General features: G+C 55.9%; 4 protein-coding genes and 1 non-coding gene across 17 annotated transcripts; 3 read left to right on the top strand and 2 right to left on the bottom strand.

Moving 5' to 3' along the window:
* The first annotated feature begins 4,506 nt into the window (after positions 1–4,506).
* On the top strand, positions 4,507–33,815 carry SDHB (succinate dehydrogenase complex iron sulfur subunit B). Its single transcript, XM_027625132.2, has 8 exons — positions 4,507–4,726; positions 14,824–14,951; positions 22,273–22,358; positions 25,396–25,532; positions 26,150–26,266; positions 29,322–29,423; positions 30,834–30,956; positions 33,615–33,815. The coding sequence occupies exons 1-8, from the start codon at positions 4,655–4,657 to the stop codon at positions 33,690–33,692; spliced, it is 843 nt and encodes a 280-aa protein (XP_027480933.1). The 5' UTR covers positions 4,507–4,654; the 3' UTR covers positions 33,693–33,815.
* Positions 33,816–39,957: 6,142 nt separating this feature from the next.
* Positions 39,958–58,534, top strand: ATP13A2 (ATPase cation transporting 13A2). 8 transcript variants are annotated; one of them, XM_035727359.1, is made up of 29 exons: positions 46,251–46,435; positions 46,628–46,722; positions 46,814–46,996; positions 47,263–47,321; positions 47,499–47,610; positions 47,860–47,936; positions 48,666–48,743; positions 48,920–48,989; positions 49,707–49,841; positions 49,934–50,000; positions 50,084–50,215; positions 50,727–50,882; positions 51,379–51,489; positions 51,580–51,626; positions 51,710–51,898; positions 52,911–53,117; positions 53,592–53,687; positions 53,777–53,936; positions 54,035–54,155; positions 54,322–54,446; positions 55,174–55,334; positions 55,458–55,574; positions 55,696–55,775; positions 56,114–56,266; positions 56,349–56,445; positions 57,271–57,494; positions 57,575–57,726; positions 57,864–58,033; positions 58,119–58,397. In XM_035727359.1, exons 1-29 carry the CDS (start codon positions 46,393–46,395, stop codon positions 58,251–58,253), a joined length of 3,552 nt encoding a protein of 1,183 aa, XP_035583252.1. In that variant the 5' UTR covers positions 46,251–46,392; the 3' UTR covers positions 58,254–58,397. The 8 variants fall into 8 exon arrangements, with proteins under 8 accessions (XP_027431171.1, XP_035583250.1, XP_035583251.1 ...); XM_035727356.1 differs by having other exon boundaries at positions 46,252–46,435; positions 47,857–47,936; XM_027575370.2 differs by lacking the exons at positions 46,251–46,435; positions 57,864–58,033 and adding an exon at positions 39,958–40,138 and having other exon boundaries at positions 47,857–47,936; positions 58,119–58,534.
* LOC113917612 lies at positions 46,410–46,544 on the bottom strand. Its single transcript, XR_003518299.1, has one exon. It is a non-coding gene; the product is annotated as a small nucleolar RNA SNORA16B/SNORA16A family (small nucleolar RNA).
* Positions 58,535–58,722: 188 nt separating the features above from the next.
* On the top strand, positions 58,723–67,453 carry MFAP2 (microfibril associated protein 2). Of its 5 annotated transcripts, none has more exons than XM_027619672.2 (9): positions 58,723–58,934; positions 63,865–63,940; positions 64,990–65,076; positions 65,265–65,291; positions 65,391–65,477; positions 65,591–65,635; positions 66,394–66,481; positions 66,684–66,757; positions 66,978–67,453. In XM_027619672.2, exons 2-9 carry the CDS (start codon positions 63,904–63,906, stop codon positions 67,079–67,081), a joined length of 549 nt encoding a protein of 182 aa, XP_027475473.1. In that variant the 5' UTR covers positions 58,723–58,934; positions 63,865–63,903; the 3' UTR covers positions 67,082–67,453. The 5 variants fall into 5 exon arrangements, with proteins under 5 accessions (XP_027475473.1, XP_027475454.1, XP_027475464.1 ...); XM_027619653.2 differs by having other exon boundaries at positions 58,724–58,934; positions 64,987–65,076; XM_027619663.2 differs by lacking the exon at positions 58,723–58,934 and adding an exon at positions 61,530–61,605.
* Positions 67,454–68,627: 1,174 nt separating this feature from the next.
* Positions 68,628–110,071, bottom strand: CROCC (ciliary rootlet coiled-coil, rootletin). Of its 2 annotated transcripts, none has more exons than XM_035726996.1 (37): positions 109,939–110,071; positions 109,197–109,341; positions 107,894–108,048; positions 102,967–103,152; positions 102,787–102,870; positions 102,652–102,713; positions 102,403–102,568; positions 101,738–101,844; positions 98,680–98,904; positions 98,098–98,194; positions 97,349–97,432; positions 96,684–96,917; positions 95,718–95,935; positions 93,584–93,766; positions 92,422–92,566; positions 91,603–91,749; positions 90,995–91,225; positions 90,046–90,239; positions 89,632–89,759; positions 88,333–88,502; positions 86,545–86,724; positions 85,599–85,751; positions 85,091–85,234; positions 84,435–84,673; positions 83,786–83,945; positions 82,176–82,343; positions 80,644–81,016; positions 75,215–75,384; positions 74,981–75,101; positions 74,552–74,715; positions 72,996–73,211; positions 72,094–72,318; positions 71,513–71,662; positions 71,048–71,248; positions 70,702–70,833; positions 69,841–69,918; positions 68,628–69,222 (listed from the first exon to the last, which is right to left on the bottom strand). In XM_035726996.1, exons 1-37 carry the CDS (start codon positions 109,996–109,998, stop codon positions 69,136–69,138), a joined length of 5,982 nt encoding a protein of 1,993 aa, XP_035582889.1. In that variant the 5' UTR covers positions 109,999–110,071; the 3' UTR covers positions 68,628–69,135. The 2 variants fall into 2 exon arrangements, with proteins under 2 accessions (XP_035582889.1, XP_035582890.1); XM_035726997.1 differs by having other exon boundaries at positions 85,617–85,751; positions 95,736–95,935.
* Between the last annotated feature and the right edge of the window lie 1,307 nt (positions 110,072–111,378).

Here is a 111,378-nt window from a genome sequence, read left to right as displayed (position 1 = left end):
ATTGGGGCGCCTGGGTGGCTCAGTTGGTTAAGCGTCTGCCTTCAGCTCAGGTCATGATCCCAGAGTCCCGGGATCAGGCTCCCTGCTCAGCAAGGGAGTCTGTTTCTCCCTCTCCCTCTGCCCCTACTTGTGCTCTCTCTCTCAAATAAATAAATAAAATCTTTAAAAAAAAAAAAAGAGCTCCAAGAGAGCATTTGATGTTGGTATTTTTTTTAAAAAAGGGAAAAAAAGAATGTCAAGCAGAGCCATGGATTTCTATAGAAACATACATATGTATACACATGCAAAGAAAAAGATAGGGAAGCAATCCCATGAAACTGACAATAGTAATCACCTCTGGGAAAGGAAGTGTGACCGAGAGGATTTAAACTTTATCTATGTTGCTTGAAATTTTTACATTGTGAGAATTTAATTACATATGTATTTTTAAACTTTTTTTGAAAGCTGCCTGAAACCCGTGGCATCTTTTTTATGCTGAAGTCTTCCCATCCTGATTAGCATAATCTCTTTTATTCCTCTTTTATTCCCCCAGCTGGGCTTCCCACCACAGTTTAAGACTGACCAGCTCCTTACAGATACCAATTCATTTACTCCTGCCCGTGAGGAGACTGATTCTTTTTCCCCATTTTACATGATAGAAGAGTAATGCACAGAGACAGTAAGTAACTTGCTCAAGGTCACACGGCAAATGACTGATAAAGCAGCATTTGAACTTCCAATGGCCTGCACACTTAACCACTCCACCTCCCTGCTCTCTAGAAAGTCGAAATTGCTTTTAACTTTTTGCACCCCTCTGACTTGTTCTGTTTCCAGGGAGCCAATGTCTAGTCACTACCAATGAGTATTTACCACTATTTGTTTTTTGCATTTCATTTACATGACTCTGTCTCTGATAGAAAGGGATGCTCAAAATTCAGATTCAGCTGGAAAGGGAATTTTATCATGGACTGTGTTGACAAAGCACACACCCACACACATCCAGAGGATCAAATTAACTGCTAATTTGAGAGTATGCTGGTGATGTGGCAGGCAGACGGGAGTGAGACAGAGGTTAGCAGGGTGGGTGAGCTCTAATTGTGTGTGTGTGTGTGTGTGTGTGTGTGTGTGTGTGTGTGTGTGTGTGTGGTGTGGTGTGATGCTATACGGCCCAGCAACGTGACAGTCCCCAGAAGGCCTCGGGCCACTTACTAAGTCCCAGCAGCTGAGCTGACTTCAGCTGTGTGAAACGCAGCCCCATCTGGAGTGGGGGTGGCTCGTGACTTTTGCTCCGGGAGTTCCATAGAGGCTGCTCATGAAATTGGAGAAGTCTGTCGCATATGATGGTCCTCATCCCACTCAGAGAGCATATTTTGAGAAGTCTAATTATATGGTGGGGTTTAGAGGGAGGAGGGTTTAGATAAGCCCTTTTTAAGGGCAGGTTGAAAAGGGCTATTAAGGAGTCACGGGCAGTTCCGTGAGGCAGGGGCATCCCCTGCAGGTGGACCAGAGTACCTGCAACCACCACATTCCCAGGAGCCTTGGGTGGCCTGCCTAGAGCCCAGCCATCTCCCCAGTGGAGAATACTGACCTCCTAGCTGTATGATTTAAGTGAATTGTTGACCTTCTCTGAGGCTCAGCTGCCTCAACTTTAAATGAAAGACAGAGATCCCTACCTCATGGGGTTGCCTTCATGATTAGACAGAGAAAATGTACCCAAAGTGTTCTGCAGAGGGCCTGATACACAGGACCAGTGAGTCCTCCAGAAGAGGCAGCTGACCTGGAGGCCATGCTGGGGTTTGGTGGTTGATTGGATGTGGCAGGGGGAAGAGCTGAGGTACATACCAGGTTTCTGGCTTGGTGGTGCTGAGAAGAGAGGAGCTGTGAATGCCTCAGGTGATATGTACGGTTGGAAACACGATGAGTTTCAGAGACGATTGGGACACCCAGATAAAGACGCTCAGGAGACAGCTGGACAAAGGGAAGGAGTCAGCCAGAAATGGAAGAGAGAGCCCATTGGTCAAAGGCAAATGAAATCCTGAATTTTGGACAGAAAGGCCCGAGTCCCACCGTGGAAATTAACTGGGGTGAGGCAGGTTTTTCGCAGAGACAAATAACTCTCCCAGGTAATAAAATTATCTGATATTTCTCCCCTAGATCTTATCTGATAAATCTCCCCTAAATCCTTGGCCCTCTGGCTGGGGAGGAATCTGGCCAGGTTGCCCTAAATCACAAGACTCTAGAAATATAGTGGATTGTACAAATGATAGTTGATACACCACAATGGTTTTGGTTTTAATTTTTAATTCTGGACTGGATTTCCAGCCCTTGGGAAAGGCAGAGCTCCTAACACAAGATTCCCACCCAAGATGGCTCAGCTTTCCCATTATCCAAAGACTAAAAGTCTATAAAAAAATCTTCTAATCAAGAAATGTTGTTATGAGGACTAGGGAAGACTATTTATGTAAACACATTTGTAAGTGATGAGGCTCAGCATAAACTTAAAGCACATAGCCGACTGTTGAAAAGTAATACTTCACTCACTAGACAAATGGAAACAGACAAACAAAAAAACCTCGGATCTCACCACGGGGACATCTTGGGAAGATCTGTCAGGAGCAGGCCATGAAAACTTCTAAGCCCTGCAGCTGTGCCTTTCTGGAATCCCAAAGTTCAGGGCGGAGGTGCAGCCATCCAGGAATTTATTCCTCCATAACTCTTGAGCTCCCCAAATCCCCATGAAGCCCAGGAATGATGTGACTGCAGGGCGCATGGGCCCCTTGGCACCAAGAACCCCTCCATAAATCAAGGTCTTACTTCTGCTGGCCTCAGGCTGCTTTTTCCAAGGTGACCTGGGCAAAAGTAAAAGGGTAGTCACTCCTCTAGAAATAGTATCTGCCTTCGAGATGAAAGAATCATGAAAAAGCCAACAGGACCAATTCTCTAGAAACGTATTCCTTGGAAGGAGAGGACACTCTTCATCTCAGAAGACAGTTCAGCCAGGAAGAGTTAGAGTGACAATCTTCCCATGATTTCATCCAGGTTGGGTGGCCCAAGAGGCTTTGAGGCAGACTCAGAGGAGCCCTATTCCTGTGCTGGATCAGCCCCAGTGAAAAGTCAAGGTGACCTCAGCCCCGTCAACAGTTGCGCTCAAGATGCCCCACCCCCACCCCCACCCCAGGCAGCCTCCGGAATCACAGAACCCTATATCAGCTGGCCCAACACCCTGATGATACAGGCAAGGAAACTATAGGCCAAAGATGGGGAGGAACTTGTTCGAGGTCACACAGGCTTGAGAAGATTCGAGGTTAGACCCAGGGGTCCAGGCTGTTTCTTGTGGCCTCACTACATCCCTCCTTTAATGAGGCCACAGAGCAGTGTAGCCAGGTTCCAGCCCAGGGCTCCAGAAACTTAGCCCCAACAAACCAATTTGTATGGCCTTCTTGATTTCCCCAGTCACATCTAAATGATCTGTAAGAAAACCAAAGACTGTTAAAAGGTGCCCTTCATATGTCAGAAACAAGCGGGCAGGGAAGGGAAAATGTCATTCCTGACAAACACGGGTACCTGCAAAGCCAACCACCTACATAAACTTTGCCAGAGGTGACCCAAGAGACCAAGCAACTTGGAGGACTGGGGTAATCAAGCCCCAGAGGGAGGCAAGCCCCGAGATGAGCCACGGAGAGGTCAGGGAAAGCAGCTGACAGGACTAAACTGAAGATGGACACACATAGACTTCTCGCACAAGACTGCTGGGGGTGCTTAAGTGAGATGATGAAGCCCAGTGCCAGGCATATCGCAGGTGCTCAAGCAATGGTTTCTGGTGCTATATGGCTAAGTAAGCCACCAAGGGCTGGCTCCCCTCTCCCCACTATTTTACAGAGCAGAGCTTGCTGAGGTGTGAGTGCCTGGTTGCCCGCCTAGCCGACCAGTAAACCCGGTGAGGGCAGGAACTGTGCCTGGCTTGCTCACTCACTACAGCTGCCCAGCGCCCAGCACAGAGCAGTGCTGCTGGTGTATCTTTGGATGGATGGGTGAGTGGATGGATGGATGGATGGATGGGGGAGTAAGTGGATGAGTGGGTGGGTGGATGGATGGGTGGGTGGGTGGATGGATGACCCATCATCTTCGACATCCCCTCCGTTCCTTCACCAACTCTGCCAGTTTGCCTGGGACCGAGGAGTTTCTCGGGATGCAGGACTCTCCGTGCTGAAACCAGGACAGTCTCGGGCAAACCGCACTGTGTCTGACAACTGTCTGACTAAAGCCACTAAACTCATCACTAAGAGATGAGTGATACTACTGACAAATTTTCAGGAAGAAAGGGGGCTAAGATAGGGACTGGACTCAGATCGGATGGCTCCTCCCTCCCCATCATCTAAGCCCGGGTCTTTCCAACGCCCTCCTTCTCAGACTCCGCCCCCTTCTGGGAAGGTCACCTTAGGAAGGCGGGAGGCCAATTGGGCATGCGCCGCGCACGCCGCAACTGCGCACGCTTGCGTTGGCTTTCTCCGCCTTCCCTCCTCCCACTCGGGAAACCGGAACCGCCTCCCAGTCGGCGGCTCCAACGCGGCCAGCGGGCCCCGGGGGACGCCGGGCCGGCGCCGCGGTGCTCGGCGGGACGACGGCGGAAAGCGACCTCGGGGTTAAGGGGTGGGACGCGACGTCAGAAGCCAAGATGGCGACGGTGGTCGGACTCTCCTTGAAGCGCCGGTTCCCGCTTGCAACCGTTGGCGGAGCCTGCCTGCAGGTGAGGTGCGGGGCGGGAGGGAGAGGGCAGGCAGGAGAGTGATGGAGGCGGCCTGTTGCTGAGGGGGCCGTGGAGGAGGCCGAGAGAGCACAGCGCAAGGCCGAAGGGAAGGGAAGGGAAGGAATCGCTCCCACTGCGTAGTGCTCGGGTCTGGGCCTGGAGCATCCCTGTCCGTTATCCTTCTGCCCCTCGCAGCAGCTTGGAAGGTTATCAGGGCGGAGACGATTTTTTTTTTTTTTTTAAGATAGGAAAAGTTCAGAGAGAGGTCTCGGGTTGCCCAAGGTCACATGGCAAGCGAGTAACACTGTTGGAAGCAGAATTCGAGTCCAAACCTTTGGGCTCCAAGCCCTTTCTCTGTCTTCAAACTAGCTTCTGTGGAAGAGACAGACCTGCGGGAGTGGGAGGGATGGGACCTGGGAAGCGAGGTCTCTCCTCCAGGATGCAAGATTGAGGGTTCCGTAAACGGGCTGGACCGGGATTGGGGAGGGCAGGGGAAGGGATAAATGGAGGCAGATCACTCTGTCTCCTGAAGGATCTGGACCCTTTCCCTAGTGGGGAGTTTGCGGGAAAGATTGGGTGCCTTGCAGCAGCGGCATCCTCTTAGTGGCCCTTTCTGTAAGGGGCTTACAACAATACCGAGCGCAGAGTTTTGGCACGGATCTCGTAGGTACAGAGCTTGGCTCTGCCCTTACGTATTGGTTTATATTACTCAGTGTGCAGTGATACGTTTCCCCGCACCCCCCTCGTATTGTCAGGAAACCACACACTTCTAATCCACCTTGTAAATGGGAATATTTGTAAGGGGAAGGGAAATTGCCATTGCACACATAAGGCACTAAGCACTTACGAATCCCTTTCAAATCTGTTTCCTCCTCTGGGCTCCTCAACAACCCCTGCAACGTGGGTGAATAGCAGTTCTTAGCTCCTTTTTAGAAGTTTGAAAACTGAGGCCCCAGAAAGAAAATTTTACTTGTTCAAAATATCATGGCCAAGAACCGGAAGATACAGGACCTAAATCCGTTATTTTTAACATAATATGAGAAAAACTCCTAGCACAGATGTGGGCACTGATGAACCAAGAATTAGTTCCTCTCCCCTTCTTGCGCTTACATGAGAATATCTCTCATTCTAAATATTGCTCTAGCCCTATAACAGTTTGTATGGCCTGTCTTCTGGTACTAGCTCTTTCCAATATGGTATATGTGAACTCGGACAAGTCATTTTATAGTCTTTCTGAAACAGGGAGGTAGGGAAGGAGGACTGCCTACCAGAGCCTCAGGTTGGTGTCCTCGGAGCATTAAATTGATGACTAATAATGACCTTGTTTACCAGTTCCTTTTATAGTTGCTGAGGAAGCAATTAAGTTGTGAGAGCCCCACCAATGAGAGTGAGTTCCAAAGCTCAGGTCCCTCTTCTCTTCCATGAATGAGTTGAGGAGAAGGCTAGTTTCATAAGTCAGTTTCGTAATTCCAGGTGAGGCCGTTGCAGGGTTTCCTGAGGTCAGAGAAATAGGAGTCCCTCCTCTCCACCTCTTAGGAATCTGCATTCATTCCTGTAAAAGCCACCTCAAAAGAATCCAATAATGAGGGGCGTTTGGGTGGCTCAGTCACTAAGTGTCTGCCTTCAGTTCAGGTCAAGATCCCAGGGTCCTGGGATGGAGCCCCACAGCATAAGCAGGGAGCCTGCTTCTTCCTCTCCCCTCTACCTGCCACTCCCCCTGCTTGTGCTCGCATGTGCACGCTCTCTGTCAAATAAAGAAATCTCTAAAAAAAAAAAAATCCAATAATGAACTTGGTATATTATCTATGGGTAATATTCAGGTTCCTAGGACTCTAAGATATGGTAGGATTTCTCTTCTGAATTCCTTTTATGCATTAGTCTGCACCAGTGAACCATAGTTCTTGCCTACAGTGTTTGGCTGTAAGGTATTAATTGATTGTGTTGCCTTATTCGTCTAGGCTGTGAACAACGTTAGGGCAAGTACCGCCTTCTCTCATTTGTGTATCTCATTGCTCTTAGCACTGGAGGGTCTTAGGATACCTGTCTGCCAATCAGAATAATAGAGAAACTAGTGATATTGCCAGTGTTGGAAAGCAGAATTATTTTCTGGGCTATGCTAGTCGCTTGACCCTCCATTTTAATCTTAGGAGGTAGATAGTAATATTACCTCCTCTTTTTTTTTAATTCTTTTTTTTTTATATTTTATTTATTTATTCATGAGAGACAGGGGGGGAGAGAGAGGGAGAGAAACAGAGGGAGAAGCAGGCTCCCAAGGAGCAGGGAGCCCGATGCAGGACTCGATCCCAGGACCCTGGGATCATGACCTGAGCCAAAGGCAGACGCTTAACCATCTGAGCCACCCAGGCGCCCAATATTTCCTCCTCTTTATACAACAGAGGAGATAGAATCAGAGAGGTTAAGTAATTTGCCAAAGAACACACAACTACTAAGTGGTAGAGCTTGGATTTAAACCAGTGCCACTCACACATTTCAGAAACAAGCCTGCACTTTCCGTTTTACTCAGGTTTATACAGACTCCTTTGCCTTCCACCTCTCCATTTCCACATCTTTCTCTCCTACCTCCAGATTTGTGTCCGTTCTGTTGAACTCCAAGTCTGTTCCTTAAGGAAACTTTCCTAAAGAAATAACAGGGCCGGGGCACCTGGCTGGCTCGGTTGGTAGAGCATGCAACTCTTGATCTCAGGGTCATGAGTTCAAGGCCCACATTGGACTTAGAGCTTACTTAATTAAAAAAGGGGGGGAGCACCTGGGTGGCTCAGTCAGTTGAGCGTTGGACTCTTGGTTTCAGCTCAGGTCATGATCTCAGGGTCATGAGATGGAGCCCCACGTGGGGCTCTGCACTCAGCATTGAGTCTGCTTGAGGTTTTCTCCCCTCTGCCCCTCTCTGCACATTCTCTCTCTCTTTCTCTAAAATAAAATCTTAAAAAAAAAAAAAAAAGAGCGCCTCAGATGGTTGGGCATCTGCCTTCAGCTCGGGTCATGATCCCGGGGTCCTGGAATTGAGTCCACATCAGGCTCTTGGCCCAGCGGGGAGCCTGCGTCTCCCTCTCCCTCTGCCTCTCCCCCTGTTCATGCTCGCTCGCTCTCTCTCTCTCTGTATCTCTCTGTCTCAAATGAATAAATAATTTTTAAAAATCTTAAAAAAAAGAATATTCTCCAAAGTTTGAATCTCAAATACACAACTTCCATCGAGTACATTTAAAGAAATTTGCTAGGGGTGCCTGGCTGGCTCAGTCAGTAGAGCATGTGGCTCTTGATCTCAGCGTCATGAGTTCAAGCCCCACATTGGGCATAGAGAAACAAAACAACAAAACAAAACCCTTACAAGGTCCTACGTGATCTGGCTCTCCTGCTGACTTTCTAATTTCCTTCCCCATTCCTGTCCCTCTCACTCACTCCATTCTCAACAACATTGACCACCTTGTTGCTCCTCAAACACGTGTCCACCTCAAGATTTGTGCTGAGTGTCTCCTCTGCCCAGTTTGCTCTTCCCCTAGGTACAGGCATGGCTTGCTCGCTCACCTCCTTCGGGTCTTGCTCAACTGTCAACCTTTTCAGTGAAGTCTTCCCTGGCCACCCCATTTAGAATTGTAGAATTATAGCCAGGACCCCCACCCCTCCCCCCCATGTCCCCCACCCCACTCCATTGCACCTATCCCCTGGGCCCACATAGTATCGATGTTATTTGTGTGTGCCTCCAGCCACTGTAAGCTCCACAAGGATCAGAATCTATGTGTATTTTGCCCTTGATCTCCAGGGCCTAGAACAGTCCTGGAACATAGAAGCCACTCTGTAATATTTATTGAACAAATAAACAAATAAATAGGTCTGGGCTAGCTACTACCTAAGATCTTGCTAATTGTATGAGTTGAGTGTTCTTAGGTTTGTTTGTGAAAAGGAATTATCTTTTTGTGCTGTTCTGTTTTGGATTTGCATTTTCGCCACAGACAGAATAGATAAAGGGTCGAACTTTGCAGTCAAATGACCCATGTTTGAATCCTGGCTCTTTTGTTGTATGATTTTTACTTTCATTTTTTAACTGAGAATAATAAAACTTCCCGTTGTTGTAAAGATTAGAGACAGCTTAGTACAGCATTTCACACGTGGTAAGGGCTCAGTGAATGGAAGTTTTGTTTTTGTTTTTTGGGGGATTTTTTTCATTTTTTTTTTTTTTTTACTTCTGGGACACCTGTGTAACAAATTTTTAGATTTCTCTATTGCACGAATTTATTTGTTCTTATCGCAGCTGCCATATTCCTCTGGATTAACTCTTAGTGCAGCCCTCAAGTGAACCACTCCTTCACTTAGAACCACAGCCTCCTCTGGTAATTTTGATTTCCGTATCTTCTCTCCTCCTTCCTGTTAACCCTCCCCCCCATCCCACCAAGTGTTGTATGAAATATACAAAATGAATTTAAATTAGTTGTTTAGAAAAAATTAGTAACACTTTGGGGTACCCCAAAACTTATGTTAGGGCTCATTGCCTTATAGTACTCTGTTGTGATGCACCCCTGCATTGTTTTTGTCTCACATCATTCGTAGGATAAGGATTTAAATGATCTGTAAAAAACCTAATTACATTTGGGGAGATCTGCATGAGCAAGTGTAGACCTTTCTATTTTTGTAGAGTGGCTATGAAGCAACATAGGTCTTAGGAAGAGGTGTTAAGGTGAGGACCTGTGGCAGGTGGTGGCCGTCACCTTCAATAAGCCTTTGTGGGAGTGAGACCGAGCTTCCTGGGACTGGATTTTTTTGCCCTCTGATGGAACTATTAAAGCAGCCTTCACTACCATGGAACTAGAGTTGGCAACAACAAAGTCCCAGGTTCTTTTGAAAGTCCAAGCTTTACTAATGTTTTGGCCAAAATAAAAATTGAAGGAGTTATGTTTTAAAGGCATTTTGTCCCTCTCTCTTCTAGCACCTACCACGGGCAAGGCAGCCACCCACCCAACTGTCACATAACGCAGCAGTTACCTTCCTGGGCATTTATCCCAGAGAGATGGAAGCATGTTCACAAATATTCATTGTAACTTCATTCATTGTAGCCAAAAACTGGAAACAACCCAGATGTCCTTCAGTGGGAGAGTGGCTACACAAACTGGAGTCCATCATACCATGAAACACTACTCAGTAGTAAAAAGAAACAGTACTTGGATGAATCTCCAGGGAATTATGCTGAATAAAGAAAAGCCAATCCCAAAAGGTTACATACTAGATGATCCCATTTATATATATGTGTGTGTGTATATATGTGTGTGTGTGTGTGTATCTTGAAATGACAAAATTACGGGAATAGAGACGGATTAGTGATGGCTAGTAAGGGAGGGAGGCATGAGGGGTGGGGTGTGGCTTTGATAAGAGCAATTCTGGGGTTCTTTGTGGGGATGGGAATGGTCTGTGTCTTGACCGTACCAGTGTTGATGTTCTGGTTGTGGGATGGTGCTATAGTTTTGGACAGTGTTTTCACAGGAGGAAATTGAGTAAAGGATATGAGAGATCTCATTATTATTTCTTATAAATGCATGTGATTCGGTATCTCAAAATGAAGTTTAATTTTTTTAAAAAGCAACAAACTGTGGATATATACAACACTGTGAATGAATCCCAGAAGTATTTTGTCGAGTGAAAGAAGCTAGACCCAAGGCCGATTGCATTTATATGAAATTCTGTAAAAGGCAAATCTGTAGTGATAGAAAGCACAGCAGTTACAAGGGTTAGGGAGAGGGCACTGATTGTAAATTTAGGAACACTAGAGAACTTTCTAGATGGAAATGTTCTGTCATAATTGTGGTAGGAGTTACACTTCTTTGTTAAAACTCATCAAACTATACACTTAAAATTAGTGAGTTTTATTGTAATGAATTATACCTCATTAAATCTAACCAAAACAAGGTGGGGGCAGTTAGCAAGCAGAAGGCTGCGGGAGCAAATCATCTTCCGTGATCTTTTCACTTCGTCCACTTTGTCTTAAATGCCACAAGGTGGCGGTAACCAAATGTTCCTGCTGTTTTACAAAATGGAGTTCCTAGGGGGTTCCTGGCTTTCTCAGTCGCTAGAGGGAGCGACTCTTGATCTCCAGGTCATGAGTTCAAGCCCCACGTAGAGCTTAAAAATAAATAAAATAGAATGGAATAGAATAGAATCCTGCCTTTAATTCTTAAAAAAAAAAAAAGATGGAGTCCCTAATGGAAGATGTTCCTTTTACTGCTGACCCTAGCCAGATTGGTAATAAAGGAAAATACCACTTCACCTTCATTCTCGTCTTCTCTCTGTATTTCCTTTTCTCATACTGAGATCTGATGTTTATATTTTCAGCCTCACTTAATTCAGGATACTTTGTGCCGGCAAGTATGACAATCACATTTCTTGTAGTTACACAATTAACCTTCCCAGTTTTTCATCTTTTCTTACCAGTTTATAAGAGAACTAGCTGGCCTGGGAGATAGGCTGCATGTGTCTGCATACAAACTGGGGGCTCAGCTGCTAGTTGCTGTTTAGACTGACAGGACCCCCACTCTGCCCCTCGGATGGGGCCCAGGGGACTTGGTGTGGCCTCCACCTGGTGTCCTCCTGGATAGAAGAGTTTCAAGGGCTGTGGGTCGGGGACAGCATGTTTGCGTTAATCTAATGCTCAAGTTTTGCTTTTTTCATTTTTCCCTTTTTAAATTTTATTTTAAATTCAGTATAATTTTTTGCATTTTTCTTCAATTTTTCTTAACTATAAATTGAATTGCTGTACACAAAGGCCTGGACCAGGTACGCTGGGAGATGTAAAATGTAACCTGTTCCATGCTGTGAGTGGTTAATTTTATGTGTCAGCTGGGCCACAGGGTGACCAGGTAGTTTGGTCCAGCACTCTGGGTATTTCTGTGATGGTGTTTTTGGGTGAGTTTAACGTTTAAATCAATAGACCAGGGCGCCTGGGTGGCTCAGTCAGTTAAGCAACTGCCTTCAGCTCAGGTCATGATGCCAGGGTCCTGGGATCGAGCCCCGCATCAGGCTCCGTGCTCAGTGGGGAGCCTGCTTCTCCCTCTGCCTCTGCTGCTCCTTCTACTTTTGCTCTCTTGCTTGCATACTCTCTCTCAAATAAATAAATAAAATCCTTTTTAAATAAATAAATAAACAAACCAAGTAATGTGGGTGGGCCTTATCCAACCAGTTGAGGACGTAAGTCGAACAAAAGGCTCCTTTTCCTCAAATAAGAAGGACTTCCTCCTGCCTGACTGCTTTCAAACTGAACATCAACTCTTGGGTTTTAAGCCTGCTGGCCTTTGATCTAGAACCACATCATCGGCTCTCCTGGCTCATGGGCGTTCAGGCTTGGGCTGGATTTACATCATTGGCTCTCCTGGGTCTCCAGCTTGCCAACTGCAGTTCTTGGGGCTTGCTATCCTCCATAGTCATGAACCACATACAATAAATCTCTTTTTATAAATACGTATATGTATGTATGCATTTTTTCATATGTATGTATACATGTATATGTATGTATAAACATACACATTGCTGATTCTGTTTCTCAGGAGAACTCTAATACACATGCCCTCAAGGAATTTAAGACGTAAAAAGAAGACAGAACCGGGGCGCCTGGGTGGCTCAGTCGTTAAGCGTCTGCCTTCGGCTCAGGTCATGATCCCAGGGTCCTGGGATCGAGCCCTGCATTGGGCTCCCTGCTCCGCGGGAGGCCTGCTTCTCCCTCTACCCCTGCTTGTGTCCCCTCTCTCGCAGTGTCTCTGTCAAATAAATAAATAAAATCTTTAAAAAAAAAAAAAGAACCAAGAAGAGACCTGCAAATATTCACAAATAAATAGGATAGTAGAGTGTTTAGGAACATGGGTTCTGGAGTCAGGCAGACTTGGGTTCCAGTCGTGGCTCCTCTCATCAGCTCATCATAAATAGTGGTTTTAAAAATGAGTATGAATTTAAATATGAAACTTTTGAGCAATAGCACCCTTTTTGCAAATCTGTTCTTAGGGGGAAGCTGTTCTGGTGAAGGAGGGAAGGAATCAGAGACCAGACCTCTTCACTGTCCCTCTCATAGCAGCCCCTGCAGTGGCACTCCAGGGTTCTGAGCTCACGGTGTGAGCTGGCAGAGACGGAATACCCAGGAGCTGATATAGAATCATCCTAGAGAACAGGACTCAGCTGTTTGTTAGTTCCCTAAATGTAGTCTCTTCTTTCCTGCTACAGTGCTGTGAACTGAATGTGTTCCCCCAGAATTCATACGTGGAAACCCCAGCCCCCATTGTGATGGTGCTTGAAGATGGAGCCTTTGAGAGGGAATTAGGGTTAGATGAGGTCAGGAGGGTGGGGCCCTTACAGAAAGAGGAAAAGACACGAGATCTCTCTCTCTGCCACATGGGGGCATAGCAAGAAAGCAGCCATCTGTAAACCAAGAAGAGGGTCCTCACCAGACACCAAGTCTGCCTGACACCTTGATCTTGGACCTCCCAGCCTCCAGAACTGTGAGAAACAGATGTTGTTTAAGCCACCCAGTCTTTGGTGTCTTGTTACAGCAGGCCAGGCTGAGACACCTAATCTAGAAGCACCAGCATCTCCTTACAACAACTACAGTAGCTTTCTGCTAGTTTCTCCACATGTTGTTTGGCAGTTCTTCCTTCAACCAGTGATATTCTTCTCAAAAATAAAGAATGATTATGTCTCCCACCTGATAATTTGTGCTAGCCTCTCATTGCTCTTAGGATAAAATTGAAATCTTGACTTGCTCACATCTGCCACTTCCATCCTTACTCAGGCCTCCCTCACTCACACTGGACTTCTCTCAGTTCTCCCAGATGTGCTGTGCTCTCCCCAATTGGGCCTCCACACATGTTGCCCCCTCAGTTTATACATCCCTCCTCCTTCCCCTGATCCCCACGTACCGAGCCACAGCTTGAATATCCTTTATGGGGCCTTCCCTGATCTCTTGTACTAGTGTAAGTCTCTGTTGTGTTCTTCCCTCTTTATACTTTATTATGAATATTTAATTTCTCTTGCCGGGGCGCCAGGGTGGCTCAGTCAGTTGAGCATCTGCCTTCGGCTCAGGTCATGATTCCAGGGTCCTGGGATCAAGGCCGGCATCAGACTCCTTGCTCAGCGGGGAGCCTGCTGCTTCTTCTGCCTGCCACTCCCCCTGCTTGTGCACTCAGCTTGTTCTCTGTCAAATAAGTAAAAATCTTTTTATAGGGGTGCCTGGGTGGCTCAGTCGTTAAGCGTCTGCCTTCAGCTCAGGTCATGATCCCAGGGTCCTGGGATCGAGCCCCGCATCGGGCTCCCTGCTCCACAGGAAGCCTGCTTCTCCCTTTCCCACTCCACCTGCTTGTGTCCCTCTCTCACTGTGTCTCTCTCTGTCAAATAAATAAATAAAATCTTAATAAATAAATAAATAAATTTCTCTCTTGCTCATACAAAGTAGATTCTGTGAGGGCAAAGACTTTGTTTCATTATGTGCTATTTCACCCGCCCCCAGTACCATATCTGGTATGTGCTAGGTGCTTAGTATTTGTTGGATATCAAATGACTGCCTTTCTCAGGAAGACTGTCAGGAGGCACCTTGGTGGCTCAGTCGGTTAGGCATCCCAACTTGATTTCCGCTCAGCTTGTGGTATCCGGGTTGTGAGATTGGAGCCTTGCCATGGGCTCTGGACTCAGCAGAGAGTCCGCTTTAGACTCTCCCTCTGCCCCTCCCGGCTCCGTGCGCTCACGTGCTCCACTCCAAAATAAATAAGTCTTGGGGCGTCTGGGCGGCTCAGTCATCAAGCATCTGCCTTCAGCTCGGGTCGTGATCCCAGGGTCCTGGGATCGGGCCCCGCATCGGGCTCCCTGCTAGGCAGAAAGCCTGCTTCTCCTTCTCCCACTCCCCGTGCTTGTGTTGCTGCTCTTGCTATCTCTCTCTCTCTCTCTATCAAATAAAACCTTTTAAAAATTAGTTAATTCTTTAAAAAAAAAAAAAGACTGTGTGTCAGTAATGTGTGGGTTTGTATCCAGTGTGGTAGTTTATAGTGCCAGCTAAACAGGAGGATTTATTTTGCATTTTTAATATTTTTTTCCCTTCTTGTGAATTTTTTCAATTTCAGGCCTGCCGGGGGGCACAGACAGCTGCCGCCGCAGCTCCCCGAATCAAGAAATTTGCCATCTACCGATGGGACCCAGACAAGACTGGAGATAAACCTCATATGCAAACTTACGAAATTGATTTGAATAAGTGAGTATCTATGTGAGAGCTAGGTATTTGATAAGTGAAAGTGTACTCTTGATCTGATTCAGGGACATGCTTTTCACATCCTTGGAAGGTTTAAAAACAGATCATTCAGTGGCTCTGGAATTTAAATCTCTTTTTCAAACAAGAATGAAGTATGTACCTGATTCAAAAAGATAACCGGGGGCACCTGGGTAGCTCTGTCAGTTAAGCATCTGACGCTTGGTTTCAGCTTGGGTCTTGATCTCAGGGTTTTGAGTTCAGTCCCCATGTTGGGCTCCCCTCTGGGCGTGGAGCCTACTTAAAAAAAAAAAAAAAAGACTAATACCAAGAAGATTAACTTTTGAGAAATTCCTTTCCTTTTCCCAAATCAGAGGGTGACAAATTTCTAGGAGTATTGGTAGAGCTGGATAGACACCATAAATGTGGCAGGAATGGTGATAGGACAAGATAGGGGTGTAGTTAAAATATTAACAAAGATTCGTACCGCTATTATTTTTTCTATTCCTGTCACATCAAAGTGCCACAACTTAGTGGCTTAAAACAACATAGAATTATTATCTCCTAGTTGTGCAGGTTAGAAGTCTGGTAAAAGTTTCATCAGACTAAAATCGAGGTGTCAGCAGGCCATGTTCCTTTCTGGAGACTAAGGGGAAATCCATTTTCTATTCCTTTGGGCTGTTGGCAGAATTCAGTTCCTTACAGTTGCAAAACCAAGGTCCCTGTTTTCTTGTTGGCTGTAAGCTGAGGGCCACTCCCAGCTTTTAGAGGCCTCTGTGCTCCGTGGCTCATAGTCCCCACCTTCAAAGGCAGCAACAGCAGCTTGAGTCCTTCATCTCTCTCTGAGCCACTCTTCTTTCATCAGCTTCCACCCTGAAGGATCTCCACAGGTAGCCAAAGGGAAGGAAGAATCTGGTGAGCTGGGCTCCAGCTTCCCACTGTGCCACCCCTGCCCTCCCCAGCATAACCAGAACTGCTCTATTTTATGATCTGTTTTATTTGTCAGTGAATAAGTATTTTATTTCTTTTGAACAAAAGCTTCCATAGTGCCAAAAAAAAGATTTGAAAACTACTACTCTCAATGCTTTCTTTGACTCTGTATTGACACATAAGTTCTATTAAGCAATATAGCTAGTTGATATATAACGTTCTTGTCAAGGAGACAATTACAAACACTCAGCAACCAAAAATCATTAGTAATATTCAAAGAAAAGGAAATTGTACAGGCCACACTTGATTTTGGTTCAGGTCATGATCTTGGGGATGTGGGATCGAGCCCCGTGTCAGGCTCCATGCTCTGCTCAGTCTGCTTGAGATTTTCTCCCTCTGCCTCTTTCCCCTGCTCGTGGGTGCCTACAATAGATTAGATAGATAGATAGATAGATAGATAGATAGATAGATAGATAGATAGATAGAAGAAAGAAAAGGAAGGAAGGAAAGAGAGAGAGAGAAAGAGAAAGGAAAGAAAGAAAGTCGGTCAGTCTTCAAAACAAAATCAGGGGCATCTGCCTGGCTCAGTTGGTAGAGCATGCAACTTTTGATCTCAGGGTTGTGACTTCAAGCCCCATGTTGGGCATGGAGCCTACTTAAATTAAAAACTATTTTAAAAATCCATGCTCTCCAGAGAGAGAATAAAATCCAGAGTTTCTACATCATGTTATTCACGAGGACCAACGTACAGTCCAGCATCACTAATCATACCAAGAAGAGTGAAACATGACCCAAACTCAAGTGGAAAGACAAATAGTAAAATAGTAAAATGAGAGACCCAAATCCAACCACATCAATAATTACACCATGTAAAGGCACTAAACACTCCAATTAAAAGGCAAAGATTGTCAAAATAGATAAAAAGCAAAACCCAGTTTCATGCTGCTTACAAGAAATGCACTTTAAATATTGTTAAAAACAAAATTCAAGTAAGTAAATTTTTTTTAAGAGTTTATTTATTTGACAGAGACACAACGAGAGAGGGAACACAAGCAGGGAGAATGGGAGAGGGAGAAACAGGCTTCCTGCTGAGCAGGGAGCCCAAGCGGGGCTCGATCCCAGGACCCTGGGATCATGACCTGACCTGAACGTGGACGCTTAATGACTGAGCCACCCAGGCGCCCCGCAACTAAGTAAATTTTAAAGATTTTACTGGCTTTATGTAACCATTCCTGAATCAGGCAGCATCTAATCTAGCAGATAGATTAGATGCTGCCAGGTGCCAAGGGGCACCCCGTGGTTCATACAGTTAAGCATCCAGCTCTTGATCTCAGCTCAGGTTTGATCTCAGGGTTGTGGTTGGAGTCTAAACAAAAAAAAAAGGTGGGGCACCTGGGCGGCTCAGTCAATTAAGCGTCTGCCTTCGGCTCGGGTCATGATCCCAGAGTCCTGGGATCGAGCCCCACATCGGGCTCCCTGCTCAGCGGGAAGCCTGCTTCTCCCTCTCTCGCTCCCCCTGCTTATGTTCCCTCTCTGTGTCTCTCTCTGTCAAATAAATAAAATCTTTAAAAAAAAAAAAAAGAAAAAGGAGCTCCACAGAGCTGCACAAAATGAAAGACTTATAGGCAGACAGGAGTGGGAAGAAAGACCAAAAAAGCATATTGGTTATGGCAAGGTCACTTTCCTTTACAGAATGGCAAAATCAATTAGGCAAATGCCTAACTAGGTGATTCCTAATTGACTGGTTTTAAATTACATTTCTGGAAGAACCAAAACTGAAGGTCAGTCTCAGTTTGACATGAGGCTTGGCATAAGTGACTCCATTTGGGGCCTGTTGTTTTGTTTTTAACAAAATAAAGACACAGGTTGAAAATAAAAGATATCCATAAAAACTGCATAAGCATAAGAAAGGTAGAGTGGCTATCGTAAAATCAGATGACTAAAAGGCAAAGAATATGCCAGAAATAAGAGGACATTTCCTAATGATAAAGGGACCATTTTATCAGGAAGACATGTCAGTCATAAATGTATATACACCTAATAACAGAGCTTCAAAGTTGGCAGAATTGAAGAATTTCAAGAATTAAGGAACAAACATCTGCAGTCCTTTCAGCAATGGGCAGAACAATTAAGGAGTAAAGACATAGATAATCTGAACATTATCAATCATCTTGCTCTAATTAACGTTTTTGAGACATCACACCAAATGGTTGCAAAACACGTTCAAGTGTGCATGCTACGTTCATTGTGCTAACTGGGCCGTAAAACAAATCAAATAAATTCCAAAAACTTGGGATCTTCTAGTGTGAATTCAAATAGCAGTAACAGTAGGACATCTGAGAGAGACACAGCCCTTAAAATATGATGTAGGAGTGCTTGGGTGGCTCAGTTGGTTGAGCATCCGACTCTTGGTTTCGCTCAGGTAATGATCTCAGGGTCCTGGGCTGGAGCCCCACATTGGACTCCGTGCTGGGCATGGAGCTTGCTTGCGATGCTCTCACTCTACCCCCCCCATTCCCCTTCTCAAAAAATTAATTAATTAATTAATTAATTAATTTTAAAGATGTAAAAACTAGAAGAAAATTCTGTGTATTCATGAAACCTCAGGAAGGGTTGTGGTCTTTTTAGATTTAACAGTGATAGTATCATAAGAGGAAAAGGTAGTTTAGTTATGTAAGTATTTAAATCTGTGTTTTAAAAAATTCCATTACCCAAGGGGCGCCTTGGTGGCTCAGTCAGTTAAGCATCTGTCTTCGGCCCAGGTCATGGTCCCAGGGTCCTGGAATCGAGTCCTGCATCGGGCTCCCTGCTCAGTGGGGAGTCTGCTTCTCCCTCTCCGTCTGCTGCTCCCCTTGCTTGTGCTCTGTCAAACAAATAAATAAAATCTTTAAAAAAAAAATTCCATTACTCAAATTAGAAGTCAAATAGCCTAAGTTGCTGATTGAGGGCTGCGAGTGGGGAAGGGGCAGGGTTAGCATCAAATATAATAGATTTGTGGTATATATTTTGGTGTTGTCCAGGGCTTTTCTGGCTCCTAAAACCCTCGTAATCCTCCTAAAATCCTTGTAATCTAAGAGATAAGAGCTACAGGGTCATCTTTTATTATAATATTTTGGTTTTGCTCCTAGTTCCTGAAATAGCTCCAGATAAATAATAAAGGTAAAATGGGTAGCCTTTTTTAAAAAATTTTTTATTGTTATGTTAATCACCATGCATTACATCGTTAGTTTTTGATGTAGTGTTCCATGATTCATTGTTTGTGCATAACACCTAGTGCTCCATGCAGAACGTGCCCTCTTTAATACCCATCGCCAGGTTAACCCATCCCCCCACCCCCCTCCCCTCTAGAACCCTCAGTTTCTCAGAGTCCATCCGTCTCTCATGGTTCGTCTCCCCCTCCGATTTCCCCCCTTCATTCTTCCCCTCCTGCTATCTTCTTTTTTTTTTCCTTAACATATATTGCATTATTTGTTTCAGAGGTACAGATCTGTGATTCAACAGTCTTGCACAATTCACAGCGCTCACCATAGCACATACCCTCCCCAGTATCTATCACCCAGCCACCCCATCTCTCCCACCCCCCACCACTCCAGCAACCCTCAGTTTGTTTCCTGAGATTAAGAATTCCTCATATCAGTGAGGTCACATGATACATGTCTTTCTCTGATTGACTTATTTCGCACAGCATAACACCCTCCAGTTCCATCCACGTCGTTGCAAATGGCAAGATTTTGTTCCTTTTGATGGCTGCATAATATTCCATTGTATATATATATGCCACATCTTCTTTATCCATTCATCTGTCGATGGACATCTTGACTCTTTCCACAGTTTGGCTATCGTGGACATGGCTGCTATAAACATCTGAGTGCACGTACCCCTTCGGGTCCCTACATCTGTATCTTTGCGGTAAATACCCAGTAGTGCAATTGCTGGATCTTACGGTAGCTCTATTTTCAACTTTTTGAGGAACCTCCATACTGTTGTCCAGAGTGGTTGCACCAGCTTGCATTCCCACCAACAGTGTAGGAGGGTTCCCCTTTCTCCGCATCCCCGCCAACATCTGTCGTTTCCTGACTTGTTAATTTTAGCCATTCTAACTGGTGTGAGGTGGTATCTCATTGAGGTTTTGATTTGTATTTCCCTGATGCCGAGCGATGTTGAGCACTTCTTCATGCGTCTGTTGGCCATTTAGATGTCTTCTTTGGAAAAATGTCTCTTCATGTCTTCTGCCCATTTCTTGATTGGATTATTCTTTGGGTGTTCAGTTTGATAAGTTCCTTAGAGATTTTAGATACTAGCCCTTTATCTGATATGTCATTTGCAAATATCTTCTCCCATTCTGTCCGTTGTCTTTTGGTTTTGTTGACTGTTTCTTTTGCTGTGCAAAAGCTTTTTATCTTGATGAAGTCCCAATAGTTCATCTTTGCCCTTGCTTCAAATGGGTAGTCTTTTGTTACTCATAAGAAGAGCCTTTCAGCCACCAGCCTTTATGTTAATGAGGTGATTTCTAGAAATCTCCTAGATAACTGGGAGAAACCCACCCTGTCTGGAAGTTTGGAACACAGAGCCCTACCCCTTGACCTGGGAGGGGAGAGAGATTAGAGGTGAATCACTTAAACCAGCAGCCAGTGTAATCAATCATGCCGAGGCCCTGAAGCCTCCTTAAAATCTGTAGAGTATGGGGTTCAGAGAGCTTAGGTGGGTGAACTCATGGAGGTGCAGGGAGAGGGCATGGCTCTGCTTCCCCTTCCCACATACCTGGCCCTGTGCATCTCTTCCATTTGGCTGTTCTACTAAATCATAGTCTAGTAAGTTAACTGTTTTTCTGAGTTCTGTGAGCCACTGTAGCAATTATCAAACCCAGGGAGGGGATCATGAGAATCTCTGATTTATAGCCAGCCATCCGGAGCACAGGTGACAGCTAGGCTTGCAGGGTCTGAGGAGGGCGGGCAGTCTGTGGGACCGAGCCCCTCCCCTGTGGGACCTGAGGCTGTCTCTGGGTCAGTGGGCAGATTGAGTTATGATGTGGGACACCTGGCTGGTGTTGCGGGATTGCTCCGTCCTGGAAACTACGCATTTGGTGACCAGGAGTATCAGAAGTGAAGTATCGGGGGTGAGGAGGTGACAGGTTCCCAGCTTTAAGAAAATTTCCTTTAAAAAACATTCCTAAGATCTCATAAATAGAGAGGCAAAGAACACGGGTGGACAGAGTCTGCAGCATTAGTCGACTAGAACAAACAGGCCATGCGGGCGTGGATTTTCATCTGTTCTCTGGTGCGCCTCCAGCACCCGGAGCAGAACCTGGCACAGAGCAGACTTTCAATAAACAGTTGATGAGTGCAGAAAAATCACTGATTTTATGACAAATATTCAGCCACTGTGATTTTCGGAGATCTCTGATTAAAACACTGACAATAGTAAAATTGTCAAGATAGCAGAGGTTTTTAAAGGTCACAGTTCCCAATATTAGCAAAGATAGGGCGGTGGGGTATTTGCACATTGCTGCTAGAAGACTGATAAGGCAGCATGTTAGCTAATCTCATCCTGGTGACATTTCATAGCATAGGTCAGGTTCTGTGCCGCACTCATGCTGCACACCTTAAATCCACACCTTGTCCATGATGTCTCAGTAAAGCCAGGAAAACAAATCTGGATCGTGCTAAAGGATGTTTGGGGAGGGGGCATATGTTTTTAAAGGCCATGCATAGAGAAGTACCAAGCGGCACGGGCAGCAGCCAGAAATAGATGTGTTGAGCACTGGGCTGTATACCAGCTGCCGTGGAAAGGGCAGGTTTTTAGTTCATCTTTGTAACAATCGTGTGCCATAAAGATCAGTTCCATTTTACAGATCAAGAAACAGGCTCAGAGAGCTTGAGCCATTCCAAAGAACTGCACTCTCTACACGATGATAATCGTGGTTAAACTAAGTGTATGTGGCGGATGCTCCCCACCTCATCTTCCCATGTGTCAGTTCACCCGCGGTAGTCCCGCGAGATGTAGCAGCTGCTCTGCACTTTGCAGGCAGGGGGCTGAGGAAGGGGTTTGCTCGAGGGTCCAAGCCAGGACTCTGACCTGCCTTCCGGACACCAGGCCTGCACTCCACCTTCCAAGCCCAGTGCTACTACCCTTCCCCCCCTGGCTGTCCCCACACGCATGGACACTCATAGCGCTTTGGAGTGGGGGACTGTCTCTCCTGCAGCTTTCCTTTTCCTAGAAATGTATACACAGTGCGACTCCACCATGCACAACATGTGTAAGAATACACAAAAATAAAAGTATGGAAAAAATTCTGAGCAGCTAATGTGTGCAGATGTCTCAGATCATATTATGATAAAGTGCAGGGAGTTGGAACTTCCCATCAATACAACTGGGGTGTTCTGTTGTTTTTGGTCAGATGTGGTCCTATGGTGTTGGATGCTTTAATCAAGATTAAGAATGAAATTGATTCTACCTTGACCTTCCGAAGATCATGCAGAGAAGGTAAGCATTTCCTTCCTTGTTAGGCTTTAGACACTTAGGCTCTGGTTCCGGGGCCCACCACAACTGAACTGGCCTTCTGCCAGTGACCTTGCTGGGCATCACACTTCCTTTCCTTGGGTAAATGCACCAAAAATTCCAAGCATAGGGGCGCCTGGGTGGCTCAGTCGTTAAGCATCTGCCTTCGGCTCAGGTCATGATCCCAGGGTCCTGGGATCAAGCCCTGCATTGGGCTCCCTGCTCAGCGGGAAGCCTGCTTCTCCCTCTCCCACTCCCCCTACTTGTGTTCGCTCTCTCGCTGTGTCTCTCACTGTCAAATAAATAAATAAAATCTTAAAAGAAAAAAAATTCCAAGCGTAGTACAGGTTCTGGTTTCTGAGTTTTCTTCCCACTTGGGAGCTTTATGTCACGTGGTTACTGCATCTGGCGATCCCCCTGAGCTGCTGCACCCTTCGGGGACTAGCTCCCGGCTGCTAGCAGCCACCTCTGCACCGCTGCTGAGCTCATTCACTGGAGGGGGGGTGGGGGGAGACAGTGGAGAGTTTCTAGTTGGTGCTTATGCACACATAACCCTTATCCAGCAGGGGGTACCATGCCCCCCTGCCCAGCTCCCAGCATTATGTGTGTACATGTGTATAGAGCAGCTGCTCAGTAGGAACGTTCTGGGTGGGAACAGAGTTTTCCACAGTTGCTGCTGGTGCCACAGGAGCTGATTTTAGGCAGTGTTCAGACCAGCATTTTTTACTGTAATAGCTGTGTGTATATGTGACATGTTAGAAAAATATAATTACTAATGACCATGTAACAGTGATAATCATCTTTTAATATAAATTTAAGTAAAAATGAGTTGATTTTAAGAAAACTCATAAATAATCCTTCAGCAATACTCGGGCGTGGCAAAAATCGCAGAGGGACACCACAAGGGCTGATGGTCCCTGACGGCCGCAGAGCCCAGTCAGTGGGCCAGGCTCTGTTCTGGGCACTTGAAGAGGGGAGACCAGCACTGTGAGTGTTTAGGCCCAGGGAGGTGAAGGGACTTCCAAAAAAACACGTAGATAGTTAGCTGGGGAGCCAGGAGTCAGCCAGAGCCGTCAGATTCCAGAACGGCACTCAGGCGGTACACTCTGCTGGCCAGGCTTGGAAGACCTGGGATAAAACCAAAACAGGGTAGTTTGGGCCACGACCAGTGTGAAACTTCTTCCTAAAATGACCTTCCATAAAAGAAAAAGTCACTATAGATACCGGCCCATCACTCTTGTCTGTGTTCTGCTGTACGTTTCAAGTATTTCAGTCTTCCTCCTAAGACATCTGCTTTGATTCAGCTTGTCGTACAGGATGGGATTTACTGTACCAAATGCTGACAGATATTATGATAGTCTGGCTGAGTCCTGCTGTTCGGGGAACGTTCTGCTGTAATTAAGTACCAGCCTTCCCCATGTAAGTCCTGGCAACACAGGAAATATAGATGCTTTTCAGTAACCTTTCCCCGTAAGACTTTTTCAGAGCCAAGAACATATGATGTGATCCATCTGGACTAAAAAGTATGAGGCAGAATGATATTAATTGCCACTCCTTTTTATTCCCTTATTGATTGTTAAGAGAATTTCCAGGAGAGCCTTTTTCAAAGATTCATTGGATTTATTTTTTAAATAGTATACCATTTCTTATAAGAGCATACTTCTCTGGTTGGATGCCAGGCACACGTAAATATATTGATAGCATTCAGTCTCTTGGGAAACTTAAGGGGTATTTGCTTAATGATGGGTCTTTGTGTTCTCTTACATACTTACTAAGATTTACAGGAGGGTGCCTGGGTGGCTCAGTCAGTTAAGCATCTGCCTTCGGCTCAGGTCATGATCTCAGGGTCCTGGGATTGAGTCCCACATCAGGCCCCCTGCTCAGTGGGGCATCTGCTTCTCCCTCTCATTCTCTGTGTTCTCCCTCTCTCTCTCTCTCAAATAAATAAAATCTTAAAAAAAAAAAAAAAAGGATTTACAGGAGAAGAAGAGGGCGTGGTCTTACTAAAGTGATAACCCAATACAGGTTTCACAAGTAATCACATTTCTCTGGCCTGATGACCTTCAAAAAAACAGCTTCAGAGAAGTGGGTTCAGATTGCATAGTCCTCTTTAAACTCTGAAATACCTAGGAAATTTCCATACACAGCAAATGAGTCCAGGCAAAGAAACGTGTCATTTTCAGGGTCCTTGGTCAGCACCTTGTTTTTGCTTGGTTTGCTTTGCTTTCACATGAGTTCATTCTTCTCCCTGGAAAGGCAATGCTCAGGCAGTTAATGTGGGTTTTGTGTCCCAGGGGCAACCACTGTGCTGCTAGTTGTAGTGAAGACAACAGAGTTAAGAGTTCTATGTGGATAATCCATGTCCAGGCCTCAGCTGGAAGATGACCAGCACAGTGTTGATTTGCTTTTGGGCTCTGTCTGTCACAGTTTGATTTCAAATAACGGGCTTTTTAAAAAAGGGTTGGGGATGGGGCGCCTGGGTGGCTCAGTCGTTAAGTGACTGCCTTCGGCTCAGGTCATGATCTCAAGGTCCTGGGATCGAGCCCCACATCGGGCTCCCTGCTCCGCGGGAAGCCTGCTTCTCCCTCTCCCACTCCCCTCTGCTTGTGTTCCCTCTCTCGCTATGTCTCTGTCAGATAAATAAATAAAATCTTTTTTGAAAAGGGTTGGGGGTTGGTATGCTAATTTACTTCTGAAAATGCATGAAGCATGGCGCTAGGACCCGTGTGGGAACTCCATGATGCCCACAGTGCCCTAGGCCCCTTCTGTCTCCAGCACCGGCTGTAGCATGTAGATTCCAACCCCTGTTGCCTCACGGTCACAAAATGGCATTTGGAACTACAGTCATTAGATCTAGGCAGGAAGACGGAGGAGAAGGAAAACCGCAACGGGGCACCTCTGCCACAGGTGTATTCCATGTCGGTGCTGCTCCTGATGGTAGGGGAATGACATTCTAGAAAAAGAGTTTGAAGCTGGACTGCCAGAACCTGGGTGAGGAAGTGTTAAATATGTTCTCTCTCAGGCATCTGTGGCTCTTGTGCCATGAACATCAACGGAGGCAACACTCTGGCCTGCACCCGAAGGATCGACACCAACCTCACCAAAGTCTCAAAAATCTACCCTCTTCCGCATATGTATGTGATAAAGGATCTTGTTCCCGTGAGTTTCTGCCTCCCTACCCTCTCCCATCCCCTTCTCTCTGCCACTCTCCCCACCCCCTTTTTTTATCTTCCAGGGAGAAGGGAAGAGGTGCGTGTGTGAGGGAGATATATGTTATTCTCTAGGGCAGGCTTTTTTCCTGGGTTTAATTAAGGAATTTGGTCAAGATAAACATGCCTAGAAGATTCTCCAGCCGCTCATTGGGGAGGATTGTTTGGGAATAACAGGGCATCGGATTTTAGAGTTGGAACAGCCCCAGAATCAAGAATTTGGCCATAACTACAAAGAATTCATGTGGAAAAGACCGGTGGGGAAGGCAACAGTTGTAACATATTGTACTTTAATCTCTGCCTCCCCGTGTCTTAGCACCTTCACTGACGTGGCTGCGGGATTGGAGGGTTACCCAAGTGGGTGAAGGAGAGATTTCCCAGCCGCGATTAACACTCTGACCGTTTCTCTTTCTGTCATCCTTGCTGGATCAACGCTGAGGGAAGAGAGTCAGACTTCTGCTGGTGTGGGATGGGGAAGTGGGCAGTGTCCAAGAAATGGGGTGAATAAGAAGGCTAGGGAGCGATGGTGGAATCTGATCCTTCTTTTCTTCTTCCTCTTAACCTCAGGACTTGAGCAACTTCTACGCTCAGTACAAATCCATTGAACCTTATCTGAAGAAGAAGGATGAATCCCAGGAGGGCAAGCAGCAGTATCTGCAGTCCATAGAAGATCGTGAGAAACTGGTCATTAGTCCCCATTTATTGTCTTGCTTTGAGGAATTGTGTTGCAAAGATGCTTGCCGGGAAGCGCGGCGTGAGGGGATGGGGCGGGGGTAGCAGCATCAGACGCTGCAGACCATTATGGAGCATATTCGGGAAAGGAACTGCAAGAGCATCTGTCCCAGGGCTGGGCACCCATCCTCTCAGGGCCAGGGGGTAGTGTGATCCCACAAGGGGCCCACAGTGCACCAAGGATCCAGAGCACATCTGCCCTGCCTGGAAGGGCAGATGATTACCATGTTGCAGAATGTTTCAGAGGAAACCGGTATGCAGATGATGGAGTCTTGCTAAGGTGACAGCTCTGTCAAAGCTGCTCTTTAACGGTGTGGGCACATCAGACACATTCCGGCCCCTGGCAGTCATGCTCCCCCCCTGTATTACAGGTGGCAGCCAAAAGGGGACTGGAACCTTGCTGTTCTTTCCTAACACCGAGTGTCTGGGGACTGCTGGGGGGGGGGGGGGGGCGGTGATGGCCCTGTCACTCTCTTGGCGTTCCAGTGTCCAGGCTGTGACATCTTACAGTGAAGGGGTCATTTTCAAGTTTTCAGTCTCCTTCTCTGGCACTCTTCCCCCTGAGAAGCCTCTGATTTACACCTGCACTCCCTGCATATTCAGTGTCCTTGTGGAGAGGGACGGTGGGAAAGGAACCCAGCAGCTGGGTCCTGACAGCATGTCTGCACGGGACCAAGGACGTGTGCTGTGTCACAGTCGGCACGTCACGCGGTCCTCCGATTCGGCACTTGCCCAAAGAGCATCCCTGACCAGCGCCTCTCGAGCAGGCTGAGCACACGTCCAGGACGGCGGCCGAGTCTTACTCCTTTCTGAATCCCGAGGCCCTGGTGCTGGTTATTAATCAAAATGTATTAGGCACGTGGCTGAGTAAATGCACTGTACCTTTTAGAAGTCTTGGAGAACGTTGAGGCCCTCTCCTCTTCTGTAGAACTTTAAGGAGAGTCCTCATGTGAATACACAGCGCTCTTCGCGGAGTGATGTAATTCAGTGCAGACAGCTCTCTCTCGGGTCAGGAGTTCTTGTTCTCTGGACAAGGCTCTGCCCCGCATTCCTGACTGGGGTGGTGGGGGGAGGGGGTCCTGATTGGACCTGGTTTCCGGTCTCTCTGGCCATCTCACCCTCCTGCATTCCTCCCTTAGGCAAGCCCCCAGCTAGGAACTACCTCCTTGATGCACTAGTAGGAGGGCATGAAGGGCCCCCCTGACTGTGTTTTCTAGATAACCAAGTTTACACATTTAAATAAAATACCAAAAATTTGTTAAGCATTTTTCACTTCCTTAAATTAATACTCTGAGGGGCACCTGGGTGGCTCAGATGGTTAAGCGTCTGCATTTGGCTCAGGTCATGATCACAGGGTCCTGAGATCGAGTCCCACATCAGGCTCCCTGCTCAATGGGGAGCCTGCTTCTGCCTCTCTCTCTCTCTCTCTGACTCTCATGAATAAATAAAACATTTAAAAAAATACACTGAACATAACTTTTTCTCACGGTTTTAAAAGGCATGCTCACTGTGGGTAATTGGAAAATACAGATAACTATTTTTAAATATAAATAATCTGTAATATTCCAGCACCCAAGGATAATGTCCATTGACAGCTACTTTTGTTTTTTCTTTTATGTGCTGCATTACATTTTTTGTAGCTGGGATCAAAATGTAAATATGCTTTTGTATCCCGCCTTCACTTACGTTATTGTGCGCATTTTCCCATGTTTGTTTTTTTTTTTTTTAAGATTTTATTTATTTGACAGAGACACAGTGAGAGATGGAACACAAGCAGGGGGAGTGGGAGAGGGAGAAGCAGGCTTCCCGCCGAGCAGGGAGCCCGAGGCAGGTCTCGATCCCAGGACCCTGGGATCATGACCTGAGCTGAAGGCAGACGCTTAACAACTGAGTCACCCAGGCGCCCCATTTTCCCATGTTCTTAAGAATTTTTCATAAGAAAAAAAGAATTCTTCATAAGTATTTGCTTAGACGTTGCTTTCAGCTACCTGAGTTGAATGCACTGTGTATTATTTAACCATTCCACCTACTGTTGGACAAATGAAATTATTTCCAGTTGCTCAGTGTTACAAATAAGGCTGGTTAAACATCTTTATGTTTAAAGTTCTAGCCAAAAATTTGAGTTCCTTTTCTTGTTAATAGGTTTTTCTATAAGTGGATCAAAGAATATGACCATCACCCTATGCTTTCTAGACCCATGAGGCAGTTTGCACTCCCATCTGCTCTCTGAACTGAACATAGATTTTCTTGAAGACTCACTGTTAGAATCATGACTGTCAATTCTGTGTCATCTGTTACAGTCAGCTGTCAGTGTGCCCTTCTGTCTTGCTGCTTTTAACCGTTTCTGTTTTTCGCAAAATCAGAAAGTCCAGTTTGTTAGAACTGGGGGGACAGATTGAGTCAGCAGGGCAGGGTTCAAGTGCAGGCGGGCATTCCAGAGTCGGACTGCCTGGGGTCCCATCCCAGCCGTGGCTACTTGCAGCTGTGTGACCCTGGACCAATGACCTGACCTCTCTGCGACGCTAGTAGTCCTCATGCCATAGGATTGTTGTAATGATCAAATGAGGGAAAGTGAGTACGGCATGGGGCTTATTTAGGATGATGTCCCCGTTGCCAGCCCGGGCAGAGGCTGGGGTAGACTCCTGGATGCCCCAGCATGCAGGTCCTTCCTCATTTCTCCTAGAGTGCATTCTAGGCAGTAAGGTGTTTGGGGTGGGTTGGTTGGTTTTTTGTAGGGTTTTTTGTTTTTGTTTTTGTTTTTTAGATAACTGAGAGGTTATTGTCTATTAGAGGAGAAGTGCTTGGACTTAAGAACTCTGGATTCTAACCCAGCAAACACATACATTTCGATTCCAAGACCTTTTTTATGAATCTGATAAATCTCTGCAAGCCGCCCCTAAGACTTTGCCAAGAAAACTCACATGCAAGTAGGCGCTTTGTTCGTGCACTGAGCCCAGACAACATGCTCAGTCAGCTGGAGATGTGACCGTCCTTCCCCTCCGCACAGGACGGGCTGTACGAGTGCATCCTCTGTGCGTGCTGCAGCACCAGCTGCCCTAGCTACTGGTGGAATGGAGACAAGTACCTGGGGCCTGCGGTTCTTATGCAGGTAAGGTGCTCCCTCACTGCCCGAAAAGCTTCAAACTGAGGCATCCAGGGGCACCTGGCTGGCGCAGTCCACTGAGTGGCTGACACTTGGTTTCGGCTCAGGTGGTCTCAGGGTCCCGAGAGCCAGCCCTGTGTCGGGTTCCACGCTCAGTGTGGAGCCTGCTTCTCTCCCCCTCCCTCTGCCCCTCCCCACCTCCCTCAAATAAATAAATATATACATCTTGTTTAAAAAAAAATGAAGTCCGAGAGGACAGTATATTGTTGGAAACCAGATGTTCCAAAGGGCATCCATTACAAACAGGGCAGTTGGCTGCATTGTGCTCACTTGGCTTTCAGTAAATCTTCATCTGCAAAATATCTCATTTCTGTGTGGTGAGGGCCACCCCTCGCGTGCTTTTTGGCAAAATAGGCCTTGCAGGTGTTTAAAACATATCCCAGGTGCAGCTGGCTCTTGCCTACCCACTTGCCCACTCTCCCCAGACCGCAACTGTCGGGTGGCCGCCCAGCTCCCTCGCACGGGGATTTCTGACCTGCAAGCAGGGGAGAGAAATTTCGTCAAGGGGCAGCTTCCCAGCTCTAAGGCTGGAACTGGTTTCCAGGCTAATGAAAGCCTGGAGTCCTGGGTTTAAGGGTTACTTGGCAAGAAGACAGCACTGCCTTTCAGAGCCCGTCACCGTATGTGTATAGTTCACTGCAGAGAAACTGCCTTTGTTCCCAGAAAGCTGTACTTTTTAAATCTGTGGTCAGTGCTTTTCACAGATTCCCAATTTCAAAAAACAAGTTCTCATTTCTCATCATCCCACAAAAAGGGAAGCTACGTGCTGTGTGAGCGCTTAGCAGTATTGATTTCCATCCACACGCAAGATCGAATGACGAGGCGCATTCACAGTTGGCCTCTGCCCCCACGCTGACTTGGTGGGGCACGGAGCCCCCTCCGCTTCACTGCGAGCAGCTGGTGCTCAGGCGGTCAGCTGCCTTCAGCCGGCTTGCACCAGGCTCCAGGGCAGGCTGACCAAGAGTCCATCCGTGGAACATACTATGTCCGGACATATCTCCTAAGTCATCAGTCTGCTGGGAGACCGTGGGTTGGTGCTCTGAGGACAGAGTCATGTGATATGGTCCCTGCCTTCCCTCACTCATAAACTGGGCAGGAAGCCACCGAGCACCTTGAGATAACGAAACGATACCTAATTACGTGTAATGAAGCACCAGGGTACCAGGTGCGGTGCGCTCCAGGGCGGGGGTGGTGGGGCGTTAGTTGAGAGGAGTTCTAGAGGAGGGCCCTCTCCTTGAAAGGTGGCAAGAACTACAGAGCAGAGACAGGCCTCTAAGCTGAGGGACTCCCTTTCTGCTGCTCCCCCGGGGCTTTGTTATGTTGCCAGCACGGCTCATCAGCCCCCCGGCTCCCCAGGCCTACCGCTGGATGATCGACTCGAGAGACGACTTCACAGAGGAGCGCCTGGCCAAGCTGCAGGACCCCTTCTCCCTCTATCGCTGCCACACCATCATGAACTGCACCAGGACCTGCCCCAAGGTATGTGCCCCCCCCCCCACCCTGCCTCCTGGGCTCCTGGGGAGCGACCAGAGACCGCTGTCCCTTCCGGGCAAGCTTGCCGGCTAGCTGGCCCCTGGCTGCAAGGACCAGACTGGCTCAGCCCCTCCCCCTCGGGGGAAAGGTTTACTTGCAGGGCGCACACGGGCCTGAGGGAGTCGGGGATGCCCCGGGAATCCACGAACAGGAACCTCTGCTCTACCTGACTCGGCAGGAGCTGCAGGAGGAAAGGCAGCAGAAGGCGGGTAGCTGTGGGGACTGGATTCCCGCTCTGTGTCACAGGGTCTCCGGCTTGCAACGTTGCTGCCAACGTGCTATGCTCTCGCAGCCAGCCCCTTCTTTCTCCACGGCTTCCATCCATCTCAGGGCTCCTGCTCACCTTGCTTTCACTCCCGCTTCCTGCTCATCCTCCCGCTTCCTGCGCTCGCCCTGACCTTCGGCTCCTGCCACCTGCCTGTCTTCTGTCAGCCTGTCCGTGGCAGCCCGCGTCCCAGGAGGATGGCCCGCTGTGGACTGGCTGCCCGCTGGTCAAGTGCCAGCCCTGGTCCAGTCAGCGGGCAGGGAGCAGCCAGGGCCTTCCAGCGGAGACTGTGCAGAGCAGGGTCCCTGAAAGAGGCAGCGAGGAAGCAGGCAGCAAGATGGAAAACTCTAGGGTAACCAGTTGGCAGTTTTTAAAAAGGGGTGGGGGGAGATAGCACAGCTGAAACAGGAAATCGAGACTGGGTCATTCCCTACTTTTTTGCTGACACTGTTTCCAGGGACGCCCGTCGCTACCACGGTACTTCTCATGGTCTGGCAGCAGTGGGGCCTGGCGGGGGCCCCCAGGCGAGGGAGAGCAGAGGTTCCAGCCTGCCCCCAGGCTCTGCCCCCCGGGACCTCTAACTTGTGGGGCAGGTTAAGCCACTGATGTGCTGAGAACAGCTCCTGGCACACAGTGAGCGCTCAGTAAATGGGCCCACAGACCGGGGTCTGGCCTAGGAGGCTGTCAGAGACGGCAGTTCCAAGGGTAGGCCGGCCCGCCATGTTTCTCCGAAAGCGCTGCCTGGGCTTCTGAGGTGCGTTCCCCGGGCAGGCGCCTTTGCAGGAGACAGGAATGGAGGCGCTCAGTGACCTGTGGGACGAGACGAGGCCCAGACTGTGAGCTGGCAGGGTCCCTTTCACAGCCGGGGAAGCTGAGCCCTGGGCAGGAGTTGGGGGAGGGGGGCAGCCAGCGACTTGCAGAAGTCGCTGTGGGGACAAGGCAGGGCTGGGAAAGCAGGCCCCCCGCCTCCCAGAGCGGTCTCTTCCTGCTGCCTCAGATGAGGTGCACGCCACTAAGTCCTGCGTAAACGGGGCCGGGCAGGGGCACCGCGGAGGCCCTTCCAGAGGTTTCCCACTGCCCACAAATGCACACGGGTCCTGTTCCGGTGCACGCTGCCTTTTCCCCTTAATTTACTTTGGAGACCCATATCAGTCTTTGAAGAGTGTCCTGTCTCCCTTTCTTTCTCTCTGAAAATCTCTTGTTTCTTTCTTTCTTTCCACACTTTTTCCTCCACTATGGAAGTGCTTTTTTTGGCAGTAGAGTTGAATGGACAAAAGTTTCTTGGTTGAGTGGGACAAGGCAGTCACAAGTATAGACAGTACCTGGAGTGAGGGAAAGTAGATGGCTTGAGAGAAGTCCACGTCATCTGGAGCATCCAGGTCACGGTGTTCCATAGCAGCCCGTGGGTGTCCGCGAAAGGCATCTTAGTTCCCTGGGCCAGCTCCATAGCCCAACATGGGGGGCCGGGGCCAACCAGAGAGCATCAGGCCCTGGAGAGTCGGTGTGGGCAGGGGGGTCCCGGGGCCGGGCCTGGGGGGGAGTACTTGGGCAGGGCCAGGTGGCAGAGCCGGGCACTTGGCACCAGGGAGAAAGTTGTTATAAATGCCACCTTCCTCCTTTATTTCCTCAGTCTGCATGCTTGTTGACGGTGCATACGCAAACAAACTCAGGGCCCTTGATTTCTTGCCACTGAGGGGGCATGGCCACGTATCCTTGGCCGGTTCCTGGGTGTTAGAAGTGACAGACGTCGCTTCCTGCTCAGCGTCTTCACGACCCATCTTCTGGGCCTCTTTCCACACACTTCAGTGTCAGGGTTAGAGTTGTCCTGCTAAAACGGGGGGACTCTCTTCTAACCTTGGAGGAGTCCTTGTCTCGTTTTGCCACATCTTCACGTGTCTCCCTCCCACGCGGGGCCTAGTCATGGCGCCTCCTGCAGAAGCGGCGTGGCCGGCCAGTCAGACTGCTGATGGCGCTTAGGCTCGCTCCCCGTCACCCGTGAGGGCTCACGTGTGCCCGTGGGAACGTGTAAGGGCTCGGGGGCCGCTAACTGGTTGGGACACTGGCCGTGGCCGTGGAAAAGCTGCCCCCTCCCAGATGTGTGTGCGTTTTCAGCACACAGCCCTCGGGGGGTCAGCCCTGGGCTGGGCTCTCGCCAGCCGCAGGTGGATGTGCAGGTGGAAACGGGAGAGCCCTGAGCCTGAGCCCCTGGCTTTGGAAGGACGTGGTTTGCCTCCACCTTGCTTTGACCCTGTTCCCGCTGGGGGAGTTTGCCCAAGGCCCTGGGTTCTTCATTCGGTCTCGCTTACCCCGTGATATCGATTCTTTTCTCTTCTCTCAAGGGGCTGAATCCAGGCAAAGCTATTGCTGAAATCAAGAAAATGATGGCCACCTATAAGGGGAAGAAAGCATCAGTGTAACTGTTCCCACGCCAAGCATGACAGCCAGCTCGGCTGGACACACCTTATATCTAATTCGAGTCCCTTCAGAGGTCTTGATTTTCCATGAATACAACATGTATAATAAAAATTTTAAGAAATAAATGTTATTCTACTTTATTAACAAAAAAGTAAGCCTGTTGCTCTTACTGGCTGAAGAGGAATGCACAGGTGCCAGAAGGAAGTGTCCTTGTCCTTGGAGAGGGGCGGGGGCTCCTGCACTGAGCCCAAGGCGGGGCTGGACAGGCATGGCCTCGGGGGCCTGTTCCCTTCGCCCCTCCCCGGCTAGACGCCCTTGGGCAGGCTCCTTCCCCTCTTAGCCTCTCCGTTTGCCGGTCTGTACGGGGAGGGTGGTGACTGTCCGCCTCCCCTATCACCGCAGGAGCACCCGGCCCTTGCTCTGCGTGCTCACAAAGTGTTAGCAGCCTCCCGGATCAGAATTAAAGCCATGTCTTGCCAAGTCATCGTATCTCGCCAAGGCGAGGTTAGCCGCCTCCCGCACAGAGCAATGACCGGGTCAGCTGTGACCTCGAGTTACACGGCTGACCTCCAGGGGCCTCTCCCGGCAAGCACGGCTTCCCGACACGGCTGCCCAGGCGGCAACGCTCTCTGAGAAGCCAGACGGTGCAAGATTGTGTCGGGGTGGAAGTGAAAGGCCCTCCACACCCCGAGTCCCACACCCCACCCCCCGCTGACAGTTGTATTTCCTTCCAGACCTTTGTGTCATGACAAACGGGCATACAGAAAGCTTTCCCTTCAAGATCAGGGTGTGATATGGGGCACCTAGGTGGCTCAGTCGGTTTAAGCATCCGACTCAGGTCATGATCTCAGGGTCGTGAGATCGAGCCCCCTGTTGGGCTGAGCATGGAGTCGGCTTGGGATTCTCTCCCTCCCTTCCTCTGCTCCTCCCCCAGCACACACGCTCCCTCGCTTGCTCTCAAATAAATCTTAAATAAAATGTTAAAAAAAAAAAAACGGTGTGATATAACCGGTCCACTTTCCATTTTTCCTCTTTTCTATTGTGGTCACATACACATAACAAAATTTACGTGCTTAACCCTTGTTAAGTGCACCGTTCAGCGGCATTAGGTACATTCACATCGTTGCGCAACCACCACCACTGTCTAGAACTCTGCATCCTGCAAAACTCGTCCTCCTGAAAGAACTCCCCACCCCAGCCACCACCCTTCCGCTTTCTGTTTCTGAGACTTTGATGACTCGCCCTCCTGCGAGTGGAATCACACAGTATTTTGTCTTTGTTAACACTTCACTTGGCATAAAGTTCTCATGGTTCATCCGTGTTGTAGCCTAAAAAAAAAAACTTTTTTTTTTAAGGTTTTATTTTTAAGGGGCGCCTGGGTGGCTCAGTCCGATAAGCATCTGACTCTTGATTTCCTTCGGCTCAGGTCATGGGATCAAGCCCCGTGTTGGGCTCTGCTGAGCAGGGAGCTTACTGGAGATTCTCTCGCTCCCTCTCCTTCTGCCCCTCCCCGCCCTCCCCACCCCCACCCCCCGCGTGCATGCTTTCTCTAAAAAGAAAAAAAAATCTCTACACCTAACATGGGGCTCAAATCTACAACCCCAAGATCAAGAGTCGCATGTCCCACCAACTGAGCCAGCCAGGTGCTCCAGAACTTTCTAAGGCTGAAGACTACTCCATTGTGTGTAGATACCACATTTTGTGGATTCATCCATCGACACCCACGTGTTTTAGCTATTGTGAATAACAGCAGCCTTTTTTTTTTTACCACACAATATAGAAGGGCCCCTTCGGTGCTAATAAAGATCTACCTGGGGCACCTGGGTGGCTCAGTCCTTGGGCTCTTTGGGCTCAGGTCGTGGTCCTGGGGTCTTGGGATGGAGCCCCACATTGGGCTCCCGGCTCGGCGGGAGGCCTGCTTCTCCCTCTGCCCCTGCTTGTGTTCCCTCTCTCGCTGTCTTTCTCTGTCAAATAAATAAGTCTTTAAAATAAAAAAATTAAAAAAAATAAAGATCTACCTGTGTGTGTGATTTAAATTCCGCCTGAGCCTCTTGAACCCCGGGTTCGGTGCTCTGGGTGCAGGTGCACGGTAACCGCCCTGCTGTGGCCGCCCGGTGGACCGACCTCTCACTCGAGAACACTCCAAGGCTGCTCTTTCACCCACAGCAGTGAGATCGGCCGGAAAACAAAGGCTCCTTGCATCGTGAGGCAGGCGGCCAAGAAAAATGCCTGACTCACCCAGGATGAAACTTAATGAGCGTTTCTGGCTTTTTTGAAAAGGGACAGCTCAAAAGCACTTGTCTCCAGCATTAACAAGAGGTGAGGCGCTGGGGGTAGAGTTGAGCAAGATGTGTTCCCTGCCACCAAGGAGCCCAAGTTGCCAAATTAAAAAGGAACAGACACTGAATTACTAGAAATTCAGAACAGAGTCTTCGCCCTGAAGTATCGCATCTCAAATTCTTGACCACCCCTGGACGAGCACGCAGTACCCCGTCCCCAGGTGCCGCGGGGCTTCAGTTGAGAAGCGGGAACCGAGAGAGCCCCAGCAACCCCCACACCTTCCACGCCCACTCACACCCCGTCCACCTCTGTCGGCCCCAGGAAGGTCACAGTCCTGGATCCACGCATGATTTGACTTTGCCTCTCATGCCTCAATGGGTAGATAAAGACGGGTTTTCTCGCCAATAACGTCATGGCTCAGGAAACAAGCTCTGTGCCGCCCATTCTGGGGATGAGGCAGTGTCCGGTCCTGGGAGTTGCCAACCGCAGATCTGCTTCCGCACCTGTCAGATCCGTCACTGCCGGCCATTCTCACCCCGTCTCCAACTGAGGCCAAATGGGATCCACCCACAGCTGCACTTACTGCTTATTTCACCTTTCCCTGGATTGCAGGCAAACGTTCCATTTCAACAGTCACAAAGACTTTCCCAATAAAAACTTCAGACCTGAGCAGAGAAAGATAGTATTTTGTCCCTTATGCTTATGCTACTTCTGTGCTACGTCTGAACCGTGTCCACATGATGTGCCTTTATTCACAAAAGTAATACTGTGGAATTCCTCGAGTTCCTCTGAGATGGGACCCAGCCATCTCTTCTTAGGTCTTCTTAGAAGACCTAACCCTGGTCTTTGGGCAACTTGAACCGCTGCGCCTCTGTTTTCCTGTCTATAAAATGGTAATTAATAACATTTACTGCTCAGAATTGTGGTTCAATTCCAAATGAGAATAAATGTGAGTTCTCACCCCCCACAAAAAAAGTAAATATGTGAGCTGATAGATGTGTGAACTCAGGGAAGAGAATCCTTTATACCTCAAAAAAGCTGAAAAAAATTTTAAATACTTCACATATTAATCTTCAAAAAAATAAAGACAAACGGGAAAGCATCTAGCCTGCAGTAGAGCGAATGCTCCAGAATTGCAATTCAGCTGATTTGTCTCAAATCCCTACGGCATGCAAGGCCCGCTCCGTGCCACAAGGACCACCCAGGCCTTCGGGTCCCAGCCCCCTGCACCTGATGACCTGGGATGTGTCTCACCTGCTTGGCCAGAGCGGGGGACCTCCCATCCAGAGGATGGTTTTTCACCAGGACCACCAGCACTCATTTCTCATGTCACACCGACCCCAACGCCCAAATTCTCTCTGGCCCTTCTCTTCCTTGCCCAGGAGACTGCGAGACAAATTGCTGAAACCCCACTTTATGTGTCTAGACAGCCATCATCTTGTCAAGGGGTTTGTTACTAGATGAGAAAACCCGCTTTTGTTGCAAAAATCTAGTGAAACTGGAGAAACTGAGAAGTAAGGCAATGCTCCAGAATAAACAGGTTCATACTAGTGACTTGTCAAACCTTTTGCCACTTGGACCAGGCATATTTTATGTCCTTCTCGGGGGCCCCCAAGGGAGCAAGCAGCCACTTTGCAAGGAAAATTCCTTGATGGGTTCTGACCCACAGGTGACTGGAGCCCAACCCACAGACCACTCAGAGGACCACACAGTGAGAGCCACTTCCCCAAAGGTAACCCCAGCAGACGGCAGGGCCTTCCACATCCTCCGTGGTTTGGGAGGAAGCCCATTGAGGCGATGGGTGGAGCGGCAGGTGCAGCTCCTTCCCAGATGGCTCAGAAGGTGGAGCCTCTTCAAAGCCCAGCACCATGAGCAATATAAATGAGGGGACTAATCTGGCAAGGGGGTCTCTGAGCCCCCTACTTTTTTTTTAAGATTTTATTTATTTGTCAGAGAGAGAGAGAGTGCAAGCACAAGCAGGGGGAGAAGCAGAGGCAGAGGGAGAAGCAGGCTCCCCGCCAAGCAAGGAGCCCGATGTGGGACGCGATGCCAGGGCCCTGGGATCATGACCTGAGCCGAAGGCAGACGCCTAACCGACTGAGCCACCCAGGCGTCCCGAGCCCCCTGCTTTTATGAAGCTTCCAGCCCAGCACCAGGAGCTAAAGAAAGCAACCGGCTTCCACTGAGCACCTGCTATCTCATTCTGCCCTCTGAACAGCTTCCGTTTTCCACAGCAGGAGAGGGGCTCAGAGAGGGAAAGTGACTTTTTTAAGCTTATATAGCTAGAAAGTGCCAGATGCACATCGCAGCCCAGGTCTCTGGTGCCAGAACCCAGCCCTGGTCCCCATACCACACTGCCTCTTGGCAAGGCCATCCTAGCAGGTCATTTCTCCGAACCCAGCCATTCTGCCTGCTGTGGCAGTCTGGGTTCCCCGGGCAAGAGGTCTGTCAGGCATTGGGCTAGGCTCTGGAGGAGGACATGGGGACTCTGAGAAGTCGCCTGCCTGCCCTGGAAATGTCATCAGCAGATGACACAGAACTCGTCAACAGAGTGAAGCCAGCCGCATCCCCCAGGTGGTCAAGCTGCCCCGCCAGCAGCCTACCTTGAGCTCAGCAAGTGGCTCCGTTGCCCCGACCTGCTCAGAACAGAACCACGGAGCATCTCTGATTCCACACTCCTGCACTCCACATCCCACCCATCAGCAAGTGCTGCCAACATTTGCTCCTTTAGCAAATGTGTGTACGAGGTCTTGCCATGTATCAGGCACTGTCAAGGCCTTCCCTGCTTTCCCTTCTGGAGTCTGTCCTGCACCATTACCCCCGCAGCGAAGTTCTGGCTCTTTCCAGACCTTTCCATGACAGGCTGTTGTTGGAGTTTTCCTCTGCCTGCCTTTGGCTGCTCCCCGTGTCTGTCTCATTCACCTCATGTTCTCAGCACCTAGAACAGTGCCTGGCATGCTGCAGATCATGCTGGATGGATGATGAATTGGGCCAGTCCTATCCTGGCCCTAATATGATCCTTCCCTGATTTGCCCAGACCCTGGGGTCTCTGATTCACCTTCTGCCTTTGGAGGTCCTTAGTCCAGAAGCCACCGACCCCAGGGTCAGGGGACACCATGTCTGCGCCTGTCACGATGGGGCAGTGTACTAAGTGCCGCATACAGAGATGAGGTGTCCGGTGCCTGTCAGGGCCTCCATGCGTCCCACCTGTGCAGGTGTATCTGCAGTCATGCTGTGAGGCTTCTGGGGTCTGGGCTATCCCTCCACTCTTCCTCTGGCATTTCAGACTCCTCCCGTGCATCACTGCGGAGTCTCCCTGGGTCCATACACATGTTGGAGTCTTGAGTCCCTGGGCAGGTGTGTCTTCCTTCTTTGACGTTTATCAAGCCGTGCCAGGTGCTGTCCCAAGTGTTTTACGTTTTTCCTCAGGTGAGCCTCAAAACAGCTCTATGAGGTGGGCATCGCTGATGTCGTTGCCATCCTGTAGGTTAAGAAAGGCCCAGAGAGAGGTGACTTGCCCAAGGTCACACAGTCTGGACAAGATGGAGACCAGCCTGAAGCAGCACGCATTGCCCTTAACCACTGTGGTATGCAGCTGGGGCTGACTCCATGTGTGCAGGGCACGGAGCGCGGAGTGGGGGGGAGTGGTGGTTATATCTGTGTTTCTGAGTGTCACACCACTGTTGTGTATGTGTGCGTTGTCTCTACGTGTCACCTCTGTGTGTGACTCTATGTGTGTGTGTGTGTGTGTGTATGTGTGTGTGCCTGAGGGTTGCTGTCTCTGAGTGTGTGTCTGTGTGTTCTTGAGTCTGAGGGATGGCTGTCGCGGTCCCCGAGCGCCCCCCACCCCGTGTCTGTCTGTTGCCGGCGGGCGGTGCAGGCGGCTCGGACTACAAGTCCCGGCAGCCCGCGCGCGGGGCGGACGTGGGGCCGCAGTGGGCCGGGCGCGGCTTGGCTGCGCGCACACCCCGACTGCGGCACCTTCCCAGCCGCGCCAGCCGCCGGCTCCTGCAGGTGCGCCGGGCCACCTCGCGCCCCCGGCCTTCCGCCCCGCGCCCCCAGCCTCCCGCCTCGCGCCCCCGCCGGGGGGCATCGCGACGCCCGGGCCCGGGCCACGGGCCGCAGCGCCGGGGCCGGCGATGAGCGCGAGGAGCCGGCATGAGCGCAGGTGAGTGCGCGGCTCGGGCCGCCCAGAACCGGGCGCGGTCCCCGGGCCTCCCGTCGTCGCGGCACGCGCCACGCGCCACCCCCACCGCAGCCTCGCGGGCCAGGAGAACAACCCCCGGGGGGGCATCCCCGTGCCCGTCCCCGCCCCGTCGGGGGGAGTGGGCACGGGGCGCTTCCCAGAGAGGCCAGGAGCCTCGGGGATGGCGGCGCGCGGAGCCGTCCCCTCCCCGCCTTCGTGCAGCCCGGGGCGCTGTGCAGGAGGGTGATTGGAGGTCCGCGGGGAAGGGGCGCGGGGAGTTGTCCCACGCCCACTGGACTCCCTCCCGCAATGACAGATGTCCAGGTCGAGGAAGAGCCGTGGAGGCCGCTGCATCCGGGGCCTCTGGGTAGTTATTCCTCTTGGATGAATGAATGAAGGAATGAATGAATGAATGGAGTTGGAGAATCCAGGGGTCCCGAATCCCTGAGTCAGAGTGTCCTGGACACAAATGCCGCTCCTGATGCCCTACCTCAGGCCCCCAGAGGAAGCCTGGCAACACCCAGGTCCAAGGACCACACCCTGCTTGTTACCCATCCCAGACTATGTGTCCCAGGCCCACCCTTTTCCAAGTCTAAATCCCACCTGCTGCAAAAGGAGCCAGGAGACCTCTCTTCTTCTCATCTCCATGGCAGTCACTCAGACCCCAGACCTCAGCAAAGGGCCCACCAAAGGTTGAGCATGGTCTACAGAGGCAGACCCCTCAGTTCTGGTCTCTCCCTCCCCATCTCCCACCTCTCTTCCCACCCCACCGGAAGCTCAACGTGCACCCCAGTGAGGGAGGGGGAAAGCTGAGAAAAGAGGCCCTCTGAACTCCAGATCTAAAGATCAGGTTGCTACTAGCAGGTTGTTCCTCACTCCCCTAGCCTGGCAAAGGAGAGGAGCCTCTGGCTGCAGGGGTAGCATGGCAAGGAAGGAGGCAGCCCTGCTGCCCTGGGCCACTGCCAGGTTAGCAGCAGGAAGCAGAGCTTCCGCAGGAAACAAGAGGTTCTCAGATGGCTTTGACTCCAGCCCCTCCCCTCTGCAGTGCTGGTGGCATTACCCCCCGGGCTGTGGAGTCAGGGGAGGTTCAAGTCTAGTCTGGACCATCCATAGTCTGGACCATCCATAGCTGTGCACCCGTGGACATATTAACCTCTCTGTGCCTCCTATTAAATGGGATCCAAATCCATACTTTTCATGGGGTGGCTGCGAAGATGAACGAAGAGGAATGTGTTCATTCAGACCCACTTATTTCCAGCTTCTCCCTTTTCCAGCTGTATGACTCTGGGCCAGGTGCTTTGAAGCTCTGTTCCTGCAGTTTCCCCTACTGTAAAATGATGTAAAGTAAGCTGATAATAGCCCCTCCCTCCGAGGGTGATGCGTGAAGATCAGTCCGTGTTATTCAGAAGAGCAATACAATCTGCGTGAAAAGTATTTTCATCCCGCACAGCCTGCCCGGGGCTAGCCTGAGCTGGTGTTCCTGAAAAAGATCAGACAGGGCCCTGACCTTCCTGGGCCATCCCTGGGGAGACTGAAACGTGACTGGAGACAAACCAGCACTTGCGAGTGTTTTGACAGGGGTCCCGCAGGAGAGCGCGCACGGGGCTTTGACCTTGCCGGCAGACTACAGTTTTCCACAGACGTGACGTCCTCCTTCAAGCCCCTGTTTTGTCCGTCCTTAGGAGAGCATGCTCCCCAAGGAAATGGGGGGTGTGTGATGGGCAGCAGGACACTCTTCCCAGAGGGAACATTGTTGAGATCGCTGGGGAAGCAAGCAGATGAGGGTGGCACGAGGTGATCTCTGGCATGCCCCTTCCCAAAGAGGCTCGCCCCTCTGTACCTGGCCCCCGACTGATCAGGGGCAGGGGTCAGTGACTCCGAACCATTGCTTCCATGCTCCGTTCCATCAGCGAGATGCGCAGGCGTGCCCTCGTTCGCTCATTCAGTGAATAGTTCCTGAGTCCCAGCCGCGTGCCGGGCACTGTGAGCAGGACGGGGACACCCGGTCCGGCCTGATGGCATGATTGTTGGTCCGTGGGTGTGGCTGAGGCCGGCAGAGAGGGCTTTGGAGCAACACAGACCCTCTCCAGCTGCTAGACAAGTTGGGGGGGGCCAACTGCCTCTCCAAGACTCAGTCTTCCCACCTGTAAAATGGGATAAATTGCAGGATGGTTGCAGGACGAAATCAGATCGGTACGAGCGAAGCAACCTGCTCCGGTGGCCCAGCATGCCACGCAGGCTTCTTCCCCATCCCCAGCCCAGCAGCGAGCCGGGGAGAAGCGGTCGAGTGTGCACAGGGGAGCAGGGGCATGGCTGTGGATTCAGACAGGCGGATGGGAACATGGAGGAGAGCCTGAGAAGTGGGTCAGAGCCGAGCCACACCCCTTTGGCAGGGAAGCCAGCAGCTGCTCGTGAAAGAGGCCCACGCCCCAGGAGCGTCAGCCACCCTGGGGCGGAGCTGCTGGGGGTTACGCTCCTAGTGAGGGGAAATGGAAACCCAGAAAGGTTAAGGCACTTGCCTCCCAAAACACAGCTTGCCTGTAAGAGAGCCAGGGGCTCTGGGGAAGAAGCCGTGAGGATGGGGGTGCAGTGGTTAGGAGTGTGGACTGAGAGCCAGACCGCCTAGATCCAGATCCCACCACTCACTGGCTCTGTGGCCCCTGGGTCCCCGGCTTCACCTCTCCCGGCCTCAGTTTCCTAATCTGTCCAGTAGGGATAGAAGTAGTACCGTCTTCATAGAGTGAGGGTGAGGAATAAGTGAGTTACCGTATGAAGCCTGTGGAACAGTGCCTGGCCTGTGTCAACCCCTTAGAACCCCGAGGTGCTCTTTCCCTTACGCCATGGAAACCCCCAAGACCAACCGTAAGGGCCAAAGCATGACCCACTGTGCCCCACTCAGGGAGTCGGTCTCTGGGGCAGGTGGAGGACTCTGGCAAAAAAGACAGCTGAGACTCCAGTAGCAACTGGACCACCACAAGAGAGGTCTGTGGCTTTTTGGTGGCCAAGGACCTGAGAACCCAGCTGGCCAGGCTGTGTCACTTGCCCTGAAGGCCTGCTCCTCTGCCCCCCCGGGCCAGGAGCCAGAGCGAGTCACCCCCTCCCAGGCTCCACCAGCTAGCAGAGGGCCCTCCGCCGTGTGTTGTCTGCGGGCCATTGTCAGGAAGGGAAGGCAGTGCTGCTGCCCTGACAAGCCCTGCTCACAAGCCAGATGGGACCAAGAATGACAGGGACCGCCCCGGGGGACTGTCGGAGCCCCGGGAAGAAGGCTGCTGCTGGCCAGAGACGCCCATGGTTGTGGGCTACAGGCTGTGTGTGTGTGTGTGTGTGTGTGTGTGTGTGTGTGTGTGTGTGTGTGTGTGTGTGTGTGGTTTTCCCCAGAGACCGGCCTCTTCCTGGACCTGGTGGCTCTGTTTGTTCTCCGGGTCAGCCGAGTGGACAGGGAGGGCCTGGCCGGAGGTGGGGCTTGGCGTGTTGAGTCATCGAGTTCAGAGAGGCCTGGGGAGGTGAGGCCGGGAGCCCTGGTCTCTGATAGTGCCCACTTGGGTCCCGAAAGCACAGGATCCGGCTCCAGTGTCCTGGCTCCACCATTTACCGGGGTGTCTTTGTCCTCCTGAGCCTCAGTTCCCTCATTTGTCAAATGAGAGAAAGGAGTCCACCCCCTCATGTTGCTGGAGGGTTAGATGAGCTAATTCATCTGGAGGCATAGAGTGGGGCTTGTCATTGGGGAGTGCTTAATGGCTGTTAGCTGCTCGGATGATGGTCATTACCATAGTAATTATGGTCACCATCGTTATGTGGAGATACGGGGGCTGGGGAGGAGAGCACAGACTCTGCCTGGTGTGTTGGGGACACAAGGCCCCATCCTCAGATGTTCTCAGGTGGTGCAGCAGAGGGATAAAACCCATGCTGGTGTCAGCCTGCCTGGACTCGCATCCTGACACCACTGCGGCCATGCTGTGTGATCTTGGCCAAGTTACTTAACCTCTCTGAGCCTCATTTTCCGCTATAAAAAGGGGATAACAACTGAGCTCACACGGCATGGTTAGTGTGTTAACTGTATTGAAAAGGGCCAGGAGCAGAGCATGCACATAGAAGGCTTTCGGAAGTGCTCTGAAAGCTTCGGAAGCCCAAGTGTTTGGGGACAGAGCAGCTGAGGGGCTGGGGATGTTGTGACAGTGGCAGCAGCCTGGGACACTCTGGGCTTGTTGGTGGAAACTTTTAGGTCAGGGCTCTGCAGGGCTCTGGCCAGGGAGGGGAAAGGGTAGGGGCTCAGAAATCTGCAGCCTGCCCCCACCTGCCCGGCTTTCCCATCCCTCTAAGTGAATCCAGAGGCTCCTGTGAAACCTGTAGGTGCCCAGCACTGCTGTTCGCTCCGGCAGGTCTGGGGACGGGCCCAGGCACCTGTGTGTCTCAGCCCCACAAAAGCTGCCCCTCGGTGGGAGCAGTGAGCCCAGGCCCTCTGCAGCCCCAGCACACTCGCTATCCGCCTGCCTGCCAGGAACATAGCTCTGCCATAGGCGAGACAGGAGGAAACAGAATTTCTGCAATAGAACCACGTAGTGCTGTTCTCTGAGCCTCAGTTTTCCGATCTGTACAATGGGGGTGATAGGCCTTCCTCGCAGAGGGTTAAGTAAGGAACCCTGGTGAGTGCTTAGCTGGGATGTAGCACCTTCTGTCCTCCACTCTTCCCTCCTCTCTGCCCACCCCCTTCCCCCCGCACTGGCTGGGCTCCTCTCTCCCCCATCCCACCTCCTGAGTGGGGGCCCCTTTCCTGGCTGCTGTCAAAAGCAGGCCTGACATCTCCTCAGTCCAGACTCGACTTCTCAGCATCTCCTCGCTGCCAGGACTCTGGTGGGCCCCGGAGTTGAACGAGGATCAGCAGCCCTGGTCCATGCCCTCTGGATGGGGACCGGATGCAAAAGTGGGACACAGAGCTCCCAGGAAGCAAATAGCTGGATGTGTGAGGGCTGTGGAAGCTCAGGGCGCTCACCAGGCCCTGTCCCCCCATTCTGGGCCCACACAGCAATAACCAGACACACAAGGAGACGACACTGTGAGTGGGAGCCCCAGAACAGTCAGATAACAGACCCATGAAGCCTTGAGCCATTGGGTCTGTCAGACCAGTTTATAAAATTGCGATGCTTTTTTTCTTTTTTTTTTTTTTAAGATTTTATTTATTTATTTATTTATTTATTTATTTATTTATTTATTTGAGAGCGAGAGCGAGCGCGCACGCTCGGGAGAGCACAAGCTGTGGGAGGGGCAGAGAAGCAGACTCCCCGCTGAGCAGGGTTCTGAGCATCCTGGGATCAGGACCTGAGCTGACGGCAGACGCCTCACCAACTGAGCCACCCAGGTGCCCCTGGCGATGCTTTCTTTTTACTTCAAGTCTTTCCTTGGTCATGCCAGCATTAGCAGAAATACAAAGGTCGTGGTTTTCCATCTAAAATAACCCGTTGTCTTCCTGCTTGCCCCGTTCCCATAGTGTTCCTCTCCCCGGTGTAAGCCCATAATCGCAGATGAAGACAGCTTTCCTGGCCACGACCTCGCTCTGAAGCACAGCTCCAGCAGCAGACTGGGGTCTTCAGTCTTCAGAATCAGGCACCGCCAGGAAACCTGGAGGCAACCCGGTCCTGAGGTGGTTGTGTCCCATCGCAGCCATGGCCCCAGAATCCTCACTCACCGGAAAGTGCCACTTTGGTTCCTGCCAGAACCTTCATCTCATATACCCTTGTCTTGAACAATCTTATTGCCCCCTTCCTGTGCTCTTCGGCATCAAAGGTTTGGCTGCCTTTGGTCCTGGGACCGACACCTGAAGCTTTTCTGTGCTACCTGCCGCTGCATTTTTCCAGTTTGCGTGCCCAACCTGCTCCCATCTGCCCCTCTGTGCTGGTCCTTGGTCTCGGCAAGCTAGTTTTCCAAAAGCTCTACTCTGGTAATTGTAGGCGAGACCCCATCAACGGAACATTTCTGCTGACCTCTGGAAGCATGGCAGGTTTTTTTGTTTTAGAGAGAAAGAGTGTGGTGAGGGGGGGCACGGGGGCGGGGAGGGGAGCAGAGGGAGAGAGAGTGTCCCAAGCAGGTTCCACGCCCAGCGCGGAGCCCGACATAGGGCTTGATCCCACGACCCTGAGATCATGACCTGAGCCAAAATCGAGAGTCGGACACACCCGGCTGAGCCAGCCAGGAGCCCTGCGTGTCAATTTTAATAAGAGGACTCTGTCTGTACCTGAGAAATGGCAGGCACAACGGGGACTGTCTTTTCCCAAAATGTTTCAGGTCAGTTACAGCAAACAGGACGGCAGCCGTCGGGGAGAGCAGTCTCTCCGGCTCCTTTTTGACCACAGCAGCTGCATGGAAGCCGCCGCAGCTTCCACACCGGACCGCAGAATGACGATGCTAATTTTGTTTAAAGTCGTAAGTGAGGGAGGAGCGCACCCCTCCCATGACCTCTCTCCTTTGCGCCCACAGACAGCAGCCCTCTCGTGGGCAGCACGCCCGCCGGCTATGGGACCCTGACGATAGACACATCTGTAGATCCCCTCAGCTCCTCAGTTTCATCCGTGGTAGGTGGGCCCCGAGCCCCGGCCCCCCCGACCCCTCTCCGCCCCCCGCTCGCCCCGCCACCACCTGGGCCCTCTCTGTCCGCGTCCCCAGAGGCTCAGCGGCTACTGTGGCAGTCCATGGAGGGTCATAGGCTATCACCTCGTGGTCTGGATGATGGCGGGGATCCCTTTGCTGCTCTTCCGCTGGAAGCCGGTATGGGGGGTGCGCCTGCGGCTCCGGCCCTGCAACCTGGCCCGTGCAGAAACACTCGTCATCGAAATAAGAGACAAAGAGGTGAGGCAGCCTGGTGCTGCAGGGAGTGGTGCCAGGGCAGGGGCGGGTCACACGTGGAGTCTCAGCCCCATCTGGCCGCTGACTTTCTGTGGGACTGCACTCAGGTTGTCCTCTCTGAACCTCTGCTTTCCCATCCAAGCAGTGGGCAGAAGGGTGGCTCCTACGTCCTTGATCCCTGCCTCGCGCAGCAGGGGCCGCCGGGCGGCAGGGTGGGACCTGGGAGTGGGGGAGTCTCTTCTGGTACTGAGTCCATACCTCTGTTCCAGGATAATTCGTGGCAGCTGTACACTGTGCAGGTGCAGACTGAGGCCGTCAGTGAGGGCAGGTGAGGCAACCCCATCACCCCTCCCAGAAGCCCCTGCTCCCCACTCGCCCCCTTGCACAGCCACTCTGAACAGAGGCACCAGTGCCTCGCACCCCAGGGGGGGACCACGGCTCCATGGGCTGGGGAGGTGCTGGATCAGCTTCCGGAGCTCCACAAGAACCCCCACGCCCCTCCCAGCCTGGAGCTGCCGGCGCAGGACCTGGAGGACGGCCGGAGCCAGGCGGCAGTGGGGGCAGTACCAGAGGGTGCATGGAAGGACACCGCCCAGTTCTGCAGGAGCGAAGAGGCAGTGAGTGGACAGCTGGGTTCTGGACAAGTCCTTAACCCTCCCTGGGCCTCGGTTTCACGCTCTGTACGATGGGAGGGTTGGACTCCACATTCCCCGGGCACCTCTGGTTCCATTGTCCCCAGTGTCCAGGATACTCTGCCGACCACCTCCCCACCTCCTTCCTGTGACTCTGGCCTCTACCCCTGCGCTGCCCCCCGCTCCCCCTCCTCCTGAGGCTGCCTCCAGCTTCCTCTCTCCCCTACCCAGCAGCGGGCCCTGCGGTACTACCTCTTCCGGGGCCAGCGCTACGTCTGGATTGAGAGCCAGCAGGCCTTCCGCCAAGTCAGGTAGGGGTCGGGGCCGTGGCCCAGCATGGGCTCTCCTCTCAGCCGTGTGCCTCGGTCCCCTGCGACGCGAGCCGGTCATGAGCCTCCCCAGGCCCCGGGGTCTCTGTCACCAGGGCATAAAGAGAACCCCTGCCTCCTCGGGCTGTTTTGAGGGGGGAAGTACATAAGCTTCGCCTAAAGTTTGGCTCAGCCTCAGGCCGAAGTGAAAACGCTGAATCAGACCTTAGGCTCTGGGCTCGGACCATCCATCTGGGGGCTTGTCCCTGCTTTGCCTCCTCCTAAGTGCTTGATAAATGGGAGCTGCATCTGCAGAGGTGAGTGCCAAGGGGACGTGGGGATGGCACCAGCCACGTGCCTTGTGTGGCTTCTCATCCCCCCGGAGCCCTACGTGGCAGGTGCCGTCACCATCCCTGCTCTGCAGATGAGAAAACAGGCACAGAGAGGTTAAGTCGCTTACGGAAGGCATCATCGTTGTAAAAAATCGTCCCGTCACTTAGTAATGGCAATTCTTGTCACTATTAAGTATTCTCATCGTCGCTCAGTGTTCTCCCTCGGCGAGGTGGTTTGGGGCCCGATCAGAGGAACGGGAGAAGGTTAAGCCCAGAGTCAGTGAGGGACCTGCCTCCCTCAGGAGCTCAGTGGGCCAGAAGGGGCCTGGAGCCCCGAGTCCCATGGGGCAGGAGGCCCCGTCGCCCACATGAGTCTCCCCCCCCCCCCACCACCCCCCAGCCTGCTGGACCATGGCCGCACCTGTGACAATATCCACCGCTCCTGCTCTGGCCTCAGCCTCCAGGACCAAACCGTGAGGTGGGTGCCGCCCCATACACTGGGGACCCCGGCTTGCCCCCCCAAGCGTGGCCTTGCAGTCCCCTGCCTTCTCTGGGCCTCGGTTTCCCTGGCTGTAAGATGAGGAGCTCTGTCACCCTTGGAGGGTCAAGCTGCTACTGCCCCTCCATCTCTTCGCCCGGCCATTTCTCTTACAGGAAGACCATCTACGGCCCCAACGTGATCGGCGTGCCGGTCAAGTCCTATCCGCAGCTGCTAGTGGATGAGGTAGGGCTGGCCCTGGGCCTCGCCCCAGCTCTGGCCTGGATTGGCCATGTGACCCTTGCCGGGGACTGGCCGGCTTAGGGTCACTTGATAGTGACAGACCAGAGCAGTTGTCCCCCCCTCCACGGGGGAGAGTCACCTCAGACCCAGCCCCGTCTGCTCAGGGTGAGGAATTGGAGGCTGTGGTCTAGGCTGGGGCTGGGAGTAGAGGCCGGGAGGCCAGGCCACAGAGCCCGGGCTTCTCCTGGGCCTTGCTGCGCCTGAGCCGCCTTAGAGTAGAGGCACTCGGTTCACGCACAAAGATCCCAGGGTTCAGACGGGTGATGTGACGTAGGGGACAGAGGGGAGCCCATGGCGCAGACACCCGAGAGGACACTGCACATCCCAGCCTCTGAGCCGGAGGCAGACGCCCATGAGAGGGAGACTAGCTCCTGGAGTCAGGCCTGATGGAAACCCCAGGCAGCCACTGGGGAGCTGCGTGGTTTGGGGCAAGTGAGTTGACCCTTCTGTGCCTCAGTGCCCTCATCTGCAAAATGGAGTGTGGAATTGTCACCACCATTGGATGTCACTTAGAGGACATGCTTAGCAGGGGCCCGGCATCTACATGCCTGGGTCCTCTTTAGAGCCAAGAAGCCCGGGGCTCCGTGGATGTCTGGAGGGGCTGAACAGGGCCGCCCTGGGAACACGGGCCCTGATGCTGCCTCCGCGCCCCTCCCCCAGGCACTGAACCCCTACTATGGGTTCCAGGCCTTCAGCATCGGGCTGTGGCTGGCGGACCACTACTACTCGTACGCCCTGTGCATCTTCCTCATCTCCACCGCCTCCATCTGCCTGTCGCTCTACAAGACCAGAAAGGTTGGGGGGGGGACGATGGTGGAGGGGGCGGGGCAGCCGGGTACCCCAGAGGGCTGCCACCCACCCACTCCCCACGTGCCCCCTCCCAACAGCAAAGCGAGACTCTGAGGGACATGGTGCGGCTGTCGGCGCGGGTGTGCGTGTGCCGGCCCGGGGGAGGTGAGAGCGAGGGAAGGGAGGGGGGCTCGAGCGAGTGGCTGGGGGTGCCCTGGGCCGCGCTGAGGACCCCCACTCGCCTGCAGAGGAGGAGTGGGTGGACTCCAGTGAGCTGGTGCCGGGAGACTGCCTGGTGCTGCCGCAGGAAGGCGGGCTGGTGCCCTGTGACGCAGCCCTGGTGGCCGGCGAGTGCGTGGTCAACGAGAGCTCTCTGACAGGTCAGCCCGGCCCCCGCAGCCTCGGAGGCCCCTCTGCCTTGCGGCAGCACTTCCAAATTTCTCTTCCCCTTTTGCTCTCGGGTGACAATCCTGGGCTGCGAATCCTACACCCGGCAGGCGCTCAGGGCTTCAGAGAGGTTAAGCGCCCCCGCCCACCCTCTGGTGTATTGCTCTGAGTTATAAAAGTAATACTGCTTGTCATAAAATCATTCCGACAGAGTAAGAATGTGTTCCCCACCCTCCCCCCCAGCCGTGTGCATCCACGCACACACACACCGCCGGGCTCCCCCGAGAGCAGGTTCCTGGTACCTGGCTGGCACACATCCTTTCCGGGTTGTCTGGCTGTGTCTTTATGTCTTTTGCCCCGAGCCTCAGTGTCCCTCTCTGTAAAATGGGGGCAATGGTTTCTGCATGTATGGTTACAAGAGTTAAGTGTGCTTAACTCTTGTCTGGGTGGTGGGGAGGAGTGGCGTGGAGGCGCCTCACGGGCTTCCTCCCGTGTCCCTCCCAGGGGAAAGCGTCCCAGTACTGAAGACGGCCCTGCCGGAGGGACCCGAGCCCTACTGCCCAGAGACCCACCGGCGGCACACACTCTTCTGTGGGACCCTCGTCCTGCAGGCCCGAGCGTTCGTCGGACCCCGCGTCCTGGCAGTGGTGACTCGAACAGGTAGGAGTCAGGGAAGCAGGGAGGCCTGCCAGGCTCACAACCTCAGGCAGGGCAGGAGCCATCTCTGCCGCTGTCCCGCTGTGGGACCTTGGGCAAGTCCCACCCCCAGCTAGGGGCTGGCTGACGACGTGGGCAGGGATGTGGCCAGCAAGCGTGAGCCCACCCCTTAGGAAGGGAGCAGCCCTAGACAACTCCAGCAGGTCACACGGGAATGGGACCTAGTGTCCCCAGATCTTGAGTGTTTCGGCAGAAGCCAAATATCTGGATTTTTAGTGAAACCACCCACTTTATAGATGCTGTCCACTCATTCCGTTTTCATTGAACCCTGTGAGGGCTGGGCAAGGCCTATGGGCCATCACAAGTCACCCCAAACTGGATGATTTCTCGTCCCGGGAGCACCGTGTCTCTCAACCCCCCGGTGTGGTGGAGTAGGGCAGGGGCTGGGAGGGCTTGTTCTGACCCTCAGCCCCCCACTCCACCGCCCCGCTCCTCCCAGGGTTCTGCACAGCCAAAGGGGGCCTGGTGAGCTCCATCTTGCACCCCCGGCCCATCAACTTCAAGTTTTACAAACACAGCATGAAGTTCGTGGCTGCCCTGTCTGTCCTGGGTGAGTGGCCCCCTGCACCCCCCTCCGCTGCCTCCCCCCCCCCCCGCAGCCCCTTCCCAGATCCTGCTGAGTCGCGTGCTGTCTCCCCAGCTCTCCTCGGCACTGTCTACAGCATCTTCATCCTGCACCGCAACCAGGTGAGCCTCGGGGCCCGGGTGGGGGCCGCTGGCAGGGACGCAGGGCCAGCCTGGCCTTTGGCACTCACGGTGCCTCCTGCCAGGTGCCTCTGCATGAGATCGTGATCCGGGCCCTGGACCTGGTGACGGTGGTGGTGCCACCCGCCCTGCCAGCTGCCATGACCGTGTGCACGCTCTATGCCCAGAGCCGGCTCCGGAGTCAGGGCATCTTCTGCATCCACCCGCTGCGCATCAACCTGGGGGGCAAGCTCCAGCTGGTGTGTTTTGACAAGGTGGGGGCCGCAGGGCGGGGGCCACGGGCACCACGGCCAGGCCTCCACACCTGCATTCCTCAGTCGGCAGCATTGACCAAGGGCCCGCTCGGTGCCAAATCCCGTCCTGGGGTAGAGACGCTCAGAGATCCCACCCCCACACCCCGCCCAGCTCCCATGCGCGTCAGGCTCTCTGTCCGGCAGACAACTATCTGAGATCAGCCGTTCCCTGGTGCTGCTCTCAGCGCCCAGACCCAGCAGAGACCCCCCAGGGTGATGTCCCCCCACCAGAATGAGCGAACCAGGGGGCACAGGGAGCTGCAGGTGGTGATGGGTCTGGGGAAGGGAGCGAACAGGGTAACGTGATAGGGTGGTATGTGGGGTCACTCCCTTCAGGAGATGGCATCCAGAAAGGCTCCTTGTGACCTCAGTGTGGGGTGGGGGGGTGCTCCCGGAGACATGAGACAGGGCAGGTGGAGGCTGGGGAGCAGTCAGCATGGCTCCTCGGAGGAACAGACCTGGGGCATGGGGAACAGTGGGGAAAGGGGGCAGGCTGAGACAGCCAGGGCCCTGGTCGGGCAGGGGCTGGTGAGCCCCGATGAGGAGTTCGGACCTTAATGATTCTGAGGGCACTGGGGGCCACAGGGAGTTTTTAAACGGAAATGTGGGCCTGATTGGGTTCACAGCGACCCCAGACTGGCAAAGGAGCCGGACACGTACTCTGTGTGGCCAGGCCCTCTTCCTGGCCCCACATCAAACAAGTGTTGGGGGGGTGGCAGAGGGGTTGTGGGTGGGAGCCTGAAACGGGCCGCCTGACCCAGCTGTAGGGTGACGGAAGACTTCCTGGAGGCAGAGGTGCCAGGCAGAGGAAGTGGGGGTTGGGGGGGGCGCCCCTGGCAGAGGGACCTCTTCTGGCTCCTGCGCTGGCTCCCAGGATTCCCACGGGCCCCGCCTGGCCTGGGGTGGGGGTGCCCAGCCCAGCGGCACAAAGCAACCTGGGACTCATCACTGGCCCGCCCCTTGCCCCCTGCAGACGGGCACCCTCACGGAGGACGGCTTGGATGTGATGGGTGTGGTGCCCCTAAAAGGGCAGGCGTTCCTGCCTCTGGTCCCAGAGCCCCGCCGCCTGCCCGTGGGGCCCCTACTCCGAGCGCTGGCCACCTGCCATGCCCTCAGCCGGCTCCAGGACACCCATGTGGGCGACCCCATGGACCTCAAGATGGTGGAATCGACTGGCTGGGTGAGGAGGCCGAGCAGGTCAGCCCCTGCCTCTGGGCAGCTGGGCTCTCACTAACCCCGCCTGGTCTTCATTCCAGGACTTCGGGTGGCGTCCGTTGTGCCACCATCATTAATAACAATGGCCGAGGCCGCGTGGGAGCACCCACTCGGTGCCAGTGCTACGTGGCACAGGCCTTGGCTCGTGCTCCTCCTGTAGCCCAGGAAGGAAGCTTCCAAACCTGCCTCACAGGGAGGAAGCTGAGGCTGAGGGAGAGTTGGAATAACTTGTCCAAGGTCACCCTGCAACTTGTAAGTGGCAAAGCCAGGGTTTGAACTGGGGTCCATCCGACTCCAAAGCCCGTGTTCTTGACTTCCATCCGCTCTCCCATGAAGGAAGTCTTCCAGGAGTCTTAACTTGAATCTCCCGCCACCTCCCTCTGTGGGCCCAGCCCGCGCCAGGCCCAGCAGAGGCCAACCTTCCCTGCCTGCCTCCCAGGTCCTGGAGGAGGGGCCGGCTGCAGACTCAGCGTTTGGGACCCAGGTCTTGGCGGTGATGAAACCCCCACCCCAGGAGCCCCAGCTGCAGGGCATGGTGAGTCATGGGCCGGGGGTGTGCTTGTGGGGGGCGGGTGGGAGGGGGCTCCCCAGGCCGGCCCTTCAGCTGCCCCTCCGTCTCTGCAGGAGGAGCCCCCGGTGCCCGTCAGCATCCTCAGCCGCTTCCCCTTCTCGTCAGCCCTGCAGCGCATGAACGTGGTCGTGGCGTGGCCAGGAGCCGCTCAGCCGGAGGCCTACATCAAGGGCTCCCCTGAGCTGGTGGCAGGCCTCTGCAAGCCCGAGACAGGTGAAGGGGATGAGAATGCGGCCCAGAACGGGGTGGGCCCCCAGCCTCCTCCCAGCCCTCACCTCCTTGCCCCAGTGACACCTGCCTCTCCCCGGCAGTGCCCCCGGACTTTGCCCAGACTCTGCAGAGCTACACGGCCGCTGGCTACCGTGTTGTGGCCCTCGCCGGCAAGCCTCTGCCTGTCACGCCCAGCCTGGAGGCCGCTCAGCAGCTGACAAGGTGGACTGTCCCCTGCCTCCCGGGGACTGGGCCTCGGGTCCTGGCATGGGCAGAGGGGGGCTCTCTGCCGGCCGAGCCGCAAGAAGATGGCCTTGCCCAGTGGTGGGGGAGGGGAGGGGGCCTGGTCCACTGCGTGACCTCTGACCCAAGGATGCCCACCCTCCAGGGATGCCATGGAGCGGGAGCTGAGCCTCCTGGGGCTGCTGGTCATGAGGAACCTGCTGAAGCCCCAGACCACAGCGGTCATCCAGGCTCTGCGGAGGACCCGCATCCGTACCGTCATGGTGACAGGTGCCCGTGGGCAGCATCCCCCCCGCCCCCACGCCTGTCATGGGCAGAGGGGAGGGCGTGCCGCACCCCTTCTTTTCAGGCCCCTGCTTCAGGCCAGGTCCTTTTCAGACATCTCATGGGTCTTCACAGGATCCCTCCCAAGTGGCCTTTGTCCCTCCACTTGACAGATGAGGAAGGGGAAGCCCCGGGAAGTAGAATGACCTCCAGACGGCACCCCCCACCGCCCCCCCGGCTGGTGTTGAGCAGCCTGGGTTCCAGCCCGGCGCCTGCCTGCGAGGTGGCTTCTCCGGGTGCCAGCGCCCCCTGTAGGAAATGGGGGGAATTACATCACCCTTGAAAGTGGTGAAGTTTCAGGGAGCAAGAAAAAATTCTAGCCAGGGCAACGCGGAGGAGCCCAGTAGGTCTGTCTCCTTCCCCTTGCCCCCCCCCCCCGACCCTTGCGTGTGCATCCACACACGCTTTCCAGCAAAGTCCTGCAGCACTAAGTGGTATATGTGGGACATTGGCCCTGATCCCCACTTTGCCCTAAAACCTTTGATGCCTGGTTTTATAGGTGAGGAAGGTGGGGTTCAGAGACGTCAATGAACCTGCCTGAGCTCACCCAGCCAGTCATGGCAGACAGCGTGTCTGGCCTCAGTTTTCCCATCTGTAAGCATCAGAGTGAGGATGCCCCCCCACCCCCACCCCCGGATAGGAGCTGGGTCCTGACCTTGCCCCACACTCCTAGGGGACAACCTGCAGACAGCGGTCACGGTGGCCCAGGGCTGCGGCATGGTGGGCCCCCAGGAGCATCTGATCATCATCCATGCCATCCCCCCTGAGCGAGGCCAGCCTGCCTCCCTCGAGCTCCTGCCATTGGAATCCTCCGCAGCTGTGAACGGGGCTAAGGTGAGACCGAGCCGGGCTTCCAGCCACACACCCCACCGATGACCCCATCCCATGTTACCTGACCCCGGCCCCAGCTCTCCGGCGTGGGCAGGGGAGGCTGAGCTGAGCTTCCTGGGTCCCCAGGATCCTGACCAGGCCGCCAGCTACACCACGGAGCCAGACCCCCGATCCAGCCACCTGGCCCTCAGCGGGTCCACCTTTGGTGTCCTTATGAAGCACTTCCCCAAGCTGCTGCCCAAGGTAGGGCTGCCCCTGAGCCCCCTGGTCGCTCTAAGCGTCCCCATGCTCTGCTCCCTCCTCATGGCTCTCCCACCCCCACCGTGCAAGCTGCCTCAGCCTCACCCTCCTCCCGTGCTCTCAGGTGCTGGTCCAGGGCACAGTCTTTGCCCGCATGGCTCCCGAGCAGAAAACAGAGCTGGTGTGTGAGCTCCAGAAGCTACAGTGAGTACATGTGGGCAAAGGGCCTGCGGGGGGCTAGCGTGTCCGCAGCATGGGGTGGGGGGGTGCACGAGCCCCCACCTCCCACCGCAGGCATTCGGAGTTACCATCACCCTCAGGGAGAACCCCAGCAGGCTCTCCTGGGGCCGTCAGGCCAAAAGCAGTCAGGACCCCTGTTCACCGAGCCCCTGAGATGTCCCGGGCAGCAGGTGGGCAGCAGGGACCAGCCATCCCCATGCTCGCCAGCAAGCCCGTGGGAGGCCAGAGGGGTCGTTCCGCTGACGCGGAGGCAGCTCACAGGCTCCAGCCAGGCCCTCCCCACCCCCCCCACCCCCGCGCAGGTACTGCGTGGGCATGTGCGGGGACGGCGCCAACGACTGCGGGGCCCTGAAGGCAGCCGACGTGGGCATCTCGCTCTCCCAGGCCGAGGCCTCGGTGGTCTCGCCCTTCACCTCAAGCATGGCCAGCATCGAGTGTGTGCCCATGGTCATCAGGTGAGGAGGGCAGGGCCCGGCGGGGCGAGGGGGCGGGCAGGGGTGCCCTCAGGGCTGCCTAACACCCCAACCCTGCACCCAGGGAAGGCCGGTGTTCCCTTGACACCTCGTTCAGCGTCTTCAAGTACATGGCTCTGTACAGCCTGACCCAGTTCATCTCTGTCCTGATCCTCTACACGGTGAGTGGGCCAGAGCCCGCTGCCTGGAGCAGGCCCAGAGCCAGGCCACTCAGCAGCGTGCCTAGGAGCCCAGCAGCTCTGGCAAGGATGGTGCGGCCTCAGATCCCGCCCTGCCACTTTCTAGTCGCGTGGCTTGGGTGATTCCCGAGCCTCAGGTGGCGGTACACAGTGGGTCCTCAGAAACGGGGACGGCCGTCCTGTGCTAGCGTGTCGTCCCTGTCCTAGGGAGCACCTGTCTGCAGGGGAGACTGAGGCAGAGCCCAGGCAGGGCCGGAGGCAGGAGTGGGCTGGAGCCAGGGCCACTGCTCCTTCCCCACGGATCCTTGCCCCGGCCCAGACCTTGGCGGTGTGTGTCCCACCTGCTCGGAGGCCATCTCCCCGGCTCTGCTCTGAGCTCACGCAGCTCACCCCCACGGAAAGCAGGCGACCCTGTGGGGCAATGCAGGTCTCGCACTAGCACCTGTCCCGGCGTTCACCGAGAACTGGGTCCTCTGGTGACCGAGGGGCTCCGCCAGGCAGAGCCTGAGCCGCCCTCAGACTGGGAGCTTCCTGTGGGCAGGAGGAGCCGACCCCATCAGGTTTAGTGTCTCAGGGTCAGTAGGGAAGGATGCCTTCTCCCTCAGACTGGAAGAGGGGCTCCCTGAAGGCAGTGCGGTGTCTTCTCTGCCAGACTACGAGGTCCCCGGAGGCAGGAGGGCGCTGCCCCCGCACCCCCCGATACCGTGCTGCAGGGCAAGAATCCGACCTTCCCCACAGGACTCCCGAGGGGCAGGGAGCTGGTGCCTCCCTGCTATCTTCTCTCTGCCCTTCCTCCCCTACTGGCAGATCAACACCAACCTGGGTGACGTGCAGTTCCTGGCCATCGACCTGGTCATCACCACCACCGTGGCCGTGCTCATGAGCCGCACGGGGCCGGCGCTCGTGCTGGGGCGGGCGCGGCCCCCGGGGGCCCTGCTCAGCGTCCCCGTGCTGAGCAGCCTGCTGCTGCAGGTGACCCTGGTGGCCGGCGTGCAGCTGGGGGGCTACTTCCTGACCGTGGCCCAACCCTGGTGAGTAGGGAGCCCGGCTCCCAAATCCCACCCCATCCTCCGCACACTCGTTCCCTGAGCCCCGGTCTTCGCGCACCCAGGTTCGTGCCTCTGAACAAGACCGTGCCCGCGCCAGACAACCTGCCCAACTATGAGAACACAGTGGTCTTCTCTCTGTCCAGCTTCCAGTACCTCATCCTGGCCGCAGCCGTGTCCAAGGGGGCGCCCTTCCGCCGGCCAATCTATACCAATGGTGCCGCTGCCTGGCAGGGCTGGTGTGGGTGGAGGAGGGACGGGCTGTGGGAGTCTGGTGCCTCTGGGGGGTCCCCCACTGGGCATGCGTGGGAGGGGGCAGGGGCTCCCTGGCCTGATGCACGCCCTCACCCCCAGTGCCCTTCCTGGTGGCTCTGGCACTCTTGGGCTCCATCCTGGTGGGCCTGCTCCTGGTCCCTGGCCCCCTGCAAGGTCCACTGGCGCTGAGGACCATCGCTGACACCTGCTTCAAGCTGCTGCTCTTGGGCCTAGTGGCCTTCAACCTCGTGGGGGCCTTCATGCTGGAGGTGGGCCTCACCCTGGGCTGGGGGCGGAGGGGGGCTCTGGGGCTGGGCCGTAGCCGCCGCTGTGCACCCTCCCTGTCCTCTGCAGAGCGTGTTGGACCGGTGCCTCCCGGCCTGCCTGCGGCGCCTCAGGCCCAGAAGGGCCTCGAAGAAGCGTTTCAAGCAGCTGGAGCAGGAGCTGGCCGAGCAGCCCTGGCTGCCGCCCACCACGCCAATGAGGTAGTGCAGGCCCCTCGGGCCCCCGGACACTGGCTCTCCCTGCCTCTGAGCCACCACCTGGCACCCATCGCCGGAGACACCACCGCCCTCCCGCCCGTAGCTTGGAGGTGGGCAGATGTCATGTACTCCTGCCCCGAGGCCGCCCGGCCCAGCCTGCCCGGCCCTCAGCTGGGGAGCGGCTGTTGCTGTCCCCCATTCAGACATCCCGTGTAGAGACGACAGCCACCAACCCCCCTCGGAGCCGCTGTCAGTGCAGCAAATAAAGTCGTAATATTTTCCTGGGCAGCCTGTCTCCCACGTGTTACCGCTGACCGGGTGCCTGGCGGGTGGCCCCCCGCGTGTGTCTGCCTCTGGTGCCCCTGGTTTTTCAGATCACATTGGGCGACTCCCCTCTCAGGGCCTCCGTGTCTTCATCCGACAGTAATGATGTTTTCGGGTTGAGCACGGGCTTCGTGCCGCGTTAACACCTCGTGTGTGTCTTCATTCAATCCTCATCACTGTACAGTCAGTCTTATCCCCATTTTACAGATACAGAAACTGAGGCTTAGAGGCCACACACTTAGAGGTGGGGCCAGATCGCTCGGACCCCAGCATCCACACTCTTCCTTCCTACCATCCTGTGCAGGCAGCAAGAGAAGGGGCCATGCCTCCCACGAGTGCCAGAGCCTCCGAGACTTTTAACGGGGTCAGTTCCCTTCTGCCTCCCATGCCCATGCCCCCCGGGACGAGTTTGTGATCCAGCTCCCCTCTCAGATGAAAGTCCAGGCTGTGAGCCCGCGTCTCCCAGCCCGAACCACATGCCCTGACCCCGGGGGAAGGGTGGGTGCTTCTGACCTCATCCCACCAATGGGACACTGGCCAAGCCCTACTCTGGAGAGGCAACTCGGTCATCTGGCCCGGCGGTGCGGGGCAGGAGGGAGCAGGAAAGAAAGACGGCTTCCTGCCCTCCGGAAGCCCCCGCCGACCTCATTACCGGAAGCCCCGGCGCCAAACCCGGCCTGCCTTCGCAGGAGCTCAGTAAATGTGGACTCAAAACTGCGGAGAAGGGATGTGGGGCGTGAAAAAGCAATTTATACTACGAGGCGCGTCCACAGACCTTCTGCACTGGGCACGGCGTCATCAACCAGCAGTAGTTCAGGGTGGCAGTTGCTGGGCAAGGGGAGGCTGGAGGACACCGGGTTCGAATCCCTCCTCTACCCTTCGCTGATTTACTCATGCGGGTATTGGGCAGTCATGTGCCAGGTACAGGTGCTGCCCGGTATACAAGAAACTTGGCCTCTGCCTGTGGACAACTTGTAACCTGGTGGGAGAGGCGAGCAGGGAAGAAGCGAATCTCCAAGGCCGTCGGGAGAAGACGGCCTTGGAGACCCACACCCACTACCCCGTCCCTGCGTAGCTGCCACCTCTGCTTGGGTCCTTAGGGCCAGGGGAGGGGGTGGAAGCAGCAGAGAGGGTCTGGAGGCCGGGACACAAGAGTGGGAAGCTTTGGGGCCTCCGTTTCCCCCTTTTGTCATGAGTGTAGGGGATAGCCTTTCTGCCAGGTGGTGTCCCCTCCTACCCTAGTGGGATTGTGGCTGGCAGCAGCCAAGGGCTAAGGGAGGGCAGAGAGGGCTGTGCTGGCCCCGAGGGCCCATAGGGCTCCAGGTAACAGAAGTCCCTGCTATTCTGTGATAGACCCTGGAGAGGGGGGTGGCGGATATTCATTCATTCATTCATTCATTCATTCCTTTGACAAACCAGCACCAGGGAACAAAGGATGCATGGGACATACGGAGTTTCTGCCTAATAGGATTCAGAGTTTAAGGGATAGGCAGTTGTGGGGTGCATGACTGGGGGCAAGGAGATCCCCATGTCCTCCTAGCCAGAGCTGCCGCCTCAGGCATGGGCTCCCCTGACCAGGCAGGGTGGAGGTCTGCCCCAGAGGCAGGGACCAACAGCCCCACCCAGCCAGTCTCTCCCAGGAGAATTGAGTGCATATTCATTCATTCCATTAATGTTTACTGAACAGCTGCTCTGAGCCTGGCACTGTGCCTAATGAGCATAAACGGGGGATGAGCAAACACAGACTTTATCGCCGTCTTCACGTAGCTCCCAAGCTCACGTGGGAGAGGAGCAGGATTCAAATGGGCACAGACAGGGCAACGGGAGACCTGTGAGCTGCAGAGCAGAAGGTGATAAGGGGCAGAACAGGGAGAAAGGGAAGGCTCCTCTGAGGAAGGGCGGGTTTGGTCTATCACCTGAAGGAGGCGGACCTCATTGGTGTTGCAGGAGGAAGAAGCAGCTTGAGCAAAAGTCCTGTGGCAGCAGAGGAAAGGGCTTAGTGAGAGAGTGCCAAAAGGCCATGTGGCTGCTGGGAGATCAGGCAGGGAATGAGGAGGCAGAGCCAGACCAAGATGAAGGGTGGGGTCCTGGCGGGGGGGGGGGAGCTGGTCACAGGCGAGTTTAGCTTTTTTCCCAGGTACCATGGGAAGCCAGCAAAAGGTTTTAAGTAGAAGGGGGCCAGCGTCTGAGGGGGTCAGGGAGGGCAGAGCCCACTTGGGAAGGCCTAGATTAGAGGTTATTGGAGAGTCCGGGCAAGAGCTGATGGTGGCTTACACCACAGCAGGGGCAGTGCCCAGACTCAAAAAATATCTGTGAAGCAGGATTAGTGGCTGGGTGCTGGGCTGGGTGCAGGGGCGGAGAGCAAGGGAGGAAGCCTGAGGGATGGAAGGATGCTGGTACTGCTGCCCAGATGGGGAGCCCTCCGGGAGCCAGTCAGGAGGCATGAACTTGGACTTGGATCCTTGTTGCCTTGGGGACATTCTTGGGGCCAGGCCTGGTAGCCTGTGGTGCACCGGCGGACAGCAATGCTGGTTCTGGAAGCCAGCCCCCACCTGGAGCTGGCTAGGGAGACCCAGAAGGCACAGCCAGAGAGGCAGGAGGGAAAGCAGGTCCGAAAGGCTGTCCTGGAAGCTAAGAGAAGCCAGAGGGGAGAGAGCTGCGTGGCCGTGGGCGAATCCCCTTTAGGGGACTCGGTTTCTTTCTCTGTGAAATGGGGTAACACGTCCTCCAAAACCCACCTCACACCAGACCGCAGCCCAGACGTGGCGAGGAGACGGGGGAGGCGTTCTGCCCGCCTGAAGTCTGCGCGCCCATGTGAGAGCGGCCCCGGGGGCGCCTCCCTCAGGGCCGCCCCAGAAGCGGGCTGGAGCCCCGCGGGCGCGGCGGATGGGCGGGCGGAGCTCGCGTTAGGACCCAGCGGCTTCGGGGCTGGAGGGCGGGCGCCGACCCGTCGGGGGCCCGGAGGGGGGCTCGGAGCGGGCGGAGGGGCGGCTCCGCGGGCGGACTCGGAGCGGGCGGCGGAGTGACCCGACCAGGTAGGCGCGGGCCTGGCGGCCGGAGCGGCGGGGGCCGCTAAGGGGCCCCGGTGGGTGGAGGGGCCTGGGGTGCGGGGCTCCGCGGGCCCCCGGGCCTGGGGAAAGCTGCCGGGCTTTCTGAACCCCGGGGCCGTCTGAGCAGATGCTAAGAGGGCACTTGGGGGCTTTGGAGTCGCTTGGAGGGGGGGCCCGAGTTTGGAGGAGTTTGGGGGAGCCCGAGTTGGGGCGTCGGGGCGCGGGGGGGTCTCTCGTTCGCCCGGGGAGGCTGAACTGCCGCGGGTGGGGTGGGGGCGTCGGCGGGAGCAGCCGGGCCACAGCCGCGGAGAGACAAAGGGACAGCCGGGACCGGGAGGGCGCGGGGAGCCACCGAGCGGTCTCAAGGCTGATTGTTCCCAGCTGTGCGCCGCCACATCTGGTCTCCCCCCGCCGCTCCGCAGCCGGCGCCCCCCACCCCCCTCCCCCGGAGCGTGGGGTCCGGGGCTCTGAGTAGGCCCGGCTTATCCACTCCTGCCTACGATCGCTTGGGGTGGGGTCCCCAGCTGTGGAAGGGGCCAGAAGGGGGCCGCCTCCTAGGCAGGTCCCGGCCTCCCCACACCCCAAAATCCATAGTCTAGACAGAGGTGCTTGGAGATGTGGTCCCCCCAGGAGGATCCGTTAACTCCCACACCCCTTGCCCTGGGAGCCCCTTCCCCCAATAAGCCTGGGCCTGGGTCCCAGACCTTCCTGGTGAGGAAGACTCCCATTTAGGAGGCTGAGAGGCCTAGGAAGGGTTTGGGGGACAGACAGCTCCCACCCCACTTCTTAAGACCCCTTAGGCCCCAACTCAGGGCCTCCTCCTGAATGGTGACAGCTCCAACTGGCCTGGCTGCCACCAGCCCATGGGGACAAGGAGGCGATAGTGAGGCCTTGTGGGGAGTTACAAGGAAAGCGCTCCAGGTCTTTCGGTCCCTCCTATCATGAGAAGGCCAAGGGTTTTCAGAATGGGACTGTGGGGAGCCAGATGTGCCCTGCCTCTGGGGCAGCTTGAGTCATGGGTCTCATCTCCTCCACCCCACCCCACCCCAGTAAAGAAGGGAGGTGGTGAATGTATGAGCCAGGCGCCGGGTCGGGGAAAGCTCAGGATTGGGAGGGAAGAGGGACCGCTGCCCGCTGCCCGATGCCCACGTTTCCTTCCCGTCTCCCTAGACGCCCGGGGGGCAGTTAGGGGTCCAGTTAGCTGTCTGCAAGAACTCCCTTCGCCGTGGTAGGAGGGGCCCTCCTGGATGGGCCCTGGGCTCTCTCCCAGCACTGTCGGCAGAAGGATGACAGTCCGGAGACTGCCTCCCACCGAGCTGGGACTGCACACGGGGACCCGTAGACCCGGCCAAGCCCACAGTGTGGCCAAAGACTGCAGTTCTTGAACTTCAAGAGCCTGGTGAAGGCTAAGGACCACCGTTCCCTCCCCGCAAAATGACCCGCGCAACACTTGTCCTACAGTGTTAGGGGGCTCAGAACCCCTGGGCTGGGTGACATCACAGTCCCTCCAGCACTGCCCTTCTAGGATCCAGAGAAACTCCTCAGACTCCACCCTAAGTGTTTCCTGCTGCTGCAGACAAATAGACCTTAGTCTCGTGAGTCTGTGATGAAGACAGCCAGGTCTTAGGAGGCCTGGAGGCCTGGCAGGAGAGGAATCTTCTGGGGGTGGGAGCCCTGCCCAGGCCTGGCTGCCCTTCGGCCCCTGGGGCCCATGCATGCATGTGGTTTCCTGCAGAGCAAGACACTCAGGGCCCGGGGGCTAATTGGGAACAGGTTGTGGGTTTGGCAGCCGCTGCGGAGTCCTGGCTGAGCGGGGCCGGGGTCCTGAGGATGGGCCTGGGGTCAGGGGTTCACATGATCAGTGCATGAGACACCAGAAGGCGCTGAGTCAGAAGGCGGGCATGGCTGTGGGCTGGGAGAGTGGAGTCAAGACTAGTGGGGGGCTAGAAAGGCCCCCTTAGTGAGAAAGGCTGGGTGGGTTCTGTCCATTTGCTAGATCAACCCTGCAGCAAGGTTGGAGGCCTTGTCCCTTGGGACCTGAACACCCGGTGGGCCACAGGGGACAGCAGATGTCCCTCCAAAGTAGCTCCCCCCACCCTGCCCCGCCCGACTCCTGGCCCTCCCTATGCCTGGCTTCCATTCCCAGCGCCTCCTTCTCTGGGCTAGATGCAGGGGAGCGGAGGTGGGCTCCGCAGTCCTGGGTGAGTGGGCCTGAGCTACAGCTTGCCCCTCCTCTTCCTCCAGCTGTCCTGACACCAGCCCAGACTGCCTCACCTCGTAGCCATGAGAGCTGCCTACCTCTTCCTGCTGTTCCTGCCTGGTAAGTGCTCCTGGGGCTGTGGGGCTCCCCCCGCTGTGGGCGGAGGTTGGGAGCTGGCAGTGAGCCTTTATTGGGCCCTGTGGCCAGAACTCAGCTCCCCGGGTCGCAGGGCCTCCGGTCTCCTGGACCACAGAGTGGACTGGCCAACCCCTCCCGAAGTCGGAGGCACCTCCCAGGCCCTCATCCCAACCCCCGACTGAAGCAGCCAGGCTGGGGCTCTGGAGAGTGGGCACACACCCAGGCACTGGGAGCCCATGCTTTTCCTCTAAAGTACTGACCCTCCTGGGAGCCGATGTGTAGGAGGGAGAGCTACGCAAGGCAGGGAGTCTCTAAGTCTGGGTTCTAGGCCCATTTGGGACCCAACCACCCTCTATAATTTTCACCGTGGAGTGATCCCTATTGGTCAAATAGGAGTTATCAGTGGGGATCAAAGGCCCTGCCAGGTCTAACATTTATTAATTTAACAGATATTTGTTGAGCTCCTACTATGTGCCAGGCACCGGCCTAGACTCTGGGGATACAGTGATGAACCGGGCAGACACATCCCTGCCTTCGTTGCTGCCCGTCTAGGGAAGGGCAGGTGACATATCAAGTCCGTGTGATAAATGTCAGTGTGTCGAGTGCTATGATGGAAACGGAAGAACGGGATGGAGAGGGTGGACGGGTCAGTGAGGGCCTCTTGGCAGGACTGAGTTTTTAGTTGAGACCCGAAGGAGGCGAGGTTAACCAAGATTACAGGCCTAGGGAAAGTCAAGCGCAAAGGCCCTGGGGCAGACAGGAGTGTGCTGAGTTCCAGGAATAGCCGGGAAGCTAGCCTGGGGTTGCCAGGCCAAAGATGGTCAGTGAGGTGACACAGGAGCAAGGAGTGTAAGGACCTTTGTGCTTGAGGAAGGAGTTTGGATCCCTTGGATCTAAGAGTCTAGTTGTAGAATCTTAGTGTCTTGCCGGCCTGCCCTTGGGACCTCTACTCATCCTCCCCAGATGTGCCTCGGGGCCCCTGCTGTCCTTCCCTGCAGGGCACCCCCTCATACTTGGCTTCCTCGCAGCAGGCCTGCTGGCTCAGGGCCAATTTGACCTAGACCAACTGCCCCCGTTCCCAGACCACGTCCAGTACACCCACTACAGTGACCAGATAGGTAAGGGCCTTGCCCCGCCCAGGTCTCCCCACACCCTGCTGGGTGTGCCTGACTCCGCTGGGCACCCGGTGGGAAGGGAGAGGTGGGAGTCCTAGGGGGTGGTCCTGGGTTTAGCCGTGACCTCCTTGGCCCCTGGGACCGAAAGCTCCCCCGACCCCCTACAATTCCATATTCATCTTTGTTCTCAGACAACCCGGACTACTATGATTATCAAGGTAAAGGGCTGGGCCGGGGCAGGGCAGGGCAGGTGGGCGGGCAGCTGGGTGCGGGGGTGGAGAGAATGGAGCGGACCCCCTGATCGTGCCCCGTCTCAGAGGTGACTCCTCGGCCCCCCGCGGAGCAGTTCCAGTTCCAGTCCCAGCAGCAAGTCCAACAGGAAGTCATCGCGGCCCCCACCGTAGGTAGGCTGCCAGCTCCTGACGGCTCTGGGAGCGGCGGGTCTGTGCCAGGGTGGGGCAGCTGCTCTGAATGGACCCCTCTCAGTGATCTCTGCCTGCCCCTCTCCCAACACCAGCTCCAGGAAATGTGGAGACAGAGCCCACGGAGCCTGGGCCTCTGGGTAAGAGCTTCCCTGACAGCTGGAGAAACAGAGGCACGGCCCCAGGAGTTGGGGTAGAGTGGGGCGCGGCGCTGGTGGGACGGGGGCAGCCGAGCCTTTGGCTTTGGCTGGGTAGATGGTAGGGTCAGCGGCTTGCAGACATGCCCCTGCTTTAGGCCAGCAACTCCAGGGCCCCTCGGGCTCTGGGGGACCCCCTTGCCCCCGGGCTTGGCTGCAGACTCAGGAGGAGCCCTCGACCCCCAGACACTGGAAGAGCGGGGGGAGCGTGCAGGGGGCTTCCTGCCTGCCGGCCAGCAGGCCCAGCTGATGCCCGGGGCGGGTGAGGCCAAGAGCGGAGCCCCTGTGCTGCCCCCACGAGCCTGCGGGAGCCGGACCGTGAGGGCCGCTCTCCCCGTCGTGAGCTCAGTGTTAGGGTGTGGTCCTGTGTGCACAGCCCTGCCCATGTGGTTGGTGTGGACTTCTGGGACCATGTGCGTGTGGGCGTGTTTGAGCTTATGCGTGTCCTAATCTATGCTTCCAAGTGTGGTTGCTGCTCTGTGCACATATACAGTGTACAAAATCGGGCAGCCCCCGGAGGCCCGGTGAGGCTGGCTGTGCACCTGTGCGTGCCCGTGTGCGTGTGTGCCCCGGGCCGGAGGGTGCAGGGTGGACCTAGGCCCTGATAGGAGGGCCAATCTTGGTGGGCAACATTGGGGGCTCCCCCCGCAGCTCGGGGCCCCACGCTGCAGCCCCCCCGTCTGATCCCGCCCATCCCCTAGACTGCCGTGAGGAACAATACCCGTGCACCCGCCTCTACTCCATCCACAAGCCTTGCAAACAGTGTCTCAATGAGGTCTGCTTCTACAGGTGAGCACAGGCAGGGCGGGGGCCGGGGGGTGGGGTGTGCAGCAGGGGCGCAGGGCGGGCAGCAGCACCCGGCCGAGGTGGGACTTGAGGGAAGCACAGATCCTGAAGTTGAGCCCAGACGTAGGGGTCGGGATGCTTGGGCTCCCCCAGTGGGGCTGGGTGAGGGTGGGGTGACGCCACCAGCCCGGCTCCATATCCCCAGCCTCCGCCGCGTATACGTGGTCAACAAGGAGATCTGTGTCCGCACGGTCTGTGCCCATGAGGAGCTCCTTCGAGGTAGGAAGGCCTGCACCCTTAGACCCCTCCCCGCCCCCCACCCTCCCACCTGCTGGTGATTATGCATGTGTTCTGCACCAGGGCCACTTCCGGGGGGGGATCCTGAGCCCCCTCCTGGCTGCTTAGCCTCGGAACATTCCCTGCCCCAGGGTGGAGAAGGGGCCAGTGGTTTTCCATCACCCGGCCCCACCCTGACCCCAGCTCCTTGCCCCCACTGCAGCTGACCTGTGTCGGGACAAGTTCTCCAAATGTGGCGTCATGGCCAGCAGTGGCCTGTGTCCATCCGTGGCGGCCTCCTGTGCCAGGAGCTGCGGGGGCTGCTAGGGCGGAGCTGGTACCCCCCCCCCCCCCCGCCCTGGACCTTCCTCGGATCCGGGGCCCTCAGGCCCTGCCTGACCTGGTGCTTTTCTCCCCAGCCTGACAACCCTTTTATTCTGTAAAAAGTTAGTGGACTGTGGCCCTGGGGGTTCGTTTCAGGCCCCTCTCCCAGCCTGCAGACACCCCTGGGGCACAAGGGGGGCTCCCCACTCCCCACTCTTTGCCCCCTGATGAGGGGCATCCCAGGCCTCTGGGTGGGACCTGGGCCTCTGATGTGCCTTCTCAGTCCCTCTGAGGACAGTCCCCTGGCCCCTCAAGGTGGGCTATGCCCCTCACCCCAGCTGGTCTGCTTGGATTTCCTACAGCTCCCGGGCATAGACCACCTTTGTTTTATATAAAATTAAAATTGTTTTTACAAAAGATTCAGTCATTTTTCGGTTGGGAGCCAGAGCGGTGGCCACCTGCCTCCGACAGTGGTTGTCTTCATTGAGAGGCTGCCTGGGGCCCTGGGGAGAAGGGACTGTTCAGGTGACCTGTGGCCTTGCCTCTGCGGTCCCAGTCCTGCCTCCTCAGCCACCGGCTTCAGCGGACCCACCCAGAAAGATGGACTGTGACAACTTTCCTCCCAGGGTCTGTGGGGGCATGGCGGGGGGATACAGCTTCCTCACTGTTCAGGCTGCTTGGTGAGGGCATGAGTTCCCTGTCATCAGAGGGGTACAAGGGGCATAAGCCAAGACGGGAGGCCGCCCACATGGAGGCATAAAGATGCATGTAGGGTATAAAGCAGGAGGTCAAGGTAGGTGGGCTCAGATCCACCTTTGGGGGAAGGCTGGCGGTTCAGAGGGCAGAAATAGGGCAAGGCATTAGAATGCCTCCCTCTGACCGGCTCCTGAGGACCAGGCTCCCCGTGCGTGGCCAGCACCCCCTTCCCAACGGGCCTGGGAATGTCTCCGTCTTACAGACAGGACACCTAGGGACAGCAGGTGACCCACCAAGCGTCCACAGCTAGAGGTAGCAGAGCTGGGGCAAAACCTGACTCCGCTGGACTCCAGGGAGGAGAGGAATTTCTCCTCGCAAACAGAGAGCACCTTGCACCAGTACCTCCTCATAACCACCCTGTGAGGCGCGTCCCCATTCTACACACGAGCAAACCGAGCCTCGGAGAAGTTGTGCAGCTTCGCCAGGCTCCCTGGGCGGAGCCAGGACAAGACCCCAGGGTCACTCCCGGGCCTGGGACTGCCACTGTCCAGAGGGGGGCCCTGTCCTGAGGAGGGGCCGGAGAGCTGTAGCTGGAAGGAGTCGAGCTGTGCAGTTTGGGTCACGGCCCCATCTGTTACCTGCGACGGGTGGTACAGGAGCCTGGGGCCCTCCCTGCGCCAACATCCTGTGAGGCTGGGAAGTGGCACAGCCCTTCTCAAGCCCCACCCACCCACCCACCCCTGTGCACCCCTGGCCAGGGGGCCTCATCCTTCCCGGCCTAGGCCCCAGTGTCTCCCCCCCCCACCATCTCTCAGGTGCAGAAGTGAAGAGACACGCCTGTACAAACCGTTTTTAGAAAATGAGGTCTCCTTGCTACAAAAAACAACAGTTCTGAACCGTTAACACTGAAAAAGGTATAAAAATACAGGGGCTCTGAGGAATTTCCTGAAACACACTCTGAACTAAGGCAAAGAGAGCTCTGGAAAGCTGGGGGAAGGCCTGGGTCTCTGACTCCCAGGCTCCCTTCCTCTTTCCTGTGAGCCCATGCTCCAGGGCCAGCCAGAGGCAAGGGGGCCTCCGTGACCCCCGGCTTCGGCTCAGCCACTCAGGGAGGCTCTCATGGGACCTGGAGGCTCATCCCAGGGGAGGGACCGGACCGAGGTGGGACCCACAGATGATGCCAAGAAGCTGCTGCTGGAGTCCCCGGCCCTCAGCCCTCGGTGCTGCCACCTGGCTCCTCCCCACCCCCAGCCGAGTTCTGGTGGCCCAGACAGGCCAGGGCCAGGGCCGACCACGTGGACAGATGGCTGCTGGCCTGCCCTGGCCAGGGCTGCTCTCCAGGATGCCCACCAGGAAGGGGCTCATTCCCCTGTGGGGCCAGACATGGGGGAGAAGGATGCTGAGCTCCTCCGAAGCTCCTGTTGCAACTGTCCCTTCAGTGCGGACACCTGGAGAAGAAAGAGAAGGTGGGGCCAGCCCGGCCGGCCCAGGCCCCCTGCCTGATGTCAGAGAAACGGGGGTGGCTGCAGCTGGGGCCCCACAGGGGACCCGATCCTGCCTGTTTCAGGATAAAGTGGGTCTCATGAAGCACCAGGATGCTTCCCTCCCCTCCCATTCCGTCTCACAGGGCAGCTGGTTGTCTTCTGACTGCTCCTCGGCATCTCTTCAGGGGCCACCTGTCCCCACTCTCATTATTTAAGTAGGCCTGGCGCTAGCCCGACGGGGGGGACCCATGACCCAGGCCTGGCCTACCCATGCACAGGTCAGGGATCTGGGATCCAAGCTGGCCAGTAAGGATCATCCCTGGGACTTCTACTATTGCTCTCAGGAGAAAAAGGCCCCTGTTCCTCTAGGATGGTGGGCTGCTGGGATAACCTAGGCTGGGGCTGCTCAGGCCATCTGTGCCACCCAGGGGACAGCCATGAGGACGGAGTTCCAATGACATCACTTGAGCCCGTGTCTGGACCATTTCAGTCACGGGTGCCGCTGACCGCTTCTACCCAGGGTCGCGGCCCTCCTCTGCCGCTCCCCCCATGTTTCCACATCCTGCGGAGGGGCCTGGGTACCTGCTCCTCCAGCCCAGGCACCCGCTGCCGGTGGGTCCGCTCCTGCGCCTCCAGCGTGCGCTCTGTCTGCACCTGGGCCTGCAGGAGGGGCGGCTAGTCAGGGGTCTGGCCGTGTGTGTGTGTGTGTGTGTGTGTGTGTGTGTGTGTGTGTGTGCGCGCGCGTGCAAGGGGGTGTGGGGCGCCTCCCAGGAGCCTAAAGGGCCCCTCAGGGCAAAGTCAGTGCAGACAGGGGGTATAGGAGAGATCCCTGTTTGTCCCCCACATCCCTGGCCCACCTGGTCTGTGAAGCCTGGGTCAGGGTACCTAGTGAGCCCCACTGACAGGCATGCACACACGCACAGACGTGCTCAAACACAGACAGGCACCCCCCCCACAGGCACAAAAGCAAGCACGTAAATACTTACCGGGTTCACATGGATGCATGCATATGTGCAAAAGCCCAACACTCCTACATACATCTACATACAGGAAGACGTCTGTACAGAAAGACACACACACACGTAAAACACATTCCTAATACTTCGACTTGCCACGTCTGTGCACAAGACTCATGCTACACGCACGAGAATACTCCCAGGCACACTCACACCTCTGTGTGCCCACAGCCTACACGCACACAGGCTCACATGCTGACTGGCATCTCTTTTCTCTCCACGCTGGGGAGGACCCCTCCCTCTGGGACCTGGCTCTGGGCTGCCCCCTCCAAGGGTCCGGACTCATGGGTTATGGAGGCTGAGGAGCCTGGGCTGGCTGAGCCATCAGCAACTCCCGGGACGGCTCGGCACTCAGGCCGAGGGCAGGGGCGGGAGGTGGGGGTCCCGGTCCAGGGCTTGGGAGAGAGAGGGTAGCCGGGGGCTGGACCTCCAGCAGCTGGATCTGCCTCTGGGCCTCAGCCAGCTCCAGCTCGGCCCCCGTGAGCGTGCGGTCCAGGCGGCCCCTCTCGGCATTCAGCCGCACCGTGTCCTCGTGGCTGCGAAGCTTCTCGCGCTCCACCTAGGCAGGGAGAGCAGGAGGGCAGCAGGGGGCCCCGGGAAGGAGGGAGGTCCCGCCAAGAGAGAGGGGCTCAGGGAGGGGTGTCGGGTTAGAGGCAGCAAGACCAGGGGGCCAGGGGGCACCCGAGGCCCCAGACCCTGGGGACACGTGGCCAAAGGCAACCGCGGCTAGGACCCAGAGGAAGGGAGGGGAGGGCCCTGGAGGCTCAGCCAACCTTGTCCAGCATCCTCCTGAGGGCCGCCCGGTCCTTCTCCAGCCGCAGCGCTGACCGCTCCACCTCCCGCTTCTCGGTCTCCAGCTGGGCAAGCTCGCCCTGCAGGCTGTCCAGGCGCTCCTGCAGCAGCCGCCGCTCGTCGCGCAGCTTCTGGACCGTGTGCAGGGCCGCAGCCTCACCCTCCTGGCGCTGCCGCAGCACCTGCAGAAGCCAGCAAGCCCCTAGCGCCGCCGGCCCTTGGCTCGGCAGGGCGGCTGGGAGGCCCACGGCAGACAACTATCACCTGAGGCCGCCTCTCCGGGCCTCGGCTTCTCCGTCTGTGTAATGGGCGTGCGGGCTGAAGGAACCAGGCTTCCCCAGGGGAGGCTGGGCCTGGGTCTGAGATGAGGCTGGGATAAGGAAGGTCCCACCCCATCCGGAGGGCCTCAGCGTCCTAGGGACCGAAGGGGCCCATCCAGGCCTCACCTCCTGAAGCTGTTGTAGCCGGCCCTCCGCCTCCGCCCGCTGCAGCTCCAGGTCCGCCAGCTCGCCCCGCATCGTCTGCACCTGCTCGCCTAGGGAGCCGCTCTGCTTCCGTGCCTCGGATAACGCCTGCCGAGCAGCCTCCAGCCGTTCCTGGGGGACGGGGGCTGATGGAGCCAGGATGGAACAAAGGCTCCCCTCTCCTCTGTACCTCCAGGTCAGGGTCACAGCCCATACAACAGCTCAAAAATCTTACCTGGAGGGCGAGGCAGACAGCAGGACTGGCCCACTGACCTACGTAAGGTGGGGACCCCTCAGACCCCAGCTCTGTCCCATCAACCCTGCCTCTGGGTGTCTGTAAGCCTCTATGAGTAGACTTACTCTCTTATCGCTCCCCCAAATCTCCTCTTATCGGCCAATGCTTTCATTGCCCCCCCCCCACCTGCAAGCCTCACTGACTGGCTCCCTAGGGTTCCCGACTGATGACCCCAGGGGCTGGCACTCTATCAGGGCCCCTCAAAGCCTGCCCTTGGCAGCTAACTCTCTCACCGAGCCCACCCCGAGCCAGGCCCCGGAATCCATACTTGCAGCACTTGGCGGTCATGTTCGCAGGCGGTGAGGGCCTTCTGCAAGTGCAGATTCTTGTCCTGTGTGCTGGTAAGGCTGGCACTATTCTGGGCCAGGGCTTCGGTCAGGCCCTGCACCTTGTTCCGCAAGGCGCCCTCACTCTCTTCCACCTTGACCAGGGCCCCACTCAGCCGTTCCACTGTCAGCTGCAGGGTCCCTGCCTTCACCTCACTGTCTGTCACCTGGCAAGAGAACAGACAGGATGGTAAAGTGGCTCTGCTCTCGCCATGGCCTCTAGCAGGGAGGCTGAACCCAAGCCAAGCCCCTCCCACTCTGCCTAGGCCTTCATCACTGATGCTCATTGTTCCCATGTGCTCCCGCTGGCTCAGCCTACTGCAACCAGGGCCCTGTCCCACTGCTGGTTAACTCCCCTCACCCGGAGTGCCACCCACCTGGTTGTCTCAGACCCCACGGTCTCCTCCCCATTCTCATTCCCTTCTCCCTGCTACGGAAGAGAAGGAGTAACCACCACAACCACCACAACCTGGAAATGTTCTGTGTTCTTGACTTTGGTGGGTGACCCTGCAGGGCTCGCAGAGTTACTGAACAGTCTAAAGCTGAGCTTCCTGGCAGCCAAGGCAAACAGGGACATGAGTGGAATCTACATCTCTAACTTGTCCCACCTGCTTCCTAGAAGTGCAGATTCTGTTGTCAGAGTCTTAAACTCGGATTCTGTCTGTGTCTCTTATTAGCTATGTGATCTTGGGTAATGATGTCATGTCTGAGTCTCTGCCTGTCCCTCCATGAAATGAGGATGACGCTTGCCTCACAGGGTTGCTGGGAGTATTATGGGGTCCGTGTAAAGCACCTGGTGCTGGGCGTGCAGATGAGGAGCCTGCAGGCGGTGGTGGGGACCCACCTGTCTCTGCAGGAAGTCCACCCGGTCCTGGAGGACCTGGGCCTGCGCCTCACGGTCACCCAGGCCCAGGCGGCTGCGCTGCAGCTCCCCCTCGAGCGAGCGCCGCTGCAGCTCAAGCTTGATGGTGCGGCTCTCAGAGGCGTCCAGCACCTCCTTCAGGCGCCGCTTGTCACTCTCCAGCTTCACCTCATTGGCCTTCATCTGACTGACCTTCTCCTGGGGGTGTGGAAGAATCAGGCCTCAGCTGCCCAGCCGCCCCACACCTCCCCCCATCCCCTGAGGACCTTGAGGGGGCTGGTCCAGTCACTCCCCGTGTGACCTGGGGCTGGCCTGTGACCCTCCCGAGGCCTCAGTCTCCCCCTATGTTCGCAGGATGGGTTGACCTGAGGATCCCAGAGCACATTCTGGTTTGGGCTGAGTCTAACAGGCTTTGTGATCCAGGGTTCTCTCTTCCTGCTCTGTGGCCCTATTTCACATCTGTATAGTGGGGAGACTGCACTGCCCAGGGGCACCACAAGGTATTCACAGAGCCCTGGGGAGGGAGGAGGGAGGAGGGTAAAAATGCAGATTCCAGGGCATCCCCTGCTCTGCTGCATCACTCTCCAGAGGCAGGCCCGGAAGCTGCATTGTGTGACCTGAGCTGAGCCGGGTAGGAGCCCTGGGCCCTACCTGGTTTTAGGTGATGATGTTCTTCCCTCCCTCACACGGGGTCAGACGGTAAAGGAAGCTTGAGGAGTGGGGACAGGACAGGAAGACAGACTGGGGCCCTTCCATTCCCATTCCCATCCTATTACAGCCAATCAACCCCACCCCAGGCCCGGCCCCCCTGTCGCCGTGCTCAGAGCCCCATGTCTGCCATGTCTGGGCCTGGCAGCCCCACTCTGGCCCCTGCTCAGCTGTGTTCCTGGCCTCCCCGCCCCGCGGCCCCCGCGGCCGGGCCCAAGGCCAGAGCTGGAACCACAGACATAACAATCCCGCTCAGACTGACCTGGAGCCAGAGGCAGGGGGTGGGCTGTGGGGGCGAGGATGGGGGGGGAGGGAGCAAGGGGAAGAAAGGCTCAAGGCGTTGGTGGCCTGGACTGTCACCACCCGGGCCAGGGTGCCCTGCCTCTCACGCGCACACACACACACACACACACACACACACACACACACACACACAGAAACCCCAGAGCACCACTCATGTGGCTACAGAGAGACAAAGGAAACGGAGGGCCCCCGAACACTGTATGTTAAGACCCTTCAAGCATCATCTCTGGGAGACAATGGCTGGCATCCCCCGTTTACAGAGGAGGAAAATGAGAGCAGGCAGGCAAGCAGCCGGGCCAGGACTTGAACGCAGGCTTTTTGCCTTCCGGCTCAAAAGCCCAGACCTTTTCTTCTACGGCCTAGTGACTCCGAGGAGGAACAGGAGGGTGGAATCTGAATGGGCTTCCGGACGGAGTCACAGGCTGGCCACATTAGCGGGCGCTGTGACCCAGACAGACGGCAACAGAGAGGAGCACAGTCGGACCCACAGCCACCCCTGCCCCGGCTGGCCCTTAGCTCCCACCTACCTGGCTGGCCCGGAGCTCGATCTCCGTGGCCTGCAGGCTCCTCTCCAGGGTGGCCACCTGGTCCAGGGCAGCCCGGCGCTCCCGTTCGCTGCGGCGCACGCTCTCCTCCTGCTGCACCAGCTGCACCTGCACCCCGCTCAGCCGTCCATTCACGCCACGCCGGGCTGTAGCACCCCGGCCCCGTCAGGCCCGGCCAGGCCCCAAGAGGCCCGGCCTGCCCTCCACCCACCACAGGGCCCTCGAGGGTCTGCCGGTCTGGACACACGGAGTGGGGATTAGGGAGGGTCCCCCAAAGGAGACAGCCCCTCCAAGTCAGGTCATGGTGGCCAGGGCAGGGACTTTAGGAGCTGTTCAGGCCAATCCCACAGGTCCCGCTGCGGCTGCTAAGAGCACAGAGAACAGGGCAAGGACTCACAGGGTGACACTCACCTTCTTCACTGTCGGCCACAGCCTTCTGCAGCTGCCTCACCCGTGACGTCGCATTGTCCCTCTCGGCCTCCATCTCGGCCAGCTGGCGACTCAGGGTGCTCATCTGGGCCTGAAGCTCATCCTGAGGCCCCCAACGTCCGGGGAAAGGGAAGACCTCTGCTCTGACAACCCGCAGCGCCCTGCAGGGCCCTGGGCCACCCGGTTCCCTCTCCAGCTGCTCACACCCAGCCTCACCCGTTGTCTCTGGGCATTCCGCAGCTCCTGCAGGAATTCCCGGAGGGCCCCTCGCACTGCCTCGGGGTCCAGGTCTGGAGATGCCGGGGAGGTGGCAGGTCCTGGGGATGGTGGCTCAGACCCAGGGCTGCGTTCCAAGGGGCTGGGGCTGCTGAGCCCTTCACCACTTCCTAGGGGAGGAGATGTGCTTAGGGGTGCAGGAGCCCTGGCCTCTCCTGCCTGGAAGGGGCCTGCAGGCTCCTCGTACACCACCTCACCCACCCTGCTGCACCCAGCAGCTCGCATGAGCTTCCCGCTGCATACTGGGTCCCTCACCCTCTCGCTGAACCCTTCCCAGCCCCCACGGCCCTCAGAATAAAACCCAACATCCCGGCCATCACACAGAGGCCCTGCAGCTCACCCTAGCACAGCCCTCTCACCTTTTACAAGCTGTCCATTCCACATTACTCTCAGGTCCCCCTTCCAGCACCAGGGCCTTCATGCATGTTATTCCCTTCTCTCCTCATGGCTTCTCTCTGCCTGGCCCATTCCTTTAGGCCTGCTTCCCAGAGGTGTCCCTGACCCCAGGCTGGGTTGGGGTGAGCTCATCCCCCCCCCCACCACCATGAGGCTCCGAGATCTGCCTCCCCGCCCAGACCAGGAGCAATATGAGGGCTGCACCCCCCAGGGCCCAGTCCAAAGGTGGACACTCCACCCCCTCAACAACACTCCACCCCCTCGATGCTCCTGTGTGCCAGGTACTAGGCTCTCCTGACATCCTATTCCGCCTTCACAATTCTCTGAGAAGGAAGGACCAATGCCCCCCTGCACAGGCTGGACGGGCTAAGGGATTTGTTTGGTCTCAAAGCTGGGAAGATCCCGAGCTGAGATTGGGAACCAGATAGGCCTATTTCCAGGCCGAGAAATGAACTCAGCTTGAAGAGGTGGGAGGGGCAGTGCGTACAGAGACAGGGCGGCACCTGGAGGTCAACATCGGAACTGCAGGACAGGCGGTCAGCATCCTCTTGCCTGAGCCAAGTGACACCCAAGCTGCCCCACAGCTCCATCAGCACCCACAGGACCCAGGGCAGGACGTCTACCCACTGCCCCCAAGGGCCCCCACCCCCACAGAGTGAAGCTAGCATCTTCACAGTGTCCCCACGTCCTTACCTCCCACTCCTCCACACTTTGCTCCCCGCCCTCCAGCTGCTCTGTCACCTCTGCTGTTCCCCGGACAGGGGAACTGCCACTCAGGACCTTCCACTTGTCCTCAGAGTCTCTTCTACTTATCCTACCTCCAACCTACTTAGTGGGGCTCTCCATCTCCCACAAAAACACCCCAACCCCTGCCCTTGCTATATCGTTAAAAAGTTTCTTTACTGCAGGGCACCTGGGTGACTCAATCTATTGAGCGTCCAACTCTTGATTTCAGCTCAGGTCATGATCTTGGGGTCCTGGGATCAAGCCCCGAGTTGGGCTCCACACTCAGTGGGGAATCTGCTTAAAGATTCTCTCCCTCTCCCTATGCATGCTCTAAAATAAAGATAAATCTTAAAAAATATTTGTGATAAAATTTATATAACATACAATATGTCTTCCTAACCATCCTTTTTTAGGTTTTTAATTAACATTCATTAACGTTATACTTAATGGGGTCTGTGCATGTGTGTCTTAAGAAACCCCTTCCTGCCCTAAAGTCATAAAGATATTTTCCTATATTGTCTTTTAAAAGCTAGAGTTTTGTCGTTCACATTTAATCTTTAATCTACCTGAAATTGATGTTTACGTAAAATGTGATGTAAGGATCTTTTTCTCCCCCCCCCCCTTATGGATTCTCAATTATCCAAATACTATTTATTGGAAAGCCCATCACAGATCAAGCTTCCAGATTAGATCAGATGTCTTTAGACATATGGGTCTGGTCCTTGACTACTTGATCAATGGCTGTCTCAGCAGCACAGCGCCTGAAGTACCAAAGCTTTATATTAACTTTTATCTTTGGCAAGGCAAGCCCTGCCCCCACCCATCTAGTTCTTTTTCTTCAAGTGTGTGTTGGCTTTCTTAGCCTTTGTTTTTCCACTGAAGTTATAAAACTGGCTGGTCGAGTTTGACACACACAAAGTAAGGATTTTGACTGGAATAGCCTTGAATCTATAGATGAATTTGGAAGAACTGACAACTTTATAATAGTGGACTTCCTGATACACAAACATAGTATGTTTCTATTTAGGTTTCCTTTAATGTCTCTCAATAAAACTTATAGTTGTCTCCATAAAGGTCTTGTACATATTTTATTAGATTTTTAGAATTATTTTTTTTCCTTGCATAGTAGAACTTATCTGTAAAGTCATCTAGAGCTGGTGTTTTCTTTGGGGAAGAGAATTCTTAGTGCTAGTATACACGACATTTTATCATTTATGTTGTTGGCAATCTACCAACAAACGTTTTCTGCTTCCACTGACATAATAAAATATAATTTTTGTAGACTGATCTTGTTTCCAGCAAACTTACTAACGTTTCTTATTTGTTCTAACAATTTATTGTAGCTTCTCCTATATTTTCTACATAGAAAAATCATGTGATCTGTAAATAGTGGCAATTTTGTTTCTCCCTTCCTGAACCTTAATATATATTAATTCTATGTTTCTTACCATAGTGTACTGGCTAGGACCTCCAAGACTTCCAGTACAATATTAAATACAAGGGTTAAACGTCACATTTGCTATAGGGTTTTTTGTTTGTTTGTTTTTTAATTTTTTTTAAAGATTTTATTTATTTATTTGACAGAGAGAGACACAGCAAGAGAGGGAACACAAACAGGGTGAGTGGGAGAGGGAGAAGCAGGCTTCCCACGGAGCAGGGAGCCCGATACGGGTCTCGATCCTAGAACCCTGGGATCATGACCTGAGCCGAAGGCAGACGCTTAACGACTGAGCCACCCAGGCGCCCTGAGCTACAGGGTTCTGAAGACCTAGTTTATCAGTTAAGGAAAACTTTTTCTAGTTTTCCCAGAGTTTGGATCATAACTGGATATTGTATTTTATCAAATGCTTTTTCTGCATCTATTTTGATGGCCTTTCTAACCATCTTTAAGTGTATAGTGTAGTGGTATTACTTATATTCACACTGCTGTGTGACTGTCACCACTGTTTCCAAATCTTTTCCATCACCCTATTTTGGGTTGAACTATGTCCCCCCAAAACTAACAGGCTGAAGTTCTAACCCCTGGTACCTCAGATTGTGAATTTATTTGGGAGTAGGGTTGTTGCCAATGTAATTAGTTAAGACGAGGTCATAGTGGAGTAGGGTATGCCCCTACTCCAATATGATTATAATATAAAGGGGAAATTTGGACACACACACGAGAAGGCCATGTGAAGGCTAGAGTTCTGCCACAAGCCTAGGAACCACAGGCTGGAACAGATCCTTCCCTAGCGACTTCAGAGGCAGCACGGCCCTGCCAACAGCTTGATCTCAGCCTTCTGGCCTCCAGAACGGTGAGACACAAATTTCTGTTGCTTGGGGTACCTGGGTGGCTCAGTTGTTAAGCGTCTGCCTTCAGCTCAGGTCATGATCCCCAGGGTCCTGGGACTGAGGCCCGCATGGGGCTCCCTGCTCAGCGGGAAGCCTGCTTCTCCCTCTCCCACTCCCCCTGCTTGCGTTCCCTCTCTCGCTGTGTCTCTCTCTGTCAAATAAATAAATAAAATCTTAAAAAAAAAAAATCTGTTGCTTAAGACACTCAGTTTACAGTACTTTGTTTTGGCAGCCCCAAGCAAACTAACATGTACAACCTCAAACAGAAACTCTGTACCCACTAAAAGTAACTCCCAATTCTCCCTTCCCCCAGCCCCCAGGAACCCCTAATCCACTTTGTCTCTATAAAATATGGCTTTTCTAGGCATTTCATGTAAGTTGAATCATACTATATTTGTCCTTTTGTGACTGGCTTCTTTCACTTAGCATAATATTGTCAAGACTCATCCATGTTGTAACACGTGTCAGAATGTCAGTCTTTTTTTTTTTTTGAGAGAGAGAGAGAGAGAGAGAGAGAGAGAGAGAGAGAGTACAAGCTAGGGGGAGTGTGGCAGAGAAAGAGGGGAGAGAGGGACAGAGAGAATCCCAAGCAGACTCTGTGCTCAGCATGGGGCCTGACGCAGGGATCCATCTCATGAGCGTGAGATCATGACCTGAGCCAAAGTCAAGAGTCCAACACTTAACCGACTGAACCACCCAGGCGCCCCAGAATGCCATTGCTTTTTAAAGCTGAATAACATTCCTTTGTACGGATATACCACATTTTGTTTATCTATTCATCTGTCGATGGAGACACTGGTTGATTCCACTCTTTGGCTACTGTGAATAATGCTGCTATGGATGCTGGCATACACCTATCTGTTCCAACTCCCTTTTCAGTTCTTTTGGTCATACACCTAGAGGCTGAATTATTGGGGCACATGGTAATTCTAAATTTTCTGAGGAACTGCCAAGCTATCTTCTATAGCAGGGGTGCTGTTTTACATTCTCAGTAGCAACATCCCTTGATGCCCTTTTCCTTGCCGATTTTCCAGCACTTACTACCACCCAATACATTCTCTATTTCATTTATATACCGCATTTACAGTCTGCTGCTCCCATCCTGAACCTATAAACTCCGTAAGAGCAGAAATGCTAGTCAGTTTTGTCTACTGCTCCATTCAACTGTATTCAGCACATAGTAGGTGCTTAATAAATATTGAATAACTGAATGAATGTGATCCTGGGGCTAAATCTGTAGATTTGAAAAGGCAAGGACTCAATATCCCCTAGTGCATTGCCCGTGGTGCTAAGATGCTACAGGTTCTATTCTAGGCCCTAGGAATCAAGATTCTGTCAGGCTGAGACAAGGCGGGTGCTCTGGAAAGGCGTGCTCACACCCCCTGAAGCACAGGGCTGACCTTCCCAGGGTCATCCACAGGGCCTTGGGAGCAAATGGGACTAGAAGGATTTCTGAAGGAGTTGCTGGAAGGGCTCTTAGGCTGGGTGTGTATCTGTCTGGCTGTGATGTTGAGGGTCACAAGCCTAGTATGGAGGGGTGTCAAGGTAGGGGTGGGACACTGAGGAGGATGGGGTGCTGATGGGGAGAGGGTAAGCATCAATTCTATTAGATGGAGACTCAAAGACTCAGGGGAGTCAGGGGCCTTAAGAGGCAGCACCATCACCCCCTTGAAAATGAAGCAACCAAGGGAGCACGGATCAGCGAAGAGAAGGAACCTCGGCGGGCTCCCCAAAGGGAAGGAAAGCGATATGTGGGCGGGATTGAGGATCGTCGTCAAGGAGAGGTGCGGTCGGGCCAGCAGCAGGCTCTCAGGCGAAGCCGACCTAGATGGGGGCGTGGCCAGGGGCGGGGACTCCGCAAGACACGCCCCCTCCCACCGTTTCCCCCCTCCCCCTTCCCGCCGCACTCTGCTCACCTCCGGCTGGCGCGCTCCGGGCGGGGGAGCCGGGCGAGGGCAGCGGGGCCGGGCTTGGGGACCGCCCGAGGCCCAGGCCCCGACGCAGGGCTGAGCGCAGGCCGCCCAGCTGCGCCTCGGCCGCACGCCGCTGTGCCTCAACGCGGGCCAGCTCGGCCTCCAGGCCTTGCGCCCGGCCCTCGGCCGCGCTCAGCCGCAGCCCTAGGTCCGCGGCCTCGGCCCGCGCCGCCTCCAGCTTCAGCTCCAGGCTGCGGCCGTGGTCCAGCTGCTGCTTCTCGGCGCCGCGCGCCTCCTCCAGGGAGCCCAGCAGGCCTCGCTCGCGGGCCCGGAACTCGCCCTCTTGCTCCTGCAGCTTCCTCTGGGCCCCCTGGAGCTGGGGCAGACGACGCCCGGAGGTGGGGGTCAACAAGGCCGCCCCCAACCCGGCGCCCCATCTCGCAGGCCCAACCTGGAGCCCACCCCCCTCCAAGGCGGCTTGCACAACACTTGACTTTTAGTGGTCCCCACCCAGGCAGGACACGTGCAGGAACATCCAAGGGAGCGTGGGAGTTAACTACTAGAATTTGTTTTTTCTCTTCCTTCTGTGTGCGTGCCTTGTAATATACACAGTTTCTTAGTAATAAACTAACAGCCCACATAGATAGGACTTACCAGTGGCAGGCACTAAGTACTTTCCAAAAATCTCAACTCTAATTACCACTATGAATCATCTCTGTTTTACAAATGAAAAAACTGAGGCACACAACAGTTGCATAACTTAACGGGCTACTAAGTTGAGAGCCAGGATTCAAAGACAGGCACACTGACTCCAGAGGCTGTTTTTTTAACTATTAGGTTGCACTGCCTCTCAGTGCACATAATTTATCAATAAATCACACAACAGGGCATGTAGTAAAAAATTATTTTCTGATGGAGTGCATGGTCACACACACAGCCCTCTGGTTTAGAGAATAATTCAACCCTCATGGTCATCAGTTTCACCAGAAACCACCATTTATGGAGCACCTGGAAGCCAGGATCTATGCCAGACCCCCATCCCATGAATGCTCTGAAGCACGGAGAGGTCAGGTGACTTAGTCAAGGTCACACAGTAGATTTGCTACAGCGAAACAGCCAGAAAAGCAGAATGGAAAGAGTGCAGGCTTTGGAGTCAGACAGACCTGGGTGGCTATGCGACCTTGAGTAGATCCCTTGACCTCTCTGAGCCTAAGTGTCTGGGTATCTATGTAAAATGGGGCTAAATACACCTACCTCCCTGAGGCTGCTGGGAGATTCAAACCCGGTTATGTCTACAGAGCTTCCTCTCACCCCCCTCCACCCCTGCTAAACAGTTCTTGCAGTTGTTATTACTATTATGCCTGGGGAAGAATCTCAAAGAGTGGGGGAACAGGGACGAGTCCTAGGGAGTCATCTCTCAGAATGACTCTAGCACTGGAGTCCCCACCTACTTCTTGCTGGTGAGAGGAAGCACAGGGCACCCCAACTGTCTCCTAAGACCCTCCCCATCCACACAGCCCGCCCACCCAAGTTACCTCTTGCCGCATGGCCTCCAAGCTGGCCTCGCCCTTCAGCAGCTTCTGTCGGAGGCCCAGGGCCTCCCGCCGGCCCTCCTTTTCTGCCCGCTCGCCCAGTGTCAGGCGGCCCTGCACCTCCACCAGCTCCCGGCCCAGCCTGCCGTTCTCGCTGTCCAGCATCTTCATCTGTGAGAGAGAGTGGACACAGGGAGGACCTCGGACCCATTCTCAGCATCCACAGCCCCTTCTAGCCCAAGGTGTTAAGGGCCTTTACAACTCCGCCTCTATACCTTGCCCAGCCCGGGCCCAGGGAGCACTCAGGACCCACTGCTCTAGGGATACAAACATTGAACACCACCTCAAATCCAATGGGAACCTGCCCCAGATAACTTCACTGAGCTCCAGCCACGCCAGGGACCTGGGCACCAAGGACCTCCACTGACTGCCTCATCGTAACCACTCACCGTGGGGAGTGGTGGACCCCCATCCGAAGAGGAACTCTGGAGGGCAGGAAGCACAACTTCCCGGCCACCCTTCTCTCCAGGGATGCCTGGCTTTTATAGAGTACTTATCACACGTCCACCCCTGTTCTAAGCACTTCAATCGTATGAGCTTATTTCACCTTCGCACAACTCTATACGAGGCAGATGCTAACATTATCCTTATTTAACAGATGAGAGAACTGAAGTTCAGAGAAGAGAAGTGACTTGTCCAAAGTCACACAGCCCACAAGCAGCAGACTGGGAGTCGATCTCAGACAAGCGGAATGCAAAAGTATGTTCTAAGACCCCATTATCCCAGAGAAGCAGGTGGGGGGTGAGGCCCAGAGTGGGGAGAACACAGATCATGCTGTAGCATGCGAAGCCCCCAGCAAGAGCCTGGCGCACAAATATGACTTCCTTTCAGGGACTCCCGTGGTTTCTCGGAACTTCCACCCAACAGGAAGGGCCCTGAAGGGGTAGAGGGGGGCACTGGTGGGGGATGAAGAGAATCTGGTAGCCAGGCTGTGATAGCACTGGGCAAGGCAGAGCCAAGGAGCCCAGTGGGGCTGTCGTCTGTTCTGCAAGTCTTCTGGGAAGGCCTGAGCCAAGGATGGCTTTTGTATTTTTAAATTGTTGGAAATGGCTCGTTTTTAAATGGTTGGAAGAAAATCAAAGAAGAACGACATTTCTCACACGGAAAAATGATATAAAACTCGAATTTCGGTGTCCATACACAAAGTCGGAATGGAACACATGCCCACGCAGTACCGTGGGGCTGCTTTCTCGCTTTGTAGTTATGCCAACTGTGTGGCCTGCAATGGCAGAATGCCAGAAATATCTACTGTTGGGCTCTGCAAAAAATGTTCACCCACTCCTCATCCACCTCACTGGGTCTTCTTGTTCAAAAACTCCTTTGAGATGTGGACAAAGCTCCAGACCCTCTCCTGGGAGAAATGTGAATTAGACTACGTACACAAATGTGTACACACACACCCCCAACGCACACACACTTCCACACACAGTTTCAGGGGTTCTTAAGTTGGCAAGCTTTGTTAAAGGTCAAGGCCCTGGTTTTACAGATGCGGGGGCCCAGGCGCCACAAAAGGGGGTGCTCCTGGTCCAGCAGCCAGTGCCCAGGGAGGGTACCTGCCGCCGGAGCTCCTGCAGCTCCCTGCGGGCCTCCAGCCGAGAACGTTCCACCTCCTGCAGCCCAGCCCGCAGCTCCTCAGCCTCCTTGCCCATGGCCACCCGTGCCTCCGCGAGGAGCACCAGTTTCTGCTCCTTGTCCTCATTAGCGAGCTTCAGGCTGGAGCGGGGAGGAGGCAGAGGTCAGAGGTGGCCACAAGTCCCAGGAAGAGTACAGTGTGTGGATCTACACAGAGGCTGTTCCCCTAATCCCTCGAGTGGGTCTGGCCGGCTCGTGGCCTACAGGTGCCCGGAGTGCTACTTGCCCATGTGGCCCCTCCTGAGCTATGTGCTGGTGGGCCGGGGGCCAGGCCCAAGGCCACAAGAGGCAGACCAGCGACTCCAAGGTTGGGGCTAGTCTCTGGGACGACACCAGCAGGTGGGGTCAGAGTCTGGACCCAACCTTGCCTTCCGCTACCCTTCCCTTTCTTTCAGATAGGAAAATCACCTAAAACCACCCAAGTGCCCAGCTGTGGTTCAAGGGCAAAGACTCCCCATCAGTGTTATCGCCCCAGAACCGTAGGGGTGAAGTTAGCTTCCAGGGACCAGACCCAGTGTGAAGGACGGGCTCGGTGAAGGACTCGGGGCTGGTCCCCTCACGTTGCCCCACCTGATCCGTTCGCTCTCGGCCTTCTTCACGGCTGCCCTCAGCTCCTCGTTGGACCGCCGCAGGGCCTCGCGCTCCCGGACACCTTCGTTCAGGCTGCGCCGAAGCTCGCTGGCCTCCTGGCGCTGGGCCTCATGGCCATCCTGACCCTCACGCACCTGGCGCTGGGCCTCCAGCAGCCCCCGCCGCAGCCCGTCCCGGGCATCCTCCAGCAGGCGCAGCTGCGTCCGAAGTTCTTCTGCCTGGGAGGGTGGCAGGTTGTCATGGGACAGGGTACAGGCCCCACTCCAGCTGGGACTTGGCAGAAACCAGCCCACACCCACGTCCCTGGCCCCTCGCTCTGCAGCAACTCCGACCACACGTATGAATTCTGATTTGGGGCAAAGCACGCTGCAGTTAGCGGTGTCTGGGCCTGAAATAATCACCCACCGGGATCTTTCTATGGAGGGACCCCAAGAGGGCAGGGACCCCACCAGTGCCCTGAGTCCCACATGTACACCACCAGGCCTCCGTAAATGCTACGGCCTCCTTTCTGCATTGGCCGTTCATTTGTTCTCACATGCTGGGACAAATCTTACACTCTTCTGGACCCTAGCAGGCCAGGCCCCAGCAGCACTTAGTGCGCTGCCTGGAAAGGGGGGGGGGGGGGGACAGCTCACCTCGCGCGCAGAGGATTGCCGCTGCCTGTCCAGGTTTCGGGCCTGTTCTTGCAGCCTCTTCGTCTCCTGGGCGTGGGCAGCAGCAGCCTCCTCAAGCTGGGCCCGCAGGTCCCGCAGCTCAGACGTCAGGGCGTTCACGGTGCTCTGGGACAGGTGGGCTCCCTCAGACTTGGTGCCACCGCACCCCTCCCCTGGCTGTTCCCAGTGGGGCCAGCTCAGCTGTCCACCTTCAGCTCCAAATACGGCCCTTCCCTTCCTGCTGCCCGGCCGGGCCCGTCTGCTGGTCCCCTGCTGCCCAGTGAATGCTGTCCCCATAGCTGCTATCACTCTCGGGCTAGGAATCACCGGGCAGAGCTCTGCCACCTCCCTCTGACGGGGGCTCCCCAGGAAGGGCTGAAGCTGCCCCCACAGCCCGGAGGCTTCCCCAGGGCAGAGCCATGCCCCCCACCCCTTAGAAAGGGGGCCCCTCCAGACAGGGTTGTGCCTCCCAGCTCAGACAGGGGCCCACCTGCATGGCCTGCCCTACCCGGTCCTGCTCCTGCCGGCTCTGAGCGTCTCTCTTCTGCCGTTCCATCTCTAGGGAGATGGCAGACAGGCTGTGCTGTGTGCCCATCAACTTCTCTGACAGTGCTGTCTTCTCTGACTCCTTCAGGGACAGGGCCTGGGCAGAGGCAGGGAGCAAAGGGGCATGGGGACTTGGTTGGTCATGGGGGCATGCTCAGGCCTTTCCCCCACCCTGCCCTGGGAAATGTGCCCACTGGGGGTTCAGTACCTTGTCTGGGTCACCACAGGTGGACCCGGGGCAGCAGTGCAGACTTACCCCTTCTATGGCCCCAGAAATGACTCACCTCCTCTGTAGCCCCAGAAAAGGGCACAAGAGCCGTAACAGTAAGTCTGGACATGGACGCAACTTAGAAATCTCACTAACTTGCCACAACAATCCTTGCCCTTCATTATTTCCCTTTTACAGATGATGAAACGGACTCAAGAGTAAAGTGAGTTGCTCAGGGGGACACGGTTAATGAGGAGATGGACGCAGTCCAGCCTGACTCCATGACGTTATGGGAAAGTCAGGAGTTAGCTCTCTTGAGGAGGGTCCGCTGATACACGTGGGCATCACGGGGGCTGCTCAGAAGGCAGTCCTGGGGGCACCCTGGCTAGCTCGCAGTGGCAGAAGGGATGGCGGACTGTGGGTCCGCTTTCCTGGACCCGATGCTCACGGTGTCATGAACGCGATGCCACTCAGTGAGTTCCCACCACACACCAGGCATGGCTCGCTGAACATGGGTCTCAGCAACGCTTCACACACGCCCCTTGAGCCCCTCCCCCATTCCTGCGGGGGAGGGCACTGAGACCCAGAGAGGAACTCCTAGCTGCTGGGTGGCTGAGCAGGGACCGGCCCCGGGACACGGGCTCCTCAGGCAGCAGCAGAGGCCACACCAGGGCTCACGAACCTGCTGCTTCTCGCTCTCGGCCAGGAGGAGGCCCTCATCCCGCTCCTGCTGCAGCGCGGCGATCTCTTCGCTCAGCTCTTCCTTCTCAGCCTCCAGTCGTGCCAGCAGCTCTTCCCGCTCCCGCTGCAGCTGACTCTGCAGCTGGGCCCGCGAGGCCTCCAGCTCCTGCCAGGCCGCCTCCTGCGGGCCAGGCCCGGGCACCAGTGACCCACGAGGCTGGGCCCCGGCAGCCCCTCACCTGCCTCAGGACAGCAAGAGCCACTTGTAGCCCAGACCCCGAGGGGCAGGGCAGGTGACTGGGTAACTACAAGGTGGGGTGAGTGATCGGGGCTGTGACGGGGACACGCCAGGGCTGTGCAAGCCCCAGGGAGTGGCAGCCGCCTGGCCTGGGGGTCAGAGAACATTTCCCAACGGAGAGACGGGCAGCAGTCAGCCAGGTCAAGAGAGAAAACAAACAGAACCCCAGGCCCAGAGTCCAGCCCCAGAGATGGCCTGGAGGGTAGAGAGAACCTGACACACTATACTTAAGGGCCCCGGAGCTTCCACTACGAGGGGACACGGTGAGCAAAGGAACCAAAGTCACAGGCAACAGCCAGGCCAGACCAGGCCCTGTGGGCTGCAGGGACGGCTCGGCTGATTCTGAGAACAGTCAGGGCATCAGGGAGCCTCAAGTCAGGGTGACAAGGAGTAAGCCGAATTTGGGGCTAAGGAGTTGTTCAAAGCTATGGAAGAGGGATGGGGATAGGGGCTCGGGTAGAGAGGAGCTGGGTGGGCTGCGAGGGATGAAGGGGGCCTGGGGAGGGCAAAATAGCTGGACAGAAGAGTACAGATTTGGTCACGTGAAGAAGCCAAGTCAGAAGGTGCAGGAGGGGTTAGAGAGGACACAGGAGTGTGGCTTCCTAGGGGGTGGGTGGGGGGGGGTGGGTAGAACCCACAGGGAAAGAAAGGCCCCCTCGGGGTCCCAGGCAGGTACCGGCCCCACACTAGGCCCTAGCAACTTTGTGAAAAGGAGGCACAAGTGCTTCTTCTTCGAAGGCTTTGCTCCACCTGCTGGAGAAGTGAGATACTATCTACCCAAATCCAGGAAGACTACATGGGGGACGTGGCCCTCCACTGGTCATAAAGGACAGCCTGAACCTCTGTCGGAGGCAGCCCTGTCCAACATGGGTGACTCGGGTGCCCTGCCCTGAGGCCTGCTCTGGACTGTGTCTCAGGGCCATAATAATCGTGGAGCACTTTTGAAGGGCCAGTCATTATGCTAAACCCCCTGTACGGATTATCTCACCTCATCCTCACAATACTCTGTAGTACCGTCCCCACTGTAACAGACGGGGAAATGAAGGCCCTTTAGGTAACCTAACCAGGACGTGGCCAAGATCAGGTCCAAAGCCAGGCAATGAAATTCTAGAACCAGTGTGTTCTTAGATAGCTCTGTTCTGTCTTCTAGTAACCTGGCTCTATGCCTTTCCAGAGTGGTCTTTCATATGCAGACAGCACTTCTTAGCAAATGAAAATGCATTCCTACTATACGTTAGGTCAGCATTTCCCAAATGTGGCTGTGGATCCCCTGCATCAGGATCACCAGGGCTGAACCGGATTTGGGGCCTGGGAAACTGCACGTTTGATAAAGCACACCCAGTGGATTCTCTCAGCTGCCCTTAGGGGAACAGAGATGAAGTTCCATTTCACAGATTTGGAGACTGATGCGGAGTGAGAAGGATGAGTGCTCTGAGGTCACAGAGGAGACACTGGTTCAGAGCCCTGCCTGCCCCAACCAGCTGCCCGAACCTTCTCTCGCTGGAGTTGTTGCAAATCCTCCTCGTGGGCCGCCCGCTGCTCCCGCAGAGAGGCCTGGGCCTCCCGCTCAGCCTGCACCAGCTTCTGGGCCATGAGCTCCTTGTCCAGAGCTGCCTTCTCCTCTGCAGTTGTCATCTGTTGCCGTAGGCCCGCCAGCTCCCCTGCACAGGAGGGATGGGAGGAGGGGAGAGGCTTGGGTCAGAACCTCCCCATGGGCCAGCAGACTCAAACCACATGAGCCATGTGGGCAAAATCCCAGAGGGGAGAGGGCCCACCTGGGATCTAGGCTGAGTTCCCTTGGAGAAGCTTCTTGCCCTCCCTAGGCCTTTTTCCCCATCTGCCACATGATTCCATTGGCCCTGTCCCCCTCCCTATCTAGCTGGAATGGCATCAAAGGAATGAAATGACATGAGGAAGACCCCCTCAATGGGGAGGTTAGCAAAATATAACCACCCCCGTTATGGACTGAATGCTTATGAGGGGTCAAACTCTTGGCCGAGCACATGAGAGATCTACTCTCACTGCAGCTTCAGGTTAACACACAGATAGCTTACCTCATGCCCAATCTGCAGAGGAGGAAATGGAGGCCCAGAGGAGACAGGTAATTCCCCAAAGCTGCACCGCTTTCCATAAAGCATCTCTTCTACTGACTGATTGCTATAAACATGCTCGGTGGGCTGTCAGCACTAATGGACGTGACCATGGGGAAGCTGCACCCCACTGTGGGCAATCTAAAAACCATCTCCTGGGTCGGAAGCCCGCCAGAGACTCTTTCAGCATTTCCCTTCCTGCTTCTGTCTGGCTCAGGTAGATATGGACGGGAAAGTTAATTTTCATGGCCCAAGTAGATGCCTAGTCCACACTTGTTGAGCAAGAGGAACCCCTGAGTTCAGACGCTGGGCAGGGAACGTGGAGGGCAGCAGGGCTGAGAGTCCATGGCTCTACAGAGAACTCAGACCTCTCTAAGTGCCCTGGTGACGAGAAACAGCCGCCGCTGGACGCCAAGCCCCGTGCCAATGTCTTCACGTGCTTTTCTCGCCTCATCCTGGCAACAGCCTTAGAAGGTGAGTGTTATAACCTCTAACTGTCAGATGAGGAACTGGTGGCCCAGAGAGGGAAGGGGCTTCCCCGAGAAAGCTCGGAGCTAAGTGGCAGCAACAGGATCAGAACTCAAGCCAGCCAGACTCCAAAGCCAGTGTTCCCAACTTCCAGAGACCCCAGGACCCGGCAGGTTACAGCCTGGGCTAGAGCCTGGCGTTCCCCACCCCCAGCCCAGGCCACCCCCCATACCAGTCAGGGCTTCCTTGGCCAGCAGCAGGGCCTGCCCGTCGGCTTCCAGTTGCTCTCGGCGGGCCTCAAGCTGCACCAGCTGCCGCTGCACCTCGAACAGGCTGCTCTCCAGGGCTTCCTTCTCCAGGCTGCAGCACACGCAACCCCTGAGGCCTTGGGACTCAGCCTCCCGGGGCCCCAGGAAACTGTGACTCTCAGGGTGCGGCCAGCCGTGGGCCAAGTGCTGGCCTACCTGCTCAGCCAGGCCCACGCTCCCTGGGGAAGCCGGGGCCCTAGCTAGGACATATTGGCCAGCCTGGCTCCTAAGTAACCGTTCCCGTGGACCAATTCCAGGGTGTGGCTGGTCACAGTGTGGCCCCGGGCAGACCCCACCCCCCCCCCCAGGGTGGGCTGGGCAGAGCCCAAGGGCCTTACCGTAAGCGAGTGGCCTCCTCCGACAGGGTCCGGCCTTCTCGCTCCGCTGCCGCCAACTGCACTGCCAGGCCGGCCCGCTCCTTGGCCAGCGCCTCCTTCTCCCGGGCTGCCCGCTCCAGCGCCTCTGCCTGCCGCTGCGTCTCCCTCCGTGCCCGCTCCAGCTCCTGTTCCCTCCCGCTCAGCTGCCGGGACAGCTGGCCCCCGGCCCGGGCACCGTGAGCACCACTCCCCGAATCTCCCAGCTGCTCACCAAGCAGCACCCCAGCCCCGAGCCAGGCCAGCGGGAGACCTGGGGTAAAGCTCAGGTTCTGCCCTGATGTGCTATGTGTGCTTGGGGCAAATCACAGCCTTCTCTGGGCCTGCAATGTACACGCGTACAAAAATAGGTAAGCGTCCTCACGCAGTCTGGGGAGTAACCTTCTGGAGGAGCTGAATATACAAAACAGACTCGGAGTGGAGACCTGGAGCCCTGCTCCCTGTGCCCCATGGCCCTTCCCCTAGAGCCCCTTCCCAGGAACCTGGGCCCTCCACAGCACAGACACTGTATAAAGGTCCCTGGATCCCTAAAGGCCTGAGGTGCCTTCCAGCTGTGTTCTAAAAAGGCTAAGATTCCAATTCGAAAAATTCTCTATCTGGGATCATATCGTGAATTTTTACTGTGTGGTGAGTCCTCCATCTACCAAGTGCCTACACGGTGTACTCTTCAGAACAATCCTTTGTGATAAGAACTCTTAGCCCCGTGTTACAGAGGGGGCAACTGAGGCATCGGGAGGTTGGATAGCTTGCCCAAGGCTCCCAGCTAGCAAAGGGAGGGCTGGATTTAAACCCAGAATCAGGCTCCTAGGCCTGGGAGTTAGGCCAGGACCAGATGCAGGGGGCTGGGGGCCTGAAAGCCCCTCCCACCTGCTCCCCCTCACCCCCCCCCCCAACCCCGGGCCCAGACACCCACCTGGCTCAGCTGCTCCTGCAGCCGGCAGCGCTCCTGGCGCAGCGTGGGAAGCTGGTGCTCCAGCGCCTCCCGGGCCTGCTCTGCCACCCGCAGGGAGCCCTCCAGGCCCTGCTGCTCCACCTCCTGCTCCAGCCGCAGCTGCTCCAGCCGCTCCTGCTCCTCCCGCGCCAAGGAGGCCTCCTGTTCCACCTGCCGCTGCCTGCCCAGCAGTGCTGCCTTCTCCTCTTCTAGCTGCGGCGGCCGGGTGGAGGCAGAAGGAGCGGGTCGGCCCAGCCCCTCCACCTGCGGAAGGGGGCCCCACCCCGGACCAAGGATGCGCCCCCTCCTCTCCACCCAGCCACCCATCACAGACAGCCCAGGGGAGGCCCCCTGAGGGTAAGGGCGGTCCCTTGGGCGTGTGGACACTGAGGAGGGGGCAGTAGAGAGGAGGGCCCGTGGAGCTTCTTTCTCTCGGACACAGATGGAGTCAGAACGGAACAGCAGAGACAGAAAGCGGGGCAGAGGCCAGGACGGGTGCAGGGCTACAGGGGTACGGGGAGGTAAGCCCCGACGCAGGGGGTGGCGAATAAAGGGGGCGAGGCAGGGGGGCCCGCCGGCACCCGGCGTACCTGGGCGACAAGGCGGTTCAGACCCAGCTTGTCCTGCGCGAGGCTCTCGTTGAGGGCGCTCAGCTTGGACAAGGAGTCCCGCAGAGAGGCCTCCTCCGCTCTCAGCTTGGTCACGGAGAGCTCGAGCTCCACGCGGCCGGCCTCCGCCTGCGGGGCCGGGGCGGCCAGGGAGGGCCAGAGGGGAGAGACAGACAAAGAAGGAAGCCGGAGAGGGGCGAGAACAGACGTGCAGAGACACGGAGAAGGAGGAGAGATGGAGGCAGGAACATGGGGAGAAACGAGAGGCAGAGAGACGGGCCCCTCCGAGATGGTGGGGTGGGAGGTGAGAGAAGACCCAACGTGAGACAGAAAACCAGTGCGGAAGGCCTGCTGCCTTCGAAGCTACTCAAAAGAAGCCGCACACGGCAGAGCTGTGCGGGAGCAGGTGAACCCCAGCTCGTGCAGGGCAGGGGCAGGGGCAGAGGGTCCCGCGGAGTGGGGTCTGGGGGGGGGCACTGCTCGGGGTCCAGACTACAGGGGTGAGGCAGGCACCCGTCAAGGACGGCGCCCCCAGCTCTCACAGTCCCCAGGACCAGAGATGGGACAGGAAGACCTGAACGACAGGGCAGTGCCCCAGGAGCATCCAGAAAGGCAAGGATAGGACCACTAATAGAGGTCAGTTCACTTATGGCTGGGGTCAGAGGTCAGCCTGTGGTCCAGGCAGAAGGGACAGAGGCTCAGAGACCAACCTGACGCAGGGGTCAGTCTGTGGCCAGAGTGAGAAGGCCTGGGGCCTAGGGGAGAGGTAGGTTTGCGGCTGTGCGGCACCCAGGGTCCCACCTTGGTCAGCGCGTCAGCCACCTCGGCCTTCTCAGCCTGTAGCATGTCCTGCTGCAGCGTGGCACAGCTCAGGGCCTCCCTCACCTCCACCAGCTCCTTCGCTAGCCCTGAGCGCTTCGCCTCCAGGCGCTCTAGCTGTCTGTGGCTGTGGGAGAGAAGGTGTGGGCCTGGCCTGAGACAGGAGCCCTGGAGGCCAGAGCCTCACTCACAAGAACAGCCAAGCCCTCTGCTTTGGGCTCTGTGACTCTGGGCCTCCGTTTTCACATCTGCAAAATGGGGTAACAGCTGCTTTCACGAAGTTGTTATAAGGATACGTGACCTACTGAACATGAAGTACTTAATACAGTGCCTGACACACCTCCCCAACAGCTGCAGAAACATGAGTAACACCCACTAGCCCAACATACTAAACACCACCGTGACTTATGCCTCAGAGGAGAAAGTAGTGCAGTGGTTAAGAGGTTAACTCTGAAGGCAGAATGCCTGGGCTCTTCTAACTAGCTGTGTGACCTCGGTCAAATTACACGACCCTTCTGTGCCTCAGTTTCACCATCCACAAAATGGGGATAGTGACAGGTCCTACATCACAGAGTTACCATGAGGGCTGAACAGGAGAATGTCAGTGCTTAAAATGGCGTTGGCACTTCGTAATATTATCATCAATACTACTACTGTGGCTTTCCATTTAAAAAATAATATGGGGCGCCTGCGTGGCTCAGTTGGTTGGGCGACTGCCTTCGGCTCAGGTCATGATCCTGGAGTCCCAGGATCGAGTCCCGCATCGGGCTCCCTGCTCGGCGGGGAGCCTGCTTCTCCCTCTGACCCTCTTCCCTCTCGCACTGTCTCTCATTCTCTCTCTCTCTCTCTCAAATAAATAAATAAATAATATGAATATGAATATTACTACTGTCATTTTAATTCTTGTCGTTGTCACCACCCACACTCCTACCTCATAGCAGTCCTCTGATCCCAGGGGTGTGACTCTACCTCCCTGAGCCCATTTCGTGAAATGGGGCTGGTTGGAAGACCCTACCTCAGAGCAGTGCCGTGAAGATTCCTCAAGATGGTGGGAGGCGTGGGTCCTCCGTGGCCCCCAGGGCTACCGACGGGAGCCCCAAGGTCCATTTCAGCGGCCGTGGCAGGGAGACCAGAAGCCACTCACCTGCGCTCCAGCTCCCTGCGAGTCTGCACGCTGTCCTGCACCCTGTCCTCCCGTTCCTCCTCCAGCTGGTCCCTCTGGCGCCTCAGCTCCTCGTGGGCCGCCTGCAGCTTCTCCCGCTCCTGCTGTAGCTCCTCGGCCTGCTGCTGGGCCGCCTGCAGGCTGCAGGCCAGGCCGTCCTTCTCCCTGCAGGATGAGAGGAAGGGGCGCTGAAGGGGATGCTGGGGCTGCTCTCCCCAGGGAAGAAGGCCATGCCACTGTCCTAGCTGGAGCCACATCCTCCGACCTCTAAGGCACCTGCCTCCAGGGAGCCTTCGCTGCCTCCATCCACGGGTGACTCACTTCCTCCACATCTCCCTGGAGGCAACTTTCCCCAGGGAGGACACCCAGCCTTCCTTCTCCCCCAGCCCACCCGCTCGGAGGCCCAGTGGGATGGACGGAGGCCCTGGCATTATTTCCAACCACCCCACCAGGTCCAGGAGGCCAGGCTAGGCTCCTGGGACACGCAGGAGATGCCCCTACAGCACCCCGAGCCCCTCAATTCTGGAAGACAGAGCTGGGTGTGCCCAGATGCCACACTTCCTGCTGCACAGGCCAGCAGCACGTGGGAGCTGGCAGGGGAGGGAGGGGGCAGCAACTGGAGATTTTCAGAGTGCTGCCTTCTCCCCCAGTTCCAGCAGTCACCGCAAAGCGGGGGTGGGGGGGAGTGTGTCTGTCACCCCTCCTTCCGAGCCAGCTGGGGCTGATCACTGGCATTGCCTCCACGGCCCCACCTCTTCACTCGAAGTGGCAGGCCGAATGTGTACTAGATGCCAAGGCCGGCAGGAGGTGGGAAAAACCATACAACACGACATTAAGTAAAAACAGCACAATGCAAAGGGGTGCCTGGGCGGCTCAGTAGGTGAAGTGGCTGCCTTCGGCTCAGGTCATGATCTCAGGGTCCTGGGATCAAGCCCCGCATCGGGCTCCCTGCTCAGCGGGAAGCCTGCTTCTCCCTCTGCCTCTCCCCCTGCTCTCACTCTCTCTTTCTCTCAAATAGATAAATAAAATCTTTTAAAAAAAATAGCACAATGCAAAATAAGGCGTTCACTGTGTACACAACTATATAAGAGCCCTTCTCCCAAGGCATGGGAAGCTCTGGTTTTGCTGTCAGAAGGACCTGAATTCCAATTCCTACCCCCAGCCACCCTGCTGCATCAGCTCGGACAAGTGTCTCAAGCTCAGGACAGTCCCAGCTCCGAACCGCGCGAGTTTGACAGGAAGACTAATTGCGATAATGCCCGGAGAGCACCTGGCACTGAGCCTGGCCCGCGGCAGGTGTCTGAGAAGCGTCTTCTGCCTCACTGTCAGGAAGCGTGACAGGAGGCAGAACCAGCGTGTTAACAGGGGTTAGGCTGTGACAAGGTCCCGCCTTTTTATTTCCCCTTCATTTTTCAAAGTTTTTATTCTGCGGTTACATTTGTGAAGAGAAACAACAAACAACAACAACAACAACAACAACACAACAAAAATAGCCAGGCAGTTAAGAGTAGATAATCTCTTAGCACTGTCAGTAGAACTCTCGGAGACGACAGAAATGTTCTGCAGCTATTTATAGCTACCGAGCTCTTAAAATGTGGCGAGGACAACCGAAGGACTGAACTTTCACTTTTTAAAATGATTCATTAGGGGCGCCTGGGTGGCCCAGTCGGTTAAGCATCTGCCTTCAGCTCATGTCATGGTCCCAGGGTCCTGGGATCGAGCCCCGCATCGGGCTCCCTGCTTCTCCCTCTCCCTCTGCCTCCCAGCTTGTGCTCTCACTCTCTCTCTGTCAAATAAATAAATAAAATCTTTAAAAAAAATGATTAATTGATTTAAATATTTTATTTATGTATTTATTAGTGAGCACGAGCAGAGGGAGGGGCAAAGGGAAAAGCAGACTCCCCGTGCAGCAGGGAGCCCCACACCGGGCTCGATCCCAGGACCCCAGGATCGTGACCTGAGCAGAAGGCAGATGGCTTAACGGACTGAGCCACCCAGGCGCCCCGATGATGCTTAATTAATGTAAATTTTAACAGACACACATGGCCAGTGATGACCACGTTAGTGCAATCCACATGCCCACAGGCTCGGGCTGGCATTAGATCCAGGCCCGCACCTCTGACCTCTCGGGCACCTGCTCAGGAGGTCGATGGTGCTCCGCAGACGCTGGGCCTCGCGCTGGGCATCCTCCTGAGCCTGGGTGGCTCCGCTGGTCTCGGCCCGCAGACGCTGCAGCTGCTCCTCCAGGCTGCGGCGCTCACCCTCGCTGTCACTGAGCTGCTTCCGCAGGGCGCCCAGGAGGTCCTGGCTGGCCTCATAGCGCCCACGCATGTCCTGTGGCATGGGAACCACCGAGTCCACAGGAGCCCCGGGAAGCTCCCAGAGCGCCCCCTACTCTCTGCTCATTCCAGAGAGGTACACCAGCCTACTCAGCCGCCTAGGACTGGGGCAGGAGAGGGGGGCTAAGGCCCCCAGACTAGGTTTCCACTCCTATTCACTGTGCCCCTACCGCCCTTCTGAGCGCTCTGCCAGGGCTCGGAGCCTTCACGTCCTTGGCCACTCCGACCTAAGCCCCAGACAAACCACCAAGCGCACACTGTCCTCTCGTGGATTCTGACTATCCCAAGGCTCCCAGGCTCCTCCCCTTTGCCTCCGGGTTCTGACTCTCCTCCAGAACCCTCGCTGCCCCTAGTTCCCCAACTTCTCTCGTCCTAGATTGATTCTTCCCCCCCCCCCAGGCCTTTTCCCCGGGGGTCCTGGCTCTGTCTGTCTCGCAATCTCCTCTTTCTGTACCAGGACTCTGGCTCCCGCCCCAGGCTCCTCCAGCCCCAGGCTCCGCCGCCAGCTGCCCAAGCACCTCCCACTCTGGGCTCAGATCTGCCTCCTCGCTCTCAGCCACTTCCATGGGTCCTGACTCAGTTGCTCTTTCTCAGGTCTCCGGCTCCGCTCCGAAATGCTCAGGCCCGGGCTCCTCCCGCGGAACCCTGGCTCCACCCCCACGACACGGGCCCCGCCCCGAGCGGCCCAAAGCGGCTCGCCGGGACTCTGGCGCCGCCCTGGAGGGCGCTGGGCGCCCCCCTACCTGGACCTGCAGCTGGCGCTTGTGCAGGGCCGAGTGGATCAGGGCGAGCGTGGAGGAGTCGGAGCAGGCGGGGGATGGGCCTCGGCGCGGGGATCGGCCGCGGCCGGGCGAGGAGCGGCGCGGCGGGGAGGGGGTCCGGGGGCCCGACAGCCCCCGCAGGCTGCCGTCCGATGCGTCCGCCGTGCGCTCGGAGCCGCTTAGCTGGACACCGCTCTCCATGTCCGACAGGACGGCCTGAGGTGGGGTGGGGAGGCCACTGAGGAGGGGCCGCAGGTCAGCTGGGCCAAGAAGGCCAAGCGAGGCAGTGGGGTCGCGGGGGCCACGTGTCCGGCTTCCTCGCACACTCCGCAGCACATTCTAAGCTCCCTTCCTACAGGTCTTCCCCATGATACCGCTTCCCCTGGCTCACAGCCCTCAGCACGCCGGCGGGTGAAGTCTCCCGTGTATTACCAAGACAGGATCAGGCGGTTCTCACAGATGGGCCTGGAACGGGCAGCCTCCCCTCTCAGACCGGGGCTCCCCTCAGGGCAGGGGCCAGGCTCAGCTAGTAGGGGTGTCCAACAGCAGCAGCCTGGGTCCCCAGGGCCCCCAACCACTTGCAGAGAGGGGTGGTGCTCCCAGCCTGCCTGGCCCCGCCCTGCGCAGGGCTCCCTCCCACCTCACACCTGTGCCAGGTCCCTCAGGGTCTGCTGCAGCCCCTCTCCGTCCTCTGTCTCCAGGGCCGCCTGCTCCTGGAGCCGCAGGGATTCCTGGAGTGATGTTGGGGAGACAAAGAGACGGTGGTCAGGGTCTCCGCCGGAGGGGGAAACTCCACCTTCATCTCCCTCCCTGGGGGCCATGCCCATAGGCCCGCGGCTTGGCAGACCCCCTAGCAGCCCCAGTGCCCTCACCGAACAGACCAGGCCCAGAGAAGTGCAGTGTCACTATACAGGTCACACAGACTATTGGAGGAGAGCCACAGAACCCAGGCCAGGCCCCACACAGAAGGATCACCAACCCCAGCAGCACCCTTGAAGGGTGTCCCTCTCAAGGAGGAGGCAGCTGAGCTCCAAGAGAAGGAGCCCTGGGCTAGCAGGGCATAGGCATCTGTCCAAGCCCCAGCTTATTGGCTCTGAGACTCTGGACAGGTATTTCCCCTTGGGCCTCAGCTTCCTCATCTTTGTAACAGGAATCATGCTGCAGGGCTGCTGAGAGGATGAAATAGGATAAAGGAGGTGAACGTACTTACCACTAAGCCTGGCACACACTAGCTGCTCATACTAAGCCTGGCACACACTAGGTGCTCAATGAATGAGGGCTGAAACTGAGTCTACAAGGGATGCTAAGGGTGGCGCAAGCAAACACGGCCCTCATTCACAGATCTGCTCTGTCTCCCGATCCCGCCCTCCACATCTCAGAGGCAGCTGCATCTCACCAGGGCCTCAAGCTTCTCGGTCAGGGCCTTGTTGACCCGATCCTTCTCCAGATTCTGGTTCTGAAGGCGCTCCACTGTCAGGGCCAGCTCTGTTACTCTGGAGGAAGGGCAGTAACAGAGGTGAAGGGGAGACCCACCCCCATCTTCTCCGCAAACCCACCAGCTGTGTCTGTCATGCTTTCCCAAGCCTCAGGGAGGGACCCTAGCATCCACGTCCCTAGCTGTGTGACCTTGAGCAAGTCACTCCTCTCTGGACCTCAGACTGCTCGTCTGTAAAAGGAGAATGAGGTTGCCACTTGCTTTATCTCGTGGGAAGGCACTCTGGGACTCGTCCAGGTCTCAGGAGCTAGGAGCATAAGCTCTAGCATCAGTGGGTTAAACTGCTCATTAATGTGCCCCGGACAAGAGGCTCCCGAACCTCAGTCTCCCCCTCTGTCACACAGGGTGTCGAGGCAGACTGACTGAGCTCACACAGCGGAGAAGGGCCCATCCCCCAGTGAACAGACACTCATTCCTCCCTGCATCCCCAGATGCGCACTCTACAGGGAAGCCTGCTTCCTGTGCTGCCTACCAGGCACCCACCTGGCACTGAGATTGGCCTTGTCCATGTTGCTCTGCACCTGCAGCTGGGCCAGGTCCTTCTCCTGGAGCACCCTGTCCCGCAGCTGCTCCTCCAGCAGTGCCTGCTTCTCCAGGGCCGCCTCGGCCCGGCTCTCAGCCAGCCGCAGGCTGGTGCTCAGCCCCAGGTCTGCTTCCTGGATGGCCCTTGAGGTCCGGGCCAGCTCCCCTCCCAAGTGCAGCAGGTCCCTGGTGGAGAGAGCACAGGACAGGCATGGGATGGGGGCAGGCTCCCAAGTATAAATTAAAACTATCCCAGGATGCTATAGTGGGATGTCGCTATCAGATTGGCAAAAAAAAGAGAAAAGTCACATAACACACACTGTAGGTGAGACTATGGGGAAACAGGCCCTCCCGGAGACGCGTGGCATGAGGGTAAGTGCGTGTAACCACAGAGCACAAGCAGGGGGAGGGGCAAAGGGAGAGGGAGACGCAGGCTCCCCACTGAGCAGGGAGCCCGATGTAGGGCTCCGTCCCAGGACCCCAGGATCATGACCTGAGCCGAAGGCAGATGTTTAACCAACGGAGCCACCCAGGCGCCCCAAAAAAGGGCCTACTATTACATAAATGTGGTATATCCATCCAATGGAATACTCTGTAGCCAAGAAAAATGGGGAAGCTGTTCAGAGTTTGATATGGAGCTACCTCCCAGTTCTAACTATTAGGTGAAGACAGCGTCTTCAAGAACACAAAGGCGAAATTCCACCAAGAGCATGGAGCAAAGGGGGTGGGGAGGGAGAGAAAGAGACACAGAGAGAGAGAGAGAGAGAGTGTGTGTGTGTGTGTGTGTGTGTGTGTGTGTGTGTGTGTGTGTGAGTGTGTGAGTGATCTGCTGTATTTGCTTGTATAAAATAAGCCTGGAAGGTCATGTAGGAAACTGGTTATATCACTTGCCTCCAGGAAGGGAGGGAAGCCTCTGGGCCAGAAATGGGGAGGGGGGAGACTTTTCACTTTACACCCTTTTGAAATTTGAACCATGTGAATATGTGAGTTATTCAAAGTAAAATGTTAAATTTTTAATTTTTTTTAAGATTTATTTATTTGAGGGGCACCTGGGTGGCTCAGTTGGTTAAGCGACTGCCTTCAGCTCAGGTCATGATCCTGGAGTCCCAGGATCGAGTCCCGCATCGGGCTCCCTGCTCAGCAGGGAGTCTGCTTCTCCCTCTGACCCTCTTCCCTCTCATGCTCTATATCTCTCATTCTCTCTCTCTCAAATAAATAAATAAAATCTTTAAAAAAAAAAAAAGATTTATTTATTTGAGAGAGGGAGAGAGTTGGGGGAGGGGCAGAGAGAATCCAAGCAGACTCCACACCAAGCATGGAGCCAAAACCAAGAGCTGGACGCTTAACTGAGCCACCTAGGGGCCCCATACCTCAATAAAGCTTTAAAAAAATTAATCTTAAAATGAAAGTAAGTAAAGGAGTGCCTGAAACCCAAACCTGAATCTGATCAAGAATTAAATTCAGGGGCACCTGGGTGGCTCAGTTGGTTAAGCGTCTGCCTTCGGCTCAGGTCATGATCTTTGGGTCCTGGAATCAAGCCCTGCATTGGGCTCCCTGCTAAGCAGGGAGCCTGCTTCTCCCTCTCCCTCTGCTCCTCCTCCCTGCTCATGCTCTCTCTCACTATCTCTCTCTCTCTCAAATAAATAAATAAAATCTTTAAAAAAAAAAGAATTAAATCTAACATCCAATTTACAGGAAATACAGGGGACAACGGTGTTAAACACCACCTCAGAGTCCAGACTGTGGGAATCTCTTAGGACAACAGTCCCAGTTTCCTTTTTTAAAATTATTTATTTACTTATTTGAGAGGGTGAGAGAGAGCGAGCACGCAAACACAAGAGCAGGGGTAGGGAGAAGCACACTCTCCGCCGAGCAGGGAGGACGACATGGGGCTGGATCCCAGGACGGCGGGATCATGACCTGAGCCAAAGGCAGACGCCTAACTGACTGAGCCACCCAGGCACCCCCCCAACTGTCCCAGTTTCCTAAACAAATAAATGAAAAGACTTAAAACACAAGTCAGCCAATCACATTTGGTGAGCATCCTATGGGTCCTAATTCAAATAAATTTTAAAGACAAGAAGGGACCCATCTGTGACACTGATCAGTCAACTGGAAATCTGGACACTGAATATCCAATGACTTTTTTTTTTAAACAAAGTTTTAATGCAGAAAAAGAAAGGAATTGATCTGCCTGCCTCAGCTCTCCCCACAGCCTCACCTGCTCAAAGATCAAGACCACGCTCCCCTGCTGACGTGGGCCTTTGAGGCTCTCCCAGCCTGACCTCCCTTCCCCTGCCTTTTGCTTCAGCCCCACTAACTGCCATGTCCTCCTACCTCCAAGCCTTTGCTCCCACTTTTCCCTCTGCCTGGAGAGCCCCTGGCTCTGCTGGTTAAAATCTTACCCAGCCCTTGAGGTCAGTGCACATTCCATCTCCTCTGTGAAGTGTTTCTCTGACCTCCCCAACTCTACCATCCTTCTGAGAATCTGGGATATTCTCTGTTCTATTTCCATGTCACTCACCACTCACTTCCTCAGTCTAGAATTTTGGGAGTCCATATCTTTTCATCACTAGAGCTTGTGAGGTCCTGTAGCAGAAACTGAATATTCTAGTGGATTAAAAGCAGGAGCTATAAATCCTGACTCGGCCACTTAGTTACTGCTGTGTGACCCTGGGAAGGTCACTCTACCTCTCTGAGCCTCAGTGCCCTCATCTATAAAAGGGGGATTATTATAGTTCCTACCTCACAGGGACGCTGTAGATTTCAGAAAAAATAAAATGGCCAAAGAGCCTAGCTCAGAGTAAACTCCTAGTAAATGCTGACTGCCATGATGGTGGTAGGAGTTCATTATTACTAGTTGTTTCTGCATCTCCACAGAGCCGGGCACACAGTAGGTGTGTTGGATTGGACTGAAGTTCAACTGAGTTGAGCTGAATTCAACTTAAAAAGCGGGGCTATCTCCCAGCTGCTGCAGCGTCTCCCCCGGCCGTCCCTCCGCCAGCCGGGCCTCACTCACCTCTCGGTAGACATCTTCACCTCGCTGACCAGCCGACGGACCCCCACAACCTGCCTCCAGAGGAGGAGCAGGCGGCTGTGCTCGTTGCTGAAGTAGGTGTTGAAGGACTGGAGGGAAGGCGGGCTGAGTGAGGGCCGGCCCCGCCCCCGCCCCGGCCCCGCCCCGCCTCCTCCCCCAACTCCGATGGGAGGGTCCCGGGAGGCCGGGTGGCCCAGGAAGTGGGTCTTCCCCTGGGCCAGCGCCCGGCCAGCGCCCAGGGGAAGGGCGGGAGCTGTCCCGCTCAGGCTCTGGAGCCTCCTTCCCGCACAGGGAACTGGGTTGCAACGCCTCGACCCGCTGAGGCTGCAAGACGCAGTGCAAAGGTCAGAAAGTGCTGGAGCCCCAGGTTTGCATCCCAGCTGCCTGCGGCATCATTGAATCACCGTGGGCAGGTTACTTAACTTCTCTTTAAATTGAGCGTGACAGCACCTACCACAGTTATGACGAACAGAGGAGAAAATGCACGCCAGGCACGCGGTCCGGGCTAAGCAAGGCCAGCTGTTATCCTCTCCTAAAGGGCTCACCCGCCAGCACAGCCTCCCTCTCCTGACCACCGCCCCGTCCTACCCCTCGGATCAGGCTGGGCCCCTGAGGCCCCACTGGCCTCCCAGCACCCCCATGCCCACCTCCTCCTCACGCCTCCACGCCGCCTCCCGCTGCTCCAGCTCCTTACGGCAGCGTGTCCAGTCGGTAGTCACCTTGCGTACGTCCTCACTCAGAGCCTGGTTGGCCGAGCTCGCCTGGTCCAGCTGCTCTCGGAGCATGGCATTCACCTGGGCCAGGCTGGCACTCCTGGGGGGTGCAGAAGGGACCGGTGGGCACACGGCAGGAGAGGACAGCCCTGGCAACCCCGCGCCCTCCCGGCCTTGCCCCACCTCTGCTGCTCCTCCTCCAGGCGGACGAGGGCGCTCTCCAGGTCGCCGCTGCGCTCGGTGTCCTGGCAGGGAGAAGGGGGCATCAGCTTGGGCAAGCAGAGGGAAGGGCCTGCCTTGCCCCACTCCGGCACCCACCCTCAGCCGCTGCTGCTCCAGCTCTGTGGATCTCTCTATCAGCTGCTGCTCCAGCTCCGAGCACTTCTTCTTGTACTGGAGGGTCTGCGGATGGGTGCGGAGTGGAAGATTAGCCCCAGGGGAGGGCGGCAGGGCACAGCGAGCACATGGGGGACGAGAGCAGGAGGGGGCGGCCCTGACCTTGGCCTGCAGCCGCTGCACCAGCTGGGCCTGCCGCTGCTGGCCTTCCTGGTAGGCCTGCAGCTTGCGCCGGTAGGAGGCCTGCTCCTCCTGCAGCTGCCTCCGCAGCTCCACGCTCTGCCGTACCAGCCCCCTGGGCTCGGGTGTTTCCAGCTCCCCAGACTCCAGCCGCACAGCCTGCTCCAGCTGCAGGGAAGGTCCCTGGGTGAGAGGCCCGGGCCTCCCGGGAAGGCAGGCACAGAACTCTACAGAGGATGCCAGGCTGGGCCCGGACCCACAATGCCTTGCAGGCATATATGGGCAAGCCCAGGGTGTAAAGCACATGTGCACAGGGTAATGCGGCTGTGCATGGACACAGGCTGAGCATGCATGGACGCACAGACAAAGCACGGGTGGACACATGCAGGTGGGCCCACGAACATGTGCATGCAAAACACAAAGCTGCACGGGGTTGGGGGGGAGGGGAACTTTACAGGCCCTCCGTGCACTTGCGTGGGGGCACCATGAGCCTCTCCGCCAAACACCTAACCCAGCTGTGGTTGATTATTAGCAACATGCCTATGTCTCCCCATCCCCACCCAACGTGAGCGCAGGAAAACCTAGATTTTTGTTCTCCATCGTATCTCAGACCCAGGAGAGTGGCAGTGGCATGTTTGTTGAATCATGAATTAATCGCATGAACACATATGAATACATTCAAACAGAGGCAAAAATATACGCATGCATATCTGAGCTTAGAGACACGCACACACATAAGGCACAGTGGCAGTCTCAAACATTCCCGGGGTGACACAGACGAACGCCCCGCCCCCACTCCCCACACCCACAGCGCTCTGTAAGAGGCACACACTCTAAGGAAGGGCGCGCTTATATGGAAAGCTGCCGTCAGCACCCTGCTCCGCCCCCAGGAGGCTGGCAGCCCCTTCATTATCAGACCCTGGGAGCACAGGCTGGATGCCTGCATGCCTGCGTTGTCATCATCTGTTGCTCTGGCTGAGTCTCCTAACCCCTCAGGCACCTGCTGGTCCCAGGGGGCCCTTCAGTCTCCTTGAGCTGTTGGGGAAAGGAGGAGGGAGCAGGCAGCTGAGGATGAGCAGGACTGACAGAGGAGTGACAATGCCTAGGGTGAACCAAGGGGAAGACAGCCCAGCCTGGCTGATCCTGCCCCAGGCCCACACTCACCATCCACCTCCCCAGTGCCTGGCCGGCTAGCCCATGCACGCCATTCACATGCCCTCCCACACCAGGGCCCAGGGAAGCCAACAGCAAGGGCAACTGCTCTCACCCTGGCTAAATAACGGGACCAGGCCAGGCCAGCCCTCAGGCCTACATTCACCCGGTATGCCCGGGAGCCCCTCGACGAGCCACCGACCATGCTAACAACCTGCTCTCTACCCCATGCGCTGGGGTCAGTGCCAGAGCAGGGCGGCAGTGACCACTGGGGTGCCGCCCATAAAGAGGGGCCAGTGGGGAATGCTTGAGGGCTTCTGCCTGGAAGGTAGGCTGCAGGCTCGTGATCAGTGTCTCCATGGAGTCTACGTAAGTCAGGTGACAGGATAGTGTCTGCATCCGAGCGTGACAGCACTGAGACCCCGCGTGTTGTGCATCAATGCCCATGCACCTCACTGGCTGTGGCTGGGCTGTGTTTTGTCATTTGTCTCCACGTGGGACCCTGTGTGTCTTTGTGTCTAGGCCTTCACAGGGACCTCAGTGAGTGCCCATGTGTTCACGTGTTTGCTTTGTTTTTTAAAGATTTTATTTATTTATTTGAGAGAGCAATACAGAGATAGTGAGAGAGAGCACAAGCGGGGAGAGGGAGAAGCAGGCTTCCCGCAGAGCAGGGAGCAGGGAGCCCGACGTGAGGCTCAATCCCAGGACCCTGGGATCATGACCTGAGCCGAAGGCAGACGCTTAACCGACTAAGCCCCCCAGGCACCCCTGTTCATGTGTTTTTATGTCTGCGTGCAGACCTGTAAGTGGGCAGGGCTGGGGAGCGTGTCTGGGCTCCACATGTGTCTGCAGCATATGCGTCTCAGCAACTCTATGCAGTGTGCAGGCATGCAGCATACCTCTGTCTGGCTGTGTGTGTCCCCGAGACGTGAGACCCTGTTTTGCGCTGTCTGCAGGATGGGGTAGCTCAGTGGTGTGGCTGTGCGCCTGGGCAGTATGTGCTGTGAATGGGGGCAGGGGAGGACTGTGTGGCGTCTGGCTGCGGGGGAGACTTATGCTGTGTCCACTCCACGAATCGGAGTGTATCACTATGGGGGACTTGTGTTTCCATGTGATATCTGTGTGTGTCCGGGTGGGGTCTGATCGGGGCCCCTGCTTTGTGTGCTTTACACATCTGTGTGAAGCAGGTGCTATTTGCTGCTGTGATTTAGGGGGGTTCAGGCAGTCGTTGGGTGCTCTACAGGCTTCCGCAGTGCTCACAGCCAAGCCCCGGGCCCCTCCCGGCCACACCTCGCCCCTTTGTACAAACTTCTCCCCTCACAAAACAGCCTTTCAGTTTAACTTGTAATTCAAAAGGGAAAGAGGCGAGTCACCAAGCTGAGGATGAAAGAAGTTTACTGTCTCCCCTAGCAACCGCTGTCCTACTACCCGCCATTCATTCACTCACTCGGTCCAGGTTGCCATGGACACTGGGGGAGCCCAGGGGGCGTGGCCTGCCTTCCTTCCCTTCCCATTCCCAGCTGCCTCGCCCAACACCTGCTCCTCAGGGACAGGAAGATGGGGGGGCCTGGGTTCTCCTTCTGACCTGGGAGGTGGCCACGGGGAGCCCCCACCTCAGTTTCCCTACATGCAGTCAACAGGACACAGATCCTGACCTCTCCTCCACTTCTTTTTCCCAGGGATGCCGTGGGGTTGCAAGGGTCAGAACAACCTCACTGATGGGTCTCCAAACAGCCCACATGTAACAGTTATGGCCACACGGGCCGGCCCTGCCACCTGCACCATGGGAACAAGCGGGCAACAGGGTCAGAGTGTCACAGGACCACAGAGCCCGGACCGGGGGCCTTAACCCAGCTCCACCGCTGACCATGGGGCCTATCAAGCCCTGCTCTGGGCCTGCTTCCCCATCTGTAATAAGGCGATCTCCAGGCTCTGGTGTTCTCCGGGAGGCCATGCCCCAGGACAGGCCTGGAGATCACTCTCATCCAAACCCCACCTGCAGGCTGGGGGCCTCACTCACACCACCTCACACTGAGAAAAGTGAAACACCCGGCTCCCTCTACATGCTATTCAGGGGCCTCCCCAGCCACAGGAGGGAATCTTCTAGACTAACGCAGCACCCCCCACAGCCCCCCCACCACCCTTTGGCCTGCTGCAGCCCTAGCCTCAGCAGCTGTGTCTTAGCAGAAAAGAAACCTGCCACCTCCCACCTCTCGTTCTCTTCCCCCGCCAGCTTGGGCGGGGGCGGGGGGGGGGGGCGGCACACCAGCTTCATTGTCAGTCAGAAGCTGGCATTTAAGAGACAGCCCCCAGGGGGCCTGACACTGTGCCAGTGGCCAAAAGATGAGAGGGTGCTAAACTGGAGGAGGGCTGGCTCAAGGCCCCGTCACCCCCAACAACAGGAGATTCGGGCCAGCCCACTCTCCATACCTCCTGCAAACCTGAGAAAACTAGCTCTGCACTGTCCCCAGCACTACGGGCCACCCCAGGCCCCCTGCGCTGCTCCTCTGCAAGTCTCAACAAGTCGGGGGCCTATCCAGGCAAGCCAATGCCAGGACAATGGCACACCCCGCAACCACACACATAAATGCATGCCCCTCTTCCCAACATGAGTAGGCAAGCCCCTGAGTGACAGGCCCAGCCCAGGGATCCTCGGCTAACGTGGCTCTGCCTAGCGCACAGGGGGCTCTGGGCTTCAGTCTCCCATTTGTTACATCCAGAGGCTCATGTCCGAGGTCCTTCCAGCTTTCCAACTGCCCCCCGCCCCCCCCACCCCGGAACTCCCAACACACCCAGAAAACAAAACGGCAATGCACAGCCCTGGGCTGGGGGTCGAGAGCCTGAGCCTTCACGAGCCTTCAGCAGCTGTGTGACCCCAAGCCCGGTGCGGTCCCTCTCGGAGCCTGCTATCCCCTCTGTTAAATGAGCATCACACTGGTCTCAACCCTGGGGCAGCAAACGTGAAGCACTGAGCAAGCGCCGGGCCCAGAGGAAGGCCTCAATAAACAGTAGTTACTGTGATGACTGTCACCACCCACACATCTCCCACCTAGACACTCCCTCCCTCGGGCAACTCTCTCACCAACTTCCGGCCACCACCCACTCCTTAGCGTCCACTCTCACAAGCCGGGAGCCCCAAAGGAGGCAGTGCAGTCCCAGCCCAGGCCCTGGGGTCCCCACAAGCCTGCAGCACAGGTGCCTGGGAAATGTGAGTCCTGTCTGGACGTGGAGGCTGGCCTGGCTTCTCCTTCCTTCCTTGGCGAGGCCTCACCCCCGTGGGGAGCGGCCGCAGGTCTGCGGCTGCCCCAGACGGCCGGCGGAACGCTGCCCACGCCTACTCCGGCCTGCCTGCCTCAGTGTCCAGCCGCCGCTGGCCGGACCCCAAGACCCCTGTACACGGGAGCACAGAGAGATGGCCAGACACTCGAGGGGTGGCAGGGGCCTCTAAGGGTCTTACTCTCTGTCCCCACCCCAAGCAGGCGTGGGACAGATAGGAGTGAAATACCCTGGTGACAGGCACTTTATTCCATCAGCTCGTTGACTCCTCCCAAGCCCACATCATATCAGCATCCCCGCGACAGAAAACAGACTGGGAGGGCACAGTGTTTTGCTCAAGGCCACTCACGCTGGCAGGGCCACGGTGGGCACCCAGGCCAGCCTGACTCCGGGCCCACCTCCAGCCCAGTGCCCGGGCCCGGCCCGGCTGTCTCCCGGCCCTCGCCTCAGGGGAGCACCCTGGCCCTGAGGCAGCACCCACCCTCTCGCTGACCGCATTGTACTTGATGGCCAGCTCATCACGCTCTGCACGGCTCTGGGCCAACAGGTCCTCCACACGGGACAGCTCCTGCTGTAGCAGCTGGTTTTCCTCCTGCAGTGACAGCATGGACGCCATCTCTGGGGCCGGCAGCGGGGCTGGAGAGGGACAGCAGACATAAGGTTGGCTCCCCCCGGGGCGCAGGGGGGCATCCTCCCACGACATCCATCACCGGAGGCGGGAAGGGGCCTGGGCCCCTGAGCAGCAGCAGAGCACACACAGAGCTGAAGAAGGGGTTGGGGGGCGCGGCTGGGGGCAGAGAGACGGGCCTGGAGCTAGACTCAGAGTGGACACGACCAGAGCGGAAGGGTGGCCCCAGCAGGCCCAGAACGTGCGGGAGGGAGGCTCGGTCTAGGAGGCAGGGACTAGACCTGAGTTCTAGCTCCTTCGTTCTCCAACTGTTACTCGTCTCTGGGCCTCAGTTTTGCTGATCTGGAAATGAGTGGAACGGGTAACCAGACCCCACCAGGAGAGCGGGGAGGCCTCACTTAACACGTAACTTCTGAAGCCAGGGCTTAAGAGAGTATGGGTCGTGTTGGGAGGGGAAGGAGGAAGAAGAAGAGGGGGAAAAGGCCAAAGGGAGAAGAAGTGTCCCCCCACCCTGCGGGCTCCCCAGGACAACTGGACACACACCACAGGCCTCTAAGTCTCTCCCTGCCTGGGGCTCCTAGGGGCCCCAACATCCCTGGTCCTCCCAAGGAGGTTGAGCTTGGACAAGGACTGGGGCCAGAGCACCAGAAACACCACGAAGGAGAGCTACAGAATACACCAGCTGCGACGAAGTACACCCTTCCCAGACTCCCAAACCGCATATGAGGCTGTGGATGCCACCCACCAGGAGGAACAGGGGCCCAGCAGCCTCTCTGCCTGGGCATGGAATGGTCAGTACCACCCCTCAGACTTCTGCAAAGTGCTGCGCTAAGCTGAGCTGCCCTCCCCCTGTAATCTCCGATTCAGGCAGCTCACACACTGTCCCTGGGAGAGGACGTGGTGTCTGGGTCTAACTCTTTGCTGCGGGCTGCCAAACGGGGTGCTCATCCCCACTGTCTAGCAGCACCACATGGGGAACAACTCTGAGCAAATATACCTCTGAGCCTCCATTTCCTCATCTGTAAAATGGGTCCCTCCATCACAGGGCTGTGCCTGCCTCACGGAGAGTCCCTACTGCCCCTGACCGCGGAAAAGGGGGAGAAGAGGAGGGGTAAGGTGCAGGCAGTGCCTGTGGAAGGTGAAAGAAGAGTAGCACCTTGGCTCTCAGGCTGGGAGAGGTTGCGGGTAATAATCTCTCTGACGCAGGCAGGCAGGCGAGCGGTCCTGGGACAGTCCTGGGCTGAGTCCTGCACGCTCAGGCCCTTGTCCTGGCCTGCTCTCAGGATGCTGCTCTCCAGGGTCTGGGGGAAGGGAGGGGGGGGAGAGAAGCTCTGAAGGGGACCTGGGACCCTGGGCTCCCCTGGGTGGGAGAGGAACAAAGTCCTGCGGCCCAAGGTGTGGGTGCCCAGGATACCCTCAGGAAATGCCAAACGGAGGGAAGCCTGGGAGATAGAATGGCAAACAGCCCCATGGGAAGGCTCTCTGTGTGCCCCCTGCCCCAGGAAGGAGGCCCCACCGAGGGCCAGAGAAGCCAACCAAAACGCACGGCCCACTCACAAACCCCATCGGGGCGGCACAGTGTCGGGGGCTCCAGTCCAGCTCCAGCCCTACATGGATGGGGATTCCACTGTGCTAGCAAAGGTCACCTCAACCCTTAAATGTGGGAGCAGGGATCCCCTTTTCCCCATGGGGCACAGGGATAAGGGAGCTGTAGCAGTTGAGCCCTGAGCACCCGCTCTACCCCCCAGTTTGGCTGGGAGCTGCAAGCTGGGGCCCCTGTGCACCCCAAACCCACCTCTCCCACCCCATGACCCCAAGATGCACCTACCACTCATCCACTCCTGCTAGACGCACGCTCCCCTGCCCTGGGCAGGGTGGGCTCAGGCCTCAGGACCCACCTGGATAACGGTCTCCAGTGCCGGCTGGGCCTCCAGCGGTCCCTCCGGCCCCAAACTCATGGGGCGCAAGCTGTGGGCACCCCCCTCCAGGCCCTCCTCCAGGGCCCCACAGACCAGCTCAGCTCACCCATCCCACCGCCAGACCGCTGTGCTGAGCACAGGGCAGATTAGGCTTAAAGCCGGCGGTGCCCCCATGTGACCACCGAGGAGGGAGGGGCTGAGGGAGGGGGAGGGGCTGGGGAAGGAGAGGAGGGGTGGGATGAAGAGGGGGAGGGGATGAAGGAGGGGAGGAGGTGGGGGGAAAGGGGTAGGATGGAGGGAGGGAGGAGGGGGGCCCTAGAGCTGAGGACCCCCCAGACCCTTCCCCCGCAACACACACACACACACACACACACACACACACACACACACACACACACACACACACACACACACACTGTCCACCCTCCCCAGCTGCTAGGGGGTGGGGTCAGTATCAGGAGGCGGCAAAGGCCAGTCTTAGACCTTCTTTGCTGACCCAGACGGGGGTCACGTGATTTGCTAAGCCTGTACCCCCAGGGTGCTGGGGTGACGTTTTTTCCCACAACAGGTTCAGGGCCAAGATCACAGGCTGTGGAATCGCCCACACCAAGCGATCGGAATCCCCTCGCCCCACCCCCCACCACACACACAGGCTGTGTGCCTCTGAGAAAGCAACTTTGCCTCTCTGAACCTCATTGTCCCCCTTGTAAAATGCGGATAATACCTGGCACCCATCTCGTGGAGTTGTCTGGGAGATTACACCAAAAACCGCGTGGGCACAAAGAGCATGTGACTCAGTGCCAGGTTCACAGTGAGCATTCGATAAATATCAACTTCACTCCGTTGACAATCCAAAATGGACAGTCCCTGTACCCCAGGGCCAGAGGTCCACCCACCACCTCCCCTGGTTCCTGCCCTGCAGCAATGAGGCGGCCTGGAGCGGTTAGGCCCGAAACTCTGGACTGAGCCGCATCATCTGCGGTCACGTGGGAGTCCCAGCGCCCATGGAACTGTTCATCTCCCCTGTCCCAGCGCTCCTCACTCCTCAGCAGTATGACCTTGGACAAGACACCTCCCTGAGCCTCTGTTCCTCATCTCTAAAATGGGACTGAGAGCCTCTACCACACAGAGTCACTGAGGATCCAGTGGGTTGAAAGGTGTAAAGGGGTTTGAACCCCAGCGGGCTCGGAGTGAGCGATGAGCAGACCGCAGCTGCTGTCCCTGTTTCCATTAGCATCAGTCCCGCTATCTGTGGCCCCGCTAAGTGCCATGTCCCAGAGGAGGCGTACTTGCATTATCTCATTAAATCCCCACCACAACCCATTTCCAGATGAGAAAACCAAGGCTTAGAGAGGTTAGAGTTCTCACCCATTCAAAGTGACATGCCCCAGGGAAGGGGTAAACCCAGAGCTCATTCTA

The sequence above is a fragment of the Zalophus californianus genome, chromosome 4 (genome assembly GCF_009762305.2).
Source record: "Zalophus californianus isolate mZalCal1 chromosome 4, mZalCal1.pri.v2, whole genome shotgun sequence".
Taxonomy (NCBI): domain Eukaryota; kingdom Metazoa; phylum Chordata; class Mammalia; order Carnivora; family Otariidae; genus Zalophus; species Zalophus californianus.
The sequence above is the reverse complement of the archived record's forward strand: the minus strand, read 5'-3'. Positions and strand labels throughout refer to the sequence as shown.

What these genes read in the sequence shown, in the direction of transcription:
- SDHB (XM_027625132.2), top strand. Translation starts at nt 4,655, where the DNA reads ATGGCGACGGTGGTCGGACTCTCCTTGAAGCGCCGGTTCCCGCTTGCA. An exon ending in TGATAAAGGATCTTGTTCCC is followed by an intron (nt 25,533 to 26,149) that starts GTGAGTTTCTGC and finishes TCTTAACCTCAG; the next exon opens with GACTTGAGCAACTTCTACGC. An exon ending in GCACCAGGACCTGCCCCAAG is followed by an intron (nt 30,957 to 33,614) that starts GTATGTGCCCCC and finishes TCTTCTCTCAAG; the next exon opens with GGGCTGAATCCAGGCAAAGC.
- ATP13A2 (XM_035727353.1), top strand. Translation starts at nt 46,393, where the DNA reads ATGGCAGGCACAACGGGGACTGTCTTTTCCCAAAATGTTTCAG. An exon ending in AGCCCCAGCTGCAGGGCATG is followed by an intron (nt 53,688 to 53,776) that starts GTGAGTCATGGG and finishes CCGTCTCTGCAG; the next exon opens with GAGGAGCCCCCGGTGCCCGT. An exon ending in TGTGAGCTCCAGAAGCTACA is followed by an intron (nt 55,776 to 56,113) that starts GTGAGTACATGT and finishes ACCCCCGCGCAG; the next exon opens with GTACTGCGTGGGCATGTGCG.
- MFAP2 (XM_027619653.2), top strand. Translation starts at nt 63,904, where the DNA reads ATGAGAGCTGCCTACCTCTTCCTGCTGTTCCTGCCTG. An exon ending in CTTCCTGCTGTTCCTGCCTG is followed by an intron (nt 63,941 to 64,986) that starts GTAAGTGCTCCT and finishes GCTTCCTCGCAG; the next exon opens with CAGGCCTGCTGGCTCAGGGC. An exon ending in AATGAGGTCTGCTTCTACAG is followed by an intron (nt 66,482 to 66,683) that starts GTGAGCACAGGC and finishes CCATATCCCCAG; the next exon opens with CCTCCGCCGCGTATACGTGG.
- CROCC (XM_035726996.1), bottom strand. Translation starts at nt 109,998, where the DNA reads ATGAGTTTGGGGCCGGAGGGACCGCTGGAGGCCCAGCCGGCACTGGAG. An exon ending in TGGCTGACGCGCTGACCAAG is followed by an intron (nt 91,750 to 92,421) that starts GTGGGACCCTGG and finishes CCGGCCCCGCAG; the next exon opens with GCGGAGGCCGGCCGCGTGGA. An exon ending in GGCAGATCCAGCTGCTGGAG is followed by an intron (nt 69,919 to 70,701) that starts GTCCAGCCCCCG and finishes CCCCTCCTGCAG; the next exon opens with GCCCAGGTGCAGACAGAGCG.